This window comes from Eumetopias jubatus, unplaced genomic scaffold (assembly GCF_037043125.1).
Source record: "Eumetopias jubatus isolate StellerSeaLion01/CBP00866 unplaced genomic scaffold, mEumJub1_p1.0 scaffold_7, whole genome shotgun sequence".
NCBI lineage: Eukaryota > Metazoa > Chordata > Mammalia > Carnivora > Otariidae > Eumetopias > Eumetopias jubatus.
Window position 1 is genome coordinate 4,175,824 of NW_028274813.1, and position 144,179 is coordinate 4,320,002.

A 144,179-nucleotide genomic window follows, 5' to 3' on the forward strand; every position below is an offset into this window, starting at 1 on the left:
TAAAAGTATTTTTACTTTATCTTGCTTTATTCCCTTTCTTATGTTCTTTCTTTTTTTGTAGATTCAAGTTTCTGATCTACATCCTTTTCCTTCTGTGAAGAGCTTCTTTTTACATTTCTTTTCAGGACAAGTCTGTTAGCAACAGATTCTCTCAATTTTTGTTTGAGAAGGTATTTCTACTTCACTTTCGAAGGATAACTTCATTGGATACAGAATTCTAGACTGGTGGATTTCTTTCTTTCTACACTTTAAAGATTTCACTTCACTGTCTTCTTGCTTCCACAGTTTCTGAGGGTAAGTCCAGTATGATTCTTATCCTTGCTACTTAGTGATTTTCTGTGTACTTTTCCTCTTGATTACTGAGGGAGAAATATGGAAATATAAAATAATTGTGCATTTTCATGTCTCCTTTCAGCTTCCTCAGTGTTTTGTTCCCTTATTTTGATGCTGTGTTATTAGAAGTGTACATGTTTTGTTTTGTTGTGTCATATTGGTGAACGGAGCATTTTATTGTTACAGGAGGTCCCTCTTTCCTCTAGGGATACTCCTTGTTCTGAAGTCTACTGTGTCTTCTATTGACATGGACACCAGTTTTCTTATTATTAGTGTTTGCTGGATACCTCTTTTTCCATCCTTGGTGTCTTTGTACTTAAACTGGGTTTCTTGCAGGCAGCATATAGTTCGGTCTTATTTTTTCTTTCCTGTTAGAATGCCTTATAATTATTTTGTTGAAACCCCAACCTGATATATCTGGTAACAATAACTGAGGTGAATAGGGTTTTAGGGTGAGGTTTTATGGCCCAGAGTTGAGCTGTGTTGTTTGTTGTAGATGTAAGTTCCAAAGGCTTCAAATTCCTCTAGCGTCCTTCTTTCTATTTTTCATGTAGTCTTTGGTTTTGCTAAGAACTGCTTCCTAAATATAGTTTGTGCCTTATAGCTCTTTAGGCTGTAACCCACTGGCATGATACTGGAGCCTGTTGATGTGGTAGTAAGGTGTGGAGGAGGGAGAGCATTCTGTGATCTCAAGATTAAATTTTAGTGGACTTGTGTCCTTGGCTGTGACCTTCACCTATGTTTCTTGGTTTTCTCCCCTTCTCCTGGACTTAAGTGAGACAGGAAGGCTAGAGGGGGCTATTGCCCTTCATCCTAACTGAGACACAGTGCTGATAAGGTCATTTCTCCTGCTGAGTAGACCTTTGTTATGGAGATGCCCTGGGAGTATTTCAAAGGGTTCATTTTCCCCTCTCCCAGCCCTGAGACAAGAGGGAATTTTTCTTGGCTCTTTGAGGTGAGAACCTGGTGGGACTGGAGATAAAAATCCACTCAATTCTGCCTCCCCCTCCCATTTCCCATTCTTATGCTTGTCCACACTCAATCTCCGGCAATTTGTCACAATCACCACTTAAGTATTCCTACCAGTTTCTGGCTCCAGTGGCTTCTGCTCCTCAGGAAAGCGGATCTCAGCTGTGACAGTGTCTCCTCTCTCCCCCCATTTTCAGGTGGTAGTTTGCCCTGTGACCTCAATTCTCTGATGGATGATGGATTCAACAAAAGACATTGATTTTCACTTTGTTCCTTTTTCTTTTCCTTTTTTTTTTTTTTTTGTAAGGATGGGAGTGATTACTTGCAAGCACTTACATGTCAGAGCTGAAATTGGAAATCTCAAGTCTTGCTTTTTTATCCAGTCTGACAATCTTTGCTTTGAATCAGTGCATTTAGACCATTTACGTTTTAAATTTAATTATATAATATTGCTATCTGTTGCCCTCCTGTATATTCTTTGTTCCTTTTTCCATCGTTCTGCATTCTTTTGGGTTGAGTAATTTTAGCAACTCCTTTTATCTCACCTATAGGCTTACTAGCTGCACCTCTTTATTTTTTTTAAGGTTCATCTAGAATTTAGGATATGCACAATTAATTTATTGCAGTCTCTCTTAAAAGAATGTATTCAGTAAAAAATATAAACTGTATGTTTCTATTTCCCCCTCATGTGTTATTTTGTGTTATTACTGTCCTACATAGCATTTCTACACGTGTTAGAGACTCCACAAAGTATTATCAATCTTGCTTTAAGCCGTCAGTGATCTTTTTTTTTAACTTTGCTTTTTTAGAGATGTTTTAGGTTCACAGCAAAATTAAGAGGAAGGTACAGAGATTTTTCAAATGCTCTCTGCTCTCACACATGCATAGCATCTTCCACTCTCAACATCGCCCACCAGAGTGGAATATTTATTATAATTGATGAACCTACACTGACACATCATGATCACCCAAAGTCCATAGTATATCACAGGGTTCACTCTTGATGTATAATCGATGGGTTGAGACGGATGTATAATGGTGTGAATCCCCTATTATAGTATCATAAAGAGTATTTCCACTGTCTAAAAATCCTCTGTGTTCCTCCTAGTCATCCCTCCTGCCCCAACCCCTAGAACGACTGATATTTTATCCAGAGTTTTGCCTTTTCCAAAATGTCATAGAGTTGGAATCCTACAGGATGTAGCCTTTCCAGATTGGCTTTTCTTCCTTGGTAATATGCATGCAAGTTTCTTCAGCGTCTCTTCATGGCTTATTAGCCCATTTTTATATAACACAGAGTAATATTTCATTGTCTGGATGTACCCAGGTTATTGACCCATTCACCTACTAAAGGACATCTTGGTTGCTTCAGAGTTTTGGAATTATGAATCAAACTGCTATAAACTTCTGTGTGCAAGTCTTTGTGTAGATAGAACATTTTAATTCCTTTGGGTAAGTACCAAGAAGCATGATTCCTGGATCATATGGTAAAATTATATTTAATTTTGTAAGAAGCTTCCAACTGTCTTCCAAGGTGACTGCGCCATTTTGCAATACCATCAGCAATGAATGAAAATTCTTGTTGCTCCACATCCTCAACCAGTATTCGGTGTTGTCAATGTTCTGGATTTTGGCCGTTTTAGTCAGTGTGTAGTGGTATCTCATTTCCCTGATGGCATTTGATGTGGAGCATCTTTTCACATGTTTATTTGACACTTGTATGTCCATTAAGGTCTTTGGCCCATCTTTTAAATACACTGTTTGTCTTCTTTTTGTTGGGTTTTAAGAATTCTTTTTTATTTTGGATACAAACCCTTTATCAGATACATGTTTTGCAAGTATTTTCTCCAAGTCGGAGACTTATTTTCTCCTTCTCTTGACATTGTCTTTAGCAGAGCAGAAGTTTTTAATTTTAATCAAGTCCAGCTCATCAATGATTTCTTTCAAGGATTGTGCTTTCGGTGTTGTATCTAAAAGTCTTCGCTCTAACCAAGGTCACCGAGGTCTTCTCCTGTGGTATCTTCTAGGAATTTTATAATTTTGTGTTTACATTTAGGTCTATGACCCATTTTGAGTTAAATTTTGCGAAGTATGTAAGGTCTGTGTCCAGATGGATTGTTTTGCTTGTAGACGTCCAGCTATTCCAATACCATTTCCTGAAGAAACTGTCTTTAGTCCATTGTATCACCTTTGCTTCTTTGTCAAAGATCATTTGACATTATTTACGTGGGTTTCTCTGGGCTCTCTATTTTTTTGCATTGATAGAATAAACAATTTACAGGAGAAAATAAAAATTATTAATGCCCACAAGCTTAGCCTTCCTAAGAATCGGATGAATATGATTTAAAACAAACAAGAGGACATTTCATACTAATCAGATTGACAAAAACTTTAAAAGATTGACAATATCAAGAGTTAGTGAATTTAAGGTAAAAAAGGAATTCTCACACTCTGCTGGTAGGAGGGGAGATTAATTCAACCACTTTGGAAAGCAATTTGTCAATATCCAAAGCGAAATTGGAATTGGAAATGCATGTTTGTAAAGACTCAGCAATTCCCCTTCTAAATCTATTACCTAGAGAAGCCTGTGCATAATTGCAGCATTGTTTGTAATAGGAAAATAAATTGGAAACAACCTAAATATACACACGCGCGCGCGCGCGCGCGCGCACACACACACACACACACACACACACTGATATCAACCCAGTTCCATCTCAAAAACATAATGTTGAGGAAAAAGCAAGCTTCCTTTGCAATATCATTTATGAAAATGTTTGAAAACACACTGCAAACTACACTACAAATTATTCACATATATCTCATTCTGTAGGTGTAAACAGTGCACTGGAAAAACACCCAATTCTGAAGGGTGAAATTCAGGTTACCTAGGGGAAAACAGTGCCCCGGGAGTAGGGATAAGAAGGCAGCATTGTCTAATATTCTGTTCCTTTTATAAAAATATCATACAGTTGTGACAAAATATTACCATTCATCAATTCTGGGTGGTGGGCACCCTAGTGTTTGTTATGCCTTGTGTGTCCCTTTAATTTCCTATAAAAGAAAGGAACAGAGAAACCCATCTTGGCCATATATAAAGTGCAGTGAAAGTCAAATGACAGTCAGGACTAGCATCTAATGGCTTGATTTGCATCCCTGATGGCCCCTGGCGCTCTGTCAGTTGGGATAGGCTGTCTCCTCTCTCTGTGCCTCAGTTTTCCCAACTGGAATGAGGGCTGTACAGTTTTCAAAATGTAGATTGCTACTGAGTCCTGACCAGCATGTGTTTAATGGAATGGACCTGAAGAGATTCAGAAACAGACGTGCATCGCATACCCTGGGCCCCCGGTGGGAAGATCAGAGAGTTCGTGTTTAATGGGGATAGAGCTGCTATTTGGAATGATGAGAAAGTTCTGGAGATGGATGGTGGTGATGGTAGCACAACAGGGTGGATGTACTTAATGCCACTGAAAAATGCCACTTAAAAATGGCCAAGATGGTAAATTTCATGTTAGGTGTATTTCAACACAGTAAGAAAAAAGTGCATCGCATAAAGCACCGGTAAATACTGTTTCGTGGACTTTTGTTGCTTGTGTACTTAAAAGACTGGAAACTCAAAACTGGCTAAGGTGGGAGGGACCACTTTCAGAAGGGCGAGCACAGAACCCCGAAACTTTTGTTCTTCTCTGCCTGCCAACCACCCAGACCCCCTCCTAACCCCGCTGATTTGAAGCTCCTGCTGCTACCTCGAGCTGCCAGGAGCCTCCTCCTTGCACGGCTTTGGGGCCCTGCTATTCTCTCTCCCACTTAGCCAGGCAGCAGGATTTAAATGTCCCTTCTCTCGAGGAAGAAATGCGTTCTGTTGAGAGCAGCCCCAGTCATTGTGAAACGCTCATCATAATGATGACGGCCATTAGCCTGCCAAGCTGGAGCAGAAGGAGGAGGAGGGAGGGGGGACCCGAGCGAGGGGAGGGCACTCGGGGAAGCAAGCAGGGCTGCAGGAACATCGGGGCACACGGAGCTGGAGCGCGGCTGGGGCCGCTGCGACTTTGCGCGCCGCTTTGTCAGGGTCCATCAAATAGAAAAATCAGCCTGGGGCTTTTAATGTGCAGTTTGGAGAATTAGTTTCAATTAGCAGAGAGACATTTTAAATCCCGAGAAATATTCAGCCTTCGTGTACTCCATTTAGCATTTAAAACCCACTCCGGCGTTAATAGATCATAGGATGTAAAGGCGAAGGGACCTCAGGAATTATGCAGGGCAACCCTTCATTGCACCGGGGCACCGGGAGATTATGCCATGTGGTAGAGCTGCTGAGAGGCGGAGACGGGCTTAGAAGGCGGCTGGGGACCCTCTCCTCTTCCCTTGGGTGGGGCTGGGGGGCTACCCATGGTATCTCCAGCTGTGTGCACAGTTGTGTTTGCCAGGGGCACGGGCAGGAGATATGTGACTAATGATCCTCCTGGACACGATCCCACCATGAATCTACTCCTACCTCTGCAGACCTCTGGGGACCTAATAAGTCAGCCCTTGCCTGGGTGCTGCTGAGCTGCACTGAGCACAAAGTTTTCCCAGCTATGGTTCATACCCAGGCAGGCCTGAGTGCCCCGTCTCCTCCTGGTCTCCATGGGAGGGGAATCTGGCTCTCCCAATCTGCTCCTGGAGCTGCAAAACGATGTCCATACCTACCACCTTCTTTACGGGGCATTTTTAAAATGGGCAAAAGGATGAAAGCGTGGAATGCATCTTGGGTCCTTAGTAAATAATGATTGCTTTTTATCTGCCTGCAAGAACCCTCCCAAGGCAGCCTCATGACAAGATGTGGCCTCAGCTCCATCCAATCCCATTTTGTGGCATCTGGAAACAACAGGCGAGTGGAAAAGCAGATCCAACTTGTCTGCATCACTTACATCACTACCCCGTTTTGCTAATGGGCTTCATTTTTTCTCTTCTTTTCCTCTTTGCCCAGAGGCAGTAACGCTTGTCTTTAATCAGCGTAAGGTAATTGAGTACCCTCACATCAGCCTGCCAGGAAAAATGAGCCATTAATTTCCTGGAGGTTCCAAGAAAACGCTTTTATTTGTTATACTACAAACAAATTGAGGCTGCTGGTCTAGAAAGAAAAATAAAACTCTGCTAAGTCCCCTGTTTACCAAAAGTGCCTTGGTAAAAATTAACTGCAGTGGCCAAGGCTACCTTCTCTCTTTGTGACACGCTGATGAACTTCGCTGTAATTGGGAGAGCAGGACGCCAGCGTGTTGACCACCGATATTTCTGTCAGGGAACCTGTTACACCGTATATGGATGGAATTCGGTTGTGCAATTTTCAGCCCAGGAATCGCGCAGGTAAATAAAAAACAAGACTCGGTGTGGGTTTGGGTTTTCTTTTCCCTGCCGTTGGCCCTGGCCCTCTTTCCACCTTCTCCGTCAGACCCACTGTGTGCTGCTTCCGGTAGAAGCTTCTGGATAAAGCCACTAGTCATTCGTGCAGGCTTTAGGGGACACTTTCACCCTCTCTCCCTGACGGGCGAACAGCCTGTTCTGATGATGACTGGTCCTCCTGGGCCGTCCATGCCCGTTAGTCAGAGTCATGCCGGCCTGCTGGCTACTAGCTCCGGCTGCCCTGTGAGAATCGCCAGTGCCAGAAAGTTCCTTGGCTCCTTGGGAAGAATTCCTGCGTCTCGCCCCTCACCTTCTCTGTCTGTCAGACCTCCCTGGAGAGTCCTTTGAGGACCTGTTCATGTCAGGGGCTGGAGGCTGGGACTAGGGGGAGGGAAGTGACATCGCTGTCCCGTTTGGCGGCCGCTGCTTGGGTCTGGAAGTGAATGATCCAAGACTGACTGCGGCAGGGAGGGGGAGAGGCAGGGAGGCCCTGTCTCCAGCGTGAATGAATGAGGCTGGGCTTGCACTCTGAGCCCAGTCATCACCAACACTCCTCCCTTCTACTGGGGGGGGAGGCCGTCAGCTTGAGGGCCCCAGAGACAGCGGGGAAGGGTAGCCAGGAACGAGCCAGGCTCCATTTTTTTGCAATTATTGATCTGACTTTGATTGCAATCAATGGGGTTTTCAGGGAGCTCAGGACACTCGGTTCCAGAGTCTGTGCAGCTATCTCTTGGCCCCAGACACGAAGTGGCCCGTCTTGCCATGTGAGAGAGCAAAGCCTGGTCACTCTTGTGACCACTGACACCCCTACCTCCTCTCCACTCAGGGCGGGCCACCCATCCACGTGGGGAGACCCAGCACCCCGGGCCCCTAAATCCTACTTCCTGTCCCCACGAGGGACTCCTGGGGATACAGTGTCCCCCGCCACCCCGAGCTCCAGCCTGGCTCCGAGGACAGAGCCACGTTAACAGAATCTCATCATACCACACTCAGCGTCCAGAGAGAAGGGGGCACGAGGTAGCCACTCTTTTCATTAATTCGGCAAAACAGCAACTGGGGGGAAAGTTAAGAGGAAATGAGGATGGATGATGCAAATATAATAGCATCAATACTACGGCCTTGCCACAGCCCATCGGCAGAGCGCTGGCTTGGGCCTACCGCCCTCCCTGCCTAGGAGAACCCTGCTGGGGACCTGGCAGGGCCTTCTCTGGAGACGGATGCGGGGAATGTGGCGGACCGGGACTGGGTGAGTGCGCACGCTGGGGGTCTGCCCAGGGTGCGGGGGGCAGGCGAGGGCCCACCTGCTGGGGTGCCTGGGGTCAGGGGGCAGGGGAGGCTGGTCCAGAAGCCGCCGGAGGGGGCAGGTACGAAATGGCGATGCATTTCAGAGAGCCTGGCCCAGGTGAGAGAGAGGCCAGCTCAGAAGTGGTCCTCCATGGGGAGAGTGTGATGCTGCAGACTTGGACGTTCTTCTGAAACCATCTTTTGGTTTTGCTAAATGTGTATTGACTGACTGATTGACTCGTTGATTGATTGATTGGTGCATGCCTTCGCTGAGCCCCTGCTGTGTGTCGGCTCCCAATCTGGGCACTCAGCGATCAATCAGCCGCCCCCCCCTGCACCCGGAAAGACAGCAAGACAAACGGTTCCAGATGGTGCCGCAGGTGCCACCGGAGGGCTGTGCTCCAAGCAGGACACCCTGGCCACACAGCTGTTCATTCACCAGGTGCTGCGAGCGGCCCGCTCCAGGACCCCCACCCCAGCCCTGGAGCCCCAGCCCGGAGCTCCGTCCTCAGGGAGGAAGCCGGCCCTATCACTCTTTCGCATGGCCCTGAGATGTGTGAGGGTCAAGGACAGAGCGAGGCCAAGGGAGGGGTGAAGGCTGGGACTGGGCTTACTCTACCTGGACATGTTTGAAAAGCTGTGAGTTTATCGGCTTGTTCTTTCAGCCATTACAGAATGTCCCGTCAAAATAGCAGCATCAAGAGACCTGCTCTGAACTCGATGGAGCCCACAGAGGGATTGCCTTCCTCGTCCTGGGGGAGAAGGCTTTTGTCCCGGGTTCCTCTCGCCGCTACAACAGATCATCCCTGACATAGAGGCTATAGTGCCTTAGAGTCCAGAGGCCAGCTCTGAGATGGGTCTCCCCAGGAGAAAACTGAGGGTTTGGCAGGGCCGAGTTCCTTCTGGGAGGCTCCAGGGGAGAATCTGTTCTCTGGCTGTTTCCAGCTTCTGGAGGCCACATGTGCCCCTTGGCTCACAGCCCCTCCTCCATCGTCCACGCCAGCATAGGCAGGCAGGCCGGATCCTGCTCAGGCTCCTCTCCTGCTTGCCTCGCTCAAGTTTATAAGGACCCCTGGGATGACGCTGAGTCCCACTTGGAGAATCCTGGATCGCCTCCCTCTTTTAAGGTCAGTGGGCTAGCAACCTTAACTCTGCCTGCGGCCTTGATTTCCCCCCTTGACATGTAAGTAACAGTCACAGGTCCGAGGGAGCGGGATGGAGGCACCTTGCGGGGACATTAGGCGCACGTCGGCCTCCCCGAGAGCACGGCATTTCAACTGGATTTAAACTGACTCTGGAAGGGAGAGCAGAGCACTCTAGGGGCCAGGCAGGCTGAGTGAGGGCTCCCAACCCTAACACAGCAGATGTCCCAGGTGTCTCCTTGGGAGACAGCAAAGGCGGGGGAGGGGAAGGAGGTTAGAGATGGGACAAGTCATGCGAAAGGGAGGGGGGTCCTGGCAGGGATCAGCCTGGGGGCAGGAGGGAAAGAAAACGGTGCTTGCAGATCACTGCGGGGAGCCACCACTCCCAGCGGGTCACCAGGCCGGCCTGGGGGGTGGGGGGCAGCCCAGTGAAGCAGATTCAGCTGCCCCTATTCTGTCTCTGGGAGCAAGAAAGGGTGCTGCGCCGGGGAAGCCCGCCAGACATCGTGCTGATAGAGTCTACGCACATAATAAAGCCAGCCGGGTTGGGTCCAAAGGCACACACTGTACTCAAGCCATTTTAAATTTTGCCAAAACCCCGGGGTTCGAGCCAGAAAGAAGACCTCTAGTTGGAGGCGGGGGTGGGGGGGTGGGGGACGAGGGCGGTGGGCACTGTTGTAATTGTTTCGTAATACACTAAATTAATTTATTTGTTTTGACTTGCGCCTTTTAAATAGGGTTTCATCACATAATGTGCTTTCCATCTTATCCTGTTACATGGATAGGAGACCTTGTATTTGTTTACTTGTGGGATGCCTCCCATCCCCAAAGTCCCACTGAACCAGCTGGATGGGGAGATGGTATTTTTATAGGCTCTCTTCCCTTCCCCACGCTCACTGGCCTTGTTGAGTTCAACGCCCCCCGCCCCCCCAGGTACCAGAGCCAAGTCCACGCGAGAGCATGCGCCCCCTCCTCCGACCTGCCACCAGCCCGCCGCTCCCAGGCCGCAGCAGCCAGATGACCACCGCCCCTGTGGGCACCGGGCATGGAGGGTGGAGGCTGAGGCCGCCAGGCACCGGGCATGGGAGGCGGTGAGGTGCAGAGAGAGTCCTGAGGGCCCAGGCCTGGGGGGGTCCCGATCACAGCACGAGGTGCCCCTCACCGTGGCTCCTCGCAGAGGCCCGTCAGCCCCCACCTCCCTTAGGTGGTGACTCCAGGGTTTGATTCAGGGGATGGAGCCGGCAACCCGTGATGGCTTCCCACCCCGCCGCCTGCTTGGGAGAACCAGAAGGCAAGAACACTTCTGATCTACTCCCCTAGCAAATATCAAGCTTACAATACGTTACTACTAACCGGAGTCACCATGCTGTACCTTAGATCCCAGAACTCCGTCTTATAACCAGAAGCGTGTAGCCCTTTCACGGTCTCCCCACATCCCCCACTCCCAGCCCCTGGTCACTACCCTTCTAAACTCTGTTTCTATGAGTTTGACTACTTTATTTTCTTTTAAGGATTTTATTCATTTATTTGAGAGAGAGAGAGAGAGAGCATGAGCAGGGGAGGGGCAGAGGGACGAGCAGATTCCCTGCGGAGCAGGGAGCCCGATGTGGGGCTCGATCCCAGGATCCCGAGATCATGACCTGAGCCGAAGGCAGACGCTTAACTGACTGAGCCGCCCAGGTGCCCCCGGTTTGACTACTTTAGAGACCTCATCCAAGTGGAAACATACAGTATTTGTCTTTCTGTATCTGGCTTATTTCACTCAGCATAATGTCGTCCCAAATGGTAGGATTTCTTCTTTTTCATGGATGAATAATATTCATATATTTTTGGTATATTATATATTGATTTTCTTCATTCATTCATTGATGGTCATTTTGGTTGTTTCCGTGTTTTGGCTGTTATAGGCAATCCTGCAATGACATGGGGGGTGCAGAGATCCTGACTGCATTTCCTTTGGATTGATACCCAGAAGTGGGATTGCTGGATCATATGGTAGTACTGTTTTCAATTTTCCAAGGAAGCTGTGTACCGTTTTCTACAGTGGCTACACCAGTTTACCCACCAACAGTGCACGAGGGCTCTAACGTCTTCACATCCTCATCAACACTAGTTATCTTTTGTGTTCTTTTTTTTTTTTCTTAAAGATTTTATTTATTTATTTGAGAGAGAGAGAGAACAAGCCGGGGCGGGGGGCAGAGGGAGAGAGAGAGAGAGAAGCAGACTTCCCTCTGAGCAGGGAGCCCGATGCGGAGCTTGATCCCAGGGCCCTGAGATCATGACCTGAGCCAAAGGCAGATGCTTAACCGACTGAGCCACCCAGGCGCCCCTATCTTTTGTGTTCTTAATAGTAGTCATTCTAATGCATGCCGGGCAGTATCTCATTTGGGTTTGATTTGCATTTCCCTGATGATCAGTGATGGTGAGCATAATTTCATGTACCTGTTGACCATCTGCCTGTTTTCTTGGGAAAAATGTTTATTCTGGTCCTGTGCCCATTTTTAATTGAATTATTTTTGTTCTTATTTTTTTACTATTGAGTTGTAAGGGTTCCTTATATATTTGGATATTAACCCCTTATCAGATATATGCGTTGTAAATATTTTCTCCCATTCTGTAGGTTGCTTTTTTCATTTTGTTCATTCTTTCCTTTCTTCTACAGAAGCTTTTCAGTTTGATGTAGCCCCACTTGTTTATTTTTTCTTTTTTTGCCTCTGTTTTTGGTGTCTTATAAAAAAAAATCATTGCCAAGACCAATGTCATGGTTTTTATTCCCCCTCAGTTTTCTTCTGGGAGTTCTATAATTTCAGATTTTACATTTAAGTCTTTAATACTTTTTGAATTAATTTTTTGTGTGTGGTATAAGATAAGGGTCCAGTTATATTCTTTTGCATGTGGGTATCCAGTTTTCCCAACCCTATTTATTGAAGAGACTATCCTTTTTTTTTTTCTTTTTAAGATTTTTTTCATTTATTTGACAGAGAGAGAGAGAGAGAGAGAGAGCACAAGTAGGCAGAGAGGCAGGCAGAGGGAGAGGGAGAAGCAGGCTCCCCGCCGAGCAGGGAGCCCGAGGTGGGGCTCGATCCCAGGATCCCGGTATCACGACCTGAGCCGAAGGCAGCTGCTCAAACAACTGAGCCACCCAGGCGCCCCACCTTTCCCAGTTGTGTATTCTTAGTGCCCTTGTCAAAGATGAGTTAAACATATATGCATAGGTTTATTTCTGGGCTCTCTTTTCTATTCCATTGGTCTGTGGTTTGTTTTTATGCCAGTGTTATATTGTTTTGATTACTAGCTTTGTAATATAGTTTAAAATCAGGAAGAGTGATGCCTCCCAATTTATTCTTCTTTCTCAAATTTGCTGTGGCTGTTTGGGTTTTTTTTTTTTTTTTTTTGTGGTTCCATATAAATTTTAGGATTGTTTAGCTAGATTAACCAAGAATAAAAGAGAGAGGACTTACATAAATAAAATTGTAAATGAAGGAGGAGACATTACAGCCAATACCATAGAATCACAAAGGGCCATAGAAGGTTAATATGAACAACTATATGCCATCAAATTAGATAATCTAGAAGGAATGGATAAATTCCTAGAAACATAAAACCTACCAAGTCTGAATCAGGAAGAAATAGAAAATCTGAACAGACTAAGAATGAATAAAGAGATTGAAACGGTAATCAAAAATCTCCCATTAAAGAAAAGCCCAGGATCAGGTGTCTTCACGGGTGAATTCCACCAAACATTTAAGAAAGAATTAATGCCAGTCCTACTCAAACTCTTCCAAAAAATTGAAGAGAATACTTTCAAATTCATTGTATAAGACAAGTATTACTCTCATACCAAAGCCAGATAAAAACACTACAAGAAAAGAAAATTATAAGACAATATCCCTGATAAGCTCAAAAACTCTCAACAAAATACTAGCAAATTATTCAACAGCACATTAAAAGAATCATCCACTATGATCAAGTAGGATTTATCCCTGGGATGTGAAGATGGTTCAACATACAAAAATCAAATGTGACACACCACTTTAACAGAATGAAGGATAAAAATTATATGATCGTCTCAGTCAATGCAGAAAAAGCATTTGACAAAATTCAACATCCATGATAGAAACTCTCAAGAAATAAGGTATAGAAGGTATGTACCTCAACATAATAAAGGCCATGCATGATAAGCTCACAGCTAACCTTATACTCAACAGTGAAAAACTGAAAGCAACAATTCCTCATCTTTAGAATATGGTCTTCCAATCCATGAACATGGTATATGTCTCCATTCAATTTAGGTCCACTTTGATTCTTTCACCAATGTTTTATAGTTTCTGGTGTAAAGGTTTTGCATTTCCCTTCTTAAATTTATTCCTAAATATTTCTTGATGCTTCTGTCAGTGAAATTGTTTTCCTAATTTTGTCTTTAGATTTTTCATTGGTGGTATATAGAGATACAATTGATTTTTTGGTATATTGATCTTATACCCTGTGACCTCGCTAAACTTGCTTATTAATTCTCACAGTAATTTTATAGAGTCCTTAGTATTTTCTATGTGAAAGATCATGTCATCTGAGAATAAAGACAGTTTTGCTTCTTGTTTTCCAAGTTGTATGCCTTAAATATCCTTTCTTTCCCTTATTGCTCTGGCTGAAACCTCTAGCACGATATTAAATGTAACTGGAAGGAGCAGGTATTCATATCCTCTTCCCAAACTTAGACAGAAAACATTCATTTTTTTCACAATTAAGTAGATGCATTTTATCAGGTTAAGAAAGATCTCATCTATTCCTAGTTTTTGGAGAGCCTTTGTACAATAAAGGGTATTAGATTTTGTCAAACGATTTTTTTGAATCTATTGATATGATCATTTTCCCCCTTTATTCTCTTAATATAGTATATTACATCAATTGACTTTTGGATCTCTACCAACCTTGAATTTCTGGGATAAACCCCATTGCTTATCATGTAAAATCATCCTCTTTTGTTACTTGGACTAATTTGCGATTATTTTGCTAAGAATTGTGGCATCAGTTTTCATGAGGGAGAATGATCTGTGACGTTTTTGGTCTGTGATTTGATATTATCTTGTGATGCTTTTGTCAGTCTTTGATATCAGGGGACTATGGTTTCATAAATTGAATTGTGAAGTATTTTATACCCCTCTATTTTTTGAAAGATTTATTGAAGAGTTAGCATTATTTTTTCTTTAGGCGTTTGGTGGAACTCACCAGTGAAGCCATCCTGGCTTGAGCTTTAGTTTTGGAGAGTTTTAAAATTACTAATTCAATGAACTTGCTTAGAAATTTTCCTTTTTCTTCTTTACTGAGTTTTGATGTTTTATGTTTTTCTAGGAATTTTTTTCTTTTCATTTAAGTTTTTGCCATAAAATTGTTCATAATCTTCCTTTTTACTTTCTGGAATTCCTATAGTGACATCCCTTCTTTCATTCTTTACTGTGTTAAGTTTTTTTCCTTTCCATTATAAAATTTTAAATCTAAAATCTTTTGCCAAACATTGATTTAGTTACATCCCATAAATTTTAATGTCATGTTTTCATTTTGTTTTCTATTTTTTAAATTCCTTTTTTGTTTTTTCTTTGACCCATGCATTATTTAGAAATGTGTTGTTTGATTTCCAAGTATATCAGTATTTCTCTGATTTCTTTCTGTTGTTGATTTCTAATTTAACTCTGGTATGGTCAGAGAATATACTTTAGATTATCTCAATTATTTTAAATTTATTGAGAATTTTGTTATGCCTAGCACATGATCTATCCTGGAGAATGTTGCAGGTATGCTTGGAAAAACTGTATTTTTCTGCTTTGGGGTCAATTTTTCCATATGTGTTAGTTAGATCCAGTGGTGATAAACTATCACAGCTTTTTTTAGTCTGGGAAAGACTTTATTTTCCCTTTCTTCTTTTTTTCCTTCATTTTTTTTTTCCAATTCTCCTTCATTGCTGAAGACAGCTTTGCCAAGTATTCTTGGTTGGCAATTGTTTACTTTTTATATATGAACATATCATTCCATTCTTCTCTGCCCTGCCAGGTTTCTGCTGAGAAATTTACTGATAGTCTCCTGGTTGCTCCCTTGTATGTGATGAGTTTTTCTTTTCTCTTGTTGCTTTCAAAATTCAGACTCAGAGGAGGGGAAATGAAGAGTGTTGTTCAATTGGTGTAAAGTTTCAGTTATGCAGGATGAATTAGTTCAAGAGGTCTGCTGGACAGCATAGAGCTGATAATGGGCAATACTGTATATGCACTTGAAAGTTTGTGAAGAGAATAGAGCTCATGTTAAGAGTTCTTACCACATACGCACAGAGGGACACAAGGACACTTTTGGAGATGATGGATATATCTATTACGTTGATTGTGACAATGGCTTCACAGGTGTATCATATGTCCAAACTTATAAAACTGCATACATTAAATATGTGTAGTTTATTGTATATCGATTATATCTCAATGAAGTTTTTTAAAACAAAAGCAAAAGTGTAAGAGTCCTGAAATAAAAAGTTGTAAAAAAAAAAAAGAAGAAGAAGAAGAAGAAAAAGAAACAAATGCTGAAGAAAGTTCTTTAGGATGCAGGGATATAAAACTAGAGAGAAACTTATGCCTACAGAAGGGAGTGAAGAGCACCAAAAATAACGAACACTAAGTAAATAAAGAGACTATTTTTTTGTTAATTTCCTTAAAACTAGTAATTGCTTTTATAACAATTTAATGTGCTTATTTGTGTGTAGAAATGAAATATACACAATGGCACCAAGGATGGGAAAGGGTCATATAAAAATATACTATTTTAAGATTCTTATATGTAAAGTAGTACAATATTAATTCAAGGCGAATGTGACTACATGTTGTCATTCTTATAGTAACCACAAAAAGTATGATGCAGAGAAGGTGTCCCAAATCCAAAATGTAAGATGGAGTAAATTGCTAAATATATTTGATCAAGGCAGGAGAGGAGGAACAAACAAAAAGAACAAGAGGGATCAATAGAAAACAAATAGCAAGGTGGTTTATTTAAACTCAACAGTATCAATAGTTGTGTTTGATGTAAATAGATTGTACCAGAGATAAAAAGGGACACTTCATACTAGAAGTATCAGTTCATTAGGAGGACACATAATCCAAAGTACATTTGCACCTTTAAAACAGGGTCAAAATACATGAAGCAAAAATTGACCAGGAATAAGCGTATCCAAACTCATAGTTGGGGACTGTAACCTTCCTCTTTCAGAAGTTTATAGAACACGTAGATCAAAAATCTATAATCTATAGAACATTTGAATAATACTCTCAACCATATTGATACAACTGACATTTATAGACTGCCACATCCAACAAATGCAGAATACACATTCTTTTCAAATGCCCATGAAATGTCACCAACAGAGAACATATGCTGTGTCATCAAGCCTATCTCAGTGTATTTCAAAAGGTAGGATTAACCGAGAGTAAGCTCTCTGACCACAATGGAAATAAACCAGAAACCAACACGGAAAAGGTAACTAAAAGCCCTCTAATGTGAGAAAATGAAACAATACACTTTTAAGTAACCAGTGACTGGAAAAAATGGCAACAGAAATTAGAAAAACTCTTAAATTTGATAGGAATGAAGACACAACATCTCAAAATGTGTGGGGTGCACACAGTTACAAAATACCTGACCAGTGGTCCTCAAAACTGTCAAGATCTTCAAAAACAAGGAAAATCTGAAAGACGTTCCATTTAGAAGAGCCTTAGGAGACATGATGATCAGATTTTATGTGTGTCCTTCATGAGACCCTGGGACAGAAGAAGGACATTATGCAAAAACCAAGGACATCCACATCAAATATGGACTTTGGTTAATAATGATGTATCAAGATCAGTTTGTTAGTTATGACAAATCTATCGTGGATGTGTATGTACATTTACATCGTACACATAAGATATTAACAGGGACACCGGGTGTTGGGTATATGGGAGCTCTTTGTACTGTATTTGCAACTTTTTTGGTAAATCTAAAATTATCCTTAAAATTTACAGGTTTATTTCAAAAGATATGTGGGATTCAGCTCAATCACTTTTAAAGAAACATTATAACTTAAAACGCTAATGTTAGAAAAGAATAAAAATTTGAAATCAATGACCATATCTTCTGTCTTAAGATAGCATGAGAATGAATTAAATAGAATATGGTCAGGCAATACAGAAAGCCAACAAACCCAAGGGTTGTTTCTTTAAAGATATTAATAAAGCTCATAAAAATCTAGCAATATTGATTTTTCTAAAAACGGAGACAAAAAAATCACCAATATCAGGAATGAAAAAGGAATCATCAGTTTTGTTTTATAGATACTACTAAGAGAATAAGGGACTATCATGAGCAAATTTATGCAAATGAATTTAACAACCTACATGAAATGGAAAATTCCCCTGAAAAACTCAGCTGATTAAAGCTAAGACAAGAAGAAACAGAAAACCTGAATATCCCTACATTTATTTATTATGGAACATAAACTTATAATTTAAGGCTCACAAAACTCCAGGCCCAGATGGCTTCATTTTTTGATCTCTATCACACACTTAAGGAAGAAGTAATACCAAGGCTACACAAACTTTTTCAAAAAATGGGCATGAACATTTCCCAACTCATTTTGGGAGGGCCAGTGTACAACTGATAGCAAAGCCTGAACGGAATTAAAGAAAAAGAAAATTGCAGACCCATATTGCTCAGGAACTAGATATAAAACTTTTCAACAAAATATTAGCAAATCAAATCTAACAGTATATAAAATGATAATAAGTAATGACCAAATTACATTTATTTCAGGAATGTATGTTTGGTGGTTTTTTTAATTAAAGAGTAATTGACATACAATATTATGTTAGTTTCAGGTATACAACATAGTGAATTGACAATTGTATACATCACACGCAATAAGTAGTTACCGTCTATCACCACACACGGTTACTGCAACAGTATTGACAGAATCCCCTATGCTGTACTTTTCAGCCCCATGACTTGTTTATTTTATAATTAGAAGTTTGTACTTCTCAATCCCCTTAACCTATTTTCCCCATCCCCCCACTAACCACGCCCCACCCTGGCAACCACCAGTTAGTTCTTTGTATTTATGAACCTGCTTCTCTTTTGTTGTTGTTCTTTGTTTGCCTATTTGTTCATTTGTTTTGTTTTTTAGATTTCACATATTAAGTGAAATCATATGGTATTTGTCTTTCTCTGACTTATTTCACTTAGCATTATATTCTCTAGCTCCAACCATGTCGTTGCAAATGGCAAGATTCTTTCTTTTCATTCTTTTCTATGGCTGAGTAAGATTCCATAATATATATATCATCTTTTTTATCCATTCATCTATCAGTGAATGCTTAGATTGCTTCCAGATCTTGGGTATTGTACATAACGCTGCAATAGACATAGGGGTGCGTATATCTTTTCAAATCAGTGTTTCTGTTTTCTTTGGGTGAATACCCAGTAGTGTGATTGCTGGATCATAGGGTAGTTCTATTTTTAGTTTCTTTGAGGAATGTCCATACTGTTTCCCACAGTGGCTGCACCGATTTGCATTCCCACCAACAGTGCACAAGGGTTCCCTTTTCTCCACATCCTCACCAACACTTGTTATTTCTTGTCTTTTTGATACTACCCATTCTGGAGGTCATAGAAATTGCAATAAAGCAAGGAAATAATAAAAGACAAAGATTAGAAAGCAAGAAGTAACTTTCTTTATTCTCAGATGGTGTGATTCTGTATATGACAATCTCTAAAAAATTTATGAAAAAACACAAAAACCCTAGTAGAAGTGATAAATTAATATAGCAAGCTGGTGCAGCCACTCTGGAAAACAGTAGGGAGTTTCCTTAAGAAGTTAAAAATAGAGCTACACTATGACCCAGCAATTGCACTACTGGGTATTTACCTCAAAGACACAGATGTAGTGAAAAGAAGGGTCACACGCACCCCAATGTTGACAGCAGCAATGTCCGCAATAGCCAAACTGGAAGGAGCCAAGATGTCCTTCAACAGATGAATGGACAAAGAAGATATGGTTCATATATACAATGGAATATTACTCAGCCCTCAGAAAGGATGGATACCTACCATTTGCACAGACATGAATGGAACTGGAGGGTATTATGCTAAGCGAAATAAGTCAATCAGAGAAAGACAATTATCATATGGTTTCACTTATTTGTGGAACATAAGGAAGAGTGCAGAGAACCTTAAGGGAAGGGAGGGAAAACTGAATGGGAAGAAATCGGAGAGGGAGACAAACCATGAGAAACTCTGGACTCTGGGAGACAAACTGAGGGTTGCAGAAGGGAGGGGGTGGGGGCACTGGGGGAAATGGGTGATGGGCATTAAGGAGGGCACGTGATCTGATGAGCACTGGGTGTTATGCAACTAATGAATCATTGAACACTACGTCAAAAATTCATGATGTACTATATGTTGGCTAACTGAATTTAAATAAAAAGATATAACAAGGTTTCAGGAATTGAGGTCCGTGATGTCAGTATACAAAAATAAATTTTATTTCTAGATGCTAGCAGGAAACAATTAAAAAATGAAATGCAAACAATAGCATTTAAAAGAACATGAAACATTAACTTCTTAAGAAAAAATAAAACAAAATTAAAACATGAAAATACTGTGTTCGTAAATTAGGGAAAACTGGGGTAAATAGGGAGCTATGGCATGTTCGTGGACTTGGGGACTCAATGTTATTAAGATAGCGATTCTATCCATATTAATCTACAGACTCAACACAATCTCAGTCATCCCAGCAGACATTCTTACAGAAATTTATAAATTGATTCTAAAATTTGTATAGAAATAGACTTCCTCTTCCAGTGAAGACCAGATAAGAGGGATCAAGTTTACTCTTTCATCTGAAATAACAGCAGCAATAGCAACAACACAAGAAAGCGTGAAAAAATGTTTTTCAAGACCTTAGACATCAGGCAAGGAAGGACAGTGATCCCTGAGAGATGGGACACCAATGAGGTGGATCCTCACATTGTCCCAGCCTATTACCTTGAGACAATTTGTAGGCTGTGATACAGTTTTGGGGAGCCCAGGCAGAGCTGGGCAGACTCCCTGAGTTGAGGAGTTCAAGATGAGAGCTCAGGTAGACCAAGGAGCCTAGTTCACAGGGTAGAGTGTCAGAAAGGAGAAGGCAATATAGAGAACCCCAGATGTATGCAGAGGGTCCCCCTGAGTATTCAGCTCAGTGCTGATCAGCATATTCATGTGAGGAAATTAGCCAAGGCTGGGGACAGTGCCTGGTGCTCCCACAGAACTGGGAATATTCCTCTTCCAACAGCCAGGAGGGAAAATTGTCATAATTCATGGAGCTTTGGTTAAAGTCCTTAGGACTTACCTGAGTAGCGGCAAATAATTCGCCATAATGAGGGCTGGGACTAGGGTGAGTCCCCTAGTGAGCCCCGTACCACACAACATTTAAGGAGGCCCTGCACTTGCATGACCCTGAACACAAGTACCTCCTTAAATTCTGCACACCAGGCACCTTGTTTTCTTCATCTTAGTACCAGCCCTGGCCCTAGATTAAACACAGCTCTGGTCTCACCTGACAGATCATAAGACAAAACCCAAAGGATCAAATAGTTTGCAAGCAATTTAATTGCATCTCAGAGCACAGCTGAAGAATATTTATAGAAATCCAGTACCCAACAAGATAAAATTCCCAAGGTCTGGAATCCAATCAAAGATTATCAGGCATGCAAAGAAGCAGAAAAATAAGTCCCACAGTGAGAAGAATAGTCAGTCAAAACCAACCCAGAGCTGTCACAGATGTTAGAATTAACAGATAAGGGCATCGAAGCAATTATATAACTGTATTACATATGTTTAAAAGTTAAGTAGAGGGACGCCTGGGTGGCTCAGTCAGTTAAGCGTCCGACTCTTGATTTCGGTTCAGGCCGTGATCTCAGGGTTGTGAGATGGAGCCCCTCACTGGGCTCTGCATTGGGCATGGAGCCTGCTTGGGATTCTCTCTCCCTCTCTCTCTCTCTCTCTCTCCCTCTGCCCCTTCCCGCTTGAATGAATGAATGAATGTTAAGTAGAGCCATGGAGAATATGAAAGACCTAAATGGAAAGCCTAGAGATGCCAACAACAATGTCTGGGATGAAAAATATCCTGGATGGAATTAACAGCATATTAGACATTGTGGAAGAAAAGGGAGTAAACTTCCAGATATAGCAATTAAAAATACCCAAAATGAAATGCGCAGAGAAAAACTTTAAGTGGAATACACTGTACCTTCAAGTAGTCTAGTATACATGCAATTGGAGCCCCTGTGAGAGAGGAGGCCCCTCGTTCATGGATCAGAAAACTCAATAAAGTTAAAATTCCAACTCATCCCAAATTCATCTACAGATTCGATGCAATCCCAATAAAAACCCCAACCAGTTGTGTTTTTAGTTTTTGTTTATTTGTTTGTTTTATAGAAATGGAAAGGCTGATTCTAAAACTTACATGGAAATACAGAGGGGTTAAAATAGCCAAAACAACCCTGAAACGTAATAATAAATTCAAGGGGTTAACTCTACCCAATTTCAAGAGCTATTAAAAAACTATAGTGGGATATTGACCACAAGATAGACAAATGGGTTGATGGGACAGAAGAGCGAGTTTGGAATTAGACCCACAGATGCATAGAAAATTGATTTTCAACAGAGGTTTAAAAGTGGGGAAATGGACGGTCTTTTCAACAAATGGTGCTGGATCAATTGGACATTCATATCTCATAAATTGAACTTTGATCCATAACCTGCACTGTGTACAAAAATTGACTCAAAATGGGTCTTAAACCTAAATGCAAAACTTCAACCATAAATCTTCTGGAGAAAATATAAGAGAAAATCTTTCTGACCTTGAGTTAGGCAAAGATTTCTTGGATGTGGCATTAAAAGCCTGGTCTATAAAAGAATAAATTGATAAATTATACTTCATCAAAGTAAAAAACTGCTCTTCAAAAGACACTGTTTACAGGATGAAAGGACAAGTTCCAGACAAGGAGAAAACATTTTCAAAGCAGGTATCTGAAAAGGAGCTTGTTATCTGGAATATATAAAAACTCTCAAAACTCAATAAGAAGAAAACACAACCTAATTTTTAAAATGGACCAAAGATTTGAATATACACTTCAGCAAAGAAGACATATAGATGGCAAATAAGCACTTGAATATATGCTAAACATCAGTAGTAAACTGAAAAATCAAAACCACCATGAAATATCACAGCATACCTGCTCGTACAGCTAAAATGTAAAAGACTGACCACACCAAATGTTAACAAAACACGCAGAGCAACTGAAACTCTTCCACACAGCCAGTGGGAACGTGAAATGGTACAACCACTTTGAAACACCATTTGGCACTTCCTTAGAAAGTTAAACATACTTCTGCCGTAGGCACTGGCCACTCCATTCCCAGGTATTTACACATCTGGAGAGAAAGTGTCTGTTGACACGAACGCTTGTTCATGAATGCTCACCGTGCCTCTATTGGTAACACCTCCAAATGGGCAACAACCCAATTCTCTAGCAAAGGGGGAATGGATACATAAATTTTAGTACATTCATACAACAGAATACTACTGAGTAATAAAAGAACTATTGATACACTTAACAAGATGTATACATATTTTAAAAATTGAGTGAAAGCTATCAGACCAAAAAAAAAAAAATAAAGCATACATATAGCATGATTCCATTTACGTAAATTCTAGGAAATACCTACCGACTGTAGTGCAGAAAGCAGATCAGCGGTGGCCTGGAGGGAGGTTCAGGAGGAATATGGAGATTACAGAGGGGCAAAAGAAAATTCTTGTGGGTGATGTGTGTGTGCTCATTTTCCTGATAGTGGTGATGGTTTTACAGATGTATGTATATTATATATCAGATCCTATCAAATTGTACACTTAAAATATACCCAGTTAATTGTACATAAATTATTATATCTCAATAAAGCTGTTAAAAATTTACATGGAAATATAAAGGACCTAGAGTAGCCAACACAAGCATGCAAAAGATAAACAGTGTTGTTGGACTCACACCACTTGATTTCAAGAATTGCTATAATGCTACAGTAATTATTTCAGTATGGTATTGGCATGTGGTTAGACAAATAGATCCATGTAACAGCATATAGAGTCTAGAAACAGATTCATGCGTATATGCCAATTGAAATGTGATAAAAGCTCCAACATAATTCTATGGGGAGAGGAAACTCTTTCCAACAAATGATTCTGGAACAACTTGATATTCATATGGGAAAAAATGAATCTTGATTCCAACGTCATACCATACAGAAATTATTTTGATGTGGATCATAGATCTAAATTTAAAAGATAAATCATTGGAAAATATCTTTGAGAACTTGGTGTAAGCACAACTTCTTAGATTCCAAAAATGGTAACCATAAAAGGAAAAAACGGTAAGCAGGCTTTCATAAAAATTAAAGATTTCTGCTCTGCTCATTAAAAGACTCCTTTAGTAAAGTGAAAATGCAAGCAACAGATTGGGAGAAAATATTTACAATACATATATTTGAAAAAGGACTTATATTCAGAACATATACAGAGCTCCTACAAATCAAAACTAAAAAGATAGCCATATAAAATAGAAGATTCACATAGATACTTAAAATATATATATATATACACACAACACATGCGCAAATAGCCAGTATGTTCATGAAAAAGTATTCAGCATTTTTAGTGATCAGAGAAATGCAATTTAATACCATCATGAGCTTAGTCCATTTCATACCCGCAGAATGACTAAATTAAAAACTTACAATATCAAGTGTTGATGAGGATATAGGACAACTGGGCTTCTCATTAATTGCTGTGAAGTCTCAAACGACACAACTACTGTGAAAAATTCTTTGACAATTTCTTATAAAAGTAATATACAGTTACCAATGATCAAGCAATTCCACTCTTAGGTACTTACCGAAGAGATGTGAAAACATGAAACCATAAAGTATTTGTATAGAATTATTTGTAGGATTTTTATTCATAATTGCTAAGAACTAGAAACAGCCCAAGTAGCCATCAACAGGAGAATGGATAAGTGAATTGTGGCTTATTCATACGGTGGGAGAGTATTCTGCACTGAAAAGGGATGTGTGATTGATACATGCAACAACATCAATGAGTATCCACAGCATTATGCTGGGTGAATAAATATAAAAAGAAATGAGTACATACCATATCATTCCATTTACATGATGTTTAGTGACAGGCAAACTAGCCATTGTGGGTTAAGTTAGAACAGTAGCCAGAATGGGGTATGTGGTAGCTGTCTGGGGTGAAAACAACATCCCGTCCCTGTCTTGGTTTGGGAACTAGGTACATGGTATATACATTGTCAAGAGTCACTGAGCTGTATACTTCTAATGCGCACATGTAACCATTTGTAAAGCAGGCCTCTGTGAAAAGAGTATTGTGGGGCAAATATAACAATCCCAAGCGTATGTTCTTCTAATGAGATAACATTGGACTTCAGGAAGCTACAGCTAATGAAACTGTGGGGAAAACTAGATAAATACACAATTAAAACTGTCATTAAAAATGTCCCTCTTGGAACTAATAGATCAAGCCGTCAAAGACGTCAAGCGAAGATACAGGAGGGCTGTAAGAACGTAATGAACTTGAGCTCTTAAGAAACTGAAATAGCAAAGACATTCCCCTCAAGAAACCCTCAAGCACAGATAGCTTTACGTGAAGTTCTGCGAAACAGTTTATGATCAGATAAACATTCTTAGAGAGCTCGTTCCAGAAACAAGAAAATAGGAAAAAAAAAAAAAGGGAAATCTGCCCAACTTATTTCATGAGGCAAAAATAACATTTATTCCAAGTTCAGATATGACCAATAGAGGAAAAAACTGGGTCTACTTCACTTATAAAAATAGAGGCACGATTCCAAATAATCTGCGAGCTAATTAACCCCGCAGTGCATTTTGAAAAGTGACGTAATTGAGTTTATTCTAGAAGTGCAAGAACAAGTTAACACCAGAAATTCTGTCAGTGTTATTTATGACCGTAACATTGGACTAAAGGAACAAAATGGCTCTCGATAGACGCAGCAGATCATCTGATGAAGCTCATCTTCTTGTGAGTTTTAAAAATTCTCAGGAAACTGAATAGAAACAGACATTCTTAATGTGATTGAGGTTTTTCGTACATTAAAAGTGTACAGGAAACCTGATTCTCTGTAGGTAAACTTTAGATTTTTTTCTGTTACTGTTGGAAAGAAACCTGGAGGTGGGCGCCTGGGTGGCTCAGTCGTTAAGTGTCTGCCTTCAGCTCAGGTCATGATCCCAGGGTCCTGGGATCGAGTCCCACATCGGGCTCCCTGCTCAGCGGGAAGCCTGCTTCTCCCTCTCCCACTCCCGCTGCTTGTGTTCCCTCTCTCGCTGTCTCTGTCTCTGTCAAATAAATAAATAAATAAAATCTTTAAAAGAAAGAAAGAAAGAAAGAAAGAAGGTAAGTAAAACCCGGAGGCTCTGGCTTGTGCTGTGACAAGAGGACACAGAAGAATCCTTGGGGAAGAGACACAGCTGTCGGTCTGTACAGAGCATCTATCATCTGTTGAAACCCACCAGAGTGAACAGAAAATTGGTTGGAACTAATAATAGAGTTTAGCAAGATTGCTGAACACAAGATCAACTTACTAAAATTAGTGGCTTTCTACACCAGTATTAACCAATTAGAAATATAATAGAAAAAGAGATACATTCACAAGAGGAACAAAAAAACTATGAAGTATCTAAATATGAAGCCAGAAATAAATGCAAGAAACCTTTGGGGGGGCATTAAAATTTAGGAAATGTAAAGGACAAAGGGGCGCCTGGGTGGTTCAGTCGGTTAAGCATCTGCCTTCGGCTCAGGTCATGATCCTGGAGTCCCGGGATCGAGTCCCGCATTGGGCTCCCTGCTCAGCGGGGAGTCTGCTTCTCTCTCTCCCACTCCCTCTCCCTCTGCTCGTGCTCTCTCTCAAATAAATAAATAAAATCTTAAAAAAAAAAAAAGAAAGAAATGTAAAGGACATGAAGAAGACATGAACAAGTCAAGAGAGAGATTTGAGAGCATTTGAAGGGCTGTGTTCATCTGCCCAGGCTGCGGCCAAAAACCACGATGGGCCAGAGGTGGACGTATCTCCCAGTGCTCTGGGGGCTGGAAGTCCACACTCTCGGGTTCTGGTGAGGGCGCCCCTCCTGGCTTGCAGATGGCTGCCTTCGCGCTGGTCCTCACCCGGTAGGGAGAGAGCTCTCACGTGTGTCTTCCTGTGAGGGCACCAGTCCCATCACGGGGGCCCTGACCTCATGACCTCACCTAACCCTCCTCACCTCCAGAAAGCACCACCCCTCAAACACCATCACACCGGGGGTTAGGGCTTCAACGTATGAATGAACGTATGAATGTTGGCAAGGGGCAAACATTTCATCCAAATAGACATGAAGGGAAACGTGAAGAAAATGGAAAGATAGGTCACTTGAAAGGAGGCTTAAAATTGTCACTCATTCTAAATATATATAAGCCATCATGTCCACCAATTGCTAAGTCAGTTTGGAGGAAGAAGAGCACCGGGGTGTGGGGTGGTGGTGGCTTGTCCTGCCTGGTGAGGAACCATCCTACAAAGACAATGGATTCACCACCATTGCTGTGTCACAAATTACCACAAACTGACTTACAGTTGGTTATTTTACGGCTCTGGAAGTCAGAAGCCCGCGTGGCTTGGGTGGGTTCTCTGCGCAGGGCGCATCCATGCTGCAGATGTCGGCTGCTTCGTTCCTACCTGGGAGCCCCCGGGGAAGAACACACTTCTACACCCATTCATTTTGTTCACTGAATTCAGTTCCTTGACTATATTTTCTTGCTGCCTGTTGGCTGGGGCTGCTCTAAGCTCCTGGAGGCCGCCTGCGTTCTTCGCCAGATGGGCTCTCCTTCCTCAGAGCCAGCATGGAGAATCTGCCTCACGTGCGGCCCACTCGCACTGGGAATCAGTCTTTCATTAAAGGGGCCCTTTTCCAGGGGCTCACCGGGTTTGGTCAGGCCCCTGTGGATAATCTCCTTTTTGATGAACTCAAAGACAACTGATTAGTAACCTAATTTCAGGAGCGATACCCCACCATAGGACACGAGGGGAAGGGATTGTGTGTAGCGGATGCACCAGGATGGGCTCTTGGGGCCATCTGAAAACTCCTTCTACCTGTCACACCATAGTAATAAAAACAGAAGAGAGAGCTTAAAATCATACGTATTACATACAGAAACATAGTATTTGATGGCGGTGGGATCACAAACCAGAGGAGTTTTCACTAATTTTCAGTGTAGGGAAAATTGACTCACTATATAGAGGAAAACACTAGATTGATTTCCTAGCACCTCATACCACACACAGTGAGTCTAGACTGGCTAAATATAAACATATGTAATAGATGTAAAATATAAATTTATATGGGTGTAAGGAATAAAACTGTAAAATCAATACAGATGCGGGCAGGACTTCTGAAATGAGGTCCTTTACAAAGCACAACCGCTGGGTGAGTTGCTCGTGGTTAGAACTGCATCAGAATTGGAGATGTTGGTCAACGAGAAGTAGACCCAGGGGCAACAGAAGGGGGCGGCACGTTGCAACGTGATACTTACAACATTGGAATTGAGCAGAGATTACTATCTACAACATACAACGGACTCTGACAAAGTCAGTAAGAAAAAAACGGGTGACCGGCAGAAAACGATGGACAGTTCCAAGAAGGAAAAGCTGGAAACGCTAACAAGCGTCTGAAGGGATATTCAATGTCACTGGGAATTTGGGGGGAAATGCAAAAAGAATACTAAGACGTCAACTTTGTGAAAAGATTGGTTGGGTAATGCAGTTGTTCATAGAGATGTGAGGAAATGGGTCACTCTCTAGGCACAGCTGTGGGGGTGGGGGGCGGGCCGCCATGGGGCGTGGGGGGAGGGTCCTGCACCTCTCTTGGTGTTCCCCTTGTGCGGCTCATTGCTCACCGGTCCCCCTCCTGGGTATATGCGTGGGGCCAGGGGCCATGTAGAGGGGTTTGTGCTGCGGCCGTGTGATGGAGGAGACAGCCTGTGTCCATCACTGGGGACAGAGAGAGCAGACGAAGATGCATAAAGTGGGGTTCCATAGCTGTGAGGACCACCGAGTTAGTGGTGTACTCAGCAACAAGCAGCACAGACAGATTTTTAAGGCATATTGTTGAATGAAAAAAGTAAGAAACAGGAGCTTTATAGTTCAACAAAATGTACTTACAACTGAAACAATACTTAAAACACTCGAAAGTTACATGTTTTCTACTGAAACAAGGATTCAAGGATCGATTTGAAACATTCCAGTGAGCACCTGGGGTCGGGGGCGAGGGGGAACCAGGCGTGCAGACTGGAGACAAGATGAAGATTAATGGCAGGAAATGGAGTTGTGTGCCGTGAAGTCAGGAGTACGATGAACTCAGCTGTCTGAACCTAAGATGCAAATTTAAAAATACATAAGTGAGATGCGGAGGCTGGTTTCCAAGGATGCTCCCAACTGCAAAGGTCTTGATGACACCCCCAGAAAGCCATCTCTTTCCCGCCTCGGGCGCTCTGCTATGCTGGGACCCGTCCTGTGCCTTCCCACAGGGAGGGACCTCTCCTGGGGGTGTGAGGAACCTGTGGCAGGTTCTTACATCGTTCTGACTGTTTGCTGTCCCTCTGCTGGAGGATAGCGCTCTCCACCCAGTTCACACCAGGGTGGCCACACTGACTTGACTCGGCCAACAAAAGGCAGATGGGTGTGTTGTACGTCCCTTTCAGGGAGCAGTTTTAAAGAATGGGTGCGTGTTCCTCCTTGACCCCAAAGCCAGCAATGTCTGGGAGGAGGCTGTACCGACAGCCAGGGTCCTAGAACAAGGCAACTTGGACAAAGCGAGGCCACCAAAGATGGGCTGTGTGGGGGGAGTGCCACATAAACGTGTGGTTGGGGGGTGCCCAGGTGGCTCTGTTGGTTAAGTGTCCGACTCTTGATTTCAGCTCAGGTCATGATCTCAGGGTCGTGGGATCAAGCTCCACCTTGGGCTCTGCACTGGGCATGCCTGGGATTCTCTGTCCCTTTCCCTCCCCCCTCCCTCCCCCCAAACTTATGCATGGGCTCTCTCTCTCTCAAAAAATAAATAAGTAAATAAACAAATGTGTGCTGGGAAGCCACTGAAAGGCAGAGGGTGCTTGTTTCTGGAGCTAACCTCACTCAACCTGAGTGATACAGGACCGCTGTTGGGGCCCCAGGCCCAGTTTCCCTCTTCTCTGTAATCCTGAAAGTTGTGACTTCACTGGGGTTGGAGACTAGAGAAGGTTCTGGCCACCTTTCTAACTCCCCCATGCTTTGCGGGAGGGGCCATTATTGCAGACGCTCAGAAGGCTCCTGTCCAGAGAATGTGGAATTGTGACAGCCGCCCACCAGCCCTCAGGAAGGAGCTGCCCGAGTCCCGCCGGGTCTGGACATGAACAAGAGGTTTCTTGAGTGTCCATAACCAGGGGCTGGAGGCGAGGAGCTGAGTGAGGGCCCTTGAGGATGGCACCAAGGGCAGGAAAATGAGGTGGTGACTAAGGTCCACCCACCTAGGCTGCAATTATTTAATTTTCCTGGAAAATCAGCATCATCATGATGAATACTTGGCTGATTTCAGGGAAGATTATTAGTGCACTTGATATGAAGTATGTTCCCATTTATCACTCATCAAGCCTTGCTGAAAGCTTACGCTGATTAACCGGCCAGGTTGGTTAACCCTTGTCGTGGGGGCTCACCCACCACCTCCAGCCCCCACAAACCAAAGGAACTGGCCGGGGGGTGGGGGAGGGTTAAACTTTCTTTTTCATTTTCAAATTCGTTAGCTACAACTTTTATCCTCTGTTATGGCTCAATTGTATCCCCTACCCCCCACCTCAAATTCATATGTTGAAGTCCTAACCCGCAGTACATAGAATATTCGGAGACAGTCTTTAAAAAGGTAATAAGTTAAAATGAGCTCATTCCAGTGGGTCCTAATCCGGGATGACTGGTGTCCTCATAAGAAGGAGAGATCACGACAAGGAGAAGAGAAGGCAGTGTCTACAAGCCAGGGAGGGAGGCCTGGGAGAAACCAGGCCTGCAGGCACCTTGACCTCAGCCTTGCAGCCCCCGGCCCGTGGTGCTCTGTTGCAGCAGCCCCCACAGACGGACACAGCTCCTACTCAGCACCTCCGACAGTTCTGCACGCTCCAATCAGCTAATGGCCTTTGGGGGGCACATTTCGTCTCTCCGCATCACCTCCCCCCCGCCGACTTCTGTATCTTCCCCATCTCCTAACTGCAGGTCCAAGTACGTGGGGAGCTCCTTTCTCTTGGAGGCAGCCTGTCCCCGCTCTGCACCTGGATGACCATTTGCTGGTGGTTGACGTGCTCGATGCTGGATGTTCCCAGGCTCGTGTCACCTGTCTTTGCTGTGTCCCCTTGGCAGAGAAAGCTGCACGTGATTGGAGCCGTGGCCGGGCGTTGCAAAATAGGAACGCGGCGGGGTGGGTAGGGCGCAGGAAGTAATGGTGTGGGCTGTCAGTAAAAGCCTGGGAACGTGTTCTCTGGCCCCTGGTGAGCTTGGAGGCTGATGGTTTGTCTCTCCTTGCCTTAGGGCATTTCCTGTATCCAGGCTCTGGAGCCAAGTTCACCAAACCTGGTGCCAAGGGGCCAATGCTCAGTGAGAAGCACCACCTGTCCTGTGGCCCAGACCTGTGTGGGCACGACCAGTGCATTCTCTTTCTGCAGCTGATGTCCGTGGAAGGCAAGTCAGGACCAAGTGTCAAGCTGGCATGGAATCAGAACAAGGTGGCGAGCCGGACAGGGCAACTCTTTACAGAGATAACTCGATGGGCCATTGAATAACATCCAGCTCCGCCTGCAGGCTGGGGGTCACCTGGAGACTTTCATGTCGACCTCACCCCGTGCGCGTTCGTTGCCAACCTGGCCCTCCCACCTGCCACCTGTGGGACCTCCCCCAGTGACCAGGCTCTCTTTGGTGACATGATCTTTCTTGAGCCTGAATGGAGCCAGGCTTTGACCCCTGGGGAGCCTACTGTACCCCCAAAGTGACCCGCATCTGTGTTTTCCAAGCCTTCCTACATGGGATTTTTAGGACACGTATTTAGGACTTAGGAACTCAGTGTCAGAACTGGGGGCAGACGACCAAATACTGGAATACGAGATGCTCCTAGTGCTCTTAGCACTTAGGAAATTCCAAGGGTTTTTGGAGCCCTGGGCCAGGAGCCAGGGGCAGAGACCAATGGACATATTTTTCTGTGATCTCACAGCCACTCTCATCTTCCAGGCATGAAGCCCTGAGTCCCCCTCTTACTGCCTCCCTTGCGCCCGCTCCCTCCACCTGGGCTCTGAAGGTTGACTCCCTCAGGCTCTGGGCTGGCTCCTCCCTCCTGTCTGCAGCCCCTACCTGTCTCACCTGGTCTCACCACTACCACCACCTGAACGCTGAGGACTCCAGAGTCCAAACAGGAGACTCCAGAACTGAGTCAGACCTCCCAGCTTGCTCTTCCAAGTGTCACTCAGTACCCTGACACCTGTGACAGCCGCAGCCTGGCTTTGCCAGGGCGTGTCTTCCTGACACGTGGGGCCATCAGGGTGAGCATTGGTTTGAACCACCGCCTGCTCTGTTTCTCCAGAACCTACTGCTTATGGGGTGGGCCTCGTAGTGGGCTCTGGACTTCCCCAGAATCATGTCCTCCTAGCCCTGTGCCATCAAGCCCTAAAGGCCCTCTGTCCCCTCTCCCCTCTGTGAGGGCTTCCCCAGCTCCCTGCTCATGCTGGCTCCTGCAAAATGCGCCCCGCCCCCTGCCGCCGCCTTCTCAGCCCTTGGGTGGTGGTGAGCCTCTTCCACGGGCTCCAAGGGGCCCCAGTCACCTCACCAGCCCTGGCCACACTGTGAGATCCTGGGGGTGAGCCAGGGTGCCCCTGTCCGCGTGCCCCTGAGCTGGCACCGGGCATGTGCTCAGCAAAGGTCGAATTTCACTGCCGTGTGCCGCCATGAAGCCCCTGGTGCGATGTAGCCTGGCCTCACGGAGAAGGTGAAGGTCAGCCTTTCTCCAGCTAACGCCCATCGGCCACAGGAGTCTGTGTCTCTGTCTCACTTGCGGCCTCTGGTCAGAGGCTTCCTGGATCCCAGCCTTCGTGGCCCTGAACTTGGAGTCTCCTCTGCTCCAAGCAAGAGCCTCCCACTCGCACACGGCGGGGCCTTCCTAGACCAAGGGGGGGCTGGGGCACCTCTGCTCCCGCCTCTCTGCCTTGTTTTGTGGTTGAGCAAAGCAGTGCTTTAAAGGAAATTTATTTTTCCAAATTGCAGAACAAAGGACACAATGTTTAGGAAGAAAACACATTGCTTACATTTGAGAAAAATTAGTAGCGTTATATAATGAAAGACACTTGAAGGAGTTGACTCACCCCAGGCTGACATACATCTTTGACTAGTTTGTGAGATACTCATAAAATTACATCCTGTTAATTTAAGGCTTCTTATGCTAATTTTCAGTCAATTTTATTTGCCTACGAAATTTATTGGTGGCCTCCAGGGTAACAGCCGGGCTTGGCCCAAGTATGTGGGATCCTTGTTAAAAACACCATGTGAAGAAAGAAAAACAGAGTTCGCTGGGGGGGGGCCGGGAGGACGTGAGGACAGTGCCCAGGCTTGGGGTGGGCTCTGCGGGGCCCCCCGTGAGGCCCTGCCTCAGAACGGGGCCAGGCCGACACTGGGGGACCCTGGGCTGTTCCAGGGCCCAGAGCGGCCCCTGATGGGTCCAGTACCCCCTCCACAGACGAGAAAGCTGAGGCACTGAGCTGGTGACAGTTCCCCCGAGTGGAAACCCCCAGAAGGATCGACATGGTCCCGCTGCTCAGCACACTCCACAGCCTCAGATCAGCAAAAGGAGGCTGTTCTGGGCGAAGAATGTCAGGTGGTGTGTGGATTGATAAAACAGTAAAGGGGAGGCTACTTCAAGAAGCTGGCCGCTGTCTCTCTAGGCAGGGAGGCAAACCTAAATCGGGGCCTCCTGGAGGGTCCCCATGCTCAGAAGGGCCGCGTGTTGTCGCCGCCGGAACAATTCCTACCAGGCCCCCACGAGTCCCATGGCTGGCCCTGCCCCCAAGCTCCGGGGCCACAGAGCAGAGGAGAGCCAGGTGTCCAGGGTCACGCCCCGCCACCCCCACCAGGCTGTTCCAGCAACAGCCGCCCGACCTCCTTCCGGTCTTGGCCAAGCCTGGCCTTCTCACCAAAGGGAGGACCCGGACGCCTGTGGAAGCCAGCCCTTGGGAGGACTGACGTGATAGCAACGGGCCCGTGCCAGGCCCCTGCAGGGCTGCCAGCCTTGGGCTGCAAAGGTCATCCCCCGCCCCCCTGTTACCGGTGGGGATGTAGGGTCTCCTGGGGCAAGACGGGGGCACACAGCAGAGGGGTCAGGAAAAGCTCTTCAGAAAATACCGCACTTAAGCGAAGACCTAGAAACTGGGTGAGAACTGACCGGTAAAAAGCGTGGAAGAGCATACCAAGGCGAGGAAAAGAAAGGGCAAAGACCCAGAGATGAGAGCACAGGGATGTGCTGAAGCGGAGGAGGGTGACAGGTCTCCAGGAATGGGGGGACCCGTCCAGGTGAGGCTGGGAAGGTGCCACGAGCGGCTGACGGGAGCGCCCCCCCCCCCCGCTGCAGTGAGGGGCACGGGCCAGAGGGCTGGGGGACAAAGGTGTCCGAGCTGGAAGCATGGGAAGAGGCTGAGGGGTGCAGCAGAGGGTGGAGAGACACAGGGCCGACTCAAGGGGGCGGGCCCACTGGACGTCCGGAGCCAGGAGCAGAGCGGCCCAGGGTGTGCCCCCCCGGGTGGCCAGCCCTGCTGCTCCCCACACGGGAGCCCAGGACCTGAGGGGTGGGAGGAGAGGAAGCAAGACGCAGAGAGATGGAACTCCTCCTCTGGGAGCTGGGAGGGTAAAACGCCACCCTGGAAAAGTTTGGCCGTGTCTTCAAAAGCTAAACTACACTTGCCTGGGACACTCACCTGTGATTGCGCTCCTGGGCATTTATCCCACAGAAATGAGGACTTCTATTCACACACAAACCCGCGCGCGGCGTTCCTAGCAGCTGTTTTGTGGTAGCCCCAGACCGGAGCCCCACATGCCCTTTGGGTAGATGGTGAAACAGACTGTGGTCCGTCCGGGCCGGGGACACTGCCCACGATCTAGAGGGACAAACTGTGGACCCCGGCCACGGTGTGGATGCATCTCAAGGGCATTATGCCGAGTGAGAAGAGCCGACCTCAGAAGTTACACGTAACATCTCCAATGGCAAAATGAGGGGACAGATTGACAGTGGCAGTGGCAGGGGTCTTCACAGTGATGGATGTTCTGGGTCATGATTGTGGTGGCGGTTGCGTGGATCTGCCCATGCGATGTAGTCCCACAGAACGGGGTAAACACAGTGAATGCATGTGCTGCGGACTGTCTGTCCACTCCAGGCTCATCGGCTGGAGCCCTAATCCCCAAGCTGATGGCCTTGGCTGGGGGGGCGGGGGCGGGGCTTTGGGAGGTGATGAGTCACGAGGGTGGGATCAGGGCCTTTATGAAAGAAACCCCACAGAGATCGTCTCTGTCCCCGATATGAGGACGCAGCGAGAAGGCAGCCATCTGCAAGCCAGGAAGAGGGTCCTCCCCAGGAGTCAAATCTTCCAGCATCTGGAGCTTGGACTTCCCAACCTCCAGGACCGTGAGCAATAAATGTCTGCTGTTGAAGCCCCGAGCCTATGGTATTTTGTCAGAGCAGCTGAGCCGACTGCAACGGCACGTGACACTGGTGAGCTCCAAGTGAGGTCTGTGGGTTTTCCCGAGGTCCACTTCCTGTCCCTTACCGTGCTGCGGGGATGCAAGACGTTACCCCTGGGGGAAACCGGGTGAAGGTGCATGGGACTTCTCGGTGCTATTTTTGCAACTTCCTGTGAATCTATAATTACTTCCAAAAAAGAAAAAAAAAAAAAAAAAAGGAAGGGACAGCATAGATCCCTGGAGGGCTGACAACATGGGCCAAGGCCAAGCGTAGCAGACACATGAGGAGTTCCAACAGTCTAGGCCGACTTGCCAGGTCAGATGTCTGGGGAGGTCAGCTCAGGTAAGGGGGGGTGGGTCCCCAGGAACGGTCCTGCTGGGAGCAGGATGGAACCTCTAAGCCCTGCGCAGAGAGTGCATCCCTGGCCTGCCTTGCTCTCTGCTGTGTGGGGCAGGGCAGCGGGGGCGGGGGGGGGGGCAAGCACAGACTGTCACCATCTGCCCCTCCCCCAGCAGGGAGACCGGCCTGCTCACAGTTGGAGCACAGGGTAGCCCTCACCGTGATTTTCCTCCGGGGGAGGGTCTTCGGGGGCTCCAGGAGGCATGCGCCACAGCCTGGGCTCTCCTGCAGAAGTAAGGAACTAGACAGTCTTGCTTTGCACATTAGGAGCTATGTGCATCCCACTCTCCTGAGTTATGTGAGGACACAATTTATCTTTAGCCCGAAGCCACCTGCTTGGTAATCTGTTTCTGTGTACCCGATTGATCCCACCATCCTTACATGAGCTGGAGGAACGGCTGACTTTATTTAAAGCAGTCAGCTCACACGGATAAGTTGGCCAGGGTGGTCCGGCGCACCTGTCTGGACAGCTGCAGGCTTCAGGTGACCCTGCCCGTCCCTGAACCGTGGGACTGGGATGTTCTGCCCCGGGTCAGGCTGGCAGGGACACAGCGCCGCGACAGGCAATGCCCAGAGGGCGGGCGTTTGATGCGGACCACCGCGGGCTGCGACTTTCCCCCACTGGTCACTAAGGCTGTTTCTTCATTCTAACACCTTGGTCCCCTCTTCTGGACCAGTGTTTACATTGGTGAACAAAAATCTGGAAGCCTTTATACCCAACACTGCGCAGCATTGGGAACCTTGGGAAATACAGATCGTCTCGATGTGTTAATCGTCCCCTGGGAGTCTGAGCCCCAGGAGAACAGAGTCACCCTGTGTCCTGTGTTTGCTGGATCATTGTCCGGACCTGCTCCCCGGGCTCTCCCGCCACTGAGCAGCCACGCACGTGCGCAGACACCCACCCCCCCACCCACCCCCGCTGGAATTCTTCTCCTTCCAGGTCCATTACGTATCTCGAGCTGTCTTCCACCTCCCCCACGGAAGTCAGGATGTGCCCCAAGACACGTCCCTGCATGGGCCGCATTAAAAAGATACACAAACACCTGTGAGAATCCAGTAATGGGAAGTGGGTGGGCTGCGGGATGTCAGTGGGCTTGGGAGTCTCCCTACGGTGACCCTGGCGGGACATGGGGATGAGGGCACTGGCCCTCCACCGGCTGCCTCATGCACTTTACAATCCCCCAAGATAAGGGGGCTGGCTCCATGTTGCAGGTGAGCCGTGAGGGTGGCTGACACGCAGGAGTGTGCACCTGCTGCTGAGCCCCCAGGCTCTCCAGGGCCCCCTCGGTGCAGTTAGGACAGAACTAACAGGGGCACATTGCTTCACTGACTTTTACTGTGCTAACTATACATAACATAGAATTTACATTTTAGCCATTTTATATATTTTTTGAAGATCCATTTATTTATTTGAGAGAGAGCATGCCTGCGCGTGTGCAGGGGGTGGGGGGTGGGCAGGGAGGGGCAGAGGGAGAGGGAGAAGCTGACTCCTCGCTGAGCGCAGAGCGGGATAGGACACGGGGTTTGATCCCTCGACCCTGAGTTCATGACCGGAGCTGAAATCAAGAGTGGGGCGCTTAACTGACTGAGCCACCCAGGCGCCCCCCACCCCAGTTTAGCCATTTTAAAGTGTACTATTCAGTGGCATTAAGCATATTCACATGGTTGTGCACCGTCGGCAGGGTCTGGTTCCAAAACGTTACCAGTGCCCCAAACGAAAACCCCTGTGATGATTAACGTTATTCGTCAACGTGGCTGGGCCACAGGAGGCCCAGATAGCCGGTACAAGTTTGCTCTGGGGTGTGCCCGTGAGGGTGTCCTGGGGAGAGATGAGCATGGGAGTCAGCAAACCGAACAGAGAAGGTGCCCTCATCAGCACAGGCGGGCGCATCTGGGGGGCCCATGGGGGCCCGAGTGGAACAAAAAGGCAGACAGAGGAGTGTTCTCTCCTTTGAGCTGAGACCTCCACCTTCTCCCGCCCTGGGACAGGTGCTCCCCGTTTCCAGACCTTCTCTGTGGAAGCACACCGCTGGTTTTCCCGGCTCCCCAGCGTGCGGTCAGCAGACTGCGGGGATCATCCCCCTCCGTAATCACGGGGGACTTCTCTTTCTGGATTTCTGTATTCGTCCTACTGGTTCTACTGGTTCTCTTTGTCTGAGGAACCCTGACGGGTATGGCCTGCACCTGTTTCCCGGTCGCTCCCACCCCCTGTCCCCTGCCCCTGGCAACCACGCCTCTCCTTTCTGTCTCTAGGGATTTGGCTCTTCTGGACATTTCACGAAAATGGAATTGTTCCATACGTGGCCTTTTGGGTCGGGCTGCTTTCACGGGGCATCGGGTTGTCAAAGTTCATCCTCACTGTGGCATGTGTTTGTGCTCCTTTCCTTTTCACCACTGTGGGAGGCTACATTTGGGGTGTCCGTTCATCCCTGAGGCTGCCTGGGTATGACCGCATCTCAGGAGCACCTCGGGAGCATGACCGCATCCTTGGAGGCCTTCATGAGCCTCAGGAGCATGACCGCATCCTTGGAGGCCTTCATGAGCCAGAGCTGCAGGGCAGGACCTTGTGGGACCCCCACGGCTGTTCCCCAGTGCCTGGGACAGCCCCTAGCACCGAGTGGGCACTCAGCACACGTCTGCTGAAGAATGAATGAATGAGCATGGTTTTTGGGGGTGACGATGAGAGCGTGTGTGCTCCAAACGCCCCGGGGGAAGCGGGGCAGGGCAGCTCTCCAGACCACCCTGTGTAGCCACATTTTGGGAGAGAGAAAAAAAAAAAAAATGCAGAGCTCTGGAGGGTAAGCCCTGGACTGGGAGCCAGGAGCTGGCCGTGGAGTCTTGGCTCTGACGGCACGTGGACTTTGTCAGTTTCTTAGAAAGCCGACTGTGTTTCCTCTTGCTGCCATAACAGATCACCACACACTCAGGGGCTTAAAACAGCACGCATTTATTAACTTACAGTTCTGGAGGTCAAAAGTCTGAGGGGTTTCCCTGGGCCAAAGTCAAGGTGCTGGCGGGTTTGGGTCCCTTCTGGAGGCTCTAGAGAAGGGTCCATTTCCGGGCCTTTTCCAGCTTCTAGACACCTCCTGTCCTCCTTGGCTCATGGCCCCTTCTTCTGCCTGCAAAGCCAGCAGAGTGCCTTCTCTCTGACCCTGTTCTCTTCTCCACGCCTCTCTCTGAATACGCCCAAGAAAGCCTCTCCTTTCTAAGGGCTCATGTGGCTGGATGGGGACCACCTGGTTGACCCAGGATAACATCCCTTCCCAAGACCCGTAACTTAACAGCCTCTGCAAAATCCCCTTTCCATGTAAGGGAATATATTCATAGATTTCCGTGTTTAGGATGTGGACATCTTGGCGGGGGTGGCACTATTCTGTCGACCACAGGAGCCTCTTGGCCTCTCTGAAACTCGGTTTCCCCATTTGCAAAGGCAGGCTAGACAATCCCCAGCTCTTGGGAGTCAGGTACTTGAAGCGGAAGAGAACAGTGGACTCTACATCATGACAACTTTTATCATCCCTGGAGCAGGGGGGTGCCCTGGAGTATACCCCTGTTTGGCTGATTCCCCGTGGGACCTTTCCACCCAGTTTCTTCCTGATCCCCAGCGTGGCCTCTGAGAATGTCCTCCTCCCGTTTCCGTAGGTGAGGGACATGAGCTTCAGAGAGGCCAAGTGATGTTCCTGACATGACGTGTCTCAAAGGTGGGGTGCACGCCCGCCTGCGTTCATCTGACTCCAGGACTGATGGCACACTCCCCTGTCGGCACAGGTGATTTGGGTGAGACGCAAACACTTCAGGGAATTTATAAATCCAATACATTTTGCATATTTTAAATCTCTCCTTTTAAGGCAGCAGGAATGTGCAATTAATTTAGTATTGATTTAAAGGTTTTTGAAATGGACTTTCTCTGGAAAAAAAAAAAAAGGCGGCGCATAGAGGGGAGAGGATCTGTTGATGTGATTTTAACGGTCCAGTTCTTTGCTTCCTGAAGTCCTTTTTCAGGAGGAGCAAGCTGCAGAAAGAGAAACTACAGAATGATAGGCAACATCTGGGGCTTCTAGAAGCAAAACATCTGCGCCTGTGTGTCCCCCACCCGAAGCCATGCACTCTCTGACGCTGCCACGCACAGATCCTGGCACGTGGCCAGGAAGATACACACGTGTGTGCTGCGTCTCACTCAGGGCAGCTGCGGGCTGACACACGCTCCTGGGACATCAGCAAGCCCCTTGCAGCGGTGGGGAAAGAGATTCTGGTCCTAACCGGGTCCTCCCTCCGCCCGGGGCTCCTCTGTGAGTCTTTCAAATCAGCCCGAAAGCCTGAAGGCACTGGGAGGGGATGGGGAGCACAACCACTCCCCTCTCACTTGGAAATCCCCCTTTCGGTGGCTCAAAGGGGTGTGTGTCACGGGCCTGAGTGCTGAGCACAGGGCAGGCTGTGCCCAGACTGTGTACTTTCCTCCTGCTGAGCCCGGGAGCACCGCAGGCCCACGGAGGGACCCCGCTGGGCTTTGTGGAACCATCCCCCAGCGGGCTTGTCCTTATGGGTCCCCTCTTTGGAGTTTTGCAGGTGTCACCTGGGATCTTGGTGACCTAATCCATAGGAGAGGGCGGCCCTATTGCTAGGGCTGTGTGTTCATGCACTCCTTCCTTCGAGAAATAGGTACTTCACGTCCCGGGAGCTCCAGGGGATGCAAGATAAATGAGAAGTGTTTCCTACCCTCCGGGAGCTCACAGCCTAGAGAGACAGAGGGGCAGCCAGACTGCCCCAGGGTAGCCTGGGATAAGCAACTTTTGTTGATTTATTCATTCATTCATTCATTCATCAAGTGCTCCTGGCCGGTTCTTCCGGGCCAGAAACCGTGGGTGCTCACCAGCTAGGAGTCCACGTCTAACAGCGGAAATGCCAGGGAAAATGTCAAACAGCCCTGGTGGAGCGGTTAGCAGACAAGGCACGTTTCCTGGAGAATCACTGGTGTGAAAAGACGCCGCGTCCACTCTGGCCTAAACCGATGATGAGAAACCTGGTGTGTGAAAGCCACGTTGCAGACACAGCAAGGGGCAGATCATCTTTGGGGATCGCTGAATTTGCTGGCAAGTCCCCACTGCCCGCAAAGCACCGTGGCTGGGCCCCTCCGTGGGAACGTGGGCATGAAGACGCAGCCCCGGCTCTCGACAAGGCACAGATGGCCAGGGAGAAGAAAGGCTACAGCCCAGGATGGGGATGTCATCACCCGCCCACCCAGTCAGCCCGCAGGGAGAGCCCAGCGCTCCACCCAGGGGCTCCGCCTCTTCGGGAACCATCCTCTGTCTGCCTGATGATGGATCGAGTGCCTTCTGCTGCTCTCCGTTCTCCCCTTGCCTCTCAGTGCTACAGGGAAGGCATCATTTAGCTGCCTGGTGGACGCCAGTCAGACCCAGGTCCCCGGGGGCACTCCTGAAGACCTGCTTTTACCCGGTGGCACAGCCCGAGGGTCGAGAGGAAACCAGCCTGTTTCTGCTTTGAACAGAATCAGCAGATTCAGCCCAGGCACTGTCTCCTTGGGTTTGGCTCTCCCTGCAAAAGCACCATCTTTTCCATTTGGAGACTTGGTTCTTTGAGGAAGGCTGGAACATGTGATTAATTTATTCATTAATTTAAAGGTTTTGGAAACAGACTTTTTCAGTTAAAAAAAAAAAAAAGAAAGCTGGAGGGGGTAGATCAGGAAGGTGTTACGGGTTGAATTGTGTCTCCTGAAAAGATAGGTTGAAGTCCTAATTCCGCAGACTGCCCGAATGTGACCTTAGTTGGAAATAGGGTGATTGCAGATTAAGATGAGCTTATCGTGGAATCGGGTGGACCCCTAAAGTAACGAGACTGATGTCCTTGTAAGAAAAGGAGCCATGGAGGCAGATGCAGAGAGTGAGACACGAAGGATGAATGCTGTGTGCGGGCAGAGGTTGCAGTGACCCAGCTATGAGTCCAGGGATCCATGGCGGCCAAGGACCACCAGCTGCCACCAGAAGCCAGAAGAGGCAAGGAAGCATCCTTCCCTACAGGACCCAGAGGGAGCATCGCCCTACTGCACCTCAATTTCAGACATGTGGCCTCTAGGACCGGGAGACAACGAATTTCTGTTGCTTTAAGCTACCCAGTCTCTGGCCCTTTGTTATGGCAGCCCTGAGACGCTAACACAGAGGGGCCCTGGCCATGCCCACCCAGACCCCGGCAGCCTTCTGGGGGCACAGCGTGGTTTGTGGTGCTTTCTTCTCACTTCGCACAAGGTGTAAGAGGTGCCCCTGCCCCTCTGCATGCACAAATACTCTCTGGCCTGTCTGGGACCTGGGGTCTGGGATGCACAGCTCTTCTCAAAGCCAGAGCTGGTCTCAGTGATTCATTCATCCACGTGCCCCACTCTCCCCCGCCCCGCAAACGGTGACTGGGCTTCACAGGGCACCAGGGATCCCCACATTTACGCCGGAAGTTCCTTAGCGCTCATGGCATCTGGTACTGATCTTTCCTATCTGTTGGCCAAAGAACGGGAGCGAAGCTGCACCCAGGCTTGCCGGGTCCATGCTCAGAAGCCTCCCGTCTCCCCACCTGGCCTCTCTCCTCTTCGCCTTCCTGTTCACCTACTCCACGCCCCGCGGGGGCCTTGCCTTCCTGTCCCCCTACACGGCCCCGACGTGCCTCTCTCCTCTTTTCCTGAGAATGTCTGGTTCTCCTTTGCCCGAGATCAAAGCCTCACCTCCGGGACCCACTTCCTGCTTCTGTCCAGACGACACCCACTCGTTTCCAGAAACGCGCCTCTTAGCTGTTTTCCTGCTAAGACACCTGGCAGCCTGACTTGGCAGCTGCTGTCTCAGGCAGTCCTGTGCACAGGGGCGAGAGTGGGCTGGTGTCTGGAGCCTCTGAGGGCGGGGGGTGCACAGTGCAAGCCCAGTCCTTCCCAAGGGTTCAGTGCTCCCTCGGGAGCGGCGGAGACAACTAAACGTGACATTTATCTCCTACAAGATCTTCCAACAAAATCACAATTGTATTATTTAACTTCGATAGAGCAATTTTAATTAATATACAGTCTATATTCAAATTTACCCAACTGCCCCCCAAATATCCTTCATTTTTATTTATATACTTTTTACGTAGGAATATATATTATGTATTACATAGTATACATAATTTTAATAAACTATATTATTAAGTTAAAACTAAATGTTAGATGTATATGATATACATGATAGACCTCATATATGATATAACATCATATATAATATAAAACATAAAATATATTATAAACAAACACATACATAAATATATAATACGAAGACATAAACAAATCTCTGAAAATATAGAAATCTATTTTATTCATCATATTCCAAGTGCTGTCTCAGGAGGGGTCTGTGCCCAGGGTGGTGGACACTGGAGGAGTAAATGCTGGCCCTGTCCTGTGCAATCAGGGAAGGCTTCCCAGGGGAGGTGATGTTTGAGCTAAGTCTCAGAGGGCACAGGCTTCTCCAGTGGGGAGCTGCCCGGGATGGACGCTTCCCAAGCAGGGGACAGTGAGTGCTCTCTGATTCGGTGTGTTTACTGCTCAGTGTCAGGCCTCATGCTGGTCACTGGAGTCGTGGAGGGAACCAGACCCTGGCCCCGGGGTGCTGACAGCTCAGGGAGAGGAAGACTGGAGGGGCTCTGTCCTGTGGAGAAAGGGCACTTCTTCAGGTTAGAGCAGGGGAAAGTGTCCTTAGGACCTCTTGGAGGCAGCAGGGCCGGACAGGCCTCCTGCCCTTGGCTCTAGGTAGAGGCCCCAGGAGATAGCGCCGAGTCTGGGCAGGGGCGGCCCTCTCTCTGAGCTCGGCCAAATCGGCCAAATTTGCCAAAAAGGCATCTCATCTCTGCCTCAGAAACTGGGGAGAGGCTAAGAGCTAGGACCCATGGCTCCTCTGGATGCCAGCTGCCAGGAGTCCAGGGGACCCGGGGGGGCTCAGTCAGCACTGTCGGGAGAGAGTGTCCCGAGGATCAGGGCCATGGCCCCCAGGACCCCTGTCGAGGAGTGAGAAGCCCAGAGGCCCAGCCCTCACCTCTGGAGCGCCTGCCTGCAGGGGCTCTTGGTCCCCAGGATGGCCTGTCTCCAGGCCAGGCCTCTGTCTGGAGGGCTGGCCAGGCTGCACAATGTCCTTGACCTTTCCTCTGTGGCCCAGAAAACTTAGGCTTGCGGCCCAGAATCTCCTTCTGTCCCATTTTCCAGACCCCAGCCTTCCCGCCTCGCTCCCTTCCCGACTCCTGCTCGGCTGCCTGGGACCACGCCAGGAGCTCCTGCGCCAGGATGGACTCCATCTGGGGTCCCTGCGGCCCCTCCACCAGGCACAGGCCCTCTTCGTCACGCCTTCTCCGGAGGCTGGGAGCAAACCATTCTGCAGGGAGCGGAGGCCCTGGGAACAGGGACACGGCCCATCGCCGGCCCGGTCAGCCTCCCTGAGTCCTGTGCCGCCCAGCCTTGGGTGTTCCAGAAGCTGGCCAGTGAGGTCCCGTGCTCTCACCACCCTCTCTGCTCCCTGCCCTCGGGTCCCGTCATCTCTAGTCTGGACCAGGCTTGCCCGGCTGTGGCCTCCAGGCCAGATCCCCCTGCCCTCTGGTTCTGTGAGTAAAGTTCAATTGGCACAAGCTCTGCTCATCTGCACACCGTGACTGTGGCTCGTGGCAGAGCCGAGTCGTTTCCACAGAGACCACGCGGCCCGCGGGGCTTAAACTATTACCTTCTGGCCAGTTCCAGAAGAAGCGTGGGACCCCTGCTCCTCCCAGGGTCTGCCTCACCTTCAGCTTCTCTCCCACCTCCCGCCCACACCTGGCCAGGTCATTCCAGCTTTGCCCCGTTCTGCTGCCCCCTCAGCCCGGAAGTCTCTGGTCTCCGGGGTCAGGCCCCCCCTGCCCCCCGGGGTCTGCCTTCATGCTGGTGCTTGTGGGTCTTCCCCGTCCCGGCGGCGGGCGGCATCCCCATACCAGCCGGGTCCACGCCAGCGGGGGTGGCGGGGGCTGGCGGGTGGAAGGGAGCATCGGGAGCGGCCACGGGGTCCCACCGGGAGGGCGGCAGCTGGGCAGGGGTGGGTGGAGACCGGTGGCTCCAAGGCTGTGCCCAGCCAACCTGGGGCATCCGTGTCCGTGGGACAGAGACCCTGCTCTACCCCAGACTCTGAGTGGGACGAGCTCTTCTCCCTTCTAGGACCACCCCCCTCAACAGTGTTCCTTCTGCCCCATGGGTACAGGCCCCCGGTGGCTCCTGAGTGAGGAGGAAGTGGTGGTTTCTTCCAGAACCTCCGCAGAGAAGCCTGGAGACGGATCTGGTGAACACACACTCTTGAGTGTGGCAGGCAGTGGGGATGGAGCCTCAACCACAGCGTTTGGTGTTAACGCCCCCCGGGCTGCGATCCTCCCCCTCCGCACCGGACCCTGACGGTGGGCTCTGCCCGCCCACGCCCCCCCCCCGCCCCCCCACCGGCTCCCCGAGATGTGGGCTCGGTGGGGGGTGTCCTCTGTACGGCGGCGGCGGCGGCGCGAGGGAAGAGTCACCGGGAGCCCGCAGGAGAGAGCGTGCCCTTGTTGCCAGATTAGCAAATAAAAAGACAGGATGCCCAGTTACACTTGAATTTCCAGTAAACAGCAAAATAACGTTTCAGTGTAAGTCGGTCCCAAACACTGCACGTTTATCAGAAACGCGGATGTAAGTGGGCATCTCGTATTTTCTCTGGCAAGCCTGCAGGAGAGGCTGGGTTCTGACCCTGACACCAGGGCTGCCGTTTGGGTGAACTTTTGTGGTGGAAAACACCCCTCACCCCGGCCTGCTGACTTCCCCGCCCTGTCGCCTTGGCCCTGAGAGGGCCACTTGTCCTGTTACTCACAAGCACTTTGCCCTCCTAGGCACCTTCTCTGTCCTAAAATAGCAGCTCTTGAAAACGCACTGCCTGGGGAGGTGGGGGGAGTTGGGGGGGGGGCCTAAGCCCTGCCCCCTACGGGTTTTCTGGAAGCCTGCGTGCCCATCGGCCCAGGGAGGGGCTCCTTCCTTCAGTTCTCGACCAGAGGCTTGAGTGGGCTGGCTCTGGTCCCTTCCACTGGGGTTGTGGGAGTGGCCACGCGGTCCAACCCTGATGGGGCCTCAGGGGGCTCTCCGGGAGGGGGTTCCGAGGGCTACAGACTCTGGTGGCTCCCAGACCCTCCTGATCAGACCTTGAACTCCTCCGTCTGTGTCCTGAGGTCCCCAGTCCGTGTTAACCCAGATGTGGCAGCGGAGATCTGGGGCATGGATGTGACCTGGCTGAGGTCACAAGGAGCCACCGGCAGACAGGAGGCGTCTCTGGGTGGGCATGTGGAGGGGCTGGTCCCTCCGCTGACAGTAGAGGTACTGAATGGCTATGGGGCCTCCCTCCAGAAGGCTGATAGGAAGCCACAGGTACCATCTTGGTGGGTCCAGAGGTCTCAGGCTAGAATGTCTGCCATTTTCCTGGAGGGGTCCACAGGGCACGGGCCCCCTGCCCAGAGGGGACTAGGGCCTTGGCCACTCTGCCGCCTTGTCTGCCAGCTCTCTGTCCACTCCAGCCCCAGGCCCTTGGGCACCCAGGATGGCCACTGGGGGGCAGTGCGAGCCAGGACACCTGGCAGGGATCCACCCAGAGGTGCCAAGCCGGCCCGCCCAGCCAAAGAAGGAGACAGCCTGGGTGGGAGAGAGGCCTCGTGTGGGGTCGGCACGGGCAGCCAGGACCCCAGTTGTCCTGCCCCTGGGGGCCACACTCTGCCTGGGTGCTGGGAATTTTCCTAATGTCCAGATTATTGCCTCTCCTCTTACACAATCACACACACTCACATACACACCCATGCACCCACAGACGCACCCCCCCATCACACGCGCTTTGTGCTCGCGCGCACGTACACACACCAACCCAGGTGGGTTGCAGAGGCACCAAGTACCCTCTTGGGAATGTAGGGACTGTGGATTTTCCTTTTGTTTCTCACCTTCCAGGCACCAGGGGGTTCCTGGTGCAGGCCCCACAGCCTGATGGAAGGGCCAGCCCCTGGTCAGGGCCCTGCCAGGTTCCACCTTTCTTGGGAGCCCCCCAGCCCCAGCATGGACTGCACCCGCCTTTCATTTTCTTTTTCACAGTCAATTCCCTTAGTGGACAGGGGTCCAGGGAAGCTGCTCACATGCGCCCGAAGCTGGTGGGCACTACAGAGGTTGAAAGTTGGAGTTTTTGCCACTGGGGGCCGGTGCCTCCTGCCCCACCTGCTCCCCTCCCTGGATCGCCCCTCCCTCTTTGCTCTTAGCCACCCCCTCACAACGCCCCCCTCCCCTAGGCTTACAAATGGCAAAATTGAGCCCAGAGAGGGGGAGTCACTTGCCCAGGGTCACACAGCAAGAGAGGTCGTAACTTTCACAGCTGTCTGCAGACCTGAAGATGGGGGTGGGGGGCTCTGCTCCCCGTCCGGGGACCTTGGAGAGCACCCCTTTGGGGTAGGGGTGAAGGTGGGGGCAGGGGTGGGTTAGGTGGTTGACCCTGAGCCCCTTCCCTTGCAGACTCCAGATCACTCCCTTTTCATCTGGTTCTCTGAGTATTCAAATAAACCAACTTGCCCCCAGCTCCCCCTGCCCCCTCCCCCTGCCACCGCCATCCTCTCTCTGTAAACCAGCCTTTCCTCAAACAGCATCTGTGTGCTGCACCCCCAGGCTGATGCTCGGGGACCGCCCCTGCACTCTCCTGGGACAGTGACCCCCTAACCCTCACGGAGGCAGAAGGCCAGCCCCTGCTTGTTGGGTTTTCTGCTGGATTCGGGGAGGGTTGTCTGCGCTCCCCCCACCCCAGGAAGGGGGAGACGGGAGGCCCCGGGACAGGGATGCATCTGTGGCAGGTGCCCGGGCCACGTGGCAGGCATTTTCACTCACTTGTTCTTGTAACCATCTGAGCAGGTTCCATTGCCCCAAGGAAGGGCCTTTGTTCATGGAGAAAATTCTGTGTCCAAGCCCCCAGTTCTCCACGTTGCCAGACATCACCAGACAAGTCATCACAATCCTGATGTAGGATGTGGTTTAGCTTTGAGTCCAGACAAATGTGGTCTCCGCTTCCACGCCCATGAATGTGCCCCGTGGGTCTCCATGTGGGGCCGGGGCGCAAGGGGGTGAGTGGTGGAGGTTGGTGCCTGTCCTGATCATTCCTGGTGAGTGGCCACAGGGGTCCCCATTCTTTCCCTTGTGTAGGGCAGGGGGGGCCTATCACCCACCCAGCAGGGGGTCCCCATTCAAATGAGGGGGCCCTGTTTCATGGTGCACCCCGAAGAAAGGGGGAGGCAAGGTCCCGGGGACCCCGCCTGCTCTCACAGCCCCCAGTCTTCTCTTCCCCATCGTCCCACAGGGCCGGAGTGAATGCCGTAGCCCAGACTGAGGTTTTCCATCAAGAGGCCCCTCTGAGCTCCTCTGTCCCGAGACACTGCTGATGTGATGTTTTCAATCCAGCCTCTGCCTGGCGGGAGCCTCCCCAGGGCTCTGATCCTTTGCCATCAATCTTTTTCACCGAGATTCAGTCCCAGTTCTGGGTGGGCTCAGAGAGGAGGGGTGCCCCATGGCTTGGCACATGGACGGGGGGGGGAGGCCCTGGGGCCTTTCTCCAGCCAATACCCCCACAGCCCCCTTCCTAGCCAGCCACCCGCGGGCTGGAGAAGGGGCTGGAAGGAGTAGCAGGAGCTGGGGAGGGGCCAGAAGGAGGTCTGTGTGGGCTCTGGGGTCCTCCATCCCCCGGGAAGGGCGGGTTTGCAGGAGGCCTTGGAGACTCGAGGCCAGGGATGCGTTGCGGCTCTCCTTCCGTGCAGCCCTGCCAAGTGCCACGGTTCTCCGGGGCTGTGCAGGCTCTGTTCTCCAGCTGCCACTGTCAGAAGCCAGTGAGGTACAGCTTGTACCAGACTCCGGCTACTGGGGCTGCAGAGCCTGCTTAGAGCAGCCCCCCGAGCGGCCAGCGCTCCCGTTCAAGCGTCCACACTCATCACAGGGGCGGCTCAGGGAGGACCTGAGGCTACCCTCAAACAGCGCTCTCGGGCTCTGTGTGTGCGCGTGCGTGTGGTTGTGTGTACATACATGTGGCTGTGTGCACACGTGTGTGTGTGCACGCCATTGCATATACGTTTCTACGGGTTTGCACGCATGTGTGGGTGTGTGCACGCGTGTGCGGGGTGTGCACGAGTGTGGGAGTGGGTGCGTGAGCGTGAGTGTGTGCAAACGTGTGTGGGAGCCCGTGTGTGTATGTGCATTCTGCGCTGCCTGGGGCACTCAGGGGAAGAGGGCCGAGGGGTTCCAAACGGGCACTGCTTTGGAAGCTTCTTTTCCTTTCCTTCTCAGACTGAGCTGCGCCTCTCTGTGGACTTGGCCGTTTCCGCTCCCTGGTGGCCCTGGCAGTGGTGTTTACCAGCCCCGTGGTGAGGCCCTGGCTGGTTTCGGGGCTGGTGTTTCCCACATTGCTGAAAGGTTTGGTGAACAGAAGCATCCAGCTGTCTATAGCTTTCCTGCTAGTCCCAAAACCTCTAGCCAGGGAAACCGACACTTAATCATAATGCTAAATCCATCTCATGTTTCTGCGGAGTCTCCACCCGAGACTCCCTTCCCTCGTTGGAAGCTGAGCGTGGTTGAGCTGGTTCACGTTCCATCTGGGTAAAAGCCAGGAGGCCACCATCACATAACCCAGGACCTGCCACCCACCCTCTCTGGGCTTCCATGTCACCCAGAATGAAGGACCAGGGCCAGGCAGCCCTTTGGACACAAAGTTCCATGAGTCAGAAATTCCCCCTGGGTTATGGGTCTGTATATCCTCCCTCAGAGGGTGATCCTGTCCAAAGACAACATCCAACACAGGTCCAGGACAGGCACCCTCGGGGCGGGAAAGGGGCAAGGAGAAGGTGTAGAGCCTGCTCCTGGAACTGGTGGGCCCCAAGGGGTTTGGGGTTTCATGCCTGACACATGTAAGTATTTGCTTAAACACTGCCTTACTTCATGAAAGATGACCTTGGACTAGAGGCAAGATAGAACAAACATGAGTGAAAAGCAAAACACAAAAGCGTCCAGGCTGCAGCAAATATAAACGACCATAGGAATTGAGCACCAAGAAGAAAAGAAGAACACAAACATGCCGGCCACTAGGTCCTGTGCGGTGGCTCTGATGGGATTCTTGAATCTGGCTCTGAGATTCCTGGCAGCCAAAGTGAAAAGGGAAATAAGATCCGTTTGGTTGTCCTCACTGTCCCTGGGGATAGGGCTTCCCAGCTCTCCTCCCATGAGGGGACACAGGAAATGTGTAAGACTCCCCTGGGGAAGGCAGACAAGCCTGCTCCCATCAGCCTGGAAGTGACCATCCCGAGGGCTGAATGGAGCAGTGTCCCCGCACCCCTGCGTTAGGAAAAGACTCCATTAAAGACAGTGGTCATTCGGTGCTCTGGAAAGCACAAAGCTTTTTCCAGTCTCTGAAAGATGCTTCTCCCATGAAGTTCCATCTAGGTGGCCCTGAAATGAAAAGTGGACAGTGTCCCCAACAGCATCTAGACAGCAAATGCTGGGACAAGTTTCATAAAACTGCTCCTCCTCCTAACCACCCCTGGTGAAAGCTCAGGGCACATCTCCAAACCACAGAGTCTGCAAGGGGACAGTGAGCTGCAGACAGCCATGCCTGTCAAGCTAGCTGGGAGGCAGTGGGGCGACCGCGCCTTTCCTGAGCACCTACTACGTGCAGGAGGACGAGATTTGTGTACACGGTCCCCTTCCCCTGGCCCACCGTAATGGCGAGGACCCCAGGCTCGGGGCAGATCAGAGCGTCACGGTGGGAGGAGGAGTCTCGTCCAGGGTCCTGCCCGCTGTTCCCACACTCCGTCCTGCAGGCTCGGTGGTCATCCTGGGGTGCCCCACTCGGGCTGCGTTTGCAGGGCTCTGACTTGCTGAAGACAGCAGTGTGCTCACTACTGGCCCCCCGGGGGCGCCTTCCCCACCCAGGCCCGAGGCGCGGCTCTAACGGGGAGGGAGGCGGCTCCCAGCCGGGCAGGGCATGCGGCCTGTCGTTGGGGGGGGGGGTGGTAGTGACAGAGCCTCAGAAAACGGGGGACATATGTGACTAGGTCGCATGAAGCGTGCCCAGGACGGCCCCCCAGGTAGGCACCAGGGGAAGCAGCTGCCCGGGGTGGCGGCCTCGCTCCTCGGGCGCCCTTGGGTTGGGGCTGGGAAGGGGCCACGGATGGCTCACGGCAGGAAGAAGAGCAAGGAAGAGGGAGAGAAGTTTCCGGACGGAGAAAGCACTGTGCACCATGGGGAGTCTGAGGGGGCCTCTCGGGGGGCTTCTAGTGGTGAGGCCCCACAGCAGCCTGAGTGAGGGGCAGGAGGGGAGCTGCCATAGGAGGTGGGGACTTGGGGTCTGGCTGAGAGGCTCCCAGGCCCCAGTCCTTGAACCTGGGGTCCACGCATGTGTTCTTGGAGGCCCGTGAGGCCTCAAGGGAGAGAACCAGTCCCAACCTCAAGTCAACAGCCGCTGACTCACCAAGTCACTTGGAACAAGGTGGGTAATTTTATTTACCAGAAATCCTCCATGGATTTTTTTTTTTTTTTTTTTTTTTTTTATTTAAAGAGGAGAGAGAAACAGTGCAGTGGAAGGGGGTTGGTCCAGCCTGAGCCTCCGCCTGGCCAATGGGGAGCGGGGCTGCAGTGCGTACCCCTGGGAGGGAGGGCAGAGGGGACCTGAATGGAGCACCGATTTTCCCCTCATCCAACATCCAGCTTGTGCGTGGCACCATTGTGTCCCTGAAGGATGGTCCCCACCTGCCCCTGCCCTGCGGGTGTCCAGGGAGTGGTGACAGGTATCGGGCTGGAGGTGGCTGCCCCAACCTGGTTCTCCCTGGGCTCCAGCCCCTGGAACGCTCCCCCTTTACACCTCCTCTCCAGGCTGGCTTCTCTCTTCTAGAAAAACATGTTTCCACGTCTCTGTGGTTCTTCCTTTGTTGTTCCTGCTGTCGGTATCTTCCTGCTTCTCCATCGGAGGCCTGCAGAAAGGACTCCGGGGCTGCTGGTCTGTAGACCGGGAGGGTGAGAAGTCTTACCCTGTCCTCTGCCACCTGCACGTCGGCCCCCTCTCCCCACTGCCCGGGTGGCCGAAGCATGGGAGGTGGTCTCACATCGGCGCCAGGGTATATTTAATCATGTCGCAGTGCGAGTGTGCACACCCTTGTGTGAAAGCGTGTTGTCTATACCCATAGTGTGTACCCTTTGGTCTCCCTGCGTCCACCTGCGCACACGGGCACCTCACTGTCCTCTGCATAAAGCAGCCCTGTGCATGGCCAGAGTGGCACCTCCCTGACCTGTCCTGGGCCCCATCAGTGCCCCTCGTTGTGGGGGCCCTGCTGCTGCTGGGTCAGGTCCCCCGGGCAAGTTGGACCCAGCCTTCCCTATAGCACAATCTAGGGCTGTGGAAGGGTCTTGATCCCCCGTGGGGCTCCTGCACACGAGGTCCACCTTCTCCAGAGAAGAGGCCTGAGTGCACCCCTAAGGCCCGCGGCAGCCCACAGATCAGCGGAGCCCGGGAGGATGGTCTGCTCTCTCTCCTCTACTGTGCACTTTCCCCTCTGGAGGGTCTCCATCCCTCTGCACTGGGAACTTTCCCCTCTGGAGGGTCTCTATCCCTCAGCACTGGGAGCCTCCTCGTCCTCCATGGGGGTACCCTGCATTCCCTCCTCTTGGCGCACACACACCGTTCACATAGCTCTGCTGTGGCCGATATGAGGTCCCTCCCTCTAAGTTGGGAAGGAAAGGCCCAGCTCCCAGCCCCCAGCCCCACACTGGTAGGCAAGAGGTGCTCGAAAAGCAAGCGTGCCTAGTATCCAAGATCTATAGAGAACTTACCAAACTCAACACCCAAAAAACAAATAATCCAGTCAAGAAATGGGCAGAAGACATGAACAGACACTTCTCCAAAGAAGACATCCAAATGGCCAACAGACACCTGAAAAGATGCTCAACACCACTCATCACCAGGGAAATACAAATCCAAACCACAATGAGATACCACCTCACACCAGTCAGAGTGGCTATAATTAACAAGACAGGGAATGACAGATGTTGGCGGGGATGCGGAGAAAGGGGAACCCTCCTACACTGTGGGTGGGAATGCAAGCTGGTGCAACCCCTCTGGAAAACAGTATGGAGGTTCCTCAAACAGTTGAAAATAGAGCTACCCTATGACCCAGCAATTGCACTACTGGGTATTTACTCCAAAGATACAGAATGTAGTGAAAAGAAGGGGCACCTACACCCCAATGTTCATAGCAGCAGTGTCCACAATAGCCAAACTGTGGAAGGATGTCCATCGACAGATGAATGGATAAAGAAGATGTGGTATATGTATACAATGGAATATTACACAGCCATCAGAAAGGAAGAATACCTACCATTTACGTTGACGTGGATGGAACTGGAGGGTATTCTGCTAAGCGAAATAAGTCAATCAGAGAAAGACAATTATCATATGGTTTCACTCATATATGGAATATAAGGAATAACACAGAGGACCATAGGGGAAGGGAGGGAAAACTGAACAGGAAGAAATCAGAGAGGGAGACAAACCACAAAAGACTCTTTAACTCTAGGGGAAAAACTGAGGCTTGCTGGTGGGGAGGGGGGTGGGGGATGGGGTCACTGGGGGATGGGCATTAAGGAGGGCGTGTGATGTGATGAGCACTGGGTGTTATATGCAATGGATGAATTATTGAACTCTACATCTGAAACTAACGATGTAGTATATGTTGGCTAATTGAGTCTAAATTGAAAAAAAAAAAAAGCAGCGGCAGCAGCAAGCGTGCTAGCAGCCTGACCAGCCCTGCGGAGAGAAGACCCAGCACTTGAGAAAGCAGGGGCAAGATGGGGAGGTGCTGCAGGTGTGGGACGCAGGGAAGGGCAGGAGGTGGCCGCACCACACCCAGGGGCACAGGACCACACGCCCTGGGCTCACCTGGCCAGGTACCCCCAGGAGGCAAAAGAGGGCCCTCCTCAGCCGCCCACTGCCAGCGTGAGCTCCCCACTCCCTGAAATGGCCCGTTCCAGGAACCACAGCCCTCAGGCACGGCCAGACCATTCTCGACATGCAGAGGCTGAGATGTTGGTTCCTGGAAAACAGGGCCCCATAGCCCAGGGGGCCTGCGCAGGGGTGGCTCAGAGCTGGCAGGGGGCCAGGAGCCAGCAAGGGGTGGAGCAGGTCAGGCTCCCGGCCTGGCACAGCTGGGGGGCCAGTGGCAGGGGCTGGAGGGGCCCCGAGAGGGTCCCGGTGGTCAGAGGAGTGCAGGGCCACGGAGAAGCAGCCTGCCTTCCTGAGCGCCCACTGGGCTCCTGGGGTGGGGGGCATGGGGGGGGCCTGGCACCCCCACAATGACTCCAGGCAGGCTGCACCGAGGGGGCCGCGCAGCCCAGATCCTGGGTCCTTGTCCTCAGCGCTTAGCAGGCATCTGCCAGGAGCACTGCCTTATCCACCCCTCCCTGCAAGGGGTGGCGTGTGACCCCTTCACACTGATGTGGAAAGCTGGGCTGGAGTGGAGGCCCCATGGCCTCTAGTCCTCCCACTGACCTCGCTGGAGCCTCCATGGCTGAGGCCAGCAGCCAAAGCAGACCCAGCAAGTTTGCCCCGGGGCGGGGGTGCTGAGGAAGGACGGCTTTGCGGGCATCTGGGAGGCAGGGCGCGCATTCCCCGGACGGGACTCCCTGGAGCCCAGGCCTCGGGGCAAGAAAGCACGCACTTGGCCTGAGGCCCTCTGGAACCACCGGGTCCTGGTGGGGGTGAGGAGGGGGCAGTGGTGAGGGGAGGCAGCCAGCGACCCCAGGTCTTGGCCCCCTTCCTGTGAGTCCAGGCTTCACCCGGCAGGCAGCTGGAAGGTACCAGCAAGGATTAACATGCCTGGATTTACCCTTCTCATGTTCTCTTCTCCCAACACCAAGGCCCCTGTTGGGTCTGCTCTAATTGGTTTATGTCTAGCTGTAGCAAAGAACAAATTGATTCCCCCCCCCCCAGCTGTTTCTGCAGCGTGGGGCCTCCCTCAGCCATGGGCCACCTGCCGTGCCCCTCAAAGCTTCTCTGGGAACACTGGGGAGGGGTCCCTGTATAAGGGAGGGGTTCCGGTTCAGTGTCCCTTCCCCAGCCTGAGGTCTCAGAGCTGGAACACACATGCACATGTGCGCGCTTACACTTACACACACACACACACACACACACACACACACACACACACTCCTGGTGGAGGTAGCAGCAGGTAAGGAACCCCCCCTTCATGCAGCTGGGTGGGCTCTCCATCCCTCCATTGTTCTTCCTTCTGCCTCTGCCAAAGCAAACTTTCTGACAACCTGACCCTTCCATCATCCTTGGACTTAAATCCACTCCTTTTGGGTAAAATCCAAACCCCCTTCATCTCACTACCTATATCACTTTAAAAGCAGAGTCTCTACAATGCTCGAGTCTTTATGTATTCCTGCCCCTGGGCCTTTGCACAGTCCCTGCCCTCAGGCAAGAATGCCTGCACACGCCCTCTCCCACCCGCGTCCCCTTGCTGACTGGCAATATGTGCTTGTCCTTCTGGACTCCGGCTGGCGGGTCACCTCTCCGATGGACTGCAGAAGAGGGGAATTTGCCCTTCTGCCCTCACCTCCCCCCTCCTTTCACCGGGCATGTGTGTTCCCTGCCTCTGTGGCCGGCATCCTGGAGCGTGAGCAGCCGGAGCTGGAGCAGGTGCTCAACATTTGCAGAGCCCGGCCCGCAGTCCCGATGTGCCCAGGGCCGTGCAGGTCCCCGACAGGGCGCTGAGCTGCACACGCAGAGTCAGCAGCCCAGTCACCACTGAATCGAAAAGGGATCCCAGCCCTTGCCAGAGACTTTGGAAACATTTAGGGGCTATAGTTCAGAGCCTCATAAGAGGCATATGAAGCCCCTCCCCGCCCCCCCCACAGTCCCTCATCCCAGCGCCTGCAGGGGAGCCTCCTCGCCCACCCGTACCCCACCCCACCACCCCGCTCTCTCTCCAGCAGTCCCTCCGGCTCCAGCTCCTGGGGCTCTTCTTGTTGAGCTAGGCTCAGCCTCCAGCTTCTGTTCTGTTTTCTTTTGGTGTTGCCCATCCCCCATATTTCTCCACCACAAAGGGGAGCCCTGGAACTCACCCAGCCAGTAACGCTCACCCCTGCTTTCCCTTGCTCTCCTCAGCTCTCTCCCTCCTGAGACCTCTCTCTTTGTGCCCTCTGGCCCAAATCTGCATCATAAAAAAGGCTTGAAACCCAGCTGGCAAATAGAGACCTCTCTCTTTGGGGGGAGGAGGGTGGGAAAGAGAAGAGGGGAGGGGAGCCCACAAGGTCAAAATTCTCTTTATTCCATGGGGCGCATGTTAATAAGTCATATTCCCATCAGGAATCAATAAAACCTTTTACAAACCTCATTTTAACCTTATACAACCCCCCATGGACAAGTCTACGAATAAGGAAACTGAGGCACGTGGTGGGGGTGGCCGGCGACTCAGAGAAGGCTGCTGTGTAGAGAATTGTAACCAAGATGTCCACACAGCCTGTCGTGTTCAGACCCCACATCGTCCCCGACCCCGGGCTGCTTCCATACATCCCTGGACAAAAGCAGGGGTGGTGTGCGCCCCGTGGACTCATGGTCATGGCCTGAGTTCCTGCCTGGAGCAACTGGGGCATTTCTAAGATGCCTTGGCTTGCTCCCCGGGGTAGATTATGTACTATTTCCTGCGAGCGCCGCCTGTAAACGCCATGCCGTGTCGATTGGTCCAATTGTTTGAAAGTGACGTCTCGGACTGTTGAAAGGAACCAATGTGGAGGGATACCTGTCCCCGTGCTCCAGAAGCTTCTGGGGTGTCCAGGCAAAGGCGGGTGCCGCCAGCAAGGGCAACTCTGCACACGCAAGGCTGGGTGGGCCAGGCCCCATCAGTAGACGGGCCTGCCGGGCCTGGCGGCTTTGTGGGGCCTATGGCTGCCTGAGTTCAAAGACGAAGTTTGTTGGGGGTTTTGTTTTTTGTTTGGTTTTGGTTTTGCCCCCTTCAGTGTTTGTGGGTTGGAGCAAAAGAGGAGGGCAAGAGTTTTTTAAGGTTTGACAAAAGTTTTAAGAAATCGTTCCTGTGCAACCACAAAGCTGGGAGATCTGGAAGAAATCCATGGGCTAGGGTCGAAACACCCACACTAAGAAGTCACTTCCTGGGCGCCTGGGTGGCTCAGTTGGTCAAGCGACTGCCTTCGGCTCAGGTCATGACCCTGGAGTCCCGGGATCGAGTCCCGCATCGGGCTCCCTGCCCGGCGGGGGGTCTGCTTCCCCCTCTGACCCTCTTCCCTCTCGTGCTATCTCTCACTCTCTCTCTCTCTCAAATTAATAAATAAAATCTTAAAAAAAAAAAGAAGTCACTTCCTCCCTCCTGATAACCATTCCCTTGTCTCTGATCCATGCCTCACAGTGGATGGAGGGTTTTGGGGGGACTCTGGAGCTCTTGGGGCCCCCCAACCTCTCAGGTGATGGGAAGATGGGGGCAGGAAGCAAGACACACTATAATATGGGGCCTCGGTACATCTTTGTGCAGTGCCCCCAGCTGGCTCCTGGGATCCCAGGCGGTGGGGATCACCTTTCCTAAGAGCCATGCCATCAAATGGTCCCAGCCTCCGGGGTGTCATGTCTAGACAGCAGGCTCCAGCCCAGGAGGGCACACAGGCTGGCATTGAATGTTCCAAGGCCAAGAGCCCCTGCTATAGAGGACGGGCCAGGGATGGCGACAGCAGTGGGGGGTGGTGGGGGGGGTGGGCTCCAGGGCAGTCATTGGCGTGAAGGAAGTCAAAGAGCATGGGTCAGGCTAGGTGTGGGACCAGGCAGGTCTGTGAGGCTGGTGTGGCGGTAGGAGCTGGGGACTCTGTCCCCCCGAAGCCCAAGAGTGGTGAGGAGAGCGGGGAATCTGCACGTTGTGGGAGGTGGCTGTGAGCAAGGGAAGAAATGTCCTCACACTTCGTGGTGCAGCAATGGAGATGGCCACGCAGCATGAGCCCCGCCGGAAGGAGGGGCCGCTGCATTGGGTAGAGGGCACGACGTAACGGTGACCCCAGGCCCGGCTCTCATCAGGGCAGGGGCTTATGTCTGGGATGCCGTGCCCCCCGTCGAGAAGGAGGGGACTGCCTCACGTGCACACAACTGTGGATACACAGCACATTTCAAACACAGATGACAGCCTTCCAGATGCTTCGTCTTGACCGGTATGAGCTGTTCAGCTCAGCTGCGCTCAGTCACAGAGCTGATCAGACCCAGACACTCACCAGGAAAAATGCATTTTCTCATTGGATCTGGGTCCTAGATTTTGTAGAATAAACACTTGTGAACTCTGAGAGCATGTGTCCCAATTAATTATGGCCTGGGTGGGGCTCGGGGCCTTGTGCCTCTGAGAGCCCTGCTCGTGGTCAGTTTTTCCTCTGCATCCCTCCCAGCCTTGGCGGGGAGAAGCAGGCGCTTCGGGGGGGGGGGGCGTGGTCAGCAATCCAAGACTTGGAATGAACCCTTTCCAAAGACAGTGCTCTGGCTTCCCAGTGGCTTTGAGACCCTTCCGATCACACCAGGGTTTGGGTGGGAGTAGAGGGGAGAGAGCGCAGAACGTCACCTTGTCAGTAAGACCCTATTTAAAACATGCCCCATGTGGCACTCTGATCCCCCCAAACCTGCTCTGCTTTTTTTCCCTTGTTTTCTACAGCACTTGCTCCCTTCCAACATACTTTTTATGGGCTCGATTTTGCCCTTCCCCCTCCCCTGCAAACCCATATGTTGAGGTTCTAATCCCTGGTACCTTAAAATGTGACTGTATTTGGAAATAGAGCCTTTACAGAGATGATTAAGATTAAGTGAGGTCACCGAGAAGAGCCCTGATCCATGTGACTGGCATCCTATATGAAGGGGAGATCAGGACACAGATGTGTACAGAGGGATGGCCATGTGAGCACACAGGGAAGATGAGGCTGTCTACAAGCCAAAGAGAGAGGCCTCAAGAGAGACCAACCTGCCGACAGCTTGATTTGGATTTGTAGCCTCCAGAACCATGAAAAAGTCAATTTCTCTTGTTTAAGCCACCCAGTCTACGGTATTTGTTGAAGTCTCCCAAGCAAACTAATATAACACTGTATATAATTTATTGATTTTTTAAGTTTATTTTTGATTTTATGACCACCGCGGCTCTCCCCACCGCCCCGGGGTGGAGATGTTGGATTTTGTCCTTGATGCATCCCAAATGTACAGACGTTTGCCTGACATTCAACAATCTTTGGCACTTAGTAAATATTTGACATTCAGCAAATATTTGATGAACTTTTACCTCTGGCCAAGATGGAATAACAGAGACTAGATTTACCCTCCTGCCTGAAACAATTAGAAGTCTGGACAAAATATATGCAATCAACAGTTTTCAGACATTGGACGTCAAACAGTTCAAGACAGCGATCTCCGAGGGGTGGGAGACAAATCATGTGATCCCTGTTACTGCTCCAGCTTACTTCCTAGAAAGAGTTTCCAGGCCATGAGCAGGGAGGGGGCTCAGGAGGGGTCCTCTTGAGTTGAAGAGATGGACTGGGAGGTGAGGGGCTGAGTGTGAAGGTCCACAGGCAGAGTGTGAAGAGAGGGATGCATTCAGAGTCTGTGGAGGGGTCCCCTGGGGCATTCAATGAGGGAGGATCAGCACACATGTGTGAGCAAGCTACCTCAGGTGGGAAAAAACCATCTGAATGGATTAGAGATAACAGCACCCATGTTCCTGCAGGGTGGGGAACAGCGCTGCTCCCATACCTGATTGGAAAGTCTCGTGGCTCATGGGCATTGGGTAGAGTGCTCAGAGGGTACTGGTGCAGGACTGGGGTAAAATTAGTGCCAGACTAAAACCTACCCAACAGAACTTAAAACCAAGCCTCAACAGATCAAACTGTTTCCAAGTCACTATGCCTGGGAACAAAATTCAACAATAGTTATAGGGATGAAAACCTATTCAGCACCTGCCAAGGTAAAATTTACAATGTGTAGGATCCACAGAAAATTACCTAGTTATGTAGAGATACAGGGAAATACAACTATAATGAGGAGAAGACTCAATCAGAGATGATAGAACCAGTGGACGGGATAAAAATAGTTATTATAACTCCATTCTCTTTTCTAGAAGCAAAAGGAAACGTTGAATGTGTTAAGTGGACACATGAAAGAGAAGAAAAGAGATGTCAGATGAAGAAACGTCAAGGAACAAAGATACAATGTCTGAGATGAAAAATACACTGGATGGGATTAACTAAAGATTCAACACTGTAGAAGAAAGGATTAGTTACCTTGAGGACTTGAGAATAGAAACTATCCAAAATAAAATAGAGAGAGAAACAAAATGGAAAAAAAAAATAAACAGAGCATCAGGTAGCTGTGGGGGTAACATCCAGTGGCCGTGAAGCAGGCAGGAGAGCAGGAAAAAATGTTTGAAAAAAATAATGGTAGAAAATTTTACAAAGTTGATGGATAAACGCAGAGACCCAATGGACCACAAACACAGGAAACATGACGAAAGCCACACCAAGGCACCTCCTCATTCTAATCGCTTAAAACCAGTAAGAAAGAGAAAATCTTGGAAGCAGCCAGGAAAAAAAGGCACACCGTAAGCACAGAGGAATGGAGGCAAAGATGGAGATGGGCTTCTCATCAGAGCCGCACACGAAAGGAAGCCACAGGAAAACACCTGTTGGCATTGAAAAGAGAGAAAACTGTTGGCTTTCTCTTCTATATTGAGCCATAAAAAAATATTTCAAAGATAAAGGCAAAATAAAGACATCTTTAGACACACAAAGCTGAGAGAATTCCAGATCGTCCAACCTGCACTACAAAGAAAAAAAAAAAAAGAAGAAGAAATTAAAGGAAGTCCTTGTGGCAAAAGGACACGGATAGCAGATGGATACCAGAACCTTCTCGATGGGATGGAAAACACTAGGACTGGTAACTCTGTAGATATATACATGTATCTTCTTTTTCTAATTTGGAAATATCTCTTTCAAAGGTAATTTTGGGCCACTTGGTTCTGGATGATGGCTTCTGGGTGCAGCGGCACGGGTCAGGGCACTGACAGCATTCAGGAGCTCCGAACCCTTCACGGAAGGCACAGTAATGCTGCCCACACCAGGTCATCCGGTGACATGAAAGCTGAGAATGGAAAAGTCTGACAGTGCAGACCATTGCTGTTTTTTGTTTGGGGTATATTCTAAACCCCTTCTAGAGCACGTCTATGAGCTCCATACGCAGCTGGTCCAATGATGAAGAGAAGACATTAACACGGGCGCAAAAACGAGTCCTCCAAAGAATCAGTTGCCTTGTAGTCCCAAGAGTGCTTTGTCCATAACTGAGGCTGCATCTCTATGGCACAGTCAACAAGGAGCACACATCCTTCTTATAGGACCTTCTAGCTGGAGGGGTGGCTTCTTGCAGAGCCTACCTTGGTGGCGGGGCAGAAGTCATCAGGCACCTGTGTGCAGCACCCTATTGCTCTGCATCAGTGTGGTTCAAAGCAGCGTTCATACCGTGTTGGACTCCAGCAAGACGATGCATTTAAGTTTACAGTGCCTGTCCCTGAAGACTACTTAGGTGGCGACTGTCCATGCCTGGCGTTTGCTGTCCTTGTCTTTCACGCTGCACGGATTCCATCTCTAGTGACCTGGTTGTATAGAGCAAATGCAAAATGGAAATGGAACCACAAGCGAGTTCAAAGCCAGAGCAGAATTTCAACAAATTCCTGCAGTAGTGCAAAAGAGAGAACATGGGTATCTTCTCATATCTCATAGACAGACAGGAGGATGCATCTGTGTGGGTCTTCCAAGGTCACCTGAGAGGTGTGTGCTTTCAGGTACAAGGGTCGGGGGGCCATGACCTTGCAAAGTAAAACCAAAAATTTGGCCCCTTATCAGACCTTGCATTTGGCAAGTATGAACATATGCGAGGAGAGTTTTCTAGAAGATACAGCCAGCCCCCCCCAAACCTAGAGGCTACAGTAGTGTATACATAAAAGGTGTTCAGCTTTTTAAAAATAAAGAGGTTGATGGTATTAAAATGCATGCTGCTTGTTTGTCGGGCCGACCTAAAATAGCGCAGCCATATGCAATTAGCTTTTCTCCACCGGATCCATCTGTACATCATGAAGAGGCAGAGGGAAGAGGCTGAGTCAGAAGAAGAAGGCTAATGAACTGCGTAATGACAGTGTTCATAGTGCTTGGACTGTGACGGGTAAAGCCTGACTCAGTGAAGGAAGGAAAGCAGCAGCTCCCGACGAGACGCTGGGTCTGGTGCACCTGTTGGACCTGGGCCCCATGAAACCCAGCCCATGGTGGGGACTGCCCAAGGAAGAAACTGGGTGAACATGGGACCCCTCCCAGGCACAGGAAGGAACCAGCCCTTGCTTGATACTTGCAGAAACGTGGGTGGATCTCAAGGGCAGTGTGCGTGTGAGAAGAGCCAGTGTCTGAGAGGCAGCCGAGTGGTTGGCAAGTGCCTAGGGAACTGGCATTGGGCACATACAATGGCATCATCGCCATCTTCAGCCTGTGGGCACCTGTTGAGTTTATGGGGCCTTTGGGTCATTCTGAGTCCCAGGCCAAGGTAGCATGTAACAGCATTTTGTGCAGAAAACCTCTCCACAAGGAAAGGTGATTGCCTCCACTTCTGGATATCCTCCCTGAGATTCCCAAGACCTTCTAGCTGGACAGCAAGGTGATGAGGAGGGTCACAGTCCCTGATTGCCACCGTGTGTTGGGGACATAGGACAGACCCACCCACAGAAGACTCTCCTGTCCCAGAATTGAGGAGAGAATGCAGTTTAATCTGGAGTAAGCATGATCAGGCTCACACGCATGTAAGGCAGCGTGAAAGCGAGTTCAAAGCCGGAGCAGAATTTCAACAAATTCCTGCAGTAGTGCAAAAGAGAGAACACGGGTATCTTCTCATATCTCATAGACAGACAGGAGGATGCATCTGTGTGGGTCTTCCAAGGTCACCTGAGAGGTGTGTGCTTTCAGGTACAAGGGTCGGGGGGCCATGACCTTGCAAAGTAAAACCAAAAATTTGGCCCCTTATCAGACCTATTATGTTCTCAAGGAGACACCCCAAAGGGCAGAGGTGGGCAGGCAGTGCCTCCTTCTCCTTATTAACAAAAAATGCTTGATCATCTTATGATCCTCAGATTGCTCAGATGCAAAATGGGCTCCTACTGAAAGGGGAGCCCTCCTACACTGTTGGTGGGAATGCAAGCTGGTGCAGCCACTCTGGAAAACAGTATGGAGGTTCCTCAAGAAGGTAAAAACAGAGCTACCCTACGACCCAGCAATTGCACTACTGGGTATTTACCCAAAGGATACAAATGTAGGGATCTGAAGGGTGCACCTGCACCCCAGCGTTTATAGCAGCAATGTCCACAATAGCCACACTACGGAAAGAGTCCATATGTCCATCGACAGATGAATGGATAAAGAAGATGTGGTATATACACAAAATGGAATATTACTCGGCCATCAAAAAGAATGAAATCTTACAATTTGCACTGATGTGGATGGAACTAGAGGGTATTATGCTAAGTGAAATAAACCAATCAGAGAAAGACAATTATCATATGATTTCACTCCTATGTGGAATTTAAGAAACAAAACAGAGGATCATAGAGGAAGGAAAAATAAAATAAGACGAGGGGCACCTAGGTGGCTCAGTCCGTTAAGCGTCTGCCTTCGGCTCAGGTCATGATCCCAGGGTTCTGGGATTGAGCCCCACGATGGGTTCCCTGCTCAGCGGGGAGACTGCTTCTCCCTCTCCCTCTGCCTGCCCCTTCCCCTGCTTGTGCTCTGTCAAATTAAAAAAAAAAAATCTAAAAAAAAAAATAAGACGAAATCAGAGAGGGAGACAAACTATAAGAGGCACTTAACTCTAGGAAACAAACAGGGCTGCTGGAGGGGTGGGGGTGGGGGGATGGGCAACCAGGTGAGGGGCATTAAGGAGGGCACGTGATGGAATGAGCACTGGGTGTCATATACAACTGATGAATCACTGAACTTTACCTCTGAAACTAATAATACACTATATGTTAACTAATTGAATTTAAATAAAATAAAATTTTTTTAAAAATGGGCTCCTACCATTGTCCTCAGAGTGTGTTGTTGAGGGATTAGACAGTCTACCCAGAGCAGGTCCTCTGGCCATCCCACCTCCTTCTCGTGCTCCACGTAGATGTCTGGGGGGGGGGCGCTGGGAGGCTCAACCAGCCTGGCCCGATTCAGGGCCTCCCGCCCCCCCCTGCCCCGCCCCGCCCCGCCCCGCCCCGCTGCTGCGCACTGGCCCGGCCCTGCTGGCGTCCTGGTCTGCTCTGCTCTGCATCACATGCCGGCCTTGGACGCGCCGCCCTTCGATGAGGATGATGTGTTAGGTAATATGAAGTCTTCCAAATGCTCCAGGGGAGCGCGGCCTCCCGGCTCGTGTATGCTGGAGCCAGCTGTGATTGCCACTGATTGAGATTTCATACATTTAGTTTTTCCCTTGGAAAGCTAGACTCCCATAGAGATCATGGAACCTTCTACTAAGAGTTCTGCTGTCAATTTAAACTTTTTTTTGTTGGAGGAAGGGATGGCATCATTTCCACGTGCTAAGAAGCTGAAGCAAACATCTAGTGCAGATGTTTCTGTAATAGCTTGTGTTTCACTCGGATTGTATTTCTGATCCAAGCGATGTTGACCTGAGACCAGTGAGGGAGCTCGGGTCCTCTCAGAGGGACACCCACTGTGGCCCAGCCCCCGGTGCTGACTTCCCGTCCTTGCTCAGGGGTGGGATGGGGCCAGGCTCTTCCGGAAGAACCCCTCCGTCCTGCCTGTCTATCTCTACCTACTGAAGGGGAGGAGCCCACGCCTGGGGGTGTCACCACATGGGACAAGCCACCGAGAGGTGAGGCTCCTCTCACTCAGCCAGAAGCAACTCAGGGGCCAGCTGGTTCCAACGTCACCCCACTGAAAACGCCTGCTTTGCTCTTCCCTGAGTTCAACAACAGCAACCACTATCTATTTATATCAAGCTCCTTTTGACGTGTTCGAAGACAACACGTCTCATCTAGGAGTCCAAAAAGAGAAACAAGTAGGCCCCTCCTCAGAAGTAGCGTCTGGACCCCGCCTGGAATGACACGAATCCACAGCCCTGAGGTCTGAGGACCATCCGTACTGGCTTGCAGATCATTCACCGGGGCCTTTACAGAAGGCACGTGTGCGCGTGTGTGTCTGGAGGTGGCAGCATGGTGTGCAAGAGTGTGTGTGTGGGATTGTGACGTGTGGGTGTGTGTGAGGTCAGTGAGGGAGTGTCTGTCCATCTGTCTACTGCAGTGGCACGTGCATGCATGTGGTATGTGTATGTGTGTGTGGTAACGTGCATAATGTGAACGGATGGGTGTGCGTGGGGGGTGTGTACATGTGTGGTATATGTTTATGCGGACCATATATTTATGTATGAGTGTATGTATGTGTGTGGTGTGTGTGACCATTACGTGCATATATGTATGTGTGTATATTAGTCAGGGGTCTCCAGGGAAACAGAACTAACAAGCAGGGGAAGGGGGGGAGAGAATGAGAGAGAGAGAGAGATTTATTTTAAGAAATTGTCTCACACAACTGTGGAGGGGCTTGGGAAGTCCAAACTCTTCAGGCGAGGCCAGCAGGGAAGAACCACAGTTCAAGTCCAAAGGCTGTCTACTGGCGGAATTCCTTCTTGCTCAAGGGAGGCCAGGCTTCATTTTAGTCGGGCCTTCAACAGATTGGATGAAGCCCTCCCACATTATAGAGCACAGTCTGCTTTACTCAAAAGTCCACTGATGGAAATGCTCCTCTCATCCAAAGAATACCCTCAATGTAACAATCAGAGCAAGGCATGGACAAGCATCTGGGCGCTACGGCCTAGCCATGCTGAGACATAAAATTAACCATCTGAATGTGTTTGAATGTGTGATGTTTATGTGTGCATGTCTGTGGGTGATTGTGTTGCGTGGATGAATGTATGTGTATGTGTGTATGGCTGTATGAACGGGTGTGTGGTGTGTATGGGTACATGAGTTTGTGTGTGTGTGTGTGTGTGTGTGTAAGTGGGTGTGATATGTGTGTGCTGGATGAGTGTATGTGTCCACCGTGTGTGTATGTGTGAGAATATGTGCGCTGGGGCTATTTTGGTCTTACTTCTTGCAGCTGGATGACAGAGGGAGCCCCGTAATCCCCGCTGTCTAGAGCAGGCTCTCCTCTCAGCTCCACCCTTGAAGCAAACATGGAGCCCTTGGTCCAGATGCTTCAATGCTGTGTCCCCTGCTTTTTCGTGCGCACTGTAGGTCCCACTTCATGGACTTGCCAGGGTTCAGTAAAAAAATGCCTGGCAGCTTTTATTTTCCTAATCGGGTGTGTAGTGAGCACTGGATGATGGCCGTTACGATTGCTTTTATTAACATTATTAGGTTTGAGGCAGAAAGGTGCCTGGGGAAGGGCACGAGACGTGAGGAAGGGGGGGAGCGGCATTTCCTGAGCCCCTGCCCTGTGCCTGGGCCTGTGCTGACTCTTCTCATCTCACTGATGAGGTTAAAGATAAAGGCAATGCCAACAGTACAGATGATAAAGATCGAAGGGATGGCACTAACAGTGGGCGTGGAGGGGGCGGGGCCGGGACCCTCAGGGTTCTCCCATCAGCTGGGTACCCCCTCCCAGAGGTACCCCCACCTGAGATGGCACCAGGTGAAAACAGTGTGGGACTTTGCGTCGTGAGCTCAGCATTTCCATGTTGTGCAATTTCTCACGGAGACTTCTCTCCTGTTAAATGGAAATAATACCTGTAACACGTGACCCTGCCCTATCTTGCCATACAAAGATGTTTCCTACCCGGACCTGTCCTGGGGGCAGGGAGAGGCTCCTTCTCCGCGTGTTCGCCAGGGGCTGGCATGTAGGGGTGACTTTGACGAATGGTCAAGATGACTCTTTGGTGTCTGGGTCCAGGTCTGAATGCAGTGTCTGGGGTTTTATGATTGGGTGTGTGTGTTTCTTTGGGTGGCTAGAGCAAGATACCACAGACTGGGGGGCTTAAACAGCAGAAATTTATTTCTCACCGTTCTGGAGGCTGGAAGTCCCAGATCAAGGTGCTGGCCAATGTGGTTTCTGGTGAGGGCTTTCTTCTGGCTTGCACATGGTTATCTTCCCGCTGTGTGCTCACATGCTGGGGGTTGGGAGGAGATCTCTCAGCTCTTGTTATAAAGGCACTAATCTCATGATGGGAACTCCAACCTTATGACCTAACCCCCCCCCCCCCGCCAAAGCATCATCTCCAAACACCATCACATTGGGGGTTAAGGCATCGGCACGTGAATTTTGAGGAGACGCAATTCAGTTCATAGCATTGGTGAAGTGGACCAGACAGCTTGCCTGTAAGATTTGCCTACCAGAAACCCACATGGGAGAGTCTTCTCTGCCCCGCCAGAGCTGTCTGCCCAGAGCTCCAGTGTCCTTATGTCATAACCTCCCACTCCTCTGGACCCCCACAATGAACACCCTCCTAAAAACCCAACCTTTTCAGCCATAGCTTGTGACCCGGCTCCCATGCGCCCCCCTGCTCTCCTGAGAGTACCCATTCTCCCACTCAGCTCGGGGCAGCAGACACCTGAACCGGGTGCCTTTAGGCCTCGGGTTTTCACCTTGTGGGTGATGATGCATGAGTGGTTCAGGAGAGTCATTTTAGCGGGCTACGACCAACACATATTTTTAAAGAAATAAAACAGAATAGAAAAATCAAGAGTGCGTCCCTGAAGCAAAAATTATTGTTCGGTGGAGTTTTTGTCCCATATGCAATGCACGTGAATAAACGTGTCTGTGCAGGTGCATGAGCTGCGTCACGATTTCTGAGTGTGGAAAAGAAGTTTGAAAGCTGCTGCTTTGGGGGATGCTGAAATTAAAAACATCCCCTTTCTGTTTTCAAGTCGCCTCCAGGCAAGGCACAGAGATGGGGCATTTGAGGTAAGACCGCCTTTCGGAGTACCTCTGTTGAACATCTCTTTTTACAGCTCTGGGAAATGAGGCTGAGAGGACACAGAGAGTTTCCCCAGGCCACCCACTGGGCTCCTGCCTCAGGCCTCCCCAAAGCCTCCTCCTGGGGATATAGAAAGAAATCCCTGTAAGAGGCAGATAGGATAATGTCAGTGAAAATAGACCTCTGACAATTTTCTCCAGCAAAAATTAGCAGGAACATCTTTTTCAGAACTCTGGAAATTGACCAGAGCTTACAACAGTTCTAGCAGCATTTTCAAGAAAAATGGCAGGATCTTGAAAAGAAGAACAAGGTTTGTGGCATTTTAACTGACCCTATGCCCATCTCATTTCTCCAGCTTTGTGGTCGTCTTGAAAAATCAACGACTCACAATCATGATAAAGGCCAGCAGCGTGGTAGCCAGGGGAGGTGATAAATGGAGTGGTAGCTACTTCAAAGCTACCAAAGTTACCAGAGAATTGTTATTACGAACCAAACAAATGAGTCAAACGAACCACTTTGATGGTTCATTAAAAGGGCCCATTTGCAAGGCTTTTTTTTGTCTGACCTGACTTGGAGCTCTCCTGGCACAAGGAGAGCATTTGTTGAAAACATTTATAGGCAAATGTTTACCTTCATGGCATCCAGAGGCAGTGAGTCAAACAACAGGTTCACCAGAAAGCTTGAAAGGAAAGGCTGAGAAATGAAAAGTTCATAGGAACTTTTATAAAAGCTCTACACCCAATGTGGGGCTTGAACTACTCACGATCCAGAGATCAGGAGTCACACACAGGAGCTTTTTAAAGCTCCAATATATTGCTGGGAATCTAAAAGTTCCCATGCATGCTATATGCTTGCTCTGGAAGGACCAGATCTGGCTGATCTTGAGGCTAGGGAGTAAAAGCCAGGACAGATTTGTTAATTGTCTGGCTGAGCATTGAACGAGCCCCGCAACACACACAAGAAAGAGCTCCCTGGCAAAGACTGGGAGACTTATAGTTTCCAGGCACCAAAGGAAAACTCTGTCCAATCTTAGCTGAATACTAAGCCCAGTGAGAAGAGACTTCATTGCCCCCCCACACAAATAGATTCTACAGGATTTGTTCAGAAAAGTCACAAAGCAAAGCAAAACCAACTGACCAAAACAAACAAACAAACAAACAAACAAACAAACAAACAAACAAACTGCAGCTGCAGCAGCAAACCCTGGGGAGGAGGAGCATCTGATTTCCAGAGTTAGCACATTATATGATTTTAAATGTCCAGTTTTCAAAAACAAAAAAACTACAACATGAAAAAGAGAGGAAGAACAAAAGACTACTTCATCAAACAACATCCCTCTTATGCTCACATGGAACATTCTGGATGGATCACATTCTGGGCCATAAAACACATCATAACAAATTTAAAAAAAATAGATACAATATTTGCTCTCAGACCACAATAGCATTAAACTAAAAATTGTTTGAACAGAAAGACAGCTGGATAAGTGCTAAATACTTGGACATTGAACAACACAATTCCAAACAGCACATGGGTCAAAGAAGAAATCTCAAGATAAATTTAAAAATATTTTTAAGTCGATGAAAATGAAAACATGATTTATCAATATTTGTAAGATGTAGTGAGAGCAATGTACTCAAAGGGAAATCTATAGCATTGGATGCATATATAGAGAAGAACCATCTAAAATCAATCACCTAAGCTTTTACCTTAGGAAACTAGAAAAAGAGAGCAAGTTAATTTCAGAGTTAGCAGAAGAGAAGAAATAATAAAAATTAGAGCAGAATCAGTGAAACTGAAAACAGGAAATCAACAGAGAAATTCAATGAAACCAAAAGCTGGTTCTTTGAAAACATTGATCAAGTCAGTAAGCCTATATCCAGGCTAATTAAAAAAAGAAAGAGAGGATACAAATTATTAATGTCAGAAATGAAAGAGGGGACATTACTACAGATCCCATGGACATTGAAAGGATAATCAAGGAACACTCTGAACAACTCTCTGCACACACACTCGATAACATAGATGAAATGGATCTATTCCTTGAAAGACACAGTCTGCCATTTCCCAACACAGTAAATGTGAGAAAATATAATAGCAAATACAATGCATGGAATTATTTCACTGATAATATCAAGAAAGGAGAGAAAATAAGTCTAGAAAAAGGACACAATCTGCCCAAACTCATACAAGATATAGACTATAAATAAGGCCTATATCTATCAAAGAAATGGAATCAATAGCTAATAACCTTCTAAAACAGAAAGCACCAGGCCTGGATGGATTCCCTGGTGAATTCTACCAAACATTTAAGTGAGCATTTATACCCACTCTCTACAATCTCTTCCAGAATATTGGAACAGAAGGAATACTTCCTAATTCATTTTATGAGTCTTGCATTATCCTAATATCAAAACCACATGAAGATATTGTAAGAATACTACAGACCAATATTTCTCATGAACATAGATGCAATAATCCTCAACAAAATATTAGCAAATCAAATCCAACAATGTATACAAAATGAATTATACATCACTGCCAAGTGGAATTTGTCCCAGGTATACAAGCCTGGTTCAGCATTCAAAAATCAGTTAATGTAATCTATTGCATCTGTTGGGGTTAATGTAGAGCATGAAATCATCCATAATATCTGGCTTGCTAAAATGTAACACGGAGGCCGCTGAGGGCAGGGAAGGCTTCGGAGAAGGGTGTAGGCCTTTGGAATGCCAAGGCCTGCATGACCACTCTGCCGTAGGAATACCACAGGGAGTTGCCTTCCTGGAAGCTTTCTTAGCCCAAACAGCCGCCCTGAGATCTAAGAGATGTATGCATTGTCCCCCTAGGCTATGTTTAGCAGAACTCGTAGAACACGCAGATTAGCATATTGTATCTTTCCCAACAGATCCTCCTAGCTCCAGTAAGCCCTTGTCCCATATCACAGGCTTGAGAAACAGTGATAAAGATTCATGATTATCCTGAAGGACCAATAAAGGCAGGAGCAAAGAAGGGCAAAGGGTCTTTGTCTCTTGAGTATTGACCCCCTTGCCTTCTCCTCTCTTTCACAGCAAAGTTTGGAGTCATCTTTCATCTGCCAGTACAGGGATTGCTGGCCTTTCCCAGCATGCATCAACAAGCCAAAAAAGAAAAAACACATGATCAAATCAATGTTTTCAGGAGAAGCACTGGAAAAAATACAAAATCAATTAATGATAAAAACTCTCAATAAACTAGGAATAGTGGGAGAACTTCCTCAACTTAGCAAAGACTTTCCACAAAAAAACCTATAGCTAACATCATACTTATTGGTGAGAAACTCAAAGATTTCCCACTACAATCAGGAACAAGGCAAGGATGTCCCCCCTCACCACTCCTTTTCAACACTGCACTAGAGGCCCTAGCTAGTGTAATAAGACAAGAAAAGGAAAGAAGATATACAGATTGACAAGGAATAAATGAAAGTATCTTTGCTCACGGATGACACAATTATCTATGTAGAAAATCCAAAAGAACCAATAAAAAGTTTTGGAACTAATAAGTGATTATAACAAGGATGTAGGATACAATTTAATATACAAAATCAATTGCTTTCCTATATACCAGAAATGAGCAAGTAGAATTTGTAATAAAAAAACAAATATTTACACTAGCACTACAAAATTGAAATACTTGGGTATAAATCTAATAAAATATGTACCAGATCTATATGAGAAAAACTACTGAACTGATGAAAAAATCAGAGAAGAACGAAATGGAAAAGTATTCCATGTTCATGGATGGGAAGACTCAATATTGTTGGTACATCAGTTTCTCAACTTGATCTGTAGATTCAATGAAATTCCAACCAAAGCCCCAGCAAGTTATTTTGTGGATATAGACAAACTAATTTTAGAGTTTATCTGGAGTGCCAAAAGACCCAGAATAGATATCTTACTCTTTTGTGACTGCTATACTAAAGTACCACAGAGTGGGTGGCTTATAAAAAACAAACTTATTACTCATCATTCTGGAGACTGGAGTATGAGAGCAGGTGGCCATCATGGTCGAGTGAAGACCCTTTTCTGAATTACTGACTTCTTGATGTATCCTGGTATGGCAGAGGAGCTAAGGAAATATGTGGAGTCTTTTTCAAATAAGAGCACTAAACTCATTCATGAGAGCTTCACTCTCATGACTTAATTACCTCCTAAAGGCCCCATCTTCTAACACCATCACATTGGGCATTAGGCTTCCAAAATGTGAATTTGGGGGTGAGGGGGACAAAAACAGTCAGACCACAACAATAGCCAACATAGTATTGGAAGGAGAAGGACAAAATTGGAGGACGGATGCTACCTGATTTCAAGACTTACTATAAAGTTACAGTAAATTAACTCAGAATGGATTACAGACATAAATGTAAAATGCAAAGCTGTAGAACTCCTAGAAGATAATATAGGATAAAATTTAATAACCTTGGGTTTACAATGCTTTTTAGGTAAAACACCAAAGGCACAATCTGTGAAAGAAAGAATTGATTAGCTGGACTTTATTAAAATTCAAAAATTTCTGCTCTGTGAAAGACAGTGTCAAGAAAATGGAAAGGCAAGCCACAAGCTAAGAGAAAACATTTGCAAAAGATCTGATAAAGAACTATTATCCTAAATATACAAAGAACACTTGAAACTCAACAATCAGAGGCCAAACAACCCAATTTAGAAAATGGGTCAAAAACCTTAAAAGATACCTCCCCAGAGAAGGTATACAGGTGGAAAATAGCATATGAAAAGATGCTCCACATAATATGTCACTAGAGAAATGTAAATTAAAGCAACAATGAGATATCACTACACACCTATTAGAATGGCCAACATTTGGAACACTGACAACCCCAAATGCTGGTCAGGATTTGGAGCAACATGAACTCTCATTCATTGCTGGCAAGAATGCAAAATGATGCAGTGACTTTGGAAGACACTTTGGTGATTTCTTACATAACTGAACATATTCTTACCAGAATTGTGACCCAGCAATCATGCTTCTTGGTATTTACCCAAAGGAGTTGAAAATGTATATTCACACAAAAACCTATACCCCGATGTTTATAGCAGCTTGATTCATAATTGCCAAAACCTGGAAGTAACCAGGATGTCCTTCAGCAGGTGAATGGATAAATAAACTGGTACATCCAGACAAACTGTGTGATTCCAACTATGTGACACTCTGGAAAACCAAAACTTGGGAGACAGTAAAAAGATCATTGGTTGCAGGGTGTAGGGGGTGGGGAGAAGGAGGGATGAATAGGCAGAGCACAGGGCTGTGAAAATACTCTGTGTGAATAGTTTCTTCCTATCTAATCAAAAAGACAACGACTTAAAGTAATAGTTACAAATCTACGTTGATGGGCATACAGTGTATAGTCATGCAATTTTTATGATAACAACAGCACAAAGCAAAGGGGGAGGAAATGGGGTATAGAGAAGCAACGTTTTTATATAGTATGAAATTAAATTAGTATTAATGTAATCTACATTGCTATAAATAAAGATGCTAATTGTAATACCAAAGCAAAACCTCAAAGATACAGAGTAAAAGAAAAGAAAAAAAAAACAAGGGAATTAAAATATTATACTAGGGGCGCCTGGGTGGCTCAGTTGTTACGCGTCTGCTTTCAGCTCGGGTCATGATCCCAGGGTCTTGGGATTGAGCCCCACGTCGTCGGGCTCCCTGCTCAGCAGGGAGTCTGCTTCTCCCTCTCCCTCTGCCCCTCCTCCCTGCTCATGCTCTCTCTTGTGCTCTCGCTCTCTCTTTCTCAAATAAATAAATAAAATCTTTAAAGAAAAAGAAGTAGAAAATATGAACAGACCTGTAACAAATAAAGAGATGGAATTAATAATAATAACAGTAATAATAATAGACTTCTCACAAAGAAAGTCCAGGCCCAGATGGTATCTCTGATGAATTCTACCAAAAGCTTAAAGAAAAATCAATACCAATAACTGACAAAATTTTTTAAAAACATAAAAGCGCCAACACCTCCCTACTCATTCTGTGAGGCCAATATTACTCTGATACCAAAACCAGATGAAGACATCACAAGAAAACTACAAATGGGTATCTTTGATGAATAGAGACACAAAGATCCTCCACAGCAGGCTAGCAAATCCAGAAACTCATAAGGAGGGTTATACACTATGACAAAAGTGGTATTTATCCTAGGAAAGCAAGGTTGCTTTAACATTCAAAAATCAATCAATGTAATACACCATATTAATAGAAGAAAGGGTAAAAACCACAGAATCATCTCAATAGATACAAAAATGAGCTTGAAAAAACAAATATCATTTTATAACCTCTTTTTGTATTATTTCACTCAACAAATTTGAAATAGGAGAAAACTTTCTCAAGCTAATGAGCAGCACCCATGAAAACACACAGCCAGTAATCTGCTTAATGGTGAAAGCCTGAAAGCTTTCCCCCAAAGTTCAGGAACAAGACAAGAATGCCCATTCTCTTTACTTCTACTTAATATTGTACTGGAGGTTTCAGCCAGAGAAATTAAGCAAGAAATAGAAATAAAGGCACTCACATTGTAGAGAAAGAAATAAAACCGTATTTATTTACAAATGACCTAATCCTGTGTAGAAAATCATAAGGAATACACACACACACACACACACACACACACACACTATTAGATCTAATAAATGAGTTCAGCAAGGTTCCAGGATTCAAAAATCAATATACAAAACCCAATTGTATTTCTCTACACTATCATTGAATAAATAAAAAATGAAATTAAGAAAACAATTCTAACTGTGATAGTGCCAAAAAGGATTAAATAATTAAGAATAAATTTAATAAAAGGAGCCTAAGTCTTGTACACTGAAAATTGCAAAACATCACTGAGAGAAATTAAAGAAGTCCTAAGTGAGAGACATTGCATGTTCACAAATTGGAGGAATTAACACTGTTAAGATGGCAATACTCCCCAAATTGATACAGAGTAAGTGCATTCTCTGTCAAAATCCTGGCTGGCTTTTCTCAGGCATGGACAAGCTGGTCCTAAAATTCATTTGGTAATGCAAGAGCCCAGAATAACCAAAGCAATCTTGAAAAAGGCAAAGAAAGTTGGAAGGCTCATACTCCCCGATTTGAAAACTTACCATGAAGGTACGGTAATCACGAGGGTGGTGCTGATATCAGAGTAGGCATACAGATCAGGACGGTAGATCTGAGAGTCCAGAAACTAACCCTTACATGTATGTTTATGACTTTTGAGAATGGTGCCAGGAAAATTCAGTGGTCAGAGAATAATCTTCAACAAAGGGTGCTGCTAGAACTGGATGTTCATGTGCAAAAAAAAAAAACAAAAAAAAAAAACCCAAATAAAAACAAACAAACAAACCCAAAAACCAAGTTGAGACCCTACCTCACACCATATAGAAAATTAACTTAAAGAGATCAAGACCTACATTTAAGAGGATCTAAAATTTTAAAACCCTTAGAAGAAAACAAAGACGGATGTCTTCCTGACTTAGAATTGGGTCATGGTTTCTTAGCTATGACATCTACAGCACAAGCAACCAAAGAAAAAGTAGATGCCTGGGATTTCATCCAAAAGGACACTATCAAGAAAGTGAGAAGAAATCCTGTCAAATGGGAGAAAGTATTTGCATATTATACATCTGATTATTTCCAGAATATATAAAGAACGCATACAACTGAATTATTAAAAGACAAATAATCCAATGAAGAATGTGCAAATAATTTGGACAGACATGTCTCCAAGGAAGATATACAAGGGAAATGCAAATCGAAACCATGAGATACAACCTTACACCTATTAGGGCAACTATAATCAAAAAGATGTAGAATAATTCATCTTAGTGGGGATGTGGGGAAATTGGAGCCCTCATACATTGCTAGTGGGAATGTGAAATGGTGCCACTACTTTGGAAAACCCTTCCTTAAAGATTTAATCATGGAGTTGATACATGACTCAGCAGTTTCACTCCTAGGTGTATGCTTAAAAGAACTAAAAACATATATTCACATAAAAACTTCTACTCAATGTTCATAGCAGCATCATTCACAATAGCCAAGGGTGGAAATAGCCCACATGTCCATCACCTGATGCCAGGCTCTCAGGATATTAGGGCAGGGGCCCACCTAGCTTGGGACTGTACCCTTCCTGCTCCAAGACCTACATCTCTTGCTTCTCTGTTCCAACAGAGAGATCGCTCTGCTTGATCCTGTAGTCATCAAGAATATAACAGAGGAAGAGAGGACACTCATGGTATCCACGTGGAGTGGGGGCATCGTTTAAAGCAAAATGGCAGGGCCTGGCTGGAGACTGGGTGAGAGAGTGCCCCATAACTCTGCCCAGCCCTGTAAACCTGCTCAGCCTCCCGGACCTGGAGAGTTTCAGGGGCTCCTTCTCCTCGAAGATGAGGAGGCGGACCTAGGGGCCAGGACAGGCCCACGTGGCCGGTCTAGGGCTCAGCCAGCACTGGGGACATTGTTTCTGCAGCCAGTCTGCAAATGCACACTGGGCGCCCCCTCTTAGCCAGGCCTTCTGTGCTGTGGGAGGGGGAGGTTGAGGGCCCAGGCCGCAGGAGCTCAGGTTCGATCTGGCAGGCAGAGCAAAGATGTCTGGAGTCAGCAGAGGCTAGGGAGGAGAGACCAGGGGACCCACAGCTCCCAGGAGACCCTTGGAGGAAATGAGCCAGAACCATATTATGAGGCCACATATCAACAGTGTGTGAGAGGAGAGACAGAAGTCATCCCAGAACAAAAGCATGCGTGTGCGTGCTGATATAAATGTTTTCTAGGCCGTGAGCTCGGGCTAGGACTTGCCTGTGACCAGCTAAAGCACACTGGCAGGACTGCAGCCTGGGCTGGCCTGGGCACCGTGCCTGCAGCGCAAGATGTCCAATTAGAGACCCAGCCACCCTGGGGGATGCTGATTTCCAGGTGTTGGGACCAGAAGGCGCAGATCTGATTTATGTGAAAGGCTAATGGGAGTCAGAGGAAGCCCAGATCACTGCAGGGAGGAGCATCCATGTGGCCAAGGATGGGCGGGAGTGCCCGGGCCTGCAGTTCCCGGCAGGCCGGCAGGGGGCTTGGGGGTCCTCGGGGCTGCTCACACCAGGAGACAGGGCTGCGGCCAGCCACACAGACCAGAACTTTCTCTGTTGCCTGGCCCCGCTCTGCCCTCAGGGAGAGAGCCACTTGAGCCTGACTGTGGGCCTCTGGCCAGCCCAGCTCCCATGCCAGCACTGTCCCCAACATGCGGGGTGAGTGGGTCCGAGTCACCAGTGCCCCCAGAGCAGGCCCTCTTCAGATCCTTCTAGATCTCTGCTTCCAGGTAGAGCCAGGCTCTGGTCAGCAGAACAGCGGCTCCAAAGCCATCCATCCCCAGAACCTGTGACTTTGTGACCCCACGTGGCAACATGACCTTGCCCATGGGCTTAAGTTAAGGACCCTGAGATGAGGAGGTGACCCTGGGTGCAGTGTCATCACAGCTGAAGAGGGAACCAAGAGGTCAAAGTCCGTGTGATGTGGTACAAGGAAGGACCCCGCCAGCCACGGCCACTTGAAGAGGAGGGGACTTTGAGCCAAGGGGGGCAGGTGGCCTCGAGAAGCCTGAAAAGGCCAGGAAATGGTCTCTTGAACCTTCAGGAAGAACCAGCCCTGCCGATGCCTCGAGATGAGCCCACTGAGACACATGTCAGACTCCGGCCCCCAGAACCACGGTGCAGGGCATCTGTGCGGTGCTCGGGCAGACCAGACCCGAGCGTCCACCTGGCGTGCACGCGCCACCGTCAGAAGGGCCACGGAAGCCACTGAGGATGAGGCCCAGAAGCCAGTGACTCTGTCCTCGCAGCATCCACCGGGGCCCCGAGGTCTTGAGGGGACGTGGCCACCGTCCTGGTACCCAAGGCCATGTGTGGCACCGGTGGGGCAGCAGTGTGCTGACCTCTCACCCAGCTCACTCTTCTTCTCGATTTGGGCTCCTTGACAGTGTGACTTTGTCACAGGAAGCAGGGACACGTTCCCCATCCCCCAGGTGCGAGCACCCTGGCTCTGAAGCCCGGGGGGCAGGAGCCCCCGAACACGTGGAGAGAGACAGTGGCAAGAAGGTATGGCCAGTTCACCACCGGCATGCACTTGTCATCACCCTGCCATGGACGCAGCCTGGGCTGGGTGTCCTCGGGAATCCGGAGGGAGACTTTCCAGCAGGGGATGGCGAGGCCCGGGTGTGAGGAGGACAGTGCGGGCAGGTGGCGGGGCGGGCCCGGGAAAGGCCCCGACCAAGTGCAAGGTAAGCGTCCAGCTGAACGGGAGCCCAGGGACGGCGGGGCAGGAGCAGAGGCCACAGGTGGAAGAGGCTCAGAGGGGAGTGGCCCGGACTGGAGGCTGAGCAGCATGGAGGGTCGTGGGCACTGAGGCCAGACCCTGCAGGACGGAGCGTGCAGCCGCGTGGGGGCTCGCCTTACTGGGTACTGGGGAGCCGGGTGGGTTCTAGAGGGCTCTCTCTGGGTGGACAGGGAAAGGGCATGGGCGAGACTGGAGACTGAGGCCAGGGAGGAGGCTCAAGCCCTGCTTATCCTAGAGGCGACGGCTCAGCCCACGGGCAGTGGGAGGGGTGGGTAGGGCCCGGCACGACTGCCTGCTTTTCCCAGAAAATGTAACCAATGGTGGAGCTTTGGGAAAAGGAGCTGGACCCCGAGGGGTCCCACCCCCCATCCTGGAGGCCCAGTCACCCACCCACTTCCTTCCGCTGTTCCACGGGGGTCGAGCCCCCTACCCACCGGTCTGACCAGGCCCTCTGTGCCCCCTGGCTCCTTGGGCGTGTTTTTCTTCTGAAGAGCTCCTGTCTGCATGTCTCCCTGGAGGGACGCTGCGCTTCCCTCTGCCCCGGGCTCCCAGATTTCATTACCTCTAATGAGCCCGTCTGAGGCCAGGCAAGGCAATTAGGAGTGCCAGGCCTTCCCGTAACCGCTCCTCAGAGCCAGGCAGGCATGCGGCCCCAGACGCCCCGCCCACCGCCTCCTAATGAGAGGGCGAAATCCGGGAATTAATGAGGACAGGAAAATTAATCACAGGTTTTCTGCAGGTTTGGAGCCTCAGACACCCGCACCAGATCTGGGGGTGGGCTCCAGGATCATGCCATGAACACATCCGGAGCCTTCCTGGCCTGCCCTGCACCGGGTCGGGAGGCGGGGGGCGAGGCAACCCAGGGCGGAGTGGACCAAGGCAGGAGCCTGGAGGCTCCTGGAGGATGGAGGCTGAGTTCTGGCCCTGCCATGTGCTGTGTGACCTGCGGCTGGGTGCTTACCCTCTCTGAGCTCCCGTGGCCTCCATCTCTTAGAGGAGGATAAGAATCTGGTGTGGCCGTGGTGCTGAAGATATACAGGAATTCTCCCCCAACTCCACAGATCATCAGAGACAGGGCTCCCTTCCTGTCCCCAGGAGCTCATGTCCTTCCCGCCCAAAGGATTTGTAAAGTGCCCACATGAGGATGACCCAAGGTGGCATCCCTTGGTGTAGGGATGATGTGCCTCCCCCAGCTTGCCTCTGGGGATAGCGGAGGGCTGGAACGGGGAGAAGGGCTGGCTAAAAACATGGGGGACACAGCCTGTGCAAATGCCCGGAGGTAGGAAAGGGCAGGTGCATTTGCTTACCCAGTTTGGTGGTGCTACTTGGAGCAGAGTAGGGAGACACACAGTGGGGTTCTGGTCGGACCCCACAAAGATGGGCGCCGGATGCCAGGCTGGGCACGTGGCTGGGAGGCCCGTGTGCGTAGAGGGAGGCTGGCTCCCTGCTCTGTGCCCCACTGGTCTCAACCCTATAGCCCATGGTGAGCCTGGGGCTCATTGCGGGGGTAACAGTCTGTGTTTCGGATACCATCAGAAGTAAAAAAACAACACAGCGCATCCAAAAAAGTGGCTGGGGCATTTTTTTATTGAGGACAATATTACAAATGTGTTTTCAATCCCCTTCTAAGAAAATAAGTTTACATAAGAGACATTTTGCCTTCCAGCCTCCCTCCCCGAGAACGGACTCTCTGTTTACCATGGTGTAGGTTGGGTGCATGAGAAGGGAGGGGCTCTGGCCTATCGGGGGGCACAGGTGAGTGCAGGGGTGCGGGCGGGCCAGGTGGGCACAGGAGAGCACAGCTAGGCTCAGCTCAGAGGTAGCATGAGGGAAATACCACAGGCAGTGGGTTGGAGGAACTGGGGACAGGGAGCAGAGGGCCTCCGAGGCCTGGCACCTGGGAACCACGGTCTGGGCAATGTCTAGGGTGCTCTGAGATCCTACATCAGGCTGGCCCTCCCAGGGGTGCAGAGGGAGTAGGGAAGGAAAAGCCCTCTCTGAGCCAGGAGGCTCCTATACAGCCAGTTGTGTCTGGAAGGACCCGCAGACCCCTTGGGCCAGGGGCAGAGAGGAATTCTGAGGGAAGGGCCAGCCCGACTGCAGGGTGAAGAGGGGGTGGTGGTTGGGTGCAGGGTCCTCCAGAGCTAAGGGGAGGAGGCTGGGGGCCGAGCGGGGCTGATTCCAGACCCGGGCCTTCCTGCTGTGAAGGCCGCTCTTGGTATCCGCCCGGGAAACCCCTAACAGATGTGCTGTGCCCCAGAACCCCACCTTGCTCACTCTCTGCGCAGGGAGGCCCTCCCAGGTGGCTTGCTGTTTTGTGGGTGGGTGGCCAGGGGTCTCCTGCTCTGGGCTGCTTGATCTCAAGCCCGAGGCACCCTGCTGGGCTGAGGCCGAGACTCAGTGGGGCCAGCCTACACCCCACGGGCACAGCCTAGATGTGTGGGAAATGAAGCCTGAAGGACAAGGATGGGGCTGGGGGAGGGGGAGGGCTCAGGAGGTGAGGCGTCTCACGGAAGTCTTCTGGGCAACCTCCAGAAGTGATGGATGAGCTAGTTCACAGGCTGGCACCCTGGCTTCTAGAAGGTTCTGGCTGACTCCTCCATGGAGAGACAGCTCCTATCATGTGCTCTCCTCCAGGAAGCCTTCCTTCCTTGAGTCCCCAGCTGTGCTAGGCGCCCCTGGCCCACTGAGATTCCTCATTGCCTGCATTTGCATGCCCACCCCAGCCCCACCTGCCCGGGTACCTCTCTAAGGAGAGGTCCACATCCCACTCGGCGCCCCAACCCAGGGTCCAGCCCAGGGAGCGCTGCGGCACCAAAGCGGACCCAGGGAGGTAGAGCAGTCAGGGAAAAAACAAACCTCAGAGCTCCGTACTCACACCGGGCCTTTCCCTGCTGCAGAGGCTGTGGTTTGGGCCAGGCCTCTGTTGGCTTCTGGAAGCAGGGGTGGGCGGCCCAGAGAGGATGGAGGGGGGGGCATGTTCATGCTAATTGAGAAAGCCTGTTGGCTGTGCCTCCATAAAGATTTCCCTGATTGCTTTAATAATGAAATGTTTTATGGCATCAAATAGTCCTTATTAGCCCAGAAAGGTCAGGGCACTGAGCCTTCTGCATTTCCCTGGGTAATGGGAGCTGACCTTTAGTTCATGTTGGAGGCCTGCTACCAGCCCCAGTGGCTGGCAAGGGGGCCCTGCATCTGGCCTGGCCCTTCCGCTGCTGCGTTCGGCAACTTGATTGCCTTGGAGATGGCCAGCCTCAGTTTCCCCATCCCTACAATGAGTTGGGCCCGTTGAGCTGAGCGGGGAGAGGGCACTCTGGGTTCACATTCTTGGAAGCGTGAATGAAGGCTCATTCTGGTCGGAGAAGCCTGCTGGTGAAGGGTGGGCAGGGGCGGCGTGTGGGGTCTTTACCCCTCACCCCAACCTGGCCAAGCAGCCTCCCTCCCGCTGGGAGGCTGGCAGCAGAGGGGACGCCTTTACCGACTGCACTCTGGGAGCGAAGCTGCAGTTCACCAAAGGTGAGAGCATCTTCCAATCACCTGTACATTGCCTTCTAACACCTCCTCCCTAGAGACACGCACCCCTCTATATGCCCCTTCGCTAGGTAGAAATGGGTTGAGTGGAAAGCTCTGGACAGATGAGCAGAACAAGCAGGTAAACCATGGAACAGTTACAGCTGCCCTCACGGAACTCACACTCCGTGCCAGATGCTGGGCCTCTGATGAAGTGGGCACTAAGGGCCTCCATTGTACAAAGGGTCCGGCGGAGGCTGGGTGAGCCCATGTGTCCAGGGTCTTGCTGCTTACATTCAGCGGAGCCAGGCCTCGAACTCGGGTGCCGCACCCTCTCACGCCTTCACTTTGGCTGCCACCCTTGTTGGAAAGTGGAGCTCCCAGGGAACGGGCGCCCAAAGTGCCATCTACGCTGGATGCCGTGGGAAGAATTCGCTCAGAGTGGACGGTGGAGGCGCAGCCTGGTGGCCGCAGTGGGCAGGGAGCAGGGCCCAGGGGAGGGCGGCTGGGTTGGGGAGACGGGCCTTGGGGAGGAAGCTGGGTGCGGCCCGCCCTTCCCATGATAAATGTGGTGATTTGTGGATGGCCGTCAACACGGACCAGAGAAACCTGACGAGCTCAAGAAACACCCTCTGCACAAAAATTTCTTTGGAAAATTCAACGGGAAACCGAAGCTGCCAGAGACTTGGGCTTGTCCTGCTTGCTTCTTTTGAGCTCCTTGGGCCCAGTTATTTGAGAACAACCACCCAAGATCAACTTTAGAGACACTTCTCCCTGCAAGGAGAAGGCGGAACGCTCAAGAGGAGCATAAGGAGGGGGAAAAACAGGGAACCTTCTTTGAGTTGCCAGGTTTACACTTTGAAATGAGAAGCAAATGTTGCGAAAACATGTCAGACGTTCCAGGCTCTGAAACCAGTGAGCGGCTTGGAGAGAAACAGGGAGGGCGTGATGACAGCCTGTGTAGGGCCAGAGGGGCTCCCGTCAGATGGGAGAGGGCCCCCCAATGAGTAGTGACACCATCAGGCCACACCAGGGGACCCAGCCTGTCCAGAAAAGGTGGCCAGGCTGTCGTGTGGGACCTGTGAAGGGACAGGTATTTTGAAGACAGGAAGAGTGTAGTGGGGGGAGAGGCGGGGGGGGGGGGCGGGTGGTGCAGATTCAGGTATGAGAATTGCCCTGCTGGGACCACAAAGCTCTCAGGGGCCGAAGGAGCCAGAGAAAGTTCTGGAATGAGGGGACACTTCCTTTGTACCCCCGCGCTGTGCCCATGGGAGCTCAGACCTGACTGCCTCACTGTTTCACATTTTCCCGTGAGGAAGCAAGGTCCTGGGAGCAGGGACAATCTCCCGCCATCCTCCGGGAGCAGGCGAAGGGCCACCTTCTTCCCACCTCTGCTCCTGTGGTTCCTGGGGTTATCTGAAGCAGGGTAGTTTCCTGGGGGCACTTGGTGCTGTCTCCTTCTTGAGGGGCCCCCTCTGGCCCTTGCCCTTGCTCTTGGTCTGCGTGCAATCATCCTTCCACTGAGCCGATATCCCATGACCGCCGTCTCTCACCGTTCTCCTGAACGGCTGGCCCGGCCCCCGGGGCTTTGGCCGGCTCATTGACTGGCCGTCCGGACTCGCCCTCATCAGGCAGATGTGATCACTCCCGCCCGCTCGGGACACCTGGGGTGCTCGGGACACACTGATTGTGGCAGCTCAGGGGCAGGGGGCCGGACGCACGGTGGGAAGACTAATGCCAGCAGCAGGATGCCGAGGGGAAGGTGCTTATGTAACGGGCGCCCAGCAGGCCACGTGGCCCTGGGCTGATAACCACTTATTGTGCCAGCAAGAGCCCCCAGCCCTCCTAACGAGCCTCTCGGGGCTTCCTCTTGCAAAAAGCCGAGTGTTTTTCTCCGCTTCGGTGGAGATGAATGCAAGAAATATGTACGTGTCTGGTGCAAGATGAAACAGAGTTCAGATAAACCAACCTTTCTAAGCCGTCGTCAGAGGGGCCTGAACACACCCTCCCCATGCTAGAAACTTCAGGGGAGTGAGGTCTGCTGAAGGATACAGGTGTGGGGTAGACAGGCCAGGTGGTGTCCATCTAAGCGTGGGCCTCGCAGGAACCGTGTTGATATTTAGTGAGCCTGGCCTGAGAGAGCTAACGAAGAAACGGAGGCATGAACCTTCTATGGATTTGGAAGGGCCCCCAGGACCCCAGAAGGACACGGTGATTCCCACCGCAGAAGACTCTGTCCACGGTTCCTGTGTAGAAACCAAACATCGGGGCCACATAGCACCCCAGCTCTTTGTCCTAGCAGCCTAGAGAGCGGGTCTAGGCAGCCCTGTTGGACAGGTAAGAACAGACACTCAGACCAGTTAGCTTACTGGCAATTACCTAGTTAGTCAGTGTGGGAAACCAGGCCAGTCTGACCCCAAATCGTCCCACTGCCCCTACCCACAGCCTCTCCTGATACCAGAAGTTTCTCTGGGGGGACCCCTCCATCACACATTGAGGTCTTTGGAAATCTGATGAAATTGTGGATCCTATCCCCAGGATAACGTGCACATGCGCACATGGACATCAGAGAGGCTTGTGAACACATTCATATTTGGGTTGCAGAGAGTCTGGGGACCCTGGACCATGGATCCCGTTCCACTTACTCTGGGTTTCCTATGGCACCAAGCCCAGGAGTCCTTCAGGATGGGACAGGTATCTCAAGACCACACAACTAAGGTTGAAGTTTGCAAATAGGAATCCTACAAATCCCAGGAGGTCAACCTGGCTTCTTGGTGGTTCCCAATCAAATTCCAAAAGAGACTTTATGAGAGATGGCCTGAGAACATCTAGGCCAAAAAAAGAAAAATAAATGGTGGTTCTGGGACCAACACGTGGATTCACCAAGAATCAACCATTTCTGCTTTAATTTCATTACACTGAAATTAAGTGTAGGCTTGCGGACAGGCAAACACAGTCATCTCTGGCTTTGAGTGAGGTATTTAGTTGACTGTCCTGTGGACAACGTCAGGAACAAGAAGGAGGCATATGGTCTTTCCATAAAGTCACAGAAAGGTCCTCTGGATCCATGATCGTGTCCAAGGATATAGCAGGGACCCTGGCCCACCCTGCCTTGCCCTGCCCAGCAGTGTCCTCACTTACATGTCAGAAGATGGAAGACGGCCCCCAGAGCTGGGAGGGAACGTCATCTCATGGGTGATTGGCCAACTGTGTACACATGGAGTGGTGGACTTGGCTACTCTAAGTCTGTGTTGATGAGACTGGGCTCTGCATCTTAATAAGCTGAGATGAGAGCATCACCCTGACACTGCACAAGAGGAAGGAAAAGTCACTACTGGAGGAAATGTCCCACTTCCAGGTGACCTGCTGCAACCCGACACCAGGAGTGGACATCCCTGGAGAAGCTGCCCAGCCCTCTGCCACCCTGCTCCCCTGGACTGAGTCATATCCTACTTAGTAGCTTGGGGATGGTTTCACTTTGCAGTTAAGTCATCTCTAATAAGGTTGTTTAAAGAAGACAAAGAAAAAAAAGCAAAAGGAATAAGTACTTGTTATGGCAACGTTTTTTGGGAGGGGCCAGGCCAGAGATGACAGCATCCTTCCCAGGTTCTGCCACATCCACCATGGCCTTAGGTGCTTCCAAGATGTCTGTGGTTGACACCATTCCAGTCTATTCGTGCAAACTTGCCAAAGCTGGGGTCTGTGGGCTTCCTGCCACAGAAGTTGCCAGTGTCCTGGGAGCCATTTTGGTGTGAGAAGAAGTTGGGTCTGGGAGGGAAGGCAGATTCCAAGGCCCTGGCTGTGTGTAGGGCCTGGATGGTCAGGGAAGGGGGTGGATTCACAGAGGTAGGCCCGAGGGCTTGGTGAGGATCCCGGGCCCCTTCTGCATGAGGGGACCCTTAGAGCTCAACGGTGACCAACCATATCCACACTCATCCCATCCCCACAGTGGTTTTGGGGTGTAGACAGTATCGACTTCTCATTAGGGAATGGGAAAGTGAGGCCAAGGGAAGTAAGGTGGCTCTCCAAGGGCACGTCTGGCAGAGAGGATGTGGTAGGGCTGATGCAGGCCTTCTGGCTTCCACCTCTGCTCCTTTGCTCCTTGATGCCTTCTGGGCCATATTCTTGCATTTTCCCATCTAGCTGTGCTTGTGAAGAAAATCCAAGACAAGGATTTCCACTTCTAGAAGCAGGTCTCTACCTTCTTCCCCCAGCCCACTATGTCCTAGATCCTTCCCCAGCACCCAGCACTAAGCCTAGATACCTCAGCTGCTTCATCCCTCCTTTCTTAAAACTGGCAAGGTCCTGAAACTTTCCTCCAGTGCTGTTTCAACTGGCTCCTCATCAAGGTTTGTCTCCCCATGTTTCCCAGTCCTTGACCTGAATATCAGAAAATCTGTGGAAGAATCCACAGGATGGAGGTCAGGAAAGCTGAGTTCTAGAACTTTCCACCAACTAAAAGCACTATTGTTAACAACAAAAATAATCACAGGTTTGGGGCTGGTTTCACAGAAAGCTGCAGTCTTTCAAAGCTGGACACAGGCTTTGGAAGCTCAGCTCACCCTCTCACTGGCTGTGTCATGCTGCCTGTAGCACATTGCTCCTCTGAGACTTTATCTTCTCACATATACTCAATATAGTTGCAATTAAGAATGAGCAAGATAATGTGATACTGGACTCAATACTTGGCAAGTATCAGGTACGTTGTCAAAATAAACACTTGTCCTTCCCTTATGAGAGGCAGTCAGGACCCAAAACTTCCATCCAGGCAGGACCCAAAAGTTCCATCCATCCATCCATCCATCCACTCATCCATCCACTCATCCATCCATCCATCCATCCATCCATCCATCCATCCATCCATCCACTCATCCATCCACTCATCCATCCATCCATCCATCCATCCATCCATCCATCCATCCACTCATCCATCCACTCATCCATCCATCCATCCATCCATCCATCCATCCATCCATCCATCCACTCATCCATCCATCCATCCATCCATCCACTCATCCATCCACTCATCCATCCATCCATCCATCCATCCATCCATCCATCCATCCATCCACTCATCCATCCACTCATCCATCCATCCATCCATCCATCCATCCATCCATCCATCCATCCACTCATCCATCCATCCATCCATCCATCCATCCATCCATCCATCCATCCATCCACTCATCCATCCACTCATCCATCCATCCATCCATCCATCCATACATCCACTCATCCATCCATCCATCCATCCATCCATCCATCCACTCATCCATCCACTCACCCATCTATCCATCCAATCCTTGGCCCTGGATGGTGTCATAGCACTAGACTTCTGTAGTCTGGACCCAGTGCTCTTACAACTCCCCACAGCTACCTCTCAAATTCCACTTCCTCCTCCAAAACGGAGACTTTTCTAAGGGTCTTGGAAGGCCCTTTCCATTGCTCTTTGGCAAAGACTTTCCATGAGAGCTTCATACTAGTCTTCCCACTATGGTTTGTCCCTTCTGCCTCCCCCTTGCCCGTCCCACCTTACACAACCCCATTCCTGAGTGTGTCGCATTATGGGACCAAAAGGTGGAAACAGAGGGCTTACCCTTTTCAACTTTGATTCCCAAGAGAAAACTAAACAAGGAAACCCACGGTCGCATGACCCTGTCACAGCTACAAATGCTCCAGAGGCCTGGAGAGCTGGGCATCAGATGTTTATTCACTTGGCGCCAACTCTTAGTGAGGAGGACAAGTTTAAATTAAGAAATGAACAAAACAACCCAAGATGAGCTGAAAGTGTTTCCTTTTTTCTTTTCTTCATTTTTTTTTTTAGTGGTATCCAAGACTGAGGTTCTTTTCAATATGTCAGGCTTTTCAAAAAAATGATTAAAATGCACCAGATTATTAAATAGAGCTGTTTCAGACTTAATTTAGCAAACTGTAACATTTCTATCATTTTTATAAAGCCCTTTTTAATGAAAACCGTCTGCAAGGAGACCAAATATCGAGGCTGAAATCATGTTTTCTCTGTATTTGTTATCCCTGAAGATGTCATTTCCAGATTTTACAGCAAGAATAAATTTCATTTAGAAGTTTGGGCCTCCACAGCAGTACCACACATCTCTGAACTTTCCAATTTACAATGCAAGAAGCTAATCCCGCTGTAATTTTCATCCTTGCCAGCTCCCGCCCACAGCCTCATACCTTCCTCGCCTCTTTGTAAATGGAGTACTCGGAGCAATATTCGACCCCATGTGTTTATTTTACATGAGCCCAAAAAACGTTGTTCTTAATAAGCATAAACATATTTTCTCAGTGACAAAACGTTTTCATCCCCTTGGTCCCGATTTCATAGGTCACCGCTGGCTGCCAGTTCCCACGAGCGGAGTCCTCCATCTGCTGGGCAGGAGGCGTCCACGCTGGATTTGCACAGCACCGTGCGGGATCCGTTTGGGAGCCCGGCCGGCATCCTGGCCCGCCCTGGACACCTCCCCAGTGATACCTTGTTAACAGAGGTGAGACTTCCAGCTCCGGAAATCACGTCTGGGTAAATACCCTAACACTCCTTCGAAAGTGATTGCTCAGGTCCAAGACCCCCTGACCTGGCTGAGGGGCTGCCCTATGACCATGGGCTTTGCTCCTGGTTGGAAGGAGAGGCCGCTGGAAGATGCGGAGTCACGTGAGGTGGGCCAGCCCCTGAGGCCCCAGCCAACAAGGTCATGACTGGTGCACATCTGGCCAGACTTAAGCTCAGCTGAGCACAGGTCTTTGAGGGGGCCATTCACCTGGTTTGGTCCCAACGACTTTTGTAGCTTGGCTGCAGAAGTCAGTTGGGGTGGTGAGGCCAGGTAGCCCTTCCTTGGGTCCTCCTGGAGGGCATGCTGTGAGCTCAGGGATCTCTGGAAAGAAGATTTGATGGGGGTGATGGAGCCCACAGCCTAGAAGGCGCACCTGTCTGCCTGAGGCATGACAGCCAGCATCCCGGCAATAGGCAGAGACTATGGGACTGTCCCATTCTGTCCAGCAAGCCATCTTTGACTGGATTCTGAGAGAAGCATCCAGTCCCCCTTCTGTGAGGATTGGATGGGAGGGGACATGGTGGCTGGGAGCCATCAGGAGGACAGCATCCACTCTGGGTCAGTCCCCCACATACTGCTGGATGGGGGGGTGGGTCCGGGTCACCCCCTGTGTGCAGGCGTCAGCTCACTTTGAGTGCCGAGGTTTTCTCCAGGGCTAGAAGGGGGTGACCAACCATCCTGGCTGGGCTGGGCCTGGGGTTTCCTGGGATCTGGGGCTGTCAGAACTACCAGCAGCAGAGTCCCAGGCAGAGCAGGATGAATTGGTCGCCCTACCCTGGGAGGCAGGTGGTGTTTATGCCGCCTCGTCTGGGAGCAAGTCACTTTCTGTAGGGGACCAAGTTGAGCAGATCTCTCCTCTGCCATGTTGCAACACCATCAGTGTCCCCCAGCAGCTTCCCAGTGCCAAGGCGTCCTCCCCCTGTCCTTCCCTGTAGTTAGGCAGACGAGCATGTTACTGCCCATGGTCCTGCTCAGTCCCCAGTCCCATGGGTCCAGCACCCAGAGATCTGATTCCACGAATACCTGGCCTTCCCGAAAGGCCAACCGTCTCATCTGACACGGGAAGAGACAGAAGCAGAGTGGGGCAAGACTTGCCCAAGACAGTCCCCAGGTCTCTGATGCCCCTGCCCGGGGCTTTTTCCACCCCAGACCATGCCTGGGCCTGGCCCCGGCAAATCTCCCCACACATTCTTCCAAGGAGTTAGGCCAAGTTGCGGTTCAGCTGAGGTCACCTAGAACCTCTCGCTGCTTATGTCACATCCAGCCTCATGCTCCCCATCAATGCAAACACCCCCAGCCGGCCCTACCGCCAAACTAGCAATCTTCTGAACCCCATGCTGCGAGAAACAAAGGTCCGATTCAGCCTCCCGGGTGGGAAAGGGATCTCATTAAGGCCCTGGCAGCCAACGTGGGGGCCGAGGTATTGTTTTTAATGGAAAAACAAGAATTTGCTGTTATGTGTTAGATTAAAGGCTTTATCCAGGGGAATTAATCGGATTGCTGCTGGCCTTCGGTCGCGTAGCCTTTGACTCCACATCCTGGGAGAAGGCACAGACCAGGGCCGCGAAATTGGTTCATTTCTCTTTCTGATATTTAATGAAGCCCCAGACAGCTCGAGCATGGCTTCTCCTCCCTGGGGCGGCTGTGAATTACCTCTCACCTGCGCTCACCGCCGTGTCTGAGCCGACGCCAGCCGGCCCCCTCTCCCCACTGCGAACCTATCTCACACACCCTGCCAGATTCATCATCCAAAAACACAGCTCTGGTCACGAACTGCCGTTGCTCAGAGGCCTGCTGGGTTTGCCCACTGCCTCCAGAATACGTTCAAACTCTCTCATCCCCTGAGCTCCGGTTTCAACACATTTTAACTTTTTATTGGAGTCTAATGCACCAGAGGAAAAGTACATGGATCAAAGGGGTGCACGTCATATTTCCATAAAGTCAGAGGCACACCCCTTTAGCCAGCCTCCTTCAGAGGAAGAAACACAATCGGGTCAGGGCCCCAGAAACCCACCAGCACACCTCCCTTCAGGTGAGCGGCCCTCCGACCCCAAGGGAGATCATTATCCTGATTTCTACACTTTTTTTTTTTAAAAGCTGGTTCTTGCGGTTTTATACTTGAAATCATACATCACGTTGTGTACTTTTTCGTGTTCAACAAGCTTTGAAAATGCTATGTCCCATACCTCTGCACGCTGGGAAACAGAACAACTCCACTCTCCCTGCCCCAGTGCGTGACCACTGCCCTTGACAATCAGACTAGAGACCCCCTCCTCCTGGGAGCCCCTCTGGATCGCCCTCCTTCCTGAGGGCTGACCCATGGGTGGGAACTTTCCCCACCCGATCCCCTCCAGATCCAGTGTCAACCTTGGTTAAATAGATAGGGTGCTGTTCAAGGGTGGGGATAAGGGGGGGTCCCTGGCTAAGGACTTGCTACCCAGGGGAAGCTTCTGGAACAAGTCCTTCAATGAATGGCCATTGCCATTTCATTGCTGACTTGGGGCTTGCTTGCCATTGTTACAGATTTCAGGTGGTGGGGAGGTTTGGGAAAGAAAGGAAAAGACACAGAGAGGGGAGGGGGCTGGGGGGGCAGTTGAATCTTTCAAGCACCCACTTTGTGCAAACTCCGCTGGGCACTTTGCTGACCATTTTCCGGCTCAGCCTCTCAATATCTCTTTAGGTGACTTTAATTTCCCTACACACTGTGGGGCTCTGTGCAGGTTTACTTACCCCCTCTGAGCATTCATTTTCTCCTCTGTAAGGTACGGATCATGCATCCTGCAGGGCTGATGTGGGGCCTGGTGATAACAAGGCAAAGAGCTGGCTGGGGGCTCGGCCCACAGAAGCACCCACTAAGTCACAGCCGTGGTTATAATCTTTGTGTCCAGTCTGCATCTCGCAGAAAGCCAGGAAACCTCTTTCCACCTTTGGAAGAGGTTCGGGAAGTGGCTAGTGAGGTCTTCGCAGCCCCAACAGCCTCCCTGGCCTTTTTCTCACCACGCAGACCCTGTTGGGTGTGGCCCTTACTGAGAATATCCAGGAGCTACCCCACCTAAGCAGGACACATCCATTTTCTTCAAACCATTCAAGATGAGGGTTCTGCCCCGGGGTTAGGGAGAACAGCCATGGTGGCTCTGGGCATTCCCACTACCCCACCCCAGACATCTGATGACCCCAGAGGACAGAAATGGCTCTGGAAGCTTCTGAGAGCTTTCACACTCAGCTTGGCCCAGACACGGGGCCCAGCTGCTGCTCATGTGCGGGACAGACCAGGGAGCGGGGCCGGGGGGACACCTTCTCTTCACCGCACCCTCCCCAAGGTGTCAGTGACCGAGAACGCCTCACAGTTCCGTCTTCCTCCTGCACACTGGCCTCTCCTCCCAGCACAGGTCCCTCCTGGGGGAGGGAAGTCCCCGTGAGACCCCAGCTCTTTTGGTCAGTAGGGACAGGAGCAAGGGCATGGTGGTCTCCCACTGGGGAAAACCCACCAAAGTCAGTCTGTACTTCAGGCCAAACAAATGTCCTACTCACACTGAAGATGGCACACATTACCAATAATGAGAGCATCAGGAAACGGGGACAATGCTAGACCCCGGGTCGGGTCAAGCCTTCCCAGGCAGGACGCAAACCCCCGGCAGCCGTAAAGGAAAATCACCAGGCCTCCGAACACTGAAAGACTCACACGTGGACTAAAATCAACAGAGAAATGGCAGCCCAGACGAAATATCTGCAACACTTCTGATAGACAGAGGGGCGATACCCTTAATAAACACAGGCCCTTACAAATTAATTAGAAATAGCTCTCAGCGGAAAGATGGACAGAGACTCTGAATAGGCGATTCACCGAAGAGGAGTAAAAGCAGCAGCAAACATCCGAAGGACCTCTCAACCGGGAAAATTTAGATGATAAAAGCAAACAATGAGATTTTTTTTTTTTTTGGAGGGTTTTTTTGCCTGTGACATTGGCCCAACGTCCAGGGCTGACAAGGGTGTGGGGCATGGCATGTGCCGACATATCCACGGCCATATGCGGACACGTCCACAGCCACGTGCACTGGGATGACATTTGGGGGGACGCTGTGGCAGGATATTCCATAATGGAAAATGCACAGATGTTCGGACCCACCAATCCCGCTTGCAGGGACCTAACTGTTTACAGAGATGGCTCTCTCTCTCTCAGCGGGACACGTGCTGGCCACGTGAGGACACATCCACAGCCATGTGCACCAGGACGACATTTGGGGGGGGACGCTGGGGCAGGGTATTCCATAATGGAAAATGCACGGATGCTCAGACTTGCAGGGACCTATTTGTAGGGATGGCTCTCTCTCCGTGTCAGCTGGACACGGGCTGCCCCCTGACTCTTTGTCTGTCTGTAGAGCCCTCACCGTGGACCCCACAGAAATAGGGCAATGCCCCCCCTCCTGCCATGTGAAGAGGTGGCCCCGTGACCTTGCCTGTCTAGGACTAGAGCCGCACTCCCCTGCTCTCAGAGGCTGACTGGTCCTCTGGCCCCGTGGCTTTCCTGAGCAGGTTTGCGCGCTGGCTGCCGAGGCTCCGCAACCCTCCCTCCTCGGGCTACGGCACCGCATGTGTGACGGTCCCTGGGTGCAGCCAGCTCTCCGAGGACATCCTGGAAGAGCCCTTGCAGTGTTGGCTCTTGGGTCTGGGGGCTTGGGGACCTCGGCCAGGCAGGTGATCCTGGACGTGAGCTGGCCAATCTGAGTGCTCCTCACCTGTTCTGGGGTGGGGGTACAGGGACCGGTCCCACCCCCCGCCCCCCACCTCATTATCGCCAACTCTGGGTCCCAGGACCCGTCAAAAGCAGCTGGTTTTTCCGGCCTGCCATGGGGGTGGTGTCTCTGCTCCTTCCTATCCAACTGGCTGTGGCCTCCTGGGAAAGACCCCACAGCCCCTCCTGGCTGGTGGCCACGTACCCGCAGGAGGGCAGGGTCAGGAGGTGCCAGGCAACCCCTGCTCTCTGCTTACTCTGCAAGCCCACGTGCCCGAGGAGGAAGCAGCCCTGCTCTCCCCCTGCAGCCCGCTGTGGCCCCAAGGGGACCTGGTCTGGTCGGTGGGGAGGGCAGTGCTGGGGGCTGGGACATCAGGGTGAGACAAAACGGAGAGTGTGAGTGTGAGAACCAGAGGAGACGGGAGCGCATGAGCCACTCGGCGGGCCATTTGGTGAGGCTGTCGCCGGTGATGTGCTGGTGCCGAGGGACGCCGTTGGAGGAAACCCCGAGCCAGGGGAACCTGGGTAGGGGGGCAGCTGGCGCAGGCGGGGGGGGGGGCCTGCGTAGGGCTGGGTGGGAGTGCGTATGAGTCTCCTGCTGCCGGAAGTACCACAAACTTGGCAACTTGAAACAACACAAATTGTCTTACCGTCCCGGAGGTCAGAAGTCCTAAATGAAGCTAGAATCAAGGTGTCTGCAGGGCTGGCTCCTCCTGGGCGCTCTCGGGGGTTCTGTTCCTTGCCCTTCCCAGCTGTGAGAGGCCGCCCGCATTCCTTGGCTGGTGGTGGTGTCACCCCCTCCTCTCAGACTCTGACCTCCTGCCTCCCCCCTTCCTCCCTCATAGGAGCCCTGTGCTGACGTCGCCCCCGCCCCTGATGATCCAGGATCATCTGCCCCTCTGGAGGTCCCTAACCTAATCACATCCACAAGTCCCTCTGCCCTGCGCGGTGACACAGTCACAGGTTCCAAGGATGAGGGCACTCGCCTCTTTGTGGGGGGCCTTGTTCTGCCTACCATGGGGGGGTCTGTGATTTCCTCAAGAAAGGCAGCTGAGGTGGCTATGAGGGGGCTCATCGGAGGCGGTCCTGAAGCCCATCCCTGGGCCTGAGCTCTTCCTGTGAGGCCCCGAAGAGCCACGGGCAGCTGGGCAGCTTTCGACCTGGACCTTCCCCAGGGCCACAGACCTAGTCCGAGCAGGGCCAGCCTCCAGCCCCGCTGGTCCGAGCAGTGTGGGAGGGGGACAGCTGGGGCCCCCTGTGGCCCAGGCGTGGCCGGTGGCAGGACCCCGTGAGGCGCCACAGCCAGGGCCGGGGCTGGGGGTCGCTGGCCGGCTCTGCGGCAGCTGCTCCCGTGCGGAGGGTCACACGTGGTTTACATTAAGGCCGGGAAAGTATGTTTTCCATCCCCGTCTGGCACACGAGGGACACCCGCTGCACAGGGCCCTGGAGGGCCTGGAATTCCAAGGCTGTGAGCTCTGCCTGTGGAGGGGAGGCCTTGGAAGCTGGTGAGGCAGGAGAGGACACAGGAGGGGGTCCACGCGTGAAATCACCCCAGCCCCAGCCCCCCGAGCCACCCCAGCCACCCCAGTCACAGCAGGCAAGGTCCACTCTCCAAAGAGCCCGGGGCTGGCTTGGGGACCCGGCGGAGAGCCCGCAGAGGGTTCTGACCTGAGCCCTGCCAGCTGGGAAGGTCGAGCCAAGGTCACTGGTCACTCAGAAGGTTACTCGGCATGGTGGAAGTTTCCAGGCTTAGCCTGTGCCCCGTCCTCTGCACAGGTACCTGGTCCTTTGCCTCAGAAAGTCTTCGGCCTTTACCCTTCTTCAGAGGAGCTCAGGCCAAGGGCTGGACGTGTCCTGATCAGACTCCAGCACCCAGGCTCCATCGGGTTCGCTGAGCTGAGGACGACCCATCCAGGCTCCCACTGGTGGCCCCATCTTGTTGACTGTGGGGTCTGGGCCCCAGCCTCAGGGGAGAGCTCCTGTTTCCCACACCCCATTCCCAGCCGGAGTTTCAAACCCTTTCCTCCGTCTTACACGCACCCTGGTCCTTGCCACCATGCTGTCCTACCCCTCACCCCACCCATCTCCACACGGTTCTCTTGGGGCCCGGCGGCCTCCTTACCCATCGGCCTGTCCCGCCCTGAGCGTCCACCCCCAGCAGTGGTGGCCCTCAGAGCCTAGACAACCCCCGCAAGGCTGCCACGGTCACGCCGCCCCGTCTGTCGTCTCCGAGCCCGCACAGCACTCCTCGCGCTCCCCCCACGCACGCAGCTCTCCTGTGTACCGAGCTGCGGTAACACCCAGGCCCGTGCTGAGAGCTAGGGGCCCCTCAGAGCAGCGTGCACACGCGGGTCCTGGCCCTCCCGGGGTGATCTGAACCCACCCTGCTCGCTGCTTCCTAAATTGCACTGTGTGTTTCCCACCTCAGGACTTTGTCAATGCCGTTCCTTCCGGAGAATGCCCTTCCTCCAGCTCCAGCTCAGCCCCAGCTCGTCTTGGCTGCCATGGCCCTTCCTCCTTGGGTCTTTTCTGGAAACAACTTGTTCCTGTCCTCCTGCGGGCTGTCCCGTGCTCTCTTCACGGCTCAGAGCCTGGGTCTGTACCTTGGACGGGGCGGTGATCAGGCGGGCAGGAGTCACTTTGCACGGGGTTCCCCTTTGGGAATTGGAGACTTGAAGTCAGAGCAACGTTGCCACTGAGCATGCCCTTCTAGCCCTGGGGCCGGGAAGATGTCCCTGCATGTAGTGAAGAGGAGGGTGAATCGGGGTGACAGCTGGGGCGGGTGCCACAGCCCTGAGGTCCTATGGGGCTGCAGGGGGTGGGGCAGTTCTGGGGTTGTAGGTGCCTGGAGGAGGGAAGCTGGGAAAGACCTGAGGCAGAGGGGGGCATTGGAGCAGGGTTGTGATGGATGAGTAGGAGTCTATGAGACAGAAATGGAGAAATTAGTGCCACATGAACATCTGTACTGCTGTGGACCAGGGGTCAGCACACTACAGCCCGGCGGCCAAATTCTGCCTGAGACGTATTTCTGCATGGCCTGAAAGCTACAAATGGTCTCACACGTTTGAAACCCCATAGAAAGTAAATAAAAAGGAATGTGCACTATTCCATATGCAGCTTGCAAAACCTAAAATGTTTATTCTTTGAGGCTTTCCAGAAAGGCTTTCAGAGCCCTTTCTGCACAAGGAGAGGGTTCATGTGGGGCTGTCTGTGGGTCCTGACCCGGAGAGGATGCGGAGGGCGAGCTGGGGCTGGTTCGCACATGGGGGCACATGACCAAAGCAAGCCCTTGGCCCGCCCTGAGCGTCCCCAGATGCGTTTCACAGGCAGCGGGGATGGGCCCGGTGAGGTCACGGCTCTCACGGGCCTCTGCAGGGCCAGCCTGGGGCCCGCCATCCTTCCAGCCAGACTCATGACCTGTGGGGCCTGGGAGGGAGCAGACTCCCACTCTCGTGTTCGAATTAGCTGGATTTTCCACCGGCTGGCTGGTCTGGAGGGACCTGACAAGATGACGTTCCAAGCTCAGTAATGTTCCAGCTCAAATGAGCTGGAATTCTGGTGGTTTCTTTTAATCCCACTGTGTTTACCCCAATCAGCAATCGAAGGTTGGCTAGAATGGTTGTCATTTTTCCTGTGATTAGTGCTCTGGCAGGCCAGCCTGTTTTCCAGGAAACGCCACTCTTTCCCACCTCTGTGTCGACGAGCAGCATCCGCAGAGGCCCCGGGGTGTCAGACCGGGACGCAGGGCAGCGCGTGAGCACGGGGCCTCTTGTGCAACCCAGGGCCTTTGCATCTGTCCCTGGCGCCCAGCGGTGACTGTCAGTCACTTCCAGCAGATGGTGAGCCTCCCGAGGGCAGGGGCCATTTCGTACTTACTGTCTTAGTTTGGGCTCATCAGGAGCAGACCCTGAGATCATGCTAGCAGTTGATTTGGAAGGTGAGCCCCAAAACACCGAGAAAGGGGGCAGGATGCATTTCCGAACAAGTTCCCTCCAGGGGCAACTGGGGCAACGACCTCCCTCAGGACTCTGGGAGTCCATAGGGAGCATGCCCTCCCCCCACCCCTGAGCTGACCCACGGGGTGGGCCTGGGGTGCTGACCCCCCGAAGTTTTGGGCCAGTGTGCATGGGTAGAGTGGGCGTTTGCAGCTTCAGAGAAAGCCCGCGGGCAGAGACACAGCTGTTGGCAGCCGGAAGGCTGCCTGGCACGCTCTGAAATGTTAGATCCAAGGAGATGCAACTGAGCAGGCCCTGTGCATCTGCTCCAGTCGTGTTTCCATCTTCCCCTACCGTCTAGGGCCCATCCTACTGCCACGTGCAGGTCTGGTCCTCCCAAGTGTCAGCTGGCCAAACACCTCCTTGTCTGACGGACAGGGCAGGGCCCAGGGTTCTGGAAACACATATGCAGGGCCGTCACCCTGGTCACCGGGACCCGTGTGTGTCCAGGCTCAGAACCCCATGGCTTCCCCTCCATGTCTCAGCCTCCAGGGCTCAGGTGGTACCACACACACACACACACACACACACACACACACACACACACACACACACACACACACACAGTGTCCCTGGTCAGGAGCGTCCAGGAGGGCCAGGCAGGGGGCCATGAACATGAGGCAAGAGTGGTAATGGCTTCTGATGTGTGTGGGACCAGGCATGGCCTTGGACTCAGGGCCGGCCGGGGGTGTTGCCCCATGTTGTCCTGAAGCTCATGCTGGCTGGTGAGCAAGGACCCTCAGCGCATCCCGTGCTGCCCAGGGACCTGCCCCGGGGGAAGGTACGTGGGAGGGGCGGGGGGGGCGGGGAGGCACACCAGGGACAGGCTGTGGGGGAAGGTCTGTGGTGGGGGGGGGGGCACACCAGTTGCTGATCTCTGTAGCAGCTCTATGGTTGTGAGGACACCCGCCTTCCATCACAGCCCGGGCCCAGCTCAGGGGCTGTCCACCTTCTGTTACTTGATCTGCATAACGGCCATGGAGAATCAGGCCTGGTGACTCCATTTCACAGGTAAGCATGCAGAGGTGACTCTGCTGCTGAGTGACTGAGCAGGACTGGCTCCAAAGTTGGGGGCCCTGGAGGAAACACAGGCTCTGTCCTTCTGTATCAGCTAACCACACAGCACAGCAAATTCCCATGACCTAGTGACTGAGAATTAGCTCGCCATTTCCTTCTGCATAGTTTCCAGGGGGCAGAAGGCCAGGCACGGCCAAGCTGAGGCCTCTGTCTGGCATCTCACAGGCCTGCAGGCAAAATGTTGGAGGGGCTGCATTCTCATTTGGAGGCCCAACTGGGGGGATATCTGCTTCCAAGTTCCTTTAGGTAGGTGGCAGACTTCATTTCCTGACTTGCTCTTCAAGACTGGTAGGAGGGTGTCTGACCTCAGGGAAGGCCCAATCCCTCTGAGTCAGGCCCACCAAGTAGAATCTTCCTTTTGATGAACTGATTTGGGACGTCAGTTGCTTCTGCAAAATCTTGTCCGCTTTGCCATATTCTCTTGGTTAGCAACAAGTCTAGAGGCCTTTCTAGAAGTGGAACCCTTCCCACGCCTCATGCATTCAGGCGGATGCTTCTGTCCTGCGTCTGCGCTGGGCTGAGTCTGCATTCTGTCCTGCGTCTGCGCTGGGCCATCTGTTCTGTGACTTCGGGTAAGTCACGCACCCCCTCTGGGCCCACGTCATCCCTGCCGTGAGGGGAAGGCGGCAGACTAGGGCAGGACCCAGTGTCTCACCTCTGTACAGTGGCAGCGGGGCAGCCCAGGAGGGGACCATCTCTGGGACCCCAGTGGTGGCTGAAGGTGGGAGCATGGTGGCCAGGGGACTGGAGGAAAGGACAGGCAGGACTCCAAAGCTGGCATCTCCATGCCTGCCTTTCTTCTCTCTCCCAAGGCCTGTACTCTTTGCCAGAAAATAGATTTCCCCCTCTTTCTTTAAAAAGAAAAGACAAGCAGCGAGCCACCTATGTAGAGGGCCTGGAATAGGACCTCTGGGAAAATACGGGAAGGGTGGCCCTAGGGCTTGCCATGAGATGCCATCCCTACCACCAAGAGGAACATGGAAACCAGAACCCGTCATGACAGGGGGAGAGCCTCAGGTGGTGGGCTCCAGCCACTCATGTCCCCAGGGAGCTCTCACACAGACACCCCCCCATATGGGCTAGCACCTTGCTGACCCTGACCCGCAGGCTCATGAGGCTAACAATATGGTTGGTGTTTCCGATTGGCCTTTTCCAAAGCCCACCCACTCTGCTGGCCCTGGATGGTGCCTGCCTCTTGCCTCAGCACGACCAACGACCTTTTGGGAAAAGTGAAGTCAAAAAATGTCGAAGAGGCACAGGCAGGGCAAGGTCTGCCAACCTGGAGCTCATGAAAGCCCCTCGCCCTCTCCAAGGCTCATCTATAATATGCCCTGTACGCAGCATTCCCAGAATTCTTCAGAACTGAGAGCTGGGTGGGCCCCTCGGTGCAAGCTCCCAGCTCAGAGCTCGCCTGCCTGTGTGGGGAAGCATTCCTTTTTTGTGAGTGAAGTCCAACTTGTTAAATTTTACAGTGACAGGAAACTTGTAACCTCACTTAATAGTTACACGGGCCTGGACTCAGCACGCCCTGTAAAAGTTCAGTGGCTGGTGAGAATTTGGTTGCAGGAAGAGCTCCAGCCACCTTTTCAAGCCTTCAGTGCAAGTGATACCAAGGCCCACAGGACGGATGTTTCCGGTGCCTCAAGACCCCATCAGAATCATGGCTCCCTGCCTGGACCCCTACACAAAGTGTTTGCCAGGGGGTCCACTTTGGATTTTGTTGGAAGGCCAAAAACAGAACTGGCACCTCTCTGCCTCTTGAACCGGGTCCCGTGGGCTCCTTGAGATCAGGCCAGAGCCACATGCCGTGAGGTACCGACCAGGGAGCCAACTGTGGTCAGCAGAACAATGAACTCCAAAGGTTTCCAATACCCGGAACCTGTGACATGGCAAAAGGATTGGGCAGGCATGATTACGACAGGGACTCTGAGATGAGGAGATCCTGGATTATCCCGGTGGGCCCAACGGCATCATAGGGCCTTGATAAGAGGTGAGCAGGAGGGAAAGCATCAGAAAAAGATGTTTGGGGGCTTTTGGTGCATCTCCTGTAGGAACACTTAGGTGGGGCCCTGGGCAGAGCCAGGGGGCACCTTACACCTGGACCAGTGTTTGGTCAGTGATGGATACACCCACTGCTCCCACAGTCTCAGCACCCGCCCACTCCTCAGGCCCCCCCCCGCAAGCCAACACACTGTGCCCACAGGGCCACCAGCAACATCCATGCCTCCCAATCCAATGTCCCCAGCTCCCTCCACACCACTTCTTCCCCAGCCTCTGTGGCATAGCTGCCGCGGCCTCTCCATCTCGGTTCTGCTTGCCGGCTCACCAGTGGGGAGCCTCGGGGCGTCTTAGGATTCTTCTCTTCTGCTGCCCCGCTGCCCCCCCGCCCCGAATGATTCAGTGGTCTCTTCCCAGGCGCCACAGAGCAGCAATAAGTAAGCCTTGCCCTGGAGGAAAGAGGGGGACCAAAACCAGAGGAGGCACCAGCACAGAGGGATTTGGGGGTGGGGAGCTGGGGGTCGTGGAAGGGGTCCCTGAGCCCTGACTGCAGTCAGGAAGCGGCTCTGAGATAAGAGCCCAGAAAGAGGAGAAAGACGATGTTTCCAGGCAGAAATAACATTCTGCATCCCAGACTGCTGGGCTCTCTTTTCCTCCATCAGCAAACAGCTCCTGAGAACTCACTGCTTGGTCTCGTATTCTCACCTTGACCTGCACTGTTTAATGTACTCATCCCAGCGGCCCACCAAGATTTATATGAAGGTTATCCCATTTTACTGACCTAATGTGACTCAGTAGTAGACTACCTCTACTGAGAGGTAGAGGCGGGAACTGAACCCAGGCCTGTGTCACTTTCTGCCACATTAAGAATTGCTAGGGATCAGGGACCAGAAGCCAAAGGAGGGCCACGTGCAGAACAGCAGCAGCTGGAGAGAATGGCAGGGTTCCCAGGGACCCCCGTTTCACACCTCAGCCCAAACCGAGATGTCCAGATCAGATCTGAGATTCAGGAGCCCGCAAATTCTATGAGAATATTTTTTCAGTTGTATATTCCTTTAAATAACTCTATCTAAAAAATTATTTTGCCAGTTACAGAGGCAAAACTTTTCTTCACAGAGACTTCTCAAGAGCCTTGCACACCAAGTATTGCGGTCTCTAAGTGGGGTCACTGGCCTATTTGAGGACCTTTGAGAACTTTGTTTCCTTTGAAAAGGGTTGTGGGGATAAAAGTTAAAATAGAAATTTCCAGTTCCAGCCAAGACAGAGTGACCGCCTTCCTCCCTAGTCCCTTTTATAATGAAGATTTCCCTGGGCATAACAACAAACTTGGGAAAGATGGAGTGAACTGCAGAGGGACCTTGGGACTACAGGCAGAGCATGGCAGTGGGTCCCTAGGCTTTCTCTCCACCTTCCATACATCCTGGACTGGGTGCAACCCGAAACGCCAACTGGCATGGACAAAAAGAGCCCCAAGAAGAGCCCAAGAAAAAGCCCTGTAGTCAAAGGGAACAGGGCAGCTTAGCGGAACAAACACCTCTTTTGAATATACCTGCCCCGCTCCGGCCAAACACCAGGCAGAAGCCTGCCTCCCTGTTGGGGGAAGTGAGCAAGGAGCTCAATCTCCATCCCGGCCATAGTGACAAGACGGAGGGGGGCAGCCCAAGCGCTCAGCTACTGTCCACCTCCCATAATGGTGTCAGTGGGGTCCAGCCGACCCAGAATCCGTGAAGCAGAATGAGGCGGTGTGAGGTGGTGCTGTTGGAATTTTGCTCCCCTCTGAGCTGGGGCCAGTGGGGCCCAAGAGGGAGCCAAACTCCCACCCCCACCCAGTCCTGTGCTTTCAACAGGGAGCTATCAGCAGGATGAAGGGGAAACGGAACTTCCAGTCTCACCCTTTGGCACCAAGGTGGTAGGAATGGGTGAATCACTTAGCATGAGCGGTGTTAAAGGCGCAAGGCAGGAAGCTGAGCACCCACCCCCACCCGTGCCTGCACCCAACACCTAAACAGAGTGAATGCCTGTGAACAGGGAGATTAAATAGGATCCAGAGTTGCATTACATAATGCCCCAAATATCCTGGATACAATAAAACATCACTCATCATACCACGAACCAGGGCAATCGCAACTTGAATGAGAAACAACAATCAACAGATGCCAACATTGAGATGAATCAGACGCTGGAATTATCTGACAAGGATTATAAAGCAACAATCACAGAATGCTTCAACAGCAATTATGAACATGCTTGAAACAAATGAAAAAAAAATAGAAAATCTCAGCAATGAAATAGAAGATATAAAATAGCACCAAAGGGAAATTTCAGAACTGAAAAAAATACAATAACCGTGTTAGGAAAACCTCAGTAGTGGGCCCAGCAGTGGATTGGACATGACGAAGGAGGGAAGCAGTGAACTCAAAGACAGGCCAATAGCACTCCAAGGACCAATATGAGGTAGAGAAAAAAACAGACTGGGAAAAAAAATGAAAAAAATCTCAAGGACCTGTGAGACAATTATAAGGGTTCTAACACCCACACCGCTGGAGTCCCAGAAGGTGAGGAGGAAAAGGTGGACCTGAAAAAAGATTTCAAGAAATAATGGTTGAAAATTCCTCTACTTTGGCAAAAGGCATTAACCTATAGATTCAAAAAGCTGAGCAAATCCCAAACAGAATAAACCCAAAGAAATGCACACCAAGAAACATAGTAATCAAGTGCCTGAAAACTGAAGACAAAGAAAAATTCCTGGGAGCAGCCTGAGAGAGATGACATATCACATTTAGAGAAACCCTGATTCAAATGGAAGCAGAAAGAAAAGAAGCACTGACCCCAGTATTCTGTATCCAGGAATACTCTTCAGTAATGAGGGGGGAATAGATCAGAAACCTAAATTTAAGGTATGAAACTATAGGGGCACCTGGTTAGCTCAGTCAGTGGAGATGCGACTCCAGATCTCAGGTTGTGAGTTCGAGTCCTATGTGGGGCGTAGAGGTGACTTAAAAATGAAACTGTAAAACCCCTAGGAGAAAGCAGGAAGTATTCTACTTGACCTTGAGTTTGATGATGAGTTTTTAAATACAGCACCAAAAGCCTGCTCCTGGAAAGGAAAAGGTGATAGATTGTATGCTATCAAAATTAAAAACTTCTGTTCCGCAAAAGGCATTGTTAAGAGAATGAAAAGACAATCCATATATTGGGGGGAAATATTTGCACAACACATATCTGCTAGAGGACTTGTACCCAGAATAGACAAAGAATACTTAAGATCCAATAATAGGAAAACAAACAACCTAATTAAAAAATAGGAAGAAGATCAGAACAGACTTCTCATCAAAGATGTACACGCAGTAAATAAACATGAAAGGTGCTCAACTTTATGTGTCATTAGGGACTTGGAATTTAGAACAACAGTGAGATACCGGTACATACCCATTGGGTTGGCTAAGACCCAATGCCAATTGCTAGTGAGGGTGCAGAGCAACAGAAGCTCCCATTTGTTGCTGGTGGGAATGCAAAGCGACATAGCCACTTTGGAAGACAGTTTGGTGGTTTCTTAGAAAGTTAAACATAGCCTTACCATATGATCCATCAAACTCCTCAGTATTTACCCAACTGAGTTGAAAATGTATGTCCGCACAAAAACCTGCATATGAATGTTTATAGCAAGCTTTTTCATAATTGCCCAAAACTAGAAGCAATCAAGATGTCCTTCATAGGAAAATGAAAAAACAAACAAACTGTGGCTCATCTATACATGGAATATTATTCAGTAATAAAAAGAAACGATCTATTGAGTCACAAAAAGATATGGGTTAACATTAAATGTCTACGTGAAAGAAGCCAGTTTGAAAAGGTTACGTAGTGTATGGCCCCAATTATACGACATTCCAGGAAAGGCAAAACTATAGAGAGGGTACAAATGTCCGTGGTTGCTAGAAGGTCAGAGGGAAGGGTTAAATAAGTAAGGTAAAATGGATATTTTAGGGCAGTGAAACTATTTTGAATTACATTGCAATGGTGGGTACACGACACCATACATTTGTCAAAACCCATAGAACTTTATAGCACAAAGAATAAACTGTAATATAGGAAAATTAAAAAATCACTTAGGAGGTTGGGACATCCCAGGATAGAATGCAGAACATGACAAAATACTCTCAATATATTATGAATGTATGACACAAGCTTACTGAAGAGAATGGAGGAATAAGGTGCTAACCTAGGTTACTTCGAACATAGCGGAGTCTGTAAGTCTGAAGGCAGCAAAAAGAACTGTACGTAAGCACTGTCTTCTAGTTCAAAATGCTGTTTCCCGTGGAGATTGGAGGTTAACAGTTACGATACTACTATGCATGTACACGAGAATCGAACAATGAAATAAATAGATGGCAGACGGTGGGAGCCAAGTTTCTCACTGTTGGAATGGGAAGTTATAGACCAGCAAAGGAAGGAGTCTAGAATGATCCTTGTGGTGGTGGACTAGTGGTAGAGACATCACCATGGACTCATGTTTAGTGTAGGGTAAGTACAGATGGTTGCACATAGACAAGTGTACAGAGCTGCATCTACATGAGTCAGTATAAGCAAGCACATCCCATGCTTTATTGGCTTAGAGGGCTTAGAAACAGTGATGCTCCAGTAGCAATGAGCACATCTTGCACCCAGATGTTGGCTTCAGCACCATTATTCAATAAAAGGAACCAGGGCTGGTTGGAAAAATGGATGATTGTAGGACTGGGTCGAGGAAGTACAAGATGAGCCTGGAGCATTTTGTAGTGCCAGAAAGTAAGAAAGTGCTTAAAAAAAACCAAACCAGAAAACTCAACAGTGATGTGAAATATGTCAATGGGATAAAGTGGCCAACTGCAAGAGCTCCCAAGAGTCAAAGCTGAAACCATTTGAATGACAAAATAAGTAATGTAGTGTTAGATTATAACCTAAAGTATAAAATAGATATCCAAGAGTCAATATTGATATAAATAAATGCATAGATGCATAAATGCACAAAAGAATGGATGTAGACAATCTCCTGGGCAGGATTCCGAATAGTGGTGTAGATATTTAGTCCTTAAGGAGGTGGGACATACTTCCTATTCCCCAGGTTATAGGCTGTGCACAGTGACTTTCTTCCAAAGAAGACAGTATGAAAGAAAGATAAAGAGAGTAACTTTACAGTAAGGAAACCTGACAAACAGTACCTGAAGCCAGGTGATCAAGATTAACTTCCACAATGATAAGGCATATTGATAGCATGTGCCTTTGATGTGATTTCATGGGAATATCACTTCACCTCTGCGGTCTTCCTCCCCAAAACGCATTATCCCATTCTAATCATGGGGGAGAAAAAGCTTCAGAAAAAAATCCCAATTTGGGAACATTCTACAAAATACCTGGCAACTGCTTTAGACTTTCAAGGTCATCAAAAAATAAATGAACATAAAATACAAGGAGAGCATGAGAAACTGTCACAGCTGAGAGGAACCTAAGAAGGCATGACAACTAAATGGAAAGCAGTGTCCTGGATGGGATCCTCAGGCAGAAGAAGGACATTAGAGACGAGCGAGGAAGTCTGAATGATATATGGACTCCAGTTAATGACAACAAGCAGATGTTGGTTCATTAATTGTGGCAAAGCATCACATGAATGTAAGATGTCGGTAGTAGGAGAAACTGGTCATGGGTGTACAGGAACTCTTTGTACTATGTTTGGAATAATTCTGAAAAATCTAAAACAGTCCTAAAATTAAATGTTTATTTTTAAAAATGGAAACATTTTTCAATAGAAAAGAACAAAGTGTTGGTCCATACAACAACCTGGATGCATCTCAAGGGCATCTCAAGTGCTCAGTATGAAAAGTCAATCTCAAAATCTTATAAGCTATGTAATTCCATTTATATAACATTATTGAAATGAGAAAATACAGAAATGGAGAACATAGGGCGCCTGGGTGGCTCAGTCGGTTAAGCGTCCAATTCTTGATTTTGGTTCAGGTCATGATCTCAGGGTCGTGAGATTGAGCCCTTTGTCGGACTCTGTGCTGGGCATGGAACCTGCTTGGGATTCTCTCTCTCCCTCTACCCCTCCCCCCACCTCTCTCTCTCTCTCTCTCTTTCTCTCCCTCTCTTAAAAAGAAAAGAAAAGAAAAGAAAAAAAAGAAAGGAAGAAAAAAGAAAAAAAGAAAGAAGAAAAGAAAGAAAGGGAGAACATAGTAGTGGTTTCCAAGGGACAGGAATGGAATGGGTTGTGTGAATATAAAGGGATACCACGAGAGTGCTCCTATGTGTAATGAACGGTTAACATGTACAGGATCACATTGCATAGAACTACACACACACACCACACACACACACACACACACACACACACACACATACACATTAGTGCAGGTGAAAACTGAGTATGGTCTTCAGTTTGGTTAACAGTATTTTGCCAATGTCAATTTCTTTTCTTCTGATATTGCACTTGAGTTATCATTATTGAGGAAGCTAGGAGAAAGATATATTGGACTCTGTTATTTTTGCAACTTCCAGTGAGTCTATAGTAATTTTTTAAAGTTAAAGTAAAATTAAAAGTCTGAACACTCCAATAACAGTGGAATAACTGGTAACAGGCTGTGCTTTCTCCTGACCATAATTGCACCCTGGACAATATATAAAAACAGCTTTCTGAAGACACTTAAGAACAACCAGGAGTGGGATGGGGCCCCTGGGGGGCTCAGTCAGTTAAGCGTCCAGCTCTTGATTTTGGCTCAGGTCATGATCTCAGGGTCATGAGATGAAGCCCCACATTAGGCTCTGTGCTCAGTGGGGAGTCTGCTTCTCTCTCTCCCTCTGCTCCTTCCCCACTTCAGTAAATAAATTTTTTAAAAATCTTAAAAAAAAAAGATAACAACCAAAAATGGACTAAAACTTGAGAGGATATGACACCTAAAATAAGGAAAACCCCAGAGGAGATATATGTGTAATTGACTTCCCCTAAAGGCACTCTCCAGTGTACATGGTACACAGGCATGAGCTCAAGCAGAAAGAGGCAGTCTAAAGAGGCTGAAAAGTCAAGGTCTGAATTCAGAGAAACCAGAGGATCCAGAAAGCAAGGGAGGAAATCCAGGAAAGGAGAGAGCCACAGGGGTGGAAAGAAGTGTCCTGAAATCTGCATACAAGTGCTTCTTCCAAACTTTGGCTCACTCCTACTAATTTATACAAACATAAGGTAAGACTCCAAAGATCTCAATGAAAAGCATTAAATCTCTGTAAGCAGAGATTTAATCAGCTGCAAGTTCAGGAGAGACAAAATTTGAAGTTCAGTTTCTGCAATGTCAGTCCTTCAGCTGAAGCCAAAGAAAGACTATGCCTTACATGTAAAGGTCATGTCCCAACACTAAAGGTGACACGATAGGACGGAGGGAAAAACTGGAATAAACCTGCCCTTCCAAAGCCTAAACCCAGACCTCTACAAGCCTGAGGTGAGTGCCGATAGTGTGGTTGCCTGCTAGAACAAAAGGCCACACTCTTCAGAAGAGAATAACAGAACCCAGCGCCTCTACAAATATATCGCCCACAACGTCCATTATTTAATCTAAAATTACTGGGCATGCAAAGAAGTGAGAAAAGGTGACCCATAGTCAAAGGAAAAAATTGCTCACAAGAAGCAAACTGACAAAAATCCAGATGTTAGAATTACTTGAAAACAACTTTAAAGTATTAGAAATGTTTAAATTTTTACAGGAAAGGATGGACAGATTGTGCATATGTTCCCACTGTGATAGTGGAATATCAAGAAAGAAAGGAAAACTCTACAAAAGAATCAAATGAAAACCCCAGAACTGGAAATGCAATAACCGAGATGAAAAATGAGTTGAATTCAGACTGAACACTGGAGAAGAAAGCACCTGCCAACCTGAAAACAGGTCGGTAGAAATTAACCAAACTGGGGGCACCTGGCTGGCTCAGTTGGTAGAGAGACTCTTGATCTCAGGTTTGTAGGTTCGAGCCCCATGTTGTAGAAATTACTTTAAAAAAAAATCTTAAAAAAAAAAAAAAGAAATTAGCCACACTGAAACCCAGAAAGAAAAAAGATTTTGAAATTGAAGTATCTCAGTGGACTGTGGGACACCTCTGAGTCATCTAATATCTATGTGATTGGAGTCCTAGAAGAAGAAGACGAAGAAGAAGAAGAAGAAGAAAAGAGAAGAAAAAAATATTTAAAATAAGCAGAGTGAAAAAAACCAAGATTTCATGGAAAGCATTAACTCACAGATTAAGATTCTCAGTGGGCCAAAGGAGAGTAAATATAAAGAAAACTACACCTAAGTATACCATAGTAAAACTTGTAAAAACAAAAGATAAAAAGAAAAATCTTAAAAGTAGTCGAGAAAAAAGGCACGTTACATACCAGAGAACAATGATAATATTAACTGGCTTTTCATCAGAAATAATCGATGTCAGAGATAACAGAACATCTTTCAAATGGTAAAAGAAAAAGAATGCCATTCTAGAGTCGTGTATCCTGAAAAAATGTCTTTGGAAAATAGTAACATTCTTGGCCAAATGAAATCCAAGAGAATTCCTTGCCAACAGACTTGCATTTTAAAAAATACTGATGACACTTCTTTAAGCTATGGCAAATGATAATATACGGAAATTCTGATATTCAGAGAGGAATGTGGAGCATTGAAAATGGTTACTATGTGAGTAAATATAAAATAGTATTTTTCTAATCTTGTAAAAGACAATTAATGATTTAATGGATAAACAATAGGGCTTATAAATAGACATAAAATATATGACAATAATCCAAAAGATTGCAGGAAATAAATGAAATTATTTTGCTGTAGGCCTCTTATGTTATATGTGAAATGATAGAAATCACTCATTCAGGCTGGACTATGATGGGTTAAGAACGCATATTGCAATCCTAGAGAAGCAAGTAAAAATAACGCAAAGAGGTATAGCCGGAAACCCTTTAAAGGGAATTAAATGGAATACAAAAAGTAATCAACCCAAAAGAAGGCAGGGGCAAAAAAATAAAGGAGTAAATTAAGTAGGAGAAGACAGCAAACAAGTAGCAAGATAGTAGACTTGAACCCGATCACATCAATGACTTCACCAACTGCAAATGTATCAAACCCTCCAAGTAAAAGGCAAAGATTATCAACAACAGAAAAAAAGATGTAGGATTTCTACGTTGAAGCATGGTGAAGTAATAACCTACTAAAAGACACCCCCTCCCCCCACGCACACACACAAACACATAACCCGTTACAGGAAAAAAAAAAAAAAAGCAAACAACTCTAAGATCTGGACAGAATAAAAAAGTCTGAAGGTGCTAGGGAATGGGAAAAAAAAGGATACACATTCTAGGAAGTCCTCAGAACATCGTGGCATGGGACACAGAGTGACAAGAGTGAGGGAGGTTGTGTGTGGGAGGGACAGGAGTATATGGGAAATCTCTGTACTTTGGCTTAATTTTGCTGTGAACCTAAAACTGCTCTTAAAATTAGAGCAATAAAAAAAAAAACACATAGGCACATATCAAAAAGACAGAAACCAGCTTAAAGGAGCTCTTACTGGCCAAATTTAGAACAACTGGAGCACAAAATAAATAACAATGGTAATGGGCTATAACCCATTAAACATAATAAAACCCAACATGGCTCTACTAAAATGAATATATACATAACTAAACGTGGAGAAGGAAAAGCTCATCCTTCAGAAGAAAGCCAACTAATAAAATAGAAGGAAGGAAAAAGGAAGCCAGAAAATCCTCAATGCTTGCTAAAACTACTGGCTGAAAGGCAGGTGAGGAACAGGACACTTAGTTTCAAAGTGTCCATAGGGCGCCTGGGCGGCTCAGTTGGTTAAGCGGCCGATTCTTAATCTCAGCCCAGATCTTAATCTCAGGGTCAAGCCCTGCGTTGGGCTCCATGCTGGGTGTGGAGCCTGCTTAAAAAGACAAAACAAAGTGTCCTTGTTACTCACTGGATTGTGTCCTCTCAAAATTCACACGTTGGAGCCCTACCCCCCATTATCTTATAAAATGATGGAGCCGTGAAAGAGGTTCCTAAGGTGCCATGAGGTCATGCAGGCAGACCCTAATCCAATAGGACTAGTGTCCTTACTAGAAGAGGAAGAGACACCAGCCGGGACACACATAGAGGAGAGGCCATGTGAGGACACAGCAAGAAGGTAGCCAAGACAGGAGAGAGGCTTCTGGAGAGACCAGCCTGCCCACAACTTGATCTCGGACTTCTAGGCGCTGCAACTATGAGAAAATACCATTTCCGTTGCTGAAGCCACCCAATCGGGGATGTCTTCTTAGGGCAGCCCAAGCTGACTAATAGAGTCATATTACTTATGAATTATAAGAGGAAATCGTAACTTCACAGTGGAGAACTCCAAGTGCTCGGCTTAGATCCTGGACTTGCAACACCCTCACTGCCCTGGACATTTTGTAACAATTAACGAAAGGCAAATATGGGCTGTGGTTTGGATGATAACATTGTACCAGTGTCAAATGTTCTGATTTTGATGTTTCTTCTGTGGGTATGGAAAATAATCTTTTTCTTGGGACACACACACTGTGTAGTAAGGGGGTTATGATGTCCCCAACTTTTCCACAAATTGTTCAGGGGGAAAATTACACACACACACACACACACACACACACACACCCTATATGTATATATGTTATATATGTTTACATATATTTTTAAACACAATGTACATGCATGTAAACATGTGTGTTTACAGATGAACACACACATGTGTGCACATGCTTACATACTTGAGAAGGAAAGGAGAAATGCAAGAATGATCAAGCAAATGTGGTAAAAGGTAAACAACTGGTGAATCTGAGTGAAGGGTATACAGGAGTCCCTTAGACTAGTCTCACAAATTTATATCAAAATCAAAAAGTTACCCCCCCAAAAAATTAAAAAAATGAAAAGGAAAACCAGAAATGTGGAGGAAATATTTGCAATACATATATCTGGGAAAGGACATGTATCCAGAATATATTAACAACTTTTATAATTCAATAATAAAAAGAAAATTCAATGAGTAACAGGGTCGAACAGACACTTCACAAGAGAAGGTATGCAAATGGACAATGAGCCTGTGAACAGATGCAAAGGTTCATTAGACTGTCCATCAGGGAAATATAAATTAAAACCACAGTGGGATACCACTGGTCGTCCTACAGATTGACGACCATTAACGGGACTAAGACCGATAGTGTCAAATGTTTGCAAGGATTTGGAGCACCTGGCACACTCCCAAATTGCTGTGGGAGGGGAACACGGCAAAAGCACTTGGGAAAATTGGTCAGTGGTCTCTTAAACAGTTAACCATACAGCTTCCCTATGAACTAGCAATTCTAATCTGGGGTCTTTATCCAAGAGAAGTGCAAACATATACCTATGAGAGGATTTTTACGAAAATGTTCATAGCTGCATATTTGCCCATAATAGTCCCAAACTATAAACAACCCAAATGCCCACTGATGGGAAAACCATGATCTACCCAAACACGAAATACCATGAAGCAGGCACCTGGGTGGCTCAGATGGTTAAGCGTCTGCCTTCGGCTCAGGTCATGATCCCAGGGTCCTGGGATCAAGTCCCGCATCAGGCTCCCTGCTCCTTGGGAGCCTGCTTCTCCCTCTGCTTCTCTCTCTCTCTCTCTCTGTCTCTCATGAATAAATAAATGAAATCTTAACAAAAAAAAGAAATACCATGAAGCAATAATAGGAAAACTTACACACAACAGTGTGAATGACCCTCAAAATGGGTTGCCAAATAAGAGAAGTCAGAAGCAAACATATGAATGGGTGGATTCCCGTGAGGTTCTACAGCAGGTACAACCAGCCTATGGTGATATAAATCAGAACAGTACTGCCTTGGAGAGAAGTGTTTTGGCTGCACAGGAATGATGGAACTTCCTAAGGTGACAGATATGTTCTGTTCTGATGTATGAGTTACTTATATGGGTGTATGCATTTTGAAAAGTGGTCAAGCTGTTCACTTGAGATCATTTTACTGCACGTCAACCATATTTCAATTCTAAAAACTTAAAAAAACTTTTTTTTAAAAAGGACTTCCACGTTAAAATAATGTATTCATTACGTTAAATCAAATTGTCTGAATCTTGCTGGCTCGAGACAGCTGTCTGAGTAGCAGGGACCGAAGGCTGGAAACCTGGGGTGTGCCCCACCCTCCCACACCACAGGGCCCTGGAAATGGAGCTGGCCCGTCTACCATGGGCCTCCGTCAACCCAACCATTGGCTTGGCCATCCTCAGTGGGAGCCCTCAGGCTTTTCTGCTCCCCTGTCTCCCCATCCCGAGTAAAGACGCATAAGGGTGCTTCTTGTTTGCCATCAGCTGTGTGGTGTGGTCATTCTTGGTCCAACTTCATATCATTTTTCTATGGAATATGAGGAAAAGGCCCTGACCCCAAAGTTCTCTGACCCCTTCATCTGCTCTAACGGGGGTGGGTGGTCTGCTCACCATAACATCAAGTCAGACACACCCTCTCGTGCAGAGCAAAGCAGGACGGTCCCATGATGTTCAGCTCTGGGTTTGTCCCAACACAGTCTCTGGTGCTCCCTAGCCTTTTCCAGAATGTAGCAGGTGGCCTGGCTACAGGAAGTACACACTAGGCTGTAAGGAACTGCTCCAACCAAGTTACAGGGGAGCTGGAGGGGACCTGGGGGAGGGGCCCACGGGCGCCTCTGTAAGAAACCGGTGCCGTGCACACTTGGCAAGGATGGCCTGAGGGGCTGGGAGCCCGGGCAGGTGGCTCCAGGATCAGAGGCCAGGCCATGTCAGAGGGCTGCCCAGGTTCCTTGGGAGGGGCCTGTGTGAGCATGGCCAGCTGCAGAGTGGGCCGGAAGCTGAGTGTGAGTTGGAAGGGGAGGTGAGGCCCCTTCAGGCCAGTGGAGGCAAGCTGGGGGCGAGGCCTCCTTTTGCCAATGGGTCCAGCCAATTCCAGCTTGTCTTTGGGGGGCAGAGCGAGGGCAGTGGGTGAGGGCAGATGTGGAGCTCTTGACCTGCCATGGGACCTGCCTTGCTGTGTGACCAAACGTAAGTCACTGCCCCTCTCTGGCCCTCGGTTTCTCCATCATTGAAATGAGGAGGATTAACCAGATGGTATGCAAGATCCCTTCCAGCTTAAAAAAAAAAGCTCACGATGGTCCTGTGTGAAGTGCCAGAGAGACAAATTGGCTTCATCTAAGGAAGAACGTTCCAGTATTAGTAAGTGTCTCTCCATGAGATGGGCCGTGAGGAGGGAGCTGAGCTCCTTGTCACTGCTTACAATAGGTTGTCCAGAGGATGGGGAAGGTTCTAGTCCTGGCCCAGGTCTCTGAGGTCTCCGCATGCCCAGGACACCTGTCCCCAGTTTTCTGGTGTGGCTGTGGGAAGCATCCAAGGCTGGCTGCTGGCCTCTCTAGGAATCCAGCCACGGAGGTGGGATTTTCACTGTCTATGGAGGGGTTGCGGATGGATGGTGCCTTCAAACTCCTCGGCCCAGGCCCCCGGCAGGGACACCCAGGCCACTGGGAAACCACAGTGTCTCCCTGCTTTGGAGGCCACCCCCAGGTCCACAGCACTTTCCTTCCATCCACGAGATGGACAAGGAGCCTTAGACCCCGGGGTCACTTGAGGCTGGGAGGACTTGGCCCCGCACGCCATCACTGGCACGGAGCTACTGAAAAGAGCTGCACCCCCGAGTTTTGAGACACACGAGTGTGTGCCCAGGAGCTTGCGCAGAGGGAGAGAGCATGAGGACAGATTTCCTTTTTCCAAATGGCTTACCAAAAAATGGCTTATTTTCCTGGGGCTGGCAAGGATGCCAGACGTGTTCGCATTGGCCAGCGTGGCAACCTATTTGTGCTGGGGACCCAACCCAGGGGTAATTTATTTGCTGTTTCTTTGAAAGTCCACCTCCCTGGCAGTCCAGCCGAAGCCTTAAATCCTGTGGCTCCACTCAGTTTGGAGAGTGCGGGGAGGCCCCGAGGAGAGGACTGCCCCGGCCTCAGGCTTTGCTCCCCCACACCCCCGCCCCCAGCCCCAGGGTTTATGCCTCCAGAACCAGAGAGGGCAGGGAAGTGGTGGGAGGAGAGGGCAGGGCCACACAGAGGCTGGGCAGACCTGAGCGGAGTGCACTGGGTGTCCAGGGCGCAGAGCCCAGGGCCCTGTTCAAGTAGGACCCTGCTCCGTGGCTGAGCCCTGGCGCTGTCACAGGCTCCCTTTTCATGACTCACTCTCCCCTCCGACCTGAGTCTGCGCCCCCCCCACCATCAGAATCCCTTGCCAAGGACTCCAAGGAGGCGGCCAGTCCTGTCTAGTACTCCCCATGGTATTCCATGGAAAACAGCGAGCACCAAGTTGCCGTGAGGGGCAATCCTTCCCGGTCCCTCCTGCTCTCCTACACAGCCTGTTGCCACCCCCCACCCTTGGGGCAGCAGCAACCCATTTCCTTCTGGGAAGATTGGGGAGCCTTTGGGGCCCAGGCTGTCAGGAGAAATCAAGGGTCCCAGGTCTGCTGCAGCCTCCCTGGGTACCCTGGGCAAGTCCTGTGCCCATAGTGAGGATTGGTCACCTTCCAATGGCTACAGTTTTTCATCTGATGGTGGTGTCAAAGCCCAGGGCTCACGGGCTCTGGTTCTCCTGTCCCCTAGGAGAGGCTGACTCAGCCCCCAGTGGAGGTGCTGCGGTCAGTCTTCAAGGGAGGCAGAGATTGAGGTGGGGCATTGCTGGGGAAAAAGGGAACATTGCTGATATCCTGCCTTTAAAGCCAGATCCCTCAATTAAATACCCATATCACCTCCTTGTGGAAGAAAGAGAGGGACAAAGAGAGCAGGGAGGGAGGGAAGGAAGCTTGCTCCCTGGACTGGAGGCCTGCAGAGGCCCTTCTCTGTCCTTGGAGCCTTCTGGAGAGTTCTGGACTTGGTGATTGGCCTCTGGGTCTGGCCTCCCCTCTGTCCACATCCAGGCGCTACTGTCCCCAGCAGGACCAGATGAGGGGATGGGATGAGGAGCCTGGCTTTCTTGCTTGGGGTCCCCCCCACTCTTCTCCCTTCCCCCCTTCTTTGTTCGCTCCCTTCCTTCCGCCCCTTGTCAGTAGCCCCCAAGCCCCTGCTCGGGGCCTGTGGGTGCAGAGCACAGGGTTTCCTTCAGGGGCTCCTGGCAGCTGGGGAGAGGCCAACACAGAGGAAGTTACAGGTCTGGGGGAGGAGTGCCCCCTGCCACATTGACCAAGAAGTGCAGACTAGGCTGGGGGGGCAGGCACCCCACAGAGAGAGGCAGCTGGTGTCTGCAGGTGAGAGGAAGGATGGATGCAGGCAGGGACTGGTTGTGCTCTGGGCTGTGCTCTCAAGCTCACGGCGTATAGGGGCCTATTCCTGGGCGCAGGCAGTTCAGGCAGGGCCTATGGCTGCAGGCCAGAGGGTGGGGGCTTTGTCTAGAGGGCCACAGGCTTCAGAAAAGGGTCCTGAGAGAGCGCCATGGCTGGATTTGTGGAGGGTGAGTCAAAGGTGGCCAAGAGTGGGGGGAAGGGAGGCCAGTGAGGAGGCTGTTGTGGTGACCGGGGGCCGGGGGGGTGGCGAAGGCAGTAGCTGGAGAGGTGTCCACAAGCCTGAGGGGGCAGACGCCATCGCCCATGTCCTTCAGACCCCATGGCCATGTCCGGGGGGACCGAAGGCAGTAGCTGGAGAGGTGTCCACAAGCCTGAGAGGGCAGACGCCATCGCCCATGTCCTTCAGACCCCATGGCCATGTCGCAGGAGAAGGGCGCTCGCTGGATGGGCATCTCCCAGCCACACGCCCACAGAGAACATCCCCCAGCCTCCTCGGCTCCACTCAGGAGCGCTCAGCTCCATCCCCACCAAGACACGACTCTGTGCATCTCTCTACTCCCTCTGGACCTTGAGACAGCTCCATGGCCTCGACGTGCTCACCTGTAATCTAACTGGCTTGGCCCAGATGCCTCAAAGTTCCAGAGCGACAAGTTTGGTTTAGCTCATGGTCTGTCCCTCAGGTTGTAAATCTGATCAACTTCAGGATCTTGAGATGGGGCGGTTATGCTGGGCCACCCAGGTTGCCTCAACCACGATCATAAGTGTCCTCAGGACAGAGAGACTTGACAGAGAAGAAGGTGGCAGTGTGGCCACTGAAGTAAGATGCCACCGTGCTGGCTGGTGGTCGGGGGAAGAGGCAAGGGCCGAGGACTCCAGAAGCCAGAAGAGGCAAGGAAAGATTCTCCCCAAGAGCCTCCAGCCTGCAAACAGCTGGTTTTGCTCTAGGAAAGTGTCGGAGGCCTTCTGGCTTCCAGGACCCTATGAGAATAAATGTGTGTTATTTTAAGCCACCAAGTTGCTGGCAATTTGTTACAGCAGCCACAGGAAATGGAGACAATGGTTTTCGGGGTTGGTCAACCATCAGTGCAGGTGGGAGGCACCTGGGAGAAACAGTGAAATGAACCAGGGTTCTGCCTAGAACCACTTTGTGTTTTGTTTTTGTTTTTTTCAAGTAGGCTCCTCGCCCAGCGTGGGGCCCGAACTCACAACCCTGAGATCAAGACCCGAGCTAAAATCAAAACTCAGACGCTTTGCCGACTGAGCCCCCCAGGCGTCCCTGCTGAGAACCACTTTGAGGTCAGGTCCACGGTAGGAGCACCGTGGTCTCGTGGGGATGAACAGGGTAGGACTGAAGCTCAGGGCTCCCGGGGCTGCTAGGGTTTGTAGTCAGGTTGACGCGGGAAGGGATCGGGTAGGGAAGTGGCTGCAAAAATCTCTGGGTGAGGAACAATTCTGGGTCGCTGTGGGCCGGATAACTTCCAGAGCTCACAGACAGCTGCTTGCCAACTGGCCCGCATGGAGGGGCTGCAAAGGCCACACTTGAAAAGTAGAATTAAGGGGCGCCTGGGTGGCTCAATCGTTGAGCATCTGCCTTCGGCTCAGCTCATGACCCCAGGGTCCTGGGATCGAGCCCCACATCGGGCTCCCTGCTCGGCGGGAAGCCTGCTTCTCCCTCTCCCACTCCCCCTGCTTGTGTTCCCTCTCTCGCCATGTCTCTGTCAAATAAATAAATAAATGATCTAAAAAAAAAAAAACGCAGAATTAAGCCATCAGAGAGTAAAGGCTAGATCATTTATAAAAGTCTCCAAAAGGGAAGGCTTATCCACGTGAAAATTAACTCCCTATTGGAATGAAATTCAACATTCTAAATGCAGGAGAAGAAAGATAGAGGGAGGGAGGAAAAAGAGAAAGGAAGGAAGGAAAGGAGGGAGGGAGGGAAGGAGGAAGGAAGGAAGGAAGGAAGGAAGGAAGGAAGGAAGGAAGGAAGGAAGGAAGGAAGAAGGAAAGAAAGAAAGAAAGAAAGAAAGAAAGAAAGAAAGAAAGAAAGAAAGAAAGAGAAAGAGACTCTTAAAACTACCAGAAAAACAGACCCCAACCTATAGCAGAAATGATGGAATGAGTAAACAAAAAAATATAAAACTTACTAGAAACATGACCTTGGATTTAAAGAAAACTATGTACATAATGAGGAAACAAATACAGAATCTCAGTGGAGAAAAGAGAACTGTTCCCAACAGAATAAAGTGGAAATTCTAGAACTGAAAAATACAAGCACCTAACCTGAAATGTTCACTGGATGGGCACAACAGAAGATTAGTTGTCCACAGTTAACATCACACAGAACTGTGAAGAAGACTGAACGCTTTCCTTCTGAAATGGACAGCAAAGCAGGGATAACCAGCCTCATTGTTTCCATCCAGGATGCGCTGGAGGCCCCATCCAGGGCCAAAAAGTACCCCTGTGTCTAAGATATAGAAGGTACACAGATCAAGCAAAAATACAAAAGTATGTATTTGCAGACGACATACCCATTTATGTACAGAATCCCAAAGAATCTGCAGCCAAGCTCCTAGAACTAAGTTAATCTACCAATGTTGCAGGTTATGGGGTCCACATAATGAAAATTGGTCGTTTTTCTATAGTATGTGAAAGTTGAGAAAACTTTAAAACAGGGTCACTAACCATAGCACCCAACGTAAAATACTCAGGTATGAATCTAACAAAATACGTGCAAGATCTGTATGCAAAACCTCCAGAGGCCGGATGAAACAAAGACCTACATACGTGAAATGATGCCCATTGGCTAAAAGACCGATTATTGTTGAGGCTTCAAGTCTCTCCAAATTGATCTATAGATCCCAGAAGTCTGCTGGACAGATATTCACATGTTTATTCTAAAATTCATATGGAAGGCAAAGAAACTAGAAGAGCCAAAATGGTTTTGAAAAGGAAGGGCTAAGTTGGAGGACTTACACTACCCAATCCCAAGATTTATGATAAAGCTCTGGTCATCAAGATAGCATTGCACTGGTGAAAGCTTGGATGTATAGATCGGTGGGAAAACATGGAGATTCCAGAAATAGAATACAGACTCCCACACGTGTGGCTAATTTGGATATAGTTGAAAAGCAATGCAATGGCTAAAAAATTGTCTTTTCAACAAATGGTGATAGGATAATTAAGCATCCAAATGCAAATGATGAAACTGACCTCACACCGCTTGCCATACACAAAAATTAACTCAAAATGGACCAGAGACCTAAATGTAACACTTAAAACTATAAAACTTCTAGAAGAAAATATAGGAGAAAATCTTTGTGTCCTTCCTTGAGTTCATCCAAGCTTTCTTATGTATGACCCCCAAATCACAATTCACAAAAGAATAAAATTAATTGATTGCATCGAAGTTAATAATTCTACTCTTTGAAAGACTGCTTTATTAATATTAATGAAAGAAGCCACAGAGAAAAGAAAACATTTGATAAACACATTCCTGATAAAGGTCTTCTATCCCAAATATATAGACTCTCAAAACTCAAAAAGGGTTTTGAAATGTGCAAAAGATTTGGACTGATACACTTCACCAGAGAAGATACATGGAGGGAAAATAAGCACAGATAAAGATCTTCAGCATCACCGAGCCTCAGGTAAATGTAATTTGAAACCACAATCTGATGCCACAGTGTGCTTATTAGAATCACTACCATTTTTTAAAAGGGGGGAAAAAAAATCCCACCCTAATGTCACAGTGATGGAGAGAGTGTGAAGCAACCAAACTCTCATTTTTGCTGGCTGGAATGCAAACTGTTGCGAACACTTTGTAAAAATAGTTTGACAGTTTCTCATGGCTTTAAACATACTCTTGCTGCATAATCCAGCAATCCTGCTTTCAGGTATTAATGCAGAGGAAATGAAAATATATGGTCACACCAAGACCCTTAGATGAGAGTGTGTGGTGGCTTCATTCACAATTACCAAAGATCAGAAATGACATAAATACCATTCAACCAGTGAACGCATAAGGAACCCAAGGAACATCCATGAGACAGGACCGCTACCCCCAAATCGGAGCCACCTACTGATACCTGGGACACGCCGGAACTCAAAAGCACTACGCTAAGACTGGGAGAGCTATCAACTCAGTGAACACATCCTCCCCACCAAAGCAACAAAGATTCCTGTAAAACAATGAAATTCAACCATGTTGGAACTCTGGAAATTAACTACAGGCAGAGAAGGAACTGAAAACCATCTCTTCAAGAAAGACAACTGAAGTTTGGTGACAACAGTGGGTCCATGGCATTTTAAACTGGGGGCTGCTGCAGTTCTGTTACGAGGCTGGGACCCAGAGCACAGTCAGTGGTTTGACCGGCAATGGAGCATTAACTGAAAAAAAGCAACAGGAATCTGCTGGTAACATCGCAGTTGCTGGAGGCTGCAATTTCTGTTGGGGCAAATGAGCCTGGCCAAAAATTTAAAAGGAAGATCTGGATAGCCTGGAAGCCAAAGGGAACTTGGAAGAGATCCAGCATATTCCTGAGAGTCTTAGTGGTTGTAGGGACACGTAGGGTCACGTACGCACCTCTGGCTGACTCACGGGTCCTGCCCAAGCAGGAAGTGAAAACTAGGGACGATTTTTAAACCACCTGAGGTTTGAAGGTGTACCTTTACTCACAGATAATCTTGGCAAAGGATGGGAAACAAATGTTTAAGGCAGTTAAGGAACTCTTCCCATTGATCACTGCCTGAGCACTAAATTGTATTCACACAGGGAGGAACCCTAGGAAGCCAGGCTTGAAAATATAAACAAGCTTAAAGAAAATGCGAGCAGAGAACTCAGCAGAGAACTCAGGGGCTTGCATGGGAGAGAATATAGCCGTTAGTCCAGGAAAGCCACCAAACCAACAGGCAGCAAAAGGAAAAACAAAAGCAAGCAAACAAAAAAACCCCAGCAACAACACCAGTCCCTAGAGACAGAGGAGCTGATGACAGAATTGTTACAATATGTTATTTAAAATGTCCAGTTTTCAACAAATATTATGACACATGCAATGAAAGAGGACAGGGGCCAAAAAGCAGCCAGCCGAAAATGTCCCCAAGGTGACCCAGATGTTGGATTTAAGTTTAAATCCATTAGAATAAATACGTTCAAAGAACTTTTAAAACTATGTTTTAAAGAACTAAAATACTACAACTATGTCTCACCAAACAAAGAATATCATAAAAGAGAGACAAAATTGGAAGAGAAAAAAAAAAAAAAAAAAAGAACCAAGTAGAAATTCTGGAGTTCAAAAGTACAATACCTGAAACAAAAAAGTCTCAAGAGAAGTTCAACAGCAAATCTGAACTCACAAAACAAAGAATTAGGGGCCAAAAGTTAAAAAAAAAAAAATCAATACCAATTCTTCACAAACTCTTCCAAACATAGAAGAGGAGGAAGCGCTTCCCAGATCATTCCTTTAGGCCAACATCATCCTGATGCCAAAACCAGAAAAAGACAGCACAAGAAAGCTACAGATCAATATCTCTTATGAATATACATGCAAAATCCACAACAACATACCAGCAAACCTAATCCAGCAATTACTCAAAAATGTTATAGCATGACCAACTGGGATTTATCCCAAGAATGCCAAGTTGATTTAACATCCAGAAATCAATTAATGCAATACACATCAATGGAAACCACGTGATCACAGCACTATATGCAGAAAAGGCAAATTACAAAATCCGACATCCTTCACCATGAAAACATGCAACAGCCTAGGAATAGGTGAGAGCTTCCTCAAAATGACGAGGGGTATTTGTGAAAAACCTGCAGCTAACATTATATTTACTGGTGAAATCTTGGATGCCTTCCCCCATAAGATCATGACCAAGATAAGAATGTCTGTTCTCACCATTTCTATTCAACATTGTACTGGAGGGTCTAGCCAAAGCAAATAACAAAGAAATAAAAGGCATCCATATTAGAAAGGAAGAAGTAAAGCTATCTCTTTTTGCAGCTGACATAATCTTACATAGAGAAAATTCTAAGGAACTAACTTAAAATACTATTAGAACTTAAAAAATGAATTCAGTAGGGTTGCAGGATGCAAGGTCAATATACAAAAATCAACTGCATGTCTATACTTTCAATAAACAATCCAAAAATGAAATTAAGAAAACAACTCGATTTATGACAGCATCAAAAAGAATGAAATACTTAGGAATAAATTTAACCAAAGAAGTGCAAAACTTATACTCAGGAAACTACAAAGCATTGTCAAAAGGAATTAAAGCAACTCTAAAAAAATGGAACACATCCCATTTTTGTGGACCAAAAGACATAATGCTGTTAAGATGGCAATACTCCTCAAACTGATCTGAGTTCAACACAGTCCCTATACAAATTCCAGCTGACTTCTTTGTAGGAATTGACAAGCTGGCTATAAGATTCATATTCAATTCAAGGGGCTCAGAATACAAAACAGCTAAAAACTAATTTTAAAAAGAAGATCAAACTAGGAAGACTCACACTTCTTGATTTCAGAACTTACTACAAAGCAACAATAATCATTACAGTGCGGCACTTGCATGTGGATAGATATATAGATTAATGAAATAGAATTGAGACTTCAGAAATAAATCCATGTGTCTATGGTAAACTGACTTTTGACAAGATCACCCAATGGGGAAAGAATAGGCTTTCAACAAATGGTGTTGAGACAACTGGAGAGCCACATGCAAAAAAATGAAGTTGGACCCCTACCTCAAACCATGTTCAAAAGTTAACTTAAAGTGGATCAAACATCTAAATGTAGGAGCTAAAATTCCAGAAGAAAACATAGGGGTAAATCTTCATGATGTCCAATTTTGGCAGTGAAGCATTAGATATGACACCAAAAACAAGAGCAATAAAAGAAAAGATAGATCTGTCAGACTCTGTCAAAATTAAAATATTTCATGCTTCAAGGGACACTGTCAAAAGACAATCCAAGTGGGGCGTCTGGGTGGCTCAGGTGGTTAAGCGTCTGCCTTTGGCTCGGGTCATGATCCCGGGGTCCTGGGATTGAATCTCACGTCGGGCTCCTCGCTCAGCGAGGAGCTTGCTTCTCCTTCTCCCTCTGCCCCTCCCCCTGCTTGTGCTCTCTCTCTCTCTCTCAAATAAATAAATAAAATCTTCATTTAAAAAAAAGACAATCCACATAATGGGAGAAAATATTTGCAAATCATATATCCAATAAGAACTTGTAATAGCCAAAAGGTGGAAATAATCCAATTGTCCATCAACTAACAAATGGATAAACAAAATGCGATCTATCCATACAATGGAAATAATGCACGGACACCTGCCACAACATGGACAAGCCTTGAAAATACTGTGCTAAGTAAAAGATGCCAGTCACAAGAGACCACACATTATACGACTCCATATATATGAACTGTCTACAATGGGCAAATCCAAAGAGATGGAAAGTGGTAGCTTAGCAACTGCTAAAGACTGGGGCTGCTGGGGGGTGTGGAGAGCAGGAGGATGATAGCTAAAGAATACAGGGCTTCTTTCTGAGGTGTGAATGTTCTGAGGATGATCGCAGTGCCAGCTGCATTTACCTTACAAATACATTGAAAACCATTGAGCATCTTAAATGGGTAAATTTTATGGTATGTGAATCATTTCAACAAAGCTACTTTGAAGAAGGAGGCAGTTATAAACTGTGGAATGCTGCTGAGATGAAAATTAAAATAAGGAGGTTGGCCGTGGGATGAGAAAACCTAGAGATCACTGATGGTGGAGCATGAGTGATGGCTCATCAACCGCACAACATATGCATAATGGGATCCCCAAAATGGGGAGAAAGAGAGAAGGTGGCAGAAAGAAATATTTGAAGAAATAATGGCCAAAATCTTCCCAAGTTAGATGAAAACTATTAATATATACATATATCCAAGAAGCTCAGCAAAATCCAGGTAGATTAAACTCAAAGAGATCCACAGCTAAACACATTACGTACGGTCAAACTGACCAAAGTCAAAAACAAAAGAACATATGGAAAGTAGCAAGAGAAATCTGTTTAAAATGTACAAAGGAACTTTCATGAGAGTAACAGCTGATTTCACCTCAGAAAGTGTGGAGGATGAAAGAGCGAGAGCTGCAAAACATTGAAAGTAAAGACTGTCGACGAACATCTTATATTCAGCAATACCATCCTTCAAAAAGGAAATAAAAATAAAGCAATTCTCAGATAAACAAAGATCAAGAGAATGTGTAGCCATCATATTAGCTGTACCAGGAATACTAATGTGCATCTTTCAAGCTAAAAGGAGAGGACATAGGTGAGCACTCGGATCTTCGTGAAGAAACAGGGAGCACTGATAAAAGCAACACACAGGTAAATATGAAAGAGAGTGTAAATATATTTTTGTAATTATTTTTTCTCCTATCTAATTAAAAAGACAACTGCATAAAGCAATAATTATACATTTGTGTTGATGGACATACCATGTACATGGTTATAATTTATGACTATAACAGCACAAAAGAGTGGGAGGAAATGGAGCCATAAGGAGCAAATATTTTGGCGGTATTGAATTTAAGTTTGTACTAATCTGAACTAAATTGTTATAAGTGAAGATTATTATTTTAATCTACAAGCAACCAGTAAGAAAATAACTCAAAAATATGGACTAAAAGAAATGGCTATGGTCGAAATAGTACACTAGAAAATATCTACTTAACACAAAATAAGGCAGTTACGGTGGAATAGAAGAACATAAAAGGTATAAGACATATGGAAAATAAATAGCAAAATGGCATACATAAATCTCATTTATTTACATTAAATATCAATAGATTAAATACTCCAATTAAAATTCAGGGATTGGAAGAATGGATAGAAAGTATGATCAAACTATATACAATCTACAAGAGACACATTCTAGATGCAAAGATAAAAACAAATCAAAAGTAAATGGGTGGATAAAGCTATCCGTTGCAAATAGTGACAGAGAGCTGGAGAGGCTATATTAATATGAGACAAAATACATTTTAAGATAAGGAAATACACAGTATTTCTGTGTATTTCTGTGAGGGAGAGATGACATTTTATGATGATAAAAGAGTCAATTCATCAAAAAGATATAAGAATCATAAACATATATGCACCTAATAACATAGTTCCAAAATACATGAAGAAAAAATTCAGACCTGAAGATGCAAATAGACAATTCAACAAGAGTAGTTGGAGATTTCAATACCCTGCTTTCTATGATGGATGGAACAAGCAGCTAAAACAGGGATATAGAGCCATTGAACCACACTATGAACCAGCTAGACCCAGCAGAAATCTACAGTGCACGCCATTCAGCAGGAGCAGAATCCACACTCCGCTCAAGTGCACCTGGGAATTTTCCAGGACAGACCATATGTTAGGTCATCAAAAAAGTCAACAAATTCAAAAGGACCCAAATCATATAAAGTATGTTCTCTGATGACAATAGACAAATGACAATCAGAAATCAATGACCAGAAAAAATTCAGTAAATTTACCTATACGTGGACTTAAACAAAGCACTCCTAACTAAGAATAGATCAAAGGATAGATCACAAGGGAAATGAGAATTTATGTTGAGGTGAATGAAAACGAAACCACAGCACACCAACACTGTGGGATGCAGAGAAAACAGTGCTCAGAAGAAAATTCATAACTGTAAATGCCTGCCTCAAAAAAATAAGAAAGATTTCAAACCCATAACCTAACATTTTGCCTTAAGAAATTAGGAGAAAACTAAACCCAAACCAGTAGGAGGGAAAAAAATAACAAAGACTAGAGTGAAAATTAATGAAAGAGAGAAAATAAAAACAATCGAGAAGATCAACGGAACCAAAACATCAACAAAATTGACAAACTGTAGCAAGACTGACCAAGAGAGGAAGGGAGAGAATTCAGATCAGTAAAATCAAGCATAAAGAGGTGACATCACTTATGTAATATATGGTGATTAACATAACAATAAAAAATTTTTTAAAAAGAGGTGACATCACTACCAATCTTATAGAAATAAAAGGTATTATAAGGAAGTACTATGAACAATGACTTATCAACAAATTAGATAACCCAGATGAAATTATTTCCTAGAAAGACACAGACTCCAAAATGGAAAAAAAAGAAAGAAAGAAAATTAAAATATACCTCTAACAAGTAAAGAGATTGAGTTAGTAATCACAATGCTTCCCACCAAGAAAAGCTGAGTACTACTGTCCTCACTGGCCTCACTGGTGAATTCTAATAAATGTTTACAGAAGAATTAACACCAGTCCAAATCCAACCCCAACCAGGAAACAGAATAGGTGGGAGCACTTCTCAATTCATTTTATGCAGCCAGCATTGCCCTGATACCAAAACCAGACAAAAACATCCCAAGGAAAGAAAACCAGCATCCTTTGTGAATACAGATGCAAAACTCCCCAACAGAATACTAGCAAACTGAATCCCGCAGCGTATGAATACAAAGGACTATACACCATGACCAAGTGAGATGTATCCCAGGAAAGCAAGACTAGTTAAATAACAAAGACACAAAAAATCGCTTAATTAAGATGCTCTTTTGGACGCCTGCGTGGCTCAGTCCGTTGCGTGTCTGCCTTCGGCTCAGGTCATGATCCCAGGGTCCTGGGATCGAGTCCCACATCGGGCTCCCTACTCAGCAGGGAGCCTGCTTCTCCCTCTGTCTGCTGCTCCCCCTGCTTGTGCTCTCTCTCTGATAAATAAATAAATAAATAAATAAATAAATAAATAAATAAATATCTTTAAAAAAAAGATGATGCTCTTTTAAGAGAGGAAAGGATAAAAGTCACATCATCTCAATAGATATTATAAAAAAAAAGTATTTGACAAAATCTAATGACCATTTGTGATGACAAAACAAAACAAAACAAAACCTCTCCATTATGTTGGAATAGAAGGGAACTTTCTCAACCCGATGAAGAGTAACCAGGAGAAAGCTCCCGGGAACTTGAGACTTGATGGTGAAAGATTGGATGCTTTCCCCCGAGATCAAGAACAGGACAGGGACGTCTATTCTCATCACTCCTGGTGAGTGGTGCCCCAAACAATGACAACAGTAACATCAAAATTCACTGAGCACAGATCACCGTAACAAATACAATAATGGAAAGGTTGGGAACGTTTTGAGAATCACCAAACGGGGCCAGAGACATGAAGTGAGCAGATGTGGTTGGACAAATGGGGCTGACACACTCGCTCGATGACGCTGGGTTCCCACAAACCTTCCATTTGTAAAAGACGCAGTCTCGGTGAACACAGTGAAACGGGGTATGCCTGATTATTCCTTCTCTCGGTCATGGCTGCAGGGCCCAGTCTCCCTCAGGACAGCACGGTCTGAAGGACCATGGTCTCCTTCAGGACAAGGCCATGTTTTAGGGTTTGGGTTCCCTTAGGACACGTTCATGGTTTGAGGCCAGGGGCTCCCTCAGCACTCTTGGTTCTGATGTGATCACCTCCCTCAGGGGGAAGATACAACTGTAGAGCTATGGGCACCATAGCTGGGCAGGGCCGGGCCTTTAGGACACTCAGCTCTCTTTCCAGAAGGCCATGACGTAGACCTATGGGCTCCTTAAGGACTGTCATTTCCCTAAGGACAGGAGCCAGGCCTCAGGCACCCTGAGGCCCCTGGGGACACAAGCACAGCTCTGTGTCACCCCCACACCCAGCAGGTCCCAGCTGCCAGCCACCCACAGAAATCTCCCTGGCTTTCCCTGATTCCTGGGGGTTTACGGCAAGGTGGGGGAGGCTGCCTCGGCAGGTGGGGGCTGGGGAGGAACTTCCTCCTGAGGCTGGGGGGCCGCCAGAGACCAAAAAGAGCAGAGGTTTCAAAGTCACTCCCAAATCTCTTCCCAAATCCGGATTGAGGACATGTGGTTCAAGTCTCCTGTCTGGGTTTCAGTGCTTAGCACTTGGCAAGAATTTCTGTCAATCCTATATATTCCAAATAAATCCGCCTGCAAGCCAAGGCTGGGAAGGGTATTCTTCTTTTATCCTTCAACCCTGACAACCCAGAGACCCCGAGGGGCCGGGACCATAAATGCACAGAAAGCACTTTCCGGAGATGGGCTCATCACTGTTGAGGCTTTTTGCTTCAACCCCCTGCTGAGAGCTGCCTGACACTTGCCTGCAATTCTATCATCCACACACACCTGGCGTTTCCTCCGGGGGATGCAGGTGTCTGGGGCATGGGCCAGCCAAGAGGCAGATGGGGGCTAGATCTGGCCCCAAAGCTTCACCCTGACCCTCCACCAGCCCTTCATTTAGCCGCACTCACCTGGGCTCCAAATACTCAGCTCACTGCCACCGCACTGCGCTTGCTCACCCTTTTGTCTAGACTGCCCTCTGGCTCCTTCCCCTCATAGGGCACCATGTCTCCCAAAGGACGGCTTCACCTGTGAGCCCACCCAGCAGGGTCGTAATGGTCACTTCTCTTGAAGCCCAGAGAGCCTCACCTACCACAGGTGGCCTCAGCTTTGGAGAGTCAAGGATGTTCTCTGAACTTGTTTCTCCTGAAGATTGGGGTCTTCATGGCACCTCCCAATGGGGCTGGGACTAGGGTGAGGTGAGGGAGTCACTTGCCTGGGGCTGAACATTTAAAGAGGCCCCCAAACACCCAGTAATCTAGATAAATACTACTTTAGCACAGCCTATTACAAAATCAAAATTAATGCAGATACATCCATGATGACCAAAATATCCAAACTGTAAATAAAGACAGGATCGGTATATCTGAGGCTTTCTTGGCCTCAGGCTCCCTCCTGAACTCTCAGTGTGGCACGGCTCGCCCTATGAGGTGGGTGCACCTGGGGATCCAGAGCTAGGAGGGCATTGTGCCCCCACGGACACCTGGCCCTCGGAGGCCCTGATGCTGTTTGACAGGAACCCAGTGTGGATGGATCATGGGTTCTGTGCCTCCTTCCCGTCTGTTTGTTTGTATCCGCAGCGCGTGGCCAGGCTCAGTATCTGTGAAATAAAGCAGCTTGGAGTCTAGGGACATGAAGGATTCTTCAAGGTCGCCGCAGCAGACCTCCTCTTTCAACAGTGGGGGAAATGAAGGCCCAGGGGGAGGGGCTTGCCAGAGTCCGTGGCTGGGTGGCAGGGCCAGAGCGGGGAGCAGGGTCTGGCCTCACCCAGACTGTCTCTGGGGTCCGCAGGAGCCCTTCCCCCTCCTGAGGTGCTCCCCACACTGGAACCATGCACATCTCAGCTGCAGACCCCACAAACGTTCCTGGCAGTAGAGACCAAGGGGGAGCCCTGGCCTGCCCCGGGCCTCGGTATCCTCATCTGTGCAACGGCCCGAGTCCCCTCCTGCTGTAAGAAGGCGGCCCCTTGCTTTCCTACCCTGTTCCGTGTTCCTCCAGCTATTCAATTCCTGCCCAGCGTATCTGGTCGATTTCATTCCCGTCTGTTCTGTCCATTCCTTTCTACCTCCTCTTCCAGCCCGCTCCCCGTTATCAGCCCCAGCTAACTGCATTTTATCCGTCCATCCCTGCCCCTGTGCAGCTTCCCTGCTGGGTATATGGCCCATCCCCTCTACGTTTTTATTTGCGCCGTCCTCCTTGGGCCACGATGTCCTAGTTCACCTCCTGCACCAAGCCCCATCTAAGAGCCCCGGGCATCCGTGTTGACCGTATAGTGGAAACATCCATTCTTCCAGCCGCCTCCCCGGGGCCGCCCCTCCACGCGCCACCTTCCCAGCAAATACCCACATGAGCTCATGTTTTGTGGTCGGGTTTGTTTTTGTTTTTGTTTTAGTCAACAACTGTGAAGCAAAGCGGGGCCTGTCTTTCATTTGATAGCTCCATGCCCGTTTCTGATCAGCCTCCCATCCTCAGAGGTGTCTGCAAGATTTCAGCCGCAAGCCTTCCTGCCGCCAGCTGTCCCGGCACTACTGCGTGGGGCGGGGCAGCTGCAGCCCGCCGGGTGGGGGTCTAGGGGCTTCGCCTGCGTCTAGGCTCTTCCTCAGGAAGAAAGTTCTTGGGACATTAGCCTGATCCCTCTCGCGATCTGCCCTGTGCCTTCCCCGTGTCCATTACTGTCATTACATAGGAAGGACACACACACGCACATGCGCACGGCGCTCGCAACATAGGCAAGGGAAACGCCAAGCGGGGAGCCAAGCCCACCCCAGTCCTCGCCGCCTGCGCCCTCGACACCAGGCTTCATGGGGGTGGGTAGGGCCCCCGAAGCCTACAAGGAAAACCTGTTGCTTGACGCTGCTTCCTTATTTGTGAAAATACCTCTCTGGGAAACCAGTGATAGCGGTCTCTGTTCTAGACCTTTTTCTTTGCATATGCAAATATCTAGATGAATATTTTGCCAAGGGTTCACTTAATATTGTCCTGCAACGACTTACTCTCACTCATGGAGGTATTTGCCCATCAGTACGTGTAGATCTACCACCTTCTTAATTGACTGTATGATACTCCATCGTTTGGAAGTATTGTTTTGTTGAATGCGTCCCTCTGTGTGAGAGCTTTTGCTCTGTTCTTACAAATAACATTATGGCAGACATTCTTAGAAATACACACGAGCATGCACATTTCTGCTACCACTTCTGCTGGGTGGTTTCTGAGGAGTGCTAGCGCTTGGTTAAGGAGTGTGTATATTATAAAAGGTGTTAGGTAATAACCAAATCACTCGATCATGTGAGTCCTCAAATGAGAAACAAAGCAACAGACACACGCACACACAGATCTCTCTGGAAACAGGATGACTGTGCCCAGAGGTACTGCACTGGTAGATCAGGCCAGAGACTTGCAAATTTCAAGGGATTGTCCAGGCAGAGAGTGAGTCTGTCTGTCCAAAAGGCCATCGGGAGTGAAATTCGTTCCCAACCCCCAGGCTCAACTTCCGAGGCCCCCTGGAGCCAGTGGGTCAGATGCAGATTCCAGAGACTTCCAGGCGGGACCTTGGTGGAGGCTGGCCCAGCCAGACCTCCGACACAGACCTCACACCCATGGGCTTGCGACCTGGGGAGTCCATCTCTTTGCTCCCAGGAGCTCCGGCTTCCTTTTCTATAAAATGGAGAAAATATGTCTACCCTGGACGGTTTTCACGAAGTGAGAAAGAATGAACTTGTAACTCATAAATGCCAAAGAGCCATCTTGGTGTCATTCTTATCAATCACATAAAAAAAAATCATCATTTCTCTGACATAATGTAATTATTTGGTCTGTTCTGGAGTACAGAATCCTTTCCCTTCCATTTTATCCATTTATTTTTTTCATTCCACCTGGTCTGGTCTGCCCATCCTGCTGTGCTCTCCTTGGTGGGGGGCGGGGGGCGGGTGTCTGGCTAGGAAGGGCTCTGGTCAGTCACAGACTAATTCTGTCTGAGATGACAAAGGTGCTGGAGAGTCCCGGGCCAGCCCCTGCCTCTGCCACATGCCCTAGACTCCTCGCTGTCCTCCCAGAGTGACATCCTGGGAGGGAGAGCGTGAGGGAGGCTGGGCTTCTCCAGATGGTGGTGTCCGAGGCCGCTGGACAGAGTCTGAGTCCGGAGGCCTCCTCGTCTGGATGCCGACACCCATCTCTCAGGTGGGAAAACTGAGGTTCAGAGAACCCCAGCTCCATCTCTAGAGACCCCATTTGGGCCTCATATACCTGTTGTGAGACTCAACAGGAGAAGCCACCCAGGATGTAGGACCAGCCCCAAGCCAGGCAGGTAGTCCTGGGAGGCAGAATCATGGCCACACAGACACCGGCCCGGACATGATGACTGGTCCAGAACAGGTGTTCAGTCCACGGGGTGATTCCCGCCCGGTGCCCGGCCTGGCCCACAGAAGTGGCGATAAGTGCTGGACAGGTGTTGGCTGGCTCCTGAGTTGGGTTTGGGACATCCTGGATTGTCCTGAAGCGGCAGAAAGAGCCTGACCCCGGGCCAGGCATTTCCTTCTTGCACACGAGGTTCTTGGTGCCCATTCATGGAGGGGCCGTGGACACGGTGTGCAGGCATTGCCTCCATCCCAGCCCAAGACAGGCGGCAGCCTGGCCTGTGGCCGACCATCCTGCTGAGCCTTATTACCAAAGCAGCCCCCGCAGGGGCTCAAAATTGGTAGAGCCTCCTGGTGGGAAGATCCAATTTTCACCTGGGAAAAAGTAGGGGGGTTGCTGCCTGTGGAGCTGCCAAGCATCCCCATCCCATTTGCACCAGAATGGCCAGAGGCTGCCCGTTTCCCTGTCCAGCTGAGCAGAAGGGTTGCCAGTGGGAGCCGGGACCAGCCTGAGTGGTGGTGCTGGTCTCAGGCTTCACACACCAACCATCCTCACCCTGTTCAGGTCTCCATTTCTATGCCTGTAAAATGAAGGGGTTCTGTGGACCCTCCAAGCCCTGTAATCTTGCTCTGAGATACCGCCCCTCCCACCCCAGCCTGCTTTGAGCTTAGAACATTCAGCCACTCAGCAAAATTTCTGGGGCACCTGCTCCAGGTCAGGCACAATTCTGGCTGCTAGGCGGTTAGTTCTGACCAGGGCTGACCACACTGAGTCACTCAGGATGGGGGAGAAGGGGAGAGCAGGCTGCAGTGGCAGCTCTGAGAAGGGGCATCTCCCCCAAGCCAGAGATTGTCACTCCTTCATTCAACATGTATTGAGTAACTTCTATGTGCCCAGCTTCCTGGGCAAGAAACAGCAGTGGACAAGGCCCCTGGCCTCCTGGAGCTGACATTCTGGTGGCTGGGCAGCAATAGAGAAGTACACAAATGAACAAACAAGGTGATGTCAGGCCACAATCATGTTATAAAGAAAACAAAATAAGGAATGGTCAAGGCACGGCCATGGCGGGCAGGCAGGACACTCCTCTAGATGGGGTGGTCAAGGAGGGCCTCATGGAGGAGGTGATGGCTAGGTAGAGCCCTAAACAGCTGCCCCATGGGCCGTGCCTTGGAGTCGGAGGCAATGGGACTTCCTGGTGGCTGGGATGTGGGCAGCAAGCAGCATCAAGGATGCACCCACTTTTTGGTCTGAGCAGATTGCGGGGGGAGGTGCTGTCCACAGCAACAGAAAACTGGAGCGTGACCGCGTTTTGGAAGGCTGGTGAGTGATGAGTTCTCTGTTTTGTCCTAGTGTGTCTGAGACTTGGGGTTTGGGGGTGTGGTGCTCCTCCCCTCTGAGAGAGGAGCTCTATGCCTCGTCCACTTGAGCACACGTGGGCTTGGCATCCCTCTGTAAGGCACTCCCTCTGCCTTCCCCACGGAAGCTGGGCAGTGGGATTGAGTTCTCTCTCCCCCTGAGTGGAAAGGAGGGAGGGACAGCAGGGAAACGTGTCCTCCACAGGACCTGCCCCCTCGGGGCCTCAGTTTCCCCATCTGAAACACTCCAGAGTGGACTTGATGTTCTCCATACATTTCATTAGTTTTGCTTTGGAGGTCGGTCAGCAAACTGTTCCCCATGTTCTTTGTGTTTTGAGAAACCTTCTTTCCCAGGCGAATGCAATTTTGAAGTTTCTCCTTTCCATCATACTTTTTTTTTTTTAATGATACAGTCTTTCAAAGTAGCCTTCTATTTTTACTTTTCCTTTGGCAAGACAATTTTCTAGCCTTTTCTCACCACTCATGTCAATTTCCTCTGTTAATTTCCAAGCTTCTTTTTCCTGCAGGGGCCTCACCTCTTAGTACTTAATTGATTTCTTCTATCACATAATTCCATGGTTTCATCAATAAGTAATTTCAGACCCACTGTCAATTTCTATTTTTTATACCGTTTGATCTCTCAGAGGTGAGTATCCGGATTAGACACGAGATGAGCTTTCATTATCCCATGATGTCAATGTTCCCTCTGGCCCCTTTCATTGAGGCAAGAATATCTTCAGGACTTGCGGCACTCCCTTGTAATTACTCTCCATTTTATTCACTCCACTGACTTCAAACCTGTGGGTTAAAAGTGTAAATTAACACATGTCTTCTGCTTCAAATGTTATTCTAACATTCAGGGATTTCACCACGCGGACCCACGCTCTCCCACACTACATCCTCCTATAAGCCTGGATGCCACCAGGGTGATTTTATCGACATTAAGTGGGATTTTTTTTTTCTACACCGGCTCCTCTGATGCACTTTTCCTGTTGAATGCCTTTTCTTATCGCCACCTCCATACGCGGTCAGATCCACCAGTGTAGGAGGCACCAGAGGTCAGGGGTGGCCAGGGGCTGGGGGTGACTCACGGTGGTGGGCATAGCAGGTTCTCAGGAACTAGCGCTTGACTCAGTCGACACCAGTGCCTTGGCTCCTTCTTTTAGCAGACAGGGTTGAGACACGGCCAAGACACGGCAGACCCCTGATAGACTTTTTACCACCTTCAGGAGAAATCTGTCAAAAACATTCTAGATTGCTTTCAGCTTGTATCGACCGCCCCCGCCTCTGCCTCTCCGGAGAGGGATTAGTTATCGCCTGAGCCGAGAAAACGGCATAGTGAGGCTGACGTCCATCCAACCTGCCCCGTGATCCTACCTGCCAGGAGACACCGGGTGCTGGGCCCCGCTGTTCCGAAGATAACAGTTCCTGCTGCGCGTGGGATGAGAGTGTGTTCTGCCCCTTTTATGCTTGCTCCTGAGCCGTGGGAGGCCGCTCAGAGGAGAGGCAGCCCAGCTCTTGCCAGGCCCATGGTCCTCTGCTCATCCCAAGAGCGGCCAGGGACAACCACGGCCCCTGGGCTGCCCTTCTTCTGGTGCTCATAGTCTCCCCCGACGTCCCAAGCATCAGAGCAGATGCCCTTGGCCCACCTTTGTCCCAACTGTCTTGTGACACAAGCCATCAGGCTCCATTTAAAATCAGCTATGTTAAAAGTGTCACCACGCTCCCCACGGAGGTCAGTGACCACGGGGGGGGTGACATCACAAGGTGGTCCCTTGAGGAGGACTCTCAGAGAAAACATCCATCTGGTCTTGGTGCCAAAACCAGCTAGGTGCTTCCTGACTGGTTTGGCCTATCTCCTCGTCATGTCACTCACATAGACTGATCATGTTTCTCTCTTCATCTTGGCCCCGAGGAAGCTCAGTCAGTAGGACTTCCAGGTAGGCGTTTGGTGAGTCCAGCCTCAGTTACCGGCTCCATTTGCTGCCTTGCTCTTGTGTTCCCCTTGCCTCTCCTTCCCTACCTACTTCTCATTTTGTTCATTCGTTCATTCATTCATTCATTCATTCATTCCCTTACTGAGCACAACCTCATACCAGCACTGAGCAAGGAGCTACGGTCATAGCAACTGCCAAGTGACTTGGTGCTCAGGGAGGTCATAATCTAGTGACATTTAAGAGTCAACAAGTAAATAAGCAAGAGCATTTCAAATTAGTGACGAGTGCTTGATGTGAGCATAAATAGGATCCCAAGATAGCCGATCCCGCAGGGGCTGCTGACAGTGGTGGGCACGTGTGCACGGGAGGATCTCTTTGAGGAAAAGACATTGGCGCTGATTAATGAGAGGGAGCCGGCTCACGCACAGGAGTAGCAAAGCCTCAGATGGGTGGGAAGGACCTCAAACGTTCCGGGAACAGCAGGGAGCCCGTGGGGCTGGAGCCAGGAAGAGAAGGGGACAGAGGCGTCAGCTGGGACCTTGCAGGCTTTGCCAGTATCTGTGTGGTTTAGGTAACCTTGTGCACACCTTTCCTGAAACCCTTCTCTGAAATAAATCAACAAATTAGCAAATTCATATACAAGCATATCTACATTCAACAGCTCTGAGCCTCCTGGTCTCCCGTGAGCAGTGTGTCAGATGTGATTGTGCAGTGCGTGCGCGCGTGTGCAGAAAATGACCTGACGTCTCCACGCCTCAGCTGTTCACCTAGACAGAACAGGAGTCCCAGCAGCATGTTCCTCTTGGTGCTGTGGGGACAGTGAGCTGACACTGGCAGCCGCCGCCCAGGGCCTCCTATGGAAGGGCTCCACACGTGTCAACTCTCATTCCTGCCTGTGTGCATTTGACATGTGGGACTGGTTAGGGGAGCATGAGCCTGGGCATGGCTACTGACGGATGAGTTACATAAGATCTGACAACGAAACTTTCTGCGGACATCTGGCAGGACATGTATAACTTAATAAGAATCCATAACCTCTTTAAAGCGCATGGAGTGTTTGCCGAGCTACTCCCTCCTTTGGTTGCAAATGACCTCAGCTTACGAGAACCCTCCCTACTGTAAATGGCTGTGGCTGCTGTGACTTTTCCTCCCACTGTGGCGTTTGTGTGGGAGGGTTCACGTCCCGCAGCCCCGGGAGGTAGCGAAGGGTGTCCGGGAGCTGGGGCCCAGAGAGGGGATTTTGGCTGAGTGGGGCCATGGGGCTGAGACCACTGTTTGCTGGGTCTCATTTTGGGGGGCACGGTGGCAAACAGAAAAGCATTTTTTCTCTCTGGAGCCTGGCAGGAAGAGGGGTCCTAGAGAAAGGGGCCCTGGCTGGTGTAACAGAGCCTTCCTGTCACCTGGGATGTAGATGGGGCAGCCTTGCCAGGAGGCGAGCTCCCTGTCTCAAAGTCTGCAGCAAGATCTTAATGCCTCTGGTGACGTGTTTAGAGGCCATGGTCCCCTCTGCTCTGGGGGGCTCTGTTCTGGTTTGCCCCGGCTGGCTGCTCCCCCTGGGCCTCAGTCCCCCTTCTGAAAAATTATGGAGAGGGGCCAACATGGTCCCTGAGGCCCCTTCAGACTCATTCTCGAATGCCACAAAGCAGTGGGATTCTCCTAGGCCCAGGGTCCAAGGAAGAGCTGGGGACATCCCCAGCCAGCCCCCCAGACTGAGCGGCAAGGGGTCCTGTGGGTGCGGGGCCCGTGCAGGAGCAGGGGGCTCCGGAGGCAGCTCAGGCCTCTGCTTTCCAAGGCAAAACCCTCGGGCCCAGGCCAGGCTGCAGCTGGAGGAGGCCCGGTGCCTGTCGGCATTCTCCTCGCCACACTGGCGGCTAACTGACCACAGGACAGTGTCTATGGCACGTATACAATAAACATGACTTCAGCAGTCTGGAACCGTCTCCCTGCTGAGCTGTCCGTCCCCGAAGTGCCGCGGCCAAGCTCTGGGAGGAAGTTCTCACTTCGGGGCTGAAGCAGGGCTCCCTCCTGGCAGACCACGGTCTCTTCCAAGTTCACCAGCATGGCCTCCATTCCTTCCCGGAATTGGCTGCCTGGGCACAAAGGCTCAGCGGAGCGGTAGGGAACATGTCTCGTTCCCTCCTCAGGAGAAGGGAAGACAGAGGAGGGGAGCCTTCAGCCGAGGACACAGGGACTCAGAGAGGCAAAGTGACTTCCCCAGCGTCACACAGGAGGCATTGTCAGACCCTGGCTCTGCACCGAGATCCGCTTGCCCCTGTGTTAGCGTCCGTGGCTGCCAGATGACATCATCACACGCTGAGGGGCTGAAAACCACAGAAGTGTCTTCGCTCGTGGTTCCAGAAGCCAGGGTCTGAAATTAAGGCATCATTCCGGGGCCACACTCCCTCCTGAGGCTCGGGGGGGGATCATTCCTCACCTCTTCCAGCTTCCACTGGCTGCCAGCGTTCCTTGGGTTATGGTCACACTGCGTGGATCCCTGCCTCTGTCATCCTATGGACTCCTACCCCGTGTCTCCTCTCCCGTAGTGTGTAAGGACTCCTATCGTTGGATTTAGGGCCTCCCCAGGATGACCCCCATCTCAAGATCCTTTCTTGCATCAGCAAAGACCCTGCTGTCCATACGGTCATGTTCCCTCACAGGCTCTGGGAGCTGGGGCGTGGACATACGTACCCACCATGCCTCCCAAGCCCACCGTCCTGCAGAACCCACTCAAGGTGTGAGGAGGAACCCATGTTCGACAGAAAGGCTCCGCATGCTGGCGGTGGAAGGGGCGGACGAGGAGACTTGGCTCCCACCTTCACCCAGCCCGGGCCAGATCCCCACCCATGGCTCTGCTCCCCCTCCAGGGCAGCTAGCCCTTGCGAGCGTTTGGCTTTCGGGGGCTGGGCTGGGTATGCGAAGGGCCGAGGCTGAGGGGGGGCATGTGTAGCTGGGGCAGGCAGAGCAGAGCCCAGTGTGGGAGGAGCTCTGGCTCCGGGACCCTCTGCTCGTGAGTTTGTTACTTGCTAGGGCAGACCTGGGCCCCCACTGGGCCAGAGGGCTCCTTGGCATAGCAGGGATGGTACACGATGATTTGCACAGCCACCAGTCCCCAGGACCCCGCAGAGGAGCCTGCAGAGGGACACGCCAAGGCCTCTGGGCCGAGGGGCCATGGGGGAGGGCCGTGGAGCAGGGCCCAGGCAGGGAAACTGGGGGAGGGGGACAAGGAGGCCCTGAAGGCAGCATGGTAGCGCTGGGCCTAGGCTTTAGAGGGGTTTGGGAAGCCAAGAGGACGGAGGGGCAGAGGAGACACATGGCAGGTCCACATGCCCGAGGCCCACCTTTCTCCCCAGGCCAGGGCAGACAAGACCCCCCACCCAGGTACTGTCTCAGTCCATTCAAGCCACTGTAACAGAAACACCATGGACTGGGGGCTTATAAACAACAGACATTTGTTCCTCATAGTTCTGGAAGTGGGATTCGGTGTCGGGCAGAGGCCCACTTCCTGGTTCATAGATGCCATCTTCTTCCCAGGTCCTTAACCGGCTGACGGGGCCGAGGGGCTCTGTGGGGTCCCTTTCAGAAGGGCACTAATCCCATTCCTGAGGGCCACACCCTCATGCCCTAGTCCCCTGGCAGAGCCCCCTCCTCATGCCATCCCTGTGGGGGGTTAGGGTATGGGGACACACAGTCAGTCTACAGCAACAACTCTTAGGATGGAACACAGATGCTGATGTTGAGGCCGAGGGGGGTCAGGGTAGGAATTTGCTCGACTTCGTCTCCACAGCTTGAGACAAGGTAGTGGTTACAGAATCCAGGTGCCAGAGGCTGTGCTGGGCCCAGAAACCACGTGTGCCAGAGGGCTGGGTGCTTGCTCACGTGGGAGGGGTGCCTGGGTACACTTGTGCCTGTCAGGGGGTGTGTGTCTGTGAGTGTGTCTGCATGTGAGTGTGTGTCTGTGTGTGAGTGAGTCTGGGTGCGAGTGTGTCTGCATATGAGTGTGTCTGTGTGAGTGTGTCCGTGTGCGTGTGTTCTGTGTGTTTCTGTGAGCGTGTCTATGTGTGAGTGTGTGTCTGCATGTGTGTGTCTGTGTGTCTGTGTCTCTGTGTGTCTGAGTGTGTGTCTGTGTGTGTGTGTCTATGTGTGCATGTCTGTCTGCATGTATCTGTATATGTTTTTGTGAGTGTGTGTCTGTGAGTGTTTCTGCGTGTGAGTGTGTGTGAGTGTGTCTGCATGTGAGTGTGTGTCTGCGTGTGTCTATGTGTGAGTGTGTCTATGTGTGAGTGTGTGTGTCTGCATGTGCGTGTCTGTGTCTCTGTGTCAGTGTGTCTCTGTGTGAGCGTGTGTCAGTGTGAGCGTGTGTCAGTGTGTCTGTGTGTGTCTCTGTGTGAGCGTGTGTCAGTGTGTCTGTGTGTGATTCTGTGTGAGAGTGTCTCTGTGTGAGCGTGTGTCAGTGTGAGTGTGTGTCTCTGTGTGAGTGTGTCTGTGTGAGCATGTGTCTCTGTGTGAGTGTGTCATGTGTGAGTGTGTCTCTCTGAGCGTGTGTCTCTGTGAGAGTGTGTCTCTCTGTGAGCGTGTGTCTCTGTGTGAATGTGTGTCTCTGTGTGAGTGTGTCTCTGTGAGCGTGTGTCTCTGAGTGTGTCTCTGTGTGAACGTGTGTCTCTGTGTGAGCGTGTGTCTCTGTGTGCGTGTATCTCTGTGTGTGTGTCTCTGTGTGAGTGTGTGTCTCTGTGAGCGTGTGTCTCTGTGTGAGTGTGTCTCTGTGTGAACGTGTGTCTCTGTGTGAGTGTGTCTCTGTGGCGTGTGTCTCTGTGTGAGTGTGTGTGTGAGTGTGTCTTTGTGTGTGTGTGTCTCTGTGTGAGTGTGTCTGTGTGTCTGTGTGAGCATGTGTCTCTGTGTGAGTGTGACTGTGTGTGTCTCTGTGTGTGTCTGTGTGAGTGTGTCTCTGTGTGATCATGTGTCTCTGTGAGCATGTGTCTCTGTGGCGTGTGTCTCTGTGTGAACGTGTGTCTCTGTGTGAGTGTGTCTGTGTGTCTGTGTGAGTGTGTCTCTGTGTGAACTTGTGTCTCTGTGTGAGTGTGTGTGTGTCTCTGTGTGAGCGTGTCTCTGTGTGAGTGTGACTGTGTGTGTCTGTGTGAGTGTGTCTCTGTGGCGTGTGTCTCTGTGTGAACGTGTGTCTCTGTGTGAGTGTGTCTGTGTGTCTCTGTGTGAGTGTGTCTCTGTGTGAACTTGTGTCTCTGTGTGAGTGTGTGTGTGTCTCTGTGTGAGCGTGTCTCTGTGTGTGTCTGTGTGAGTGTGTCTGTGCGTGTCTGTGTGAGTGTGTCTCTGTGTGAACTTGTGTCTCTGTGTGAGTGTGTGTGTGTCTCTGTGTGAGCGTGTCTCTGTGTGAGTGTGACTGTGTGTGTCTGTGTGAGTGTGTCTCTGTGTGTGTCTGTGTGAGTGTGTCTGTGCGTGTCTGTGTGAGTGTGTCTCTGTGAGTGTGGCAGTGCTCGTGTGTGTGTGACCTATGTGGGGCTATGTATCTGTGCGTGTGCACGAGTGTGTGGGATGCGTGTACACGAGCACACGTGAGCGTGTATACCTGCACTTGTTTGGGAGGGTGGACACTGCTCCCGGGACTTCCCCCAGTGTCCAGGGGTCCAGCCACAGTGAGGAGACCAGCCTTCTCTTCAGGTCCCACTTGAGGGACCCCGGGCCAGGTTTGACCACTGCTGCTTGGAGAGCTTGGTGTCCCAAGCACAATTAAGGCCGAGGATCAGAGTTTGGGGCCCTATGCTGCAGGCCGTTCTGACTAAATCTGTGCCCCCACTGGGGACAACCGTTCCCACCCTCTGTTGTCGGGGGTGAGGCTCCGGGGCTGGGGCTGGACTTGGAAGTCTGCAGATGCCTCGGGGTTCTGTGGGGTATGGGTTCCGCGAATCCTGCCACAGGAAGGGGACTCTGGCTAGGGCATTGACGATAGCGTAGGAGCTCTGTGCTCTGTGACCAGCCACGGCTGCTGCAGTGATAAATCATAGTCTGTTCTGAGCCCCTGATTTCTCCAACCCCCAGGGACAATGAAAGACCATGTCCCTTCCCCAGGGCCAGCTTGTACTCATCGGCCCCCGCGAGTCCCCCGAGCAGAGGCAGCTACCATAAAGTGTCAGGAGGCAGAGTCCAGAGGAGAGGGTCTGGGAGTCTTATTCTGGGGGACTCAGTGTGGTAGGGCTCAGAGTTTGGGGGTACACGGTCCAAGCCCTGCTTGGACACTGACTGGCCCCGCAGAGCCTTGGGGGCTCAGGAGGAAAACATGAGGTGGTGGCAAAGGTGTGGTGTCCATATGTTCCAGATGGTTCTCGTCATGGGGCGGGGGCCCCAGATGAGGGAGGGACAACACTGTCAGAGCCCCCCCCCCAAGCCCAGCTTCACAAGACCTGCAGGACCGTCTGCCCTTCCTTTGGAGGGATTCTGTGCCTCCCTCCGTGCTAGCTGACATAAGCAACCGCTCTTTGTGGTGGGAAGACTGTCAGTAAAGCATTCTTCAAGCAAGGCTCAGGATCTGGAAGATTTGAAGTGCCCCGGGGAAGAAGCAGGCTCCAACACAAGGCCAGAGACACATTTTAGAACCTCCTCTTGGGTGGGAGGGGGGGTCTGGATGTTGACTTCCAGAGGATTCAGAGGTCCAAGAACCATTGGGGGGCATCCACAGGCAAGTCATCAGGAGGCTGGGACTGTCCTATTGTTTGTTTTGTGGGGTTAATTAGGATTCAGTTTTTGAAGACTTAAAAATTGAGGCTTATGCAGAAAAGTGTATAAATCTTAAAGGGGCAGATGGATGAATTTTACAGCTGCAGACGCTCGGGAAACCTCCATCCAACCAGAGAACACTCCCAGTCCCAAGAAGGCCCCCTGTCCCTCTCAGTCAGTACCCCCTACAAGGGTTAACAGTGAAGCTGTCACCAAAGATCCGTTCCGCCTGGTTTTGAGCAAATATAAATGGTCATATACAACGGGTCCCCTTCAGGGTGGACTGCTCGGCTCAACAGCAGGCCCGTGGGATGCAGCTACATGGTCGGCTGTCAGGAGATCGTTCTTGTTCCTTGCTGTGTACTATTCCTCTGCTGAATATCACACGATTTCTTTGCCCACCCATGCTGCGGTCAGTAGACCTCGGGCTAGGGCTCTCTCAAGCCCTCCTTGCCCCTGGGGTCACACCCAGGGGCTGCTCCTTCCCTCAGGCCTGCAGCTTTGTCCGCCTGCACCCCCAGGCCAAGGAGAGCGGATGCTCACGATGCTGGCTTTCCCGCCGGGACCGAAGGACCCCCCACTCTTCAGAGTGACCGGGAGCTATAGGGAGATGTGGCCTCCCTGCAGCCCCCTTGTGCTCCCCCAGGCTCTCAGAGAGGAAGCCTCTGGAGTTCTCATCCCCTCCTCTCCTATTCCAGAAACCCTGGGGTTCTGGATACCACCTGTCCCCAGAAAGGAAGGAATTGCTCTGGGTCCAGGCCCGGTTCTGTTAGCCGGGCCTCCAGGTCACAGCACGGAGTCCCACTGTGTTAGCTGGGGGCCCAGGGCAAGTTCTTTACTCCCTGAGTCTCAGTTTCTCTATCTGGAAAATGGGTATGTTTATGTTGACAGCTACGTTAAGATGTTTACTTAAGGTGCTTAGCACAGAGCCTGAAACACAGGAGCGCTCCCCAAGGGGTCCTTCCTGTGCTCCCCCTTGGAAGAACCTCCCCAAATGTATTGACCCTCCACCCCTTTCCCCCAAGTCTGGGGAAAGTTTCAGTAACTGGCTCAGTTATGGCACAGCAGAGGAAACCGACGTTGACTCCAAATTCAGTGCTTCCCACAAGTCCGGGAAACTTAGGCTGGCTTCTCCTTCTGACCCCATCAGAAGGCTGGGGGGCCCCCAGGGGGTCCTTGGGAGGGCACAGGGGCCATGGGCCACCAACATCCAGACCCTTGGAGTGCCCCCCCACCGCCACTGACAACAAAGCCTCCCCACCCGTTGTAAGGTCGTGACCCTGGACCATTGTGCTGATTAATTACCTACTGGAAGCGTCCCTTCCCTTGGCGGGTGGGGCCTGGGTGTGTGTACGTGTGCGTGTGCGTGTGCGTGTGCGCATTTGTGTGTCAACAGAGGGAATATTCATGAACTCTGGGGGACGGTGGTTTTGGAAGACAGATCTGGATTTCTGAGGGAAAAGACACTAACAAGATCTCGGTGGCCAGCCAAGTTCCCTCGCCAGACTCTCAGGCAAAGCCCGAACAAGGAGGCCGCACAATTGGGGGCATCCGGGGCTCTCAAGAAACCTGGATACCCCGGGGCCAAGTATTTGGTTTCTGCCGATGAACAATTTAATGAGGGTTTTGAGAAGGGCCAGACGAGGTGAATGGCTGATCCTGAAAAATAGCCTTAACTGGCACTTGGGCGGGAGAGGTTTAAAAACAGAAACAGTCTTCAAAGAAGGATGCCCCGGTCCCGGGCCTGGAGCATTCTCATGCGATGGGCTGGGGGCCTGTTCCCCAGGGAAACTTCCGTGCCCCCGTGGCGGCCGGGCACAGATACAGAGCTCTTGCACCCCTGCCTGGCAGAGGCCAGAACATGCTTGTGGGGTGGCAGAAGGAGCCTCAGGTGAGCGCCTGTCCTGCCCCGGCCCCTCCTATGGTCGACCCCCTTCCACCCTGATACAGAGGTCATACACTCGGCCCGAAGTGCTCCATTCCAATTTCTGGCCCCGACCTGGGGCCAGAGGACAAGCAAGCAGTCAGCCTCCAGACCCTCCCCTGCAGCCTCTCCCACCTCCACCTGGCCAGCCAGGACCTCCCCAGCTCCTGAACCACCGTCCCCTCCGTAGCCCTAAGCCTGAGCAGCCAACACTGGACCTGGAAAGACTGTTCGAGATGAAGAGATTCTCATGGAGTTAAAGAGAACTTTTTGCACTGGACCAGTTAACAACCGGCAAGAAAGACTTTATTTAAGACTATTGTAATAGGGGCTAGAGAGTGAACCCCAAAGGCAGCAAAGACAGCTGGGGATTTGCAGGCAAGGAGCAGAGCGAGGGGTCAGTGGACGGGAAATCACTAAGAGGAACTTGGTCAGATACCATGGGGGGGGGCGGGTTCCCTGATGTACAATTTAATGAGCACAGGAAATGTACAGTTTATATCATATGGAAACTGAGGTCACGGGATTCTTTGCTAAAGCTGGGCTCAGCGGGCCCAGGGCAGGCTGGTGAAAGCCCAGAAGAGAGGGGGGCTCAGAGCATCCTGGTAAAGTTTGGTTAAGGAGGGGGTCCTTGTCAGTGGCCAAAGGTGGTCCCTCCCTCTGGCCCTGACCCCCCAACCCCGCTCCGGGCCCTCGGACTTACTGCCCCCCCCCCCCCGAGGCCCAGTTGCTTTCTGGCATAGCCTGGAGACTTACACAAGTTTGTCTAACCCCAGGGGGATGGGGGGCAGCAAGAGCAGCAAGCAGGCTTGGGTCCCCCAGGGGGACACTCACCTAGAGTCTCCTACTTCTAGGCACCACTCCACACCCATACTCTGGGTGCCTCTGGCTCTGTTCTCCTAGTAGACCCTCCTGCTCCGACTGCATTTCTAATCTGTCCCCATTTGCCACCCTCTGTGCTTCTAGGCGTGGACTCAGGCTTGTTCTCCAAAGGATCGAGTGGGAGGGATGTGGGCGGCTTCCAGGCCAGGGCTTCTGAAACGGGGCTGCCCCATCCCCGCTGCTGGCTGTATGCAGGGGGTGCAGATGCCCCAGAGGAGGCCGGAGCCACAAGATGGAAGGGGCCTGGGTCCCTGAGTCACCCATGGAGGAAGATTGCCCACCGACCAGGAGTATCCACATTGAGCTGTTCAGTAAGCAGGACATACTGAAATTTGGAGGTTTTGTTTGTTATACTCTATCATAATTTCCTGCATTTGGCGTGGTGTAAATAATCTCTAGCTGTCCCTGAATATAGCCTATTTTCTAAACCCAAACCTGGAGTTTATCCGTGCTTTCCCTGGGTCTCCCCAACAAGTGGTATGCCCCTTCCTAGACTCTGGCGTTTGTGCACTGGTTTCCCTGACCCCACGGGAGGGTC